Raw genomic sequence first — 144,179 nt, forward strand, 5'->3', positions numbered from 1 at the left:
AGTCCTCCACGCCGCCGACCCAACCTCTCCCATCTGAAGCCGATCTGCACAAAACCCAAATGCAAAAACCATCGAATTATCAAAATTGGACAAAGACCCATTACTCAAAATTGAAAAACAAGAAATGGGTAAGCGTGAAATGAGATAAACTCACAGAGGATGGTTGTTTTTCCGGCATTGTCAAGGCCGAGAACGAGGATCCGAGCTTCTCTGTTTCCGAAGATAGTAGAGAACATTTTCGTAAACACGATACCCATCTTGAGAGATTAACTCTCAGTGAATGAAAATTCAGAACAGATCAGAAAGGTTTTTGATTTGATTTTGGTTTGGTTCTTCTTTGAGATGACTGGTCTGGTTCAACAATGGTCTGGGTTTGATGGTGGGTTTTGTGCCTCTTGGTAGTGGTTGTTCTTTGGCAGTGGTCTAGGTGGTTGTGGGTGGTTGTTCTTTCGCAGTGGAGTGGTTGTTGATTGTACCGTTTGTGGTGTTTTTTTTTGGGTAGTAGTATGTATTATTTTATTAGAATGGATATATTATTTTATTGTAGTAAATATATTATTTTATTATGATATTTATATTATTTTATTATGTTGAAAGCTAAAATAGATGCACTGCTACAGCATGTGTGTAAGTAAAATAGATAAAGTAACTTTTGGTAGAGCTAAAAAGCTAAATTTTTAACTCCACTGCTGTGAATGCTCTAAGTCGTAAGTAGAGCTAGCTAGCTAGCTACTACACACAAAGGCAAATGATTTAAAGCTTTTTTTTTTTTTGTGGGTTTTTTTAATTCCTCTCAGGTTTTTAGTAAAAAGATCGGGGAGTTGGAATAGAGAAATTATAGAGTCTTCTGATAGACCACGTCATTTATCTACTATTCTACTAAAAAATTTCACTTGTTTAAAAATTGCCGAGTCAATAATTAATTTATGTTTAAAAAAATTTTCTAACAAACAATTTTAAATAGGTGAAAGTTTTTTTGGTGAAATAATGAATCACGTCACTTATCCATCATTCTACTAAAAAATTTGTCCATCATTCTACTAAAAAACTTCCACTTGTTTAAAATTACCAAGTTAACAATTAATTTCTATTTAAAAATATTTTCTAACTAACAATTTTATGTGAAAATTTTTTAATAAAATAGTGAACTATATTACTTATTCACAATGTAAATCTTATAATTGCTTGATGCATTGCTCTTTCAATGACCCCGTGCCGTACTTATCAATAAAAAAAATGACCCCGTACCGTACACCTGCAACACCACCGATAGAATACTTTACCAAATTAGATTCTACCGAAAGTAGACAAACTACATGGTCAGGAGAAATAAAAAAATAAAAAAATAAAAGAACCTAGATAAAGATTAATCAAAGTTTTTTTTTTTTTTTTTTTTTTTTTGAGAAGACAAATCAAGGTTTAATAAAAATGCCAAAGAAAATATCCCCATAAATTATGATATCAGATCACATATATACACTACCAAAAAAATATATATCATATATAAAATTATATTATAAGTACGAAGATCCAGAAATTTTTTTTTTTTTTTTTTAAGAGTTTACAGCCTCTGTGGTCTGTTAGCCCGTGGTGACAACTTTTTTTTTTTTTTTTAAAAGAGTATTTAAACCTTTGGCCTCTGCTATATTTATCATCGGTTCAGATTCAACCATTAATTCAAATTCAACCAACAGCAAATTTACCGGAACTAACTGAAGCAACAGATCTAAAAATTATTCAAGGGTATATAAAGTCATAAAGAAAAATTTCAAATATAACCAAAAAAAAAGATCACAAATTTATTTATACTTATATATATAAAAGCGCACGGATTTTTCAACAAAATAAAACTCACACAAAGTTTAACGATCGGAAGATCTAGGTAGCACGTCTCACACAAATGTGTGTTACATATACGTACTTCTATAAAACCTCATACTTCCGGTACATAAATAAAAGAAGTAAAAAGATTAGATCTGGATGATATAATATCATCGATGTTTCATGAGCAAAGTGATCTAATCACTGTCGCTGCTGCTGCTGTCGTGGCCATCATGTTTCTTCTCCTTCTTCTCCTTCTTCTTCTTCTTCTTCCCCTCCTCTGGCTTGCCCTGGCCCTCACCATGGATCTTGTCCTTGATTTTATCTACAACCCCTTCCTTGTGTTCAGGCTTGTGCTCACCACTGTAGTGCTGCTGATCTCCCTTGTGCTGATCACTTCCTGCTACTACATGGTGTTGTTCTCCCTTTTGCTGCTCTTCTTTCTTTTGGCCTCCTCCTCCGATGTGAAGGGTTTCTTCGATCTTGTGCATAATTCCTGCCATTCTTTGTTGTTGTTGCTATTATATCTTTCTTTTCTAGATGATCTTTTTCTGAAGAATACACAGCCTTCCTTCCTCTCTATATATAAGCATTCAAGTAGTAGTGGCTTCCATTACAACCCGTGTTTGGCTTTTTGAAATTACATTGTTACCCACCTTCCGTGTACACGTCGACTCTTATCTCTAACAGCACGCTCCCCAATATAATTTTGGATCTCCCCGTTTAATGTGAACATGAAAAGTGTCCGCTCTTATTTGAAAGCTAAATAAAAAATAAAATAAAATAAAAAACCTAAATATATATAAACTTACCGGAATTCATTTCAGCCATTTAATTTTTAAAATTATTTAATTAAGACTTCTAGTCAACTTTCATTAAGAAATTTTATAAAAAAAAAGTTCAAAAAATATTTTTCAACCATTATTTGAATTTTTTTTTTAATTTAACATTTTTGATGAAAAACAATTAGACAATTAATCATAACGTTTAACAAAAATTGAGAAAAAAGTCATAATGAAATAAATTTGAAATTTAAAGAATTGAAATGAACAAAAGTAAAGGTAGAGCTCGGGTTTTGTATTTTAGCCCAAAACTTTTCTAACTATGATTAGGCTAACTATAGGATAATGTTTGTTTGAAAAAAAAAAAAGTCAAAGTCAAACGAGGATTCAAATTTAGATGTGCTAAAATAGCATAAAACCCAAAATTTTCCCAATGAATCCCAACATTTTTATGTACCCATTAGGCAAAATAAGATTATACTATCGAGTTTAATCCAAATTTAGGAGGCATGGTAGCTTATGCATTTTTTTTCCTCATAATTTCTTCTTCTTCTTCTTCTTCTTCTCTCTCTCTCTCTCTCTCTCTCTCTCCAACAAGGTCATTGCATCTCCTTTTGTTCGATCTTCTCCTCCACAGCTGTTGAGTCATCCTCTTAATTTTAGACACCCTATCTTGCATTCATAATTTAACCTTAGAAGAGTGCATGATGGTTATTTCATATACTCAAAAACATGGTTGTATTTTAGTCACTAACTCATTCATCACATGTCATAAAATTGATTTTGAGGATTCAACGATCACAATGATATGTTCGGTTTCTCAATCTGACGGTCAATCAAAAAGATATCGGAAGATTAAGTTTTAATGGTTATCAAGCATTCGATTGGATGTAGCTCATCACACAAAATTAATTAAAATTAATTTTGAGTGATCACTAATTAAAATTACATAAATATATATTGTGGTTGGTTAGCTATACATCTGAAAATATAGCATGTTGTGGGGAATTGATTTAGATAAGCTGATAAAGATTTAATTTGGACAGATAATGTGATTTTTTAAAGTAATTATCATTAAGATAATTATTATAGAAGCATAATTATCATTTTGGAACATAATTTATCATGAAAATACATTAAAAATTCATCCAAATACAGTTTTAGGCTTAAAAATAACTTTAAAAACACGCTAATCAAGTAGAAGTTTTCAAACTCACATGATTTTGGCATAGTAAACATCCGAATTTGGACTAGGTTATTTTTGTCAAAATTGTAGGGAATTGAAATTTCCTTCGGCTATTTAAATTATCCAAATCTCATTTTTTATGACTTTCCCACTACATATTTTGCTGAATTTTTAAGCTATTATTGCTTAATTTTTAAGTCATTATATAGAGAGGAACATTCATTGTTCAGCACCTTTAATTTCCCCTTATTTTGAAGAGACCTTTGAAACTTTACTAAAAATCTGACATGAAACCCTTAAAACTTTACTAAAAATCTGACATTCCTTAGATCATATTTTTTAGTAGGCTCTATTCTTCAAAATTCTCTCCAAAATTAGGGTTCTCTCCTCTTAGAGATTGGAGACATCTTTCAAGATCTCTCACATATAGAAGAAGATCTCTATTTCTTTTTCTTTTTCATTTAACTCATGTAGGTAAAAATCTCTCTAATATTTTGTGTAGATAAAAATATATTTTCTCATACACAAATTATAGATCTATTATTTTTTATCTCATAGATCTACGTTGCTATTCAATTAATTTCACAATCTAAAATTCTCTTTCAAAAATCAATCTATGGATCTAGGTTTAGATTTAATCTTAAATCTAGGAAAACTAACAGTTAATGTTGTAATTTAATATATACACATTCATTGTTTGTGGGTATATGAATGATCATCTTTAGTCTAGAAGATCGGATTTTTCTGGACAGAGTGAATGCTTAACATCTTCCCACTTTATAACCTAGTTCTTGAACCAAGATCTCAAGTTAGTAGCTAGAATTTTATTCATTTCTTTTTACCTTCTTTATTATGTATTTAAAGAGCAAGACCTTGTATGTTCTGTAGATAGTAATTTGGACAAGAAGTGATGTAATGTAAATCCATTCAATTATTCAATAAAATTTTAGTTCTTCAATTTTGTAGTTTAGTTTTATCCTATTTTTTGTGTAATATGAAAATAAGTGCCAGACTCCACAAAAAAATTAACGACTCAAGAAAAATTTAGATAAAAGTCTTCCATGTGACACGTGTACTTTCTTTTATTTAATACAAAGCCACTTCTCTTTTCTTTTATTTATGGAAAATATGTTAGAAATGAATTTTAAATATTTTTCATATATATATATATGCATATATTACCAAAATAAGTGTGAGACATAATTTCGTTTGTATAAATGCCATAAGAGCATGCTAATATGAGACATAATTTTGGGACAAGAACATGACATCTCTAATTTGAACACACCAAATTGTCATTCTTTGATTGCGCCAATCTAAACCTCTTTACATGAGAGAATGAGAAAAAAAAATTGTTACTTTTTACTTCAATATTATTAATTTTGAAATTAGTAAATTTTTTTTTTTTTTTAAGAAACAAACAAAGAGAGGACATGACTAAGATAACACAAAAGACACACTACAAAGTAGAAATTCCATGAAAAAAAAAAAAAAAAACCAGGGTAATATTTAAAAAAACTTGGACGGGTACAATACCCAAAAAAAAAAAAAGGTAAAAATATGGAAGGATAATATTGGAATTGAAAAATAATAAAAAGAGAGAAAAAGTGTAGTTTTTGGGTAGAGATATTTCTAGATATTTTTTTGGAGAAGAAGATATGATAATGAGATGTAGATAAAACCGTGGGCCACGGCATGGATGAGGCCGGCCTAGTTGACACTAATTTTTTTATGAGAGCCACAAAGAACCATAATAAAAAAGAAAAAAGAAAATTACGCGCTTCTTTCTGACGCTTGTCATAAAATAAAGCAGTGGTAGGCCATCTGTCTACTTATTACGCATACCAATTTTCAAAAGGTCGAAAAGAAGCGTCTCTTTAAGTCTTTATCTCAAAAACTCTCGCTGCCTGACACGTACACGGTTTTTAAAAACTTGCCGACATGTTGGGATTGTTATCCTGTTTTTAGGTTTCACAATAATAAGTGGGGGTGTCCAATAATCCATAAGTCAGCACAGAATCAGATGATATCAAACCCAACTTTATTTGCTCCCACTTTTTATTTTAATCTTTTCCATGTTTTATTTTTAAGATTATTGATTTAAGAAATATTTTTAAAATTTTTTATGATAAAAGAAAAATAATTGATTTTTTTACTCTTTTTTATATTTTCATAAAAATAATATTAAAAATTTTCTAAAATAATCAATTAACAAATACTCTAAAAATACCCGTTAATCAGACCTTTTTATTATTATTATTATTATTATTATTATTATTATATAAGAAAAGTTAATGAACACCCTAAAGGTATTGATCTAAGAATTATTTTTAGAAATTTTTTATGAAAAAATGAAAAATAACTGTTTTTTTACCATTTTTATATATTTCCCGTGAAAGTGGTATAAAAACTTTTCAAAAATGATCTATTAACAAATGCCCCAAGGTCATCCTGTTAACCAGACTTTTTTTTTTTTTTTTTTAATGGGAAAATTCATTAGAGAACAAAAGAGACATGACATTTTTTATAACATTTTTCATAATATTGGGTGGTAACTGGTAAGTCATCAATGAAGTAATATCATTTTTAAAAATTAAATAGGTTCACAGCTAAAAATCTCAAGTAGAAGGCAAAACAATCTTTGTACAGAGCCAAAATATGAATACAAAAGTTTTTCAATTAAAAAGTGATAAATAAGTTAAAGGGTAAATTAATACAAAGAATATAAAAATGGTATCTATTTGTTAAAAGATACCATAATATTGTGTTTATATTATTTTATGTGTTAAAATAATATATTGTATTTATATTGGGACAAAGTTTAGCTACAAAATTGGTTATAGTCTGAGTCTACAACCTTGTTTAATATCTTTTTATTAGAGATGAATTTTGAGAATTCCACCATTGGATTACATCTTCTTCTTATATCCTCCATACTTGCAAAATTTCAAGAAAATTAAAGATCAATAGCTATATCATCAATAAATTGTTTTAATTGTTAGTTTTTGTAGTTTAAAATTGTCCATAAAATATAAGTTTATAGATCATATAGTAAATAATATTCAATTGACATAAATTTTGACATGTGTATTAAAAGTGTAAAAAAACATGCAATTTAATGGTTATATTTTCAAAATATATAATAATATTTATTTTGTAGCTAAACTCTGTCATTTATATTATTTTATGTATTGGCGCAAGAGGCTTAATTATGTAATAAGCTTAGGTACACCTAATCCTAACTCATGTATTTCTATACGTACTTTGCTATGGTTCATTGTACAATATAGTGCTAATATCAAAGAAGTAGTCATTAAGAGTTTTATCTCGATAACATAGGTCGTTAAGTGGAATCACATAACTTTGTATTTTCTCTTTTAATCTCCCGCTTGCACTTATTTTTCACCAATTCTCCACAATGTTTTCCCTTTGATTTTAAGGTGGTATCTAAACCATCTTCACGTGGCCCTCAATTACTATGTTAGTTTTGTTATTCATGGATTATACTATTCAGCTAGCTTTTAACTTCTTCTTTTTTCTATACTTTTAGTAAAAAAAAAAAAAAAAAATCAATTTTAGCTAAATAAACTGTTCCCAAATGAACCTTAAGTGAGAAAATTCAAGATCTTCAACTAGCAAGGGAAAAGGTCGCAAAAGGTGTTCCTAGCGGTTTAGGAAGGCAAAGCAAGAAAGCTTCTAAACTTGTTGAAATAGTGAGAAATATGAAATTTAAGCCCCCATAATAGCTGCCTTGTTTCTTATGTTGTAATGAAGTAAAATTTTTCGTCACATGTAGTTAGTAAGCTGTCTTACTGTTCAACTCTCTCAGACCTTAGAGTGGTGTTCCTAATACTCTTGTGATGTGAGAGTTTTTTGGAGCTTTCCAATTAGAAAAGTTAGGTTTAGGGTCCGTTTGGATATAACTTATTTTGCTGAAAACCGAAAACTAAAAACATTATAGCAAAATAATTTTTAAATGTGTAAATAATGTCGTGGGATCCATTTTTAAATTTTTTTTTTCTAAATAAAGTGGTTGTGGGTCTCATAAACAGTGTGTGAATAGTAACTTTGTCTCCCGTATAGTATAATCACATGCATGAATAGTGTCGGTTACTGTTCATAAGTGCTGAAGAAAAAAAAAATAAAAAAGAAAAAAGAAAGAGAAAATGCAAATGCGAATCCAAACCGCACCTTAGGAAGTGTTGGAGAGTAAGGTCCCCCAATGCAAGTTTTGAGCCTCATTGAATTTCTTTTTATTTATTTATTTATTTTTTATTTAGAATAATACATACTGACTTATCCACCAAAAAAAGAGTGTGAATGGTGAGAGAATGTATCTCATTTGTCTAATATTTGCATTATCTGTCTATACATATATTATGAGAAGGAAAATGCATAAATTAATTGAATAAGATAATTATTGGAAAGGTGGGTGTAGTTGGGATAGACACATGGAAATTTGGTTTTGGGATGAGTTTGGATGTGGGAGTATGTATGACACATTTCCACGGATAAGCACTTTCTTGGACTATTAGAGGAGGGTGGAAATTATCTCCTTTTGTTAGCTCCTCTATGGTGTTTGCTGTGTTACTTGAGTTGGGATTTGCGACGTTTATTGTTGTGCAACCATTTTAGAAAGTGCCGATCAAGTGCTCTCGTTAGATCTCCCTCACACACAAAAAAAGTTCTTTCATTAGACAATTTTTTTTCATGCTGTTAAGCGTAAAAGATAGTGCTCAATTAATTATTTCTGTTTTATACTCAAAAGGGTGATTATTGTGCTTTTAAATTATTTAGCTATATTTATTTGTTTATAATTTCTTATTTTCTATTTTATAAAAAGTGAAAAATCGGTTAATATATTTTTTTACCTAATTTTAGTTATTAGAAATTTATTAGAAAAAGGAAAAATAAATAATTATTAACTATAGTTTTTACGACATCATCAATTCAACACCCCAATTGAAGCGCAAATCAAAAATGATTTTGTTATAATTCTCTATTGGGTTTAATTTTATAAATATAATTTTTTTTAAAGGATAAATTACTCTAAAACTTCAATTATAGTGAAATTGAACCACCAAATAATTTGGAGAGGAAATATCAATTATTATAATGTGATCATTTGAGACATGGTGTTATTTCTAGAAAATTGAATATAATAAGTTTAATTTCATTACACCTGAAGTGTCAATGTAATTTACCTAAAAACTTGAAAAGATTGACCAAATATTAAAGGACATATTTTTAGTTGATCTCCCCGACAGAAAGGCGTTGACCTTTTGAACCACCATCTAATTTGAAGTTAAAAGCAAAAACCTATCCTACTCCCAAACTAAGCAATGACCATGCCAACAGACAGACCATTAAACTTCAGTATCCATATCCTGACATTTGAGCTGCACACAAGCCATAAACAAAACATCCATGTTTACAATCTTTGAGCTTACAAAAGAAGCCACTGAGGCATCTCGTCGAAGCCACTTGACCACCCCAGTGACACTGTTCTTCTCTGAAAATGCTTTTGTACAAGCATATTCTGTAATATAAACCAGAAGCATGTAATATATATATATATATATATATATGTATTTTGCACTGAGCTCTAATTTAAATAAATTACAATAGCAACTACCCACAATTTGCACAATATTTTCATTGAGAGAAGGTATGAAAATAAGATAGGCTGCACATATATTATAGTGACTGTAACAACCTATTCTAGGAATTTACAATTTCGCTCCAATGTCATCTGATTGCTCCATTCAAGTTGGCACCATCAAGCTTTGCGCCTTCCAAATGCTGAGGAAAAATTATCAATGCATAAAGGATAATTAATATAATGGCAAAACTACACTATTAGTCTCTGAAATTTGCCTATTGAGCACTATTGGTCCTTCAAGTTTCAAATGAACACTATTTAGTCCTTTAAGTTTAAAAAATGAGAGCAATTGATCTTTTTGTTAACAGTTGTTAGTCTCAATGCCTACGTGGCTAACAGAATAATGACATGGCAAATTTCAAATGACATGACATCAATTTTAACATTAAAAAATTAAAAACCATTGCTGACTCACTAAAAAACCCATGACCAGTTAGAAAATCACCCAACCCATTTTATGACCCGTAAGCAAATGGGTATTCCCAAATCAAAATCAAACTTGTTGGGAATTCTTTTCTCCCCTTTTTGTTTCTCAAATTTGAATTTGATTTTCTATTTTTCACTTTTTCTCAAAGCCCAAGAATGATTAAAATTCTCACTGTATCTGTTACTATGTATCTTTCTTTCAAATTGCTTTTTGGGTTGGGTTCAGTTACGAGAGTTATTTTTCAGGTACATAATTATGGAATTATTGCCAAACATGTAAAACAAACTTGTTGAGAGGAAGAGTAGGAGGAGGAGGGCATATCATCTGAGAAATTGAAGGAATTTTTTGGCAGAGAGAGACGTAGCCTCTTTAATCAAGATTGGTGACTACGTTAAAAGGTGAGAGAGAACTGATAGCCTAATTATAATTAATAGTGATATAGAAGAGTTTGATTTTGATCATTTACTATAGACCACGTCAACAACTACAATGCGGGGAAAAATTGATGAGATTTGAGTTTGATTTTGATCATTCTTTGGACGGCACTGGGATTTCATATCTCTCTTTCTCGTTTCTTCGATTGAGAATACCAGTTCACAAAATGGGTTGGGTGATTTTCTATAGGGTCAAGGTTTTTTCAATGAGTTAGTAACGTTTTTAAATTTTTTATATTAATATTGATGCCATGTCACTCAAAATTGCCATGTCATTGTTTTTTTTAGAAACATTGGCACTGAAATTGACGATTGTTAACAGAAGGACCAATTGCGCTCATTTATAAACTTGAGGGACCACAGTGCTTATTTGAAACCTAAGGGACCAGACCAATAGCACTCAAAGGTTAAACTTTAGGGACCAATAGTGTAGTTTGGCCTAATATAATTAGGAGAAACGATAAAATGTCAATCTTATTATTATTATGAATTTCCAATAACATAAGGTCAAAAGCATATACTTGGTGACAGAAAATTGGACAGATGCACAGAGTTCCAGGCATGCCAAATATTGATTAGCATTAACAATTATATTAAGAAAATACCAGAATTAACAAAGCTCAACTCATTTGCACCCCACTCTAACATGCATCACTATGCAGGCTATCCTTCTCACATGAATTTTTTTACTATTGACAATTTTAATATCATCATATTTTGAGCTTTAATTTCTGTCATTTCATTGTTAACAGTTAAAGAAAGTTTTTTGGTAAAATTAAAATATGAAACCATTATTATTATTATTTTTTAATTGGTAAGTTGAACCCATAACCTCACCCTCCACCTAACACTCATAAGGGAAGGAGGGGCTAGTTTAGGTAGAACTTATTGACCACTAAATCTAACCCTCTAAAATAACTGGAGAATATTAAATAAATTCACAACATTTAAAACCCAGTTTATGTCAACTTACTGTTTCTCGAAGATTGACCTGCCGTAAATAAGCTCGTTGTAGGTTTGCACCCTTCAAGTTGGCATTACTCAACGTTGCCCCCTGAAACATGTAGTTGATATGAACATATAAATTAGAAAGCAAAACAAACTATCAATAAATAAAAAAAGGAAAAAAAATAATTTGTTGTCAAATATAACGTAACTGCCTCTTTTCTCATGCTTACTTAAGTAATTATCATCTGTTACATGAACTGGCACACACATAAGCACGTGGCAATAATATTCAAGGCACCATGAAGGGACATTTTTATTTAAAAACTACATCAAACAGAACATACAAAGGTGTTAAATATAGGATGTTCCCCACTCAAAGGAGTTGAAAGAAGAAAGAAGAAACTCTTGTTCAGCATAAATGTGTATGAAGTGCAAATATAGGACATTCCCTACTTAAAGGAGCTGAAATGGCACCATCTAGCCAGTCACAAATTTCTTGTCTTGATCTATAAAATTTTGCAAAGTGCTCCCCCTCTCCAAATTAAAACAGAGGGAAAAATTGTTGAAAAGCAGTAGCAGAAAATTTCAAGTCCTTCCTTTTAAAAAAAATTAAAATTGGTATGTTACACCCGGTAAGGCTTGAACTCATGACCTAATCCTCCACATTATTATGGAAGGAAGTGACAGTAGAGCTATAACTCATTGCAAGTCAAGCCCTCCTTTCTTTTAACATTCCAGTCCACAAAGAGACATCAAATATACTCTCAAATTTTTTTACATAACAGTCTACTAGTCCTTCCTTACAAAATACCAATTGTGATAATGCAAAAATCAAACATTTACCTTTAAATTGGCTCCTTCCAGATTAGCATTCTCCAAATTCGCATTAGTAAGGTCAGCATTCTGAAATATTAATGGAGTAAATAATTTAATATACCATGACAACTTTGAATTAGAAAATGGAAAACCCCACAGAATCAATGTTTTGATCAGAAAATAGTAGTATTATTTCAAAACTTAGCATTGAAAAAAAAAGATAAGAAGAAAGAAGAAACTATTTTTCAACTATGAAATCATATAAAATACAAATTTCAAAACACACGCAAATACACATATAAGTGAGCATGCATGCATGTTTATACAAATAAACAGAAATTAATGGTAAAAGTGAAGCAGAGAAAAACAAAAATCATTTAATACCAGAAGAAACAGTTTGCAGAAAAAGGCCACATGTTCCTGTGAATAGTATCAAATTATGTGCTTGCGATTCAATATATACTAATAAATATCAAATAATTATTTGGGCAAGATAGTTGAATTCCTAAAAGTTATTCCGAATTTTGTAGATAAGGCTGAACCAATATATATATATATATATATTTTTTTTTTTTATGGGTGTTATATAAACACCCAATAAATCTTAAATTCACAACCTCACCTTCCATCCCATTATTATGAGAGGAAGAAATTCCTTTTTTATTTTTTTCCAAGAATAAATTCCACTTAAACCAGATCTTATTGACTTGAACTTGCCTTAACTCCATAAACTAACAAAAACATTGATGTAAAGATCTGATAAACAATAGAACATTTTCACTTTATATGTTCCCACAAGGATAATTAAAAGTGCACAACTGTGTATCCAAAAATAAAATAAAAAATAATTATCGTACAACTATTTTTTCAATGACCTAATCAAAATTATGACCCTAAGTTACTGAATATTTGGGACTTCAACATATAGTTGAAACAAAGTCATACCCCTTTTATTATTATTATTATTGGAAATGTGACACGCACCAGTGGATCTTGAACACAAGATCTCATCCTCCATCCCATTATTAGCCCATTAATTAATGTACCATAAAAGAGGACAGAAGAAACAAAGGATTTAAAGTCCAACATAGCTTAAAGATTAAAAATTTATAAACCTGAAGGTGTGCAGAACGCAGATCTGCTTCAGAGAAGCTACAATCTATCAAACAAGCATCTGTAACATGAAAAATAAATGTTAATTTCGGATCAAGGTTTTCCGTATATAACATAAATTTTAAGTGAGATAAAACAAACTGTGGCAGAGTCTCATCCACTCCTCTCCTTCAATATACTTAGAATATGGAATTCTAACTACGACATGATTAATTCATATGTTTTTCATGAAAATCCAATATGAGAAACATAAATTATAAATCATTATTAATAAACTCAAGGGTAAGCTGCATTTTCCCACTCCAAACCATGGGAAAATGCAGCAAGCACCTTCCTTTTGTCATTCCTGAACCTTCAATATGAGCAATCCACCTAAAACCTTACCCATTGTGGCAGAAAGCACCGTACTTTGGTAATTATTGTCAAAATTAACATTTTCTCGTGACATGTCAAAAACTAACAATTTGCCTCACATCATAGATATTGGCTAGGGTTTCCCATCATAGATATTACTGGAAAGATCAAGGCAAGGGTAGGTGCAAAGGCAAAGAGCTCAGTGTTTTTTGTGAGGAGGCAAAACTAGAATGGCTTTGTGCTTCGTATGGTGAGTGAAGGGCTCTGCGCTTATGACATATAGGAGCGAAGTGGCAGACTATGAGGCAGCCACAAGCATGTTGGCATGAGGAGTGTCCAAAGAAGCCTACAGCTAAATCCAATCAGATTCATAAGTCCAGCCAAGTTGATTTTCGAACCCAGCAAATAAGACCCATATTTTGAATGAAATTTCCCACCAACTCAGAAGATATTTGAAGATTAAATAAGTCATTTTCTCCAAGAAGTCAAATAGCATTAATTGGGGTTTCCTAGGAGATATTTAGCCTTCACGTTTCAGTTCTCCTAGGCAAACAAGTCTTTATTTTGTTTCTAGTTTCTATGAGTCAAATACAAGCCTTCACGTTTCAGCCTTCACGTTTCAAGCTGATATCTGTGGTGGTGGTAGTGGGGTGAAAGATAACTGTCTTTTGGAGTGTAATCCTTTGACCCGGTGGGACCCAAATACACTTGGTGAGGTGGTGATGGTTCAGGATGATGCAGAAGGGGCTCAGGTAGCAGAAACTGAACCAAATTCAAGTTGGGTGTCCCAGCTGATGAAAGATTTTTGTAATATGGTGGGTTTTCCTATTGTGAAACATGAAGCTCATTGCTTGGCTTTGTTTCGCCTTCTTGAACAGGAATGTCTCAAGGTGGTTGATGATGGGGTGCCTAAGCAACCTACTAACTCAGGGTCACGAGGTCTTAGGGAGCTTAAGGGGCTTATTTCAAATGTTAATTATGATGGTGCCTCTTCTAGGAGCAGGAGCAGAGCTCCTTCGAATGTTGTGGGGATTGTTGGTTTTAAATGAATTTACGCCTTCTTTCTTGGAATGTAAGGGGGCCTAACAATTCCCGGAAGAGAGAGGTTTGTAAGAATCTTCTTAAAGAGTGGAAATGTGATATTGTTTGTTTTCAAAAAACGAAAGTAGCTTCTATTGACACTGCTTTTGTTCGAAGTTTATGGGGAAGTCCTTTCATTGATTGGGATACTTTGGATGCTGTCCAGACTTCGGGAGGAGTCTTGCTGGTCTGGGACAAGAGGGTTTTTGAGAAGATGGATGTTATTGTTGGAAAGTTTTCTGTCAGTGTCTTATTGAGAGGGGTGATGGATGATTTTGTTTGGGCCTGTACAGGTGTATATGGTCCCAATGATGACAGACAGCGGTCTTTTTTGTGCGAGGAGTTATTACGGGTGCGCACCAGGTGGCCCATGGCATGGTGTGTAGTAGGGGATTTTAATATTATCAGGTACCCAAGTGAAAGACTTGGCTGTGAATCCTTCAGCCCTGCTATGTTTGCTTTCTCGGACTTTATAGAGAGTAATTCTTTAGTTGACTTACCGTTAGAAGGGGCTTCCTTTACATGGTTTAGAGATTTTGGTATCCCCTCTATGTCAAGAATTGACAGGGCCTTGGTTTCTCTAGACTGGGAGGAACATTTTGAGAATATTTCCCAACGGGTGCTTCCTTGTGTTATTTCAGATCATTGTCCGCTTTTGTTGGAAGCTGGTGTTGTTCGACGAGGCCGAAGTGCCTTTAAATTTGAAAACATGTGGCTGCAAGCTGAGGGTTTTGTTGATAGAGTTCAGCAATGGTGGATTGGTTACAGTTTTACGGGCTCCCCAAGTTTTATTTTGGCTCAAAAGTTGAAGGCTTTGAAAGTAGATTTAAAAAAGTGGAACAGGGAGGTGTTTGGTGATTTGGCTTTTAGAAAGAAGAATTTGCTGACTGAACTTATGGGTTTTGATGCAAGAGAGGAGTCGGTGGGTCTATCGAATGAGGATCAGATCCGTCGCATTCAGCTCAAAGGGGACATAGAACATTTGGCTTCTCTTGAGGAAATTTTCTGGAGACAAAAGTCTCGTGCTTTGTTTGTGAAGGAGGGAGATAATAATATTCGTTTCTTTCATAAATTAGCAAATTCCCATAGAAATGCTAATCTAATTAAGAGGTTAGAGGTGGATGGTATTCTTTATGAGGATGAGGCTGATGTGCGCTCTCAATTAGTTCTCTTCTACCAAGGGTTGTTTGAGGAAAATGAGGTGTGGCGTCCTACTATGGATGGGTTAGATTTTGCATGCATTGGAGAGGTAGAGAGGTTATCCTTAGAGAAGGAGTTCTCGAAGGAGGAAGTCATCCAGGTATTAAGGGAGATGGAGGGTGATAAAGCCCCTGGTCCTAATGGCTTCACCATGGCTTTTTTACAAATGTTGGAGTGTTGTGGAAAAGGATGCCATGGATTTCTTTGATTACTTTCATCGGCACTTTGTGTTTGAACGGTCTATGAATGCTTCGTTTCTCACTTTAATTCCCAAGAAGCGTAATGCTGTTAACATTAAGGACTTTCGCCCCATTAGTTTGGTGGGTAGTGTGTACAAGTTGCTATCCAAGGTGTGGGCTAATAGGTTGAGGGCGGTTTTGGATAATCTTATCTTTGAGTCTCAAAATTCATTTGTTGGCAGAAGACAGATCCTGGATTCAGTGCTTATTGCAAATGAATGCTTGGATAGCAGGTTGAAGAGCAGAATACCGGGTGTGGTTTGCAAGCTTGATATTGAAAAAGCATACGACCATGTGAACTGGGAGGCCTTGTTTTATTTGTTGGGCCAGATGGGTTTTGGGTTGAAATGGAGGGGGTGGATCAAGGCTTGTATTACTTCTGTCCGTTTTTCAGTCCTGGTAAATGGCTCCCCGGCAAGTTTCTTTGGTAGTTCTCGTGGATTGAGACAAGGGGATCCACTATCCCCGCTTTTCTTTCTTTTGATAATGGAGGTTTTGAGTAGACTTTTGAAGAAGACAGAGGAGTGTAATCTTATTCGGGGGTTTCATATGGGCTTTGTGAACTCTATTGGTGTGCGTATCTCCCATCTATTATTTGCTGATGACACTATCTTATTTTGTGATGCCTCTAGGGAACAACTACTGTCCATTAGGTTGGTGTTGTGTTGTTTTCAGGCTTTTACGGGCTTGAAGGTCAATGTTAGGAAAAGTGAGATTGTCCCTGTTAGGGAGGTGAATAACCTAGATGCACTGGCTAATATTCTTCAATGTAGAGTGGGAAGTTTGCCTATGAAATATTTGGGGATGCTGTTGGGGACTTCTTTTATGACTGCTTCGATTTGGAATCCTATTTTGGAGAAAATGGAGAAGAAGCTATCTGGGTGGAAGCATCTCTATTTATATAAGGGTGGTATACTTATGTTAATAAAGAGTACGCTCTCAAGCCTCCCAACGTACTTTTTATCTCTTTTTACTATTCCTAAATCAAAGAGTACGCTCTCAAGCCTCCCAACGTACTTTTTATCTCTTTTTACTATTCCTAAATCTGTGGCTGCTAGAATGGAATGTATTCAGAGGAATTTTCTTTGGGGATCCTCTAAAGGGAGTTTCAAATATCCTTTGGTGGCTTGGGAAAAGGTGTGTTTACCCGTCGAGATGGGTGGTTTGGGGATAAGAAGTGTGGTGTCTTTTAATCAAGCTTTATTAGGAAAATGATTGTGGAGATATGGTCATGAAATTACCCACCTTTGGCGGCGAGTCATTTCCACAAAATATGGTGAGGGTCAAGGGGGATGGTGTACTAAAGTGTGCAGGAGGACTCATGGGTGTGGCCTATGGAGAAGCATCAATGAAGGGTGGGTGAGCTTCTCTAAGCATCTGTCTTTTGTAGTAGGTGAAGGCACTCGTATCCGCTTTTGGCATGATAGGTGGATTGGTGATAATACTCTAAAAGATCTCTATCCTGAGCTTTTTGTGTGTTCAGCGGCTAAGGATGCTTGTATCTCTGAGGTTTTGTGGTTTCTAGAAGGGGGTACTATTAGAGTTTGGGATTTAAGGTTTTATAGAGCTTTTGAAGATTGGGAGTTAACTGCATCTTATTCTCTTCTCCAGCTTATCCAATCTCGTATTCCTCGGGGTGATAGGAGGGATACCTTTTGTTGGCGGCTAAAAGGTGATGGTAAGTTTGACACGCGGTCTTATTACCATGCGATTCAGGGTGCTTCGAATTCTTTGTTTCCTTGGAAGGGTGTTTGGAAACCAAAGATTCCTAGGCGAGTGGCGTTCTTTTTGTGGACTGCTGCTCATAGTCGGATCCTCACTTTGGATAATCTAATGCTTAGAGGTCGCCCTTTGGCTTCTTGGTGTTGTATGTGTTGTTGTGATGGGGAGTCGGTAGACCACCTTCTCCTTCATTGTCCTGTTACTCATTCCCTATGGACTTTTATGATTTAGGCTGTTGGTATTCATTGGATTATGCCAGGATCAGTGGTGGGTTTGTTATCTTGTTGGCATCAGTGGCTGGGGAATCTTAATTCGGATATTTGGAATTTGGTTCCAGGATGCTTAATGTGGATTATGTGATTGGAACGAAATCGTCGTTCTTTTGAGGATAATGAGAAGACGTTGGATGAGCTAAAGGTGTTATGCCAACGTAGTCTATTTGAGTGGTCTCGTTGTTGGGGTTTTATGGATTGCTCTACTCTCTCTGAGTTTATGGCTTCCCTTAGCTTAGTTTCCTGATTTCTCTTTTTGTTGTGCTGTTTGTTCTTTTTTTTTCTTGTTGTTCATCATCATGAACAACTTGTACTTTTCCTTTTTTCTCTTTTATAATAGATTTCTGTTTACCTATCAAAAAAAAAAAAAAAAGAGTCAAATATGACTGTGATTATCACACTCGATGCTTGTTGTATTGGCAAGGAACATCAGATTTCGAAGATGTATGGATTTCAAGTGGAGACCACAAGAAGTTGGATGAAACAATTTGGGATGATCTAAATTTAAACTATAGGATGAGTATGACATGGGAGCAAAGTGGCAGATTATGCGGCAGCCACAACCATGGTGGCATGAGGAGCGTCAAAGAAGCCTACAGCCCAACCCAATCAGATTCATAAGCCCAGCCAAGTTGATTTTCAAGCCTAGCAGATAAGACCCATATTTTGAACAAAATTTCTCACCAACTCAGAAGATATTTGAAGATTAAATAAGTCATTTTCTCTGAGATGTCAAATAGCATTTAATTGGAGCTTCCTAGGAAATATTCAGCCTTCATGTCTCAGTTTTCCTAGTTTCTATGAGTCAAATATGACTATGGCCTTGAAAATGTAATGTTTTAATTGTTATTTTCATTCTTTCATGATTAGAGGTTGTTCTAAGCACTACATAAGCCATTTGGTTGAAATGAATAAATCAAAGATTGTATTTCAAAAAATTAGCCTTTGAACTTTCAGAATATGGGTTTCTTCTAACTATCTCTAATCCCTTGGGTGGATTCCTTTGGGTGGCAATTCAGTTTTTGTATCTCTTTGGGTAGTGATATTTTGTATCCCATTGAGTGGTGCATCAATTCAGTTCTATATCCTTAGCTAAATTATTTTGGGTGGTGATATCTTTATCTCTTTGGATTTGCTTTGGTGGTGAGTTTATCTATCCCTTTTTAATACTTGAGTGTTTTCTTATTCCATGTAACCAAAAAATATATACATCCAGCCATCCCTCATTCATCATATTGGATGAGTTTGATTAACCTCATACTTTTCCGGTATCAACTTACCCAGGTAAGTGTGGTAGAGGGAGAAAATGTAATCCAAGTTGTGATGGGCTATTAATGCTTAAGCACATATTTAGTTTGGGTGTATTAGAGAAAGATGATCATCGATGGTGGTAACTATGTTGAAACAAACCTTTTCTTCCTTCTCTTCTTTCCACCGCATGTACTTTTTCCTTATTATATCTTTTCTTTCCACTCTCTCACTCATTTGTTTAATTTGAATCAACAGAAATAGTAGTAGCAGACCATAAAGAAGATTTACTCTGTTCTTCATCAAAATACAATTTTGGTCCCAGAACAATTTCATCCTTGAACTATTGAGTGTTTCAATTTAGTCCTTAAAGGTTCAAAATCACCTCAATGCTACCCTTACCCTATGAAACATCAGTAAGCATAAAACAATGTCAAATGTTTTTCTCACACACATAACTTTCTTAATGCTAATATGGTACGTTAAGCCATATGCTAATCTCACAAAACCAAAGCATATGGACCCGTGAAATTCATGTTAAGGACTATTATGTTTTTTAATTTTTTGATAGGTAACGTAAGAACTTTTATTAAAAAAATAGTCAACCCAAGTCAATAGAAATGTATTATAGAGGCATAAATCAAGAGCCCAAAATACAATGATCAAAAAGAACAGGAAGGGAAAAACAAGAAAATTTTGGCAACACTAGAGTCCATTCAAGGAGAGTAAGAAAGAAAAAAGACTTAATCCTGAGAATAAACCATTCACAGCTCTCAGAACTTCTAGCATTCCATTCCAGCCAATACACCACATCAAATAGTGCGGCACAAACCTCCAAATAGCTATCTATATAACTTATTTTTAAAAAGCATTAAAGTCACATCTCTACTAGGCTGCACGGGTACCAACACCTAATATGGGAACCAAAATCATATTTTAACCTTTCTTTTTTACCTTTTCTATAGATTTTATTAAATACATTAGGATCCAAGGATGTGCTAACTGCATCTACTATGCTCTAAAATGACTAGTCATAAACGGAGTAGTCAACATCAACCAAATACATACTCCCTCCATCCCATTTTGTTTAAAAGGTCATGCTTGCAGGACCAGCAAAATGAGACAAAGGGACTACCTGAATAACCCTTATTTTACCCTGTCATCCTTTGCCATGATGATCATCACAATCTACCAAATCTCCACATTCTGAACAGGGTAATCCATATCATACTACATCCCCATGCCACATGGCAATACCAAATTGATTCTGATCCAATTTGTTCGAGACATCAGACATGTAGCATATCTGCATCATATGTCAAAAAGATTAGGCAAACTAGGGATTTTTTATACCTGCTAATATAGGCCAGATCAGCTTAGCACACATATGATATGGAACTTAGCACACAACCACATTACATCCACTCCAACCTTCGCAACTTGTAAACATGCTTATATCCACAATTGAAGTTCCTTATAACCATTTGAATGGGCCAAATCACCCCTAATAAATTCTCAATGTGTGAGGCTATGTAAAAGTTTCAATTGTGATGTGAGATGTAAAGGAGCAAGTCCTCTACACCAAAAATTTTCCTATAGACAAGCTGTTACAGAGGAATCATTCTACAAAATAGATGACCTGGGAGGCAATGGAGGAAAATGAGGCAAAGACACCCATATCTCTTTTCCCAAAGTATGTGCTCAAATTTTAAGGATGAAAGAACGCGATATTCTGCACCTATGAGTCTAGTTATTTATATTATAATTCATTTAATCTATTGTCATTATTATTATTTTGGGTGATAGCATTATTGCTTTTTTTTTTTCTTTTAAAAATTTACTTAAATTTGTACTACCAGTCAGATTTATTCTATTGTTATGTCTATCAGAAATTACCCATGGAGATAATATGTGTTAATTTATGTATTTATTTAGTTATATTTTTTCTTACCATCACAAAAAACACTTCCAGCATCCTTACTGTCCAAATCTACATAATCCTTAGAATCTCTTGCCATAAATGGGTATCACAAAATAAGTCATTTTTACTTATTCCTTTGCACGTTAAATTTGTGAAGTCATGCAAATCTCACGTGCTTGAAAGGAAATTGAGTTTTGATAGTAACTAAAGACAAAGGAGGCTATATTCAACAAGTTCATCAACTTAGGGTGAAGAATACAATTATATTTTGGAGTTACAAAATATAGTTTGTTCTAGATTCTATCTTTCATAAAGTTCATCAACCCACACACCATTGTTTTTATAAAGTATTAATAAAGCTTGGTTCATTAATACTTGTTTGAATCAAGATACTGGGTCTTTTTTCTTCTTTTTTATGATAAGTACGATAATGTGTCATCTTTAAGGGTTCATTTGGGTGATGGAAAAGTGAGCCGATAGAAAATTGGGAGGGAATGGAAGAGTGGGGGAAAGGTGTAGGGACGGAAAACTTGTTTGGTTGAGAAGAAAATTGAGATGGAAAATGTAGTTTGAATAAATTTACTTTAAAGCCCCAGTTAGATTAATAAAAATAAAAAGAGTAACAAATTATATTTTTATTGAAAAATTATGTATGGATGTGAATTTCATTATATAAAAAAATAAATAAAAAAGAGTACAAAAATCCAAAACAACTGAGGAAAAAAAAAACTGATTGAGGAAAAAAAAACCAAAACAGATGAGGAAAGAAAAAACAGATGAACACCCAAAAGGAATAAAAAGTAACAGAAAAAGACAAAAGGAAAGAAGAAACGCGTGGTCAAAAAAGAAGAAGAAAATGACAAAATGAAAGTGAATGTGAATGTTGCACGTGGTAATTTGGTCTCTCTCAAGTGGAACTTTTTGTCCGTCGTTTTCTCTCGAGTTTTCTCCCAAATTGGGGAGATTGCATTCTAGTAGGACCAGCGAAAAAACACCTAGGCCCCACCAGTTTTCCTGCCAATTTTCTTCACCAACTAAACACACCAAAATACCATTTTCTCTCCACTTTTCTCATCTCCTTTTCCATCCCTCCTAAAATCACCCTAACCAAATAGAGCCTAAAGGTAATATAATAATAAATGTGGTTCTGCTCAACTAACAATTCCTAATTAAGAATATAAAGTAATACTATAGGTTCAGGCTAATACGAAATAAAATGATAAACATAGGTTGTCAGTTTTAATGCATTAACATCAATTAAAAGAGTAGCATATTTGAAACTAAAAAAAAGATTGCCTTGTAGATTAGCACTCTGAAGATTAGCTCCAGCTAATAAAGCTCCACGAAGATTTGCCCCATTAAATTCACACCTTTCCTAGGCAAGATAAAATCATTATGAAGGCCATCTGTACAGATATATAATTGAAACCATAAAGAATTGCTTTAGTGTCTTACTCACGCAAAGTTGCATTGTGAAAGTTGGAGCCCTCAGCATCAACGTCCTGTGATAATCAAATGCAAATTTTTTTCATTTGATAAGTAAATAATTTCATTTAAAAACAAAAACACGCTATCAAATGCAACTTTCAAAGTGATGAAATAAAGGAACTACCATATATGATAATTTCACACATATATGAACAAAATAAAGAATCCCTACTTCAAGTTAAACAGAAATCAAACATGCTGGGTAGTAATCTTCCAAACTAAACCAATCCCAAATATATTAAAATTTGCATATAAAAAGCACAAAAGCTGTTGAGAAAGACAAAGTTTAGCTACAAAATTGATTGTAACCTCCTTGCTCAATATCTTTTTATTGAAAATGAATTTTGACAAATCCATCATTGGATTACATCTTCTTCTTACATCCTCCATACTTGCAAAATTTCTAGAAAATTAAAAATCAATAGCTATGTCATCAATAAACTATTTTAATTGCAAGTTTTTATAGTTTAAAGTTATGCATAAAATATAAGTTTATAGATCATATAATAAATAATATCTGATTGATACAAAATTTGACATGTATATTAAAAGCGTAAAGAGCATTCAATTCAACGGTTAGATTTTCGAAATATGTAGCAATGTTTATTTTATTAAGGTTGTAGCTAAACTTTGTCTTGTTGAGAATGATAATATTTTACTTGGGGAAATTAGAAGTTATCTTTAATGACAGAGAGATTGCCCTTTACAGCACTAAATATAAACCTACCCGGAACTTAGCAGATAGAAGGTTTGCACGTGAGAAGAACACATTTTTCAGACATGCACAACTAAAATCCACAAGTGACAGATCCTGCACATTCATAAAAAAGGACTTTCAGATGGAGCAACATCTCATAAATAATATTTTTGAATCTTTCAGAATCCTATAAAAATTTGATTAAACAATGTTACAACTAGCAGTATGTCTCTAAATGATTACATAACATTAAACATTGACATGCAAGATTTAGATTTCAGACTAAGTAAAGAGGAAAACGTCTATAGACAAGGTTCAGTTAATAATTTTTCTACCCACATAAGTAAGCACTGTAGCTGTTACAGGGATAAAAAGAGGTGTATAAAGTATAAAGGCTAGGTGATGTGAACAAAAATGGGCTAATAGAGTTGTATCTTGGACTAGGGTTAAGGTTAAGGAAATTAAAATGGGGTTTTGGTGGAGGCTGAAAGTATTAGAATTTCATGTTATTATAATCAGAAAATGGAGTAGAAAGAAGGGGGATAAAAGACCTATATTCAATCCTAGGGTTTGAATGCTTCACACACTCAGACAATGGCTGTAGAAAATTTCTGGAAACATTGATTATTTAATTAGTTGGCTACAAACTGCTTTTAAAATAAAGCAGCTGTAAACCCAACATGAAAAAAATTACAAAAGTACCTGGATTTTAAATCAAATACAACACTTTAGAAAGTAAGAGAACCTGGCAGCAACTCAGATTTAATGTAAAACCCAAATACAATAAAACTTCCAGCAATCAAACTAGTTAAATAAATCCCAGGTGGATCTTGCAGCATCATCCTAGTCCAAATTAAAATTTGTACTTTAGAATTAGGATTCCCCGTCTCTTGCAAACCTTTCCAAACCATCTAGTTTTGTCCCCATCACTAGGAGCCTCTCATCTTCAACAATTTTAGATAAGAGGCAAACATAAAAAGACGGTACAATTACTACTTCTCCAACCATTATAAGTGAGCACCATGGCTGTTTCACTGATTGCAAGGTACAAAGTAGACACAAGTGTTTAATACTGATAAAATACAACTCCACATAAACCAAATTCTAGCATAGAAAATTTGTTGAATGGAAATTTCATCAGGATAAATTCAAACAAAATTATACAACATAGAAAAACGTAAGTGTTTTTAGCAATAAATTATTTCAGTACTCTGTAACAGGTACAGTTACCAGTTTTGAAAGATCAAGACCAGAAAGATTAACCCCTCGAAATCTAACTCTCTCGGACTGTATACACTTGATAATATCAGTACGCGTCAATTCAGTATTGAACTCATCATCTTCCTTCCTCTTGTTCAGAATAGCATTAATTCCGTCTATTAGTCCCTGGAAGATTTTGAAGTTTTGCAATTAGCAGAATAGATTTGGAAAAACACCAAGGACATCAACCTAAAAATTATATATATATATATATAATAAATAAAAAATGGAAATCAACCAAATAGATGAAAGGATGACTTACAAGTAACTGATAGTACTCTGCCTCCCGGAGTAGCTCCGAATATTCACCATCTTTCAGTGTGGGAATAACACCATCCCTCAACCAATTAAGAATATGCCGAAAATGCTTCCCATCCCTATCAACAAAAACATATCCCTACAAGAATCCAATATGAATAAAAAAACAAAAATTGATTTTAGAAACAACCATTATCACTAGACAATGACCAAATAAATCAATATAAAATGGTAGATGCTGGAAAAAACAGCATCCATGAAAAGATCATAAAACAAATGCATCAAAGTATATAGGATTAGTTACACCATTTCCACAGTTGGTATGAGACAAATTCAGTTTGACAAGCTGTGATTTAGCGTAAATGACATTTGAGATTGTTAAAGCAAATAATGTGCTATGGTTTACTCTTGTGCCATATGGGTGATTCTATTCTAAAAGGGTCTAGGGGGCTGTTCGGTACCAATGTTTAAACAACAGTTTTTAGTGTTTAAATAACAATAATACTTCTAACACGTATTTCTATAACACTCAAACATGTGTTTCCACAACACTGAAAACTGAACAACGATACTAGAAATCTCCAACCAAACGGGCTCTAGACTATTTAGGTGCCCCTACCAGGTTGTCACAATTAGAAAATTCCCCATCATATTGTAAATAATCCTCTCATTTATCTTTTTTCTCAGGACTTTAGATGATGAAGGTCTTCACAGTGAGCTACAGTTTCCTAAGTTGTTAGACATGCCATTTTAGGTAATTTGGGAACGCTAAGCTTTCTTGGAGTAGTGAATAGTGATTGAGTTGCGGATGAGTAAGTGAGTGAACACAGGCAATAATAATAATAATAATGTTATCAAATTTAAGAATTGGCAATAGCATCAAAGCTATCAATCAGGCCCTCTTTCTATCCAATAGTTGATGCCACTAAGACTAATTGGACATTGGATTGAAAACACAAACATGGCACTGAGATTTGATGAGCACCTCAGATGAAAAATATACATATATACATACATACCTTTTGAGGATCCTGGCACAAGGTGTGGCGGCCGCTAAACATGGCGGCGAGCATTGAATCGGGCTCGCGCTGACTCAATGTATCCACAGTTGTACAATATTTCTTCCCTCCTGCAATCCCCCAATTCTAGTGTCACTGTTTTCGTTGTTGGAATTAGTAAAACACAACTATTTCTATTTCGTAAACCGAAATTAATTAGATTCTTCTCTTCTCTTGGGTTTTCTTAGCAACCAAACAGAGAGGGAATTGAATTACGGTTCTCATTTATCATGCTAGGAAAATGATCTGAGAGAGAGAGAGAGAGAACTGACCAATATTGAGACGAACCAGAGAAGAGGAATCAGAGCCCTTCGTCATTTCTCTTCTCTCTGAAGAAAGAGAGAAATTAAAGAATACTATTGGTATTGTGCTTTGCTTTGCTTTACTGCTTCACCTTTCAATGAGTTTGGTACTTTGGTACACCACCATGTTCTAGTTCCACCTTTTTCTTTTGTCTTTTTTTATAATATATTAAATAGTTTGCTGTTCTTTTCATATTTTGATAATTTCCATAAACTATATTGTTTTCACATTATTTATTACCTCTGTTGTCTATTTTAATTACTAATTTCACCATATATAATATGCTTTGCTGTCTATATTAACAAAATTTATGAATTTCAAATATTTTAGACTAAAGTATTTTATGAATTAGTTAAATATTAAAAGCCCTATACCATCAAATTAGTTTCTAAAAAAAAAAAAAACCCTATCAAATTATTAATGAAAATAGACAATAAGGAAAACAATCTTCCCCTCTATTTATTTCATGGAAAAATCTCGTTGATAGCTTTCTGCGTCTTTCAGTATTTATTAGCATTAGAAAAAAAAGGAGTTAAAGGAAAAATATTTTTGATCAAAATAAAAAGTATAGCTTATTTTTAAGAGACTATTTTCCACTAAATTTTTGTTATTACACAAAAAATTAAATAAAGAAAGTTATGAGATTATTTTGTAACTCATTTGGGGTATGTTTATAATTCGCTTATTTTGCTGAAACTGAAAATTTTTTGTTGAAAATATTGTAGATAAATGTATAAGTTAGCTGAAATAGTATAGTAAGACTCATAAATAGTACCAAAAAGTACGGTAAGATCATAAATAGTAATAAAAATAAACTGAATAATAAAATAAGTTGGTTTTTTAATTTAAAGCCAAACGCACTCTTAAGATTACAATCAAACTTTCATCACCAAAAAAAAAAGTTGCAATCAAACATAAATGAAATAGTTTTTTTTAATATAAAAATGAAAACTTTTGTATACTTTGGGAGTATAATTCATCCCTCTCACAAATGAGTAGACCCTACTTATCATGGGTCTACCTCTCTGGGGAAAAAGTATACCCTTGTACAAAATAACAGCCCGTATAGAAAATAATAGCTTTTGGAAAAAAATGAGTTTGTAGTGTAACATATCCTTTTGATTTGGGCTGGGCTTCAGCTTAACACAATAGGCTTGGGCCGAAGTCAAATAGTGACACGTGGGGGTAGCAGGAGCTGTTGTGTTGCATGGCTATGGGCAACGTGGCAAAATATGAGAGAAGCATGTATGAGTCGTCAGTTTTTTTCTCCTACTAAAAAGGGAAAGGAAGCTACTACTTCTGCTGCTAAAAATGATTTTATTCATTCGGTTCGGTTTTTAATTTGCACAATTTAATCGCTGCGCGCAGCTTGATACTTTATGAAACCAACAGTCTTATATGGCCAATCTGAAGAAGCATCTTTCCTCCATAGCCAACGACGTTGTCCACAGATGTGCACTGTAACTCTCTCTCTCTCTCTCTCTTCTTTTTTATTATATTTATCTATATTTTTTTGAAAATGAATAAGTTTTAATTTGGTGCTCCTGCTACATCAACTTGTTGACCCGATCACTGCAGTAGTTTCATTTACTATATAATGTAAATATATATATATATATATATGTATGTATGTATATGAACGAGAAATTAACAATTCATCAAATTCAAGTCTATATAAATAACTAGAGTTCAACATTATGAAGAGTTTTCCCTGTAACCCTTGATATAATTCAAAATGCTCATTTCTGTCCACGCAACCCATCATTTTTTATTGTTGTTCTCCCAAATCACACATTAATTAAAGGGAGGGCGATCTTCTTCTTCTTCTTCTTCTTTTTAATTCATTAGTTGTTTATTTTGTGCTAAATTCATAATAATTAATTTTTATTTTTATACTATATGACTTGTTTGCGTTTGATAAAGCATATATGTTTAACGTTTCATATAGTGACATATTGTAACAACTCCACGAAAATGCTGATATACTACAAAATGACTTAATTTAGTCACAAATATCTATAAAGTCCAACCCAATCCAATGTGAGACTCACACAATACGCACACTCAATTAAGAAGGAACCTCAATTAATTGTGACTATACACACTCAATTAAGAAGGAGCCTCAATTAATTGTGACTATACTAATACTAATTCTTTCAAGTATAAGAACAAACTTGGCTAATTCTTCTCAAAAAAAAAAAAAAAGAATTGGCTAATTCAATAAACAAAACAAAACAAAAAAAAAAAAAAAAAAAAAAAAAAAAAAAAGCACAAACATGGCTAGTATTTTCCTTGATTCGTACTGTATATATTAATTAGTTGTCAGTTTTTTTTTTTTTTTTTTTTTTTTTGAGAAACTATTAGTTGTCAGTTAGTTCTAACAATATCAGCAATGATAACTAAAAGCTCCATTGGTTTTGGTATGCAATGTGTGTGCGTGACATGTTGGCCCACTTCTTTTATGGATTTAATTAATAGCTTAAGCTTTTGGGTTAGATATTTATCTACACAAATTAAGAAAAACCTAACTTTCTTTCCATTTGTTTCCAAAAGATTATTGTTATTTCTATTTTTCCTTCCATTCCCTTTAACTAAAATGATATTTATATATATGGTTTCTGCCAGGAAACTAGATACTAGCACGGATAACTTGGTGGAAGAGTTTGAAGCTGGATGGAACCCCGAAACTAATGGTTATTCAAGGAAATTTGTGGAATTTTGCAGTGCAAAGTCTCTTACATACATGTGCCAAAACATAGAAGAAAATATTAGCAATGGATCGTTTAGCCGGTTCACTTTCGACATGATGCTTGCTTGGGAGATGCCAAGCTCTACTGATGAGGAGGCTTGTATGGTGTGCTCTCTTTCTAAATTCTAATTGCTATATTAATTTATAATGTGAGGACGTACTGTTATGTACTTCTGATTTATGATTAATTAGCTACCATACGTGATGAAGCATGAAATTATCTGTTAATTATGATACTTGCTTAATGTAATATAATAATCTACATACACAAGTTATATGTAGATTGGTTTTTCGTGAAGATGACCTTTGTATTTATAGCACATCACGTTTAATGAACTAATAAAGCTATTCCTTTTAATGTAGAATCATCTGGTAGTTGCAGTAAGTGTTTGAAAGTCCTATTCAACATGCATTCCCCTCTATTAGTAAGGTGATTGATATGTGTTCATCCAAAAAAAAAAAAGTGATTGATATGTAGAAAACATTAGATTTGAGGTTCAATCCTTGTCTATACCAAAAATTGATTGGTATTTTGATTTGGTGATAAAAAAACTATCATCAGGAATCAACGTCATATGTTGAAACTCTCTAAAAAAAAATATTTATTTTTCAACCACATTAAAAAAGAATCTTAGTGATAACCTTTGCGCATTGTAGTAGATGGAATTGTAATTTCAATTTTTTTTTGTCAATAATCTCCTCTCTTATGTTTTCAATTGTTTCTTTCTATGTGGGTTTTAGTTAGCTCAACTGGTAAAGTCTCTAGTAGTTGAATGAGAGATCTGGGATTCAATTCCCGCCTACACAAAAAACCAATCGGTGTCTTAGTCCGATGATAAAGAGTTATTATCAGGAGTGGACGTCATAGGTTAAAACTATCTCAAAAAAAAAAAATTTGTTTCTCCTCCATGGCCCTATTTTCGCTCTCCTCCTTTTTTTGGGAGATCCTCTAGCTAGCACGCAAATAGGTAAATCTCAAGAAGCTATAAGTGTTGTATAAATAAACATGTGGCCTAGAATAGTTGAATAAAAAACTGAATCATGCATTCATCGCCAGAAAAGTGAGAATGTAATGTAAAGACTATATATTATTTTCATTATTTTATTTTAGGTTCAAATACCGGTCTTTAAACTTTAGTTTAAAGTTTAGTCACACAAGTGATTTTAGTCCATGAGTTTAAAAGCAACCACATTTAGTCCTATAAATGACGTTGCCCAACTACAAATGACACACCATCACTTCATTGTACACATTAGGGACAAAAAACACTAACTTTAAGTGTCCTAGGACTAAAATCGGTCACTCTATTAACTAACATTTAGAAACCAATGATATATTTTGGCCTTTAATTTATTTTCACACTTCTAAATGGTATTGAGAATGCAAGGTGGAGTTCAAAAGTATATTCAACGGAAAACTATTTAGTTATTGATATCTAGTGACAACAATATTTGGAAAAACTCCTAAACTACCAAATGCATGCTACACACTCACCCTTCCAATTGTTATTTTGTAAATTTCCCATCATATTATAGAATTATACCCTAGGGCAGGATATGTATAAGGCTGATTAAATTCATTTAAAAAGATGATATGGAAATTTCATTGTCAAAACAAAGAAGTCTCCCATCAAATTTTCAGTAATACACAGTCAAAAGATTTTTTTAAAACTAAAATAGTCATAAGAAAGTTTATTGACTATGTCACTATATTCTACCTGTTTTTTTTTTTTTTTTTTTAACTTCAAAATAAAGTGGGCTTAAAAGGTCAGTTGTACTTAATACTTCTTATATTCTAAGATAGTAGCTTGATATTGTCATATGGAAACCCCGCACCTAGATTGCCATCTGGAGTAGACTACAGAAAATAAATGTATTACCCTATACATATTGCATAACTCAACAATTTATTTTTGCTACTTTTTAACTAAATCAGTGTCAGGATCCTCTTTTTATTGCTCATTACTTAATGCTTGTTCAGCCATTTGCTTGATATGCCTTTCTCCTGCTGCTACAATAAATTTAATTTAATTTTAGTTCATGGCCTTTCTACTAGACTTATAACATTGTTGAAGGCAAACCATGCAATGGGAAATAGTATCTTAGGTCAATACGTTCTCCCATATGAAAGCCACATCATCACATAATTATTAAAGTCAAACTTCCACAAATTTGTCAGACCTTTTGGATAATGATGTGTTGCACTAGGCAAGCATCAATTTTGATTAATGAAGCTCAACTTGGGTAGGCTAAGACTAGATGTGCCACATTTGTTTAAAACGTTTTGCTTAGTTTTAAATGGTAGAAAATAGATACTAATTACACGATAAAAGTATACATATCAATCATCTTCACCATAAATCCGCTTGAGTGATCTTAACTTCTATTTTTCTAATACAAATGGACATCATTTATATTTTGTGCCTTTTTTAACTACTGGGTTTTTCTTTTCCTTTTTCCCCTCTCATATCTCCCAATTATTTATTTAGTTATGTTGTTGTTTTATGGTGTTTGTAGGAATGTGTGGCAAAGGAGAAAGAAGAGGGGAAGGTATCCGTAAAAGTGACTCAAGAACAAGATGATATTCCTCTTTTTTATTCAGACATCATGCCACTCCTTGTAAGCTACCCCTCATTAATTATTGTTACCATGGAGCAAGCATTACTTTTCTTCAGAATTAGCCTACATCATGAAATATACCTCATGAAGCTAATGGAATTTAAGTTCAAGCAAAGTTGAGACATGAAAATGGGATACTTTAATGATATAGCCACATAGGTATCAGTAAATCTCCAAATTAATTTTATTTGGACTTACTTTGTGCACTATGTTGGTAGGTTGATAACGAGCCTAATGTTGGAGAAGATGCATTTGCGTGGTTGGGATCACTAGTTCCATTAGTTGCAGATCTTGTTAATGGAAGATTTACCTTCGAAACTCTAACAGCACCCACAGGCAACCGGCTGCATTTTCCTGCATACGACAAATATCTAAAAGAAATTGACAAGTAATTTAACCTCATGTAATATTTTTTTTTTCTACACCAATTATGTTGTTGGAGAATAGGTATAACACTTTTAAGGGGTAAAATTGGTTGGTTGAAAATAGGGATTACCTAATTCTGCATTAGACAGGGGAACCACATAACAACACTGTTCATGCCTGATTTTCATCTGAATCCATTTTAGGTCAATATAATTCATTTTTCTGGTTATACCTGGCACAAAGTCTATAAAACAGGCTTAAGTTTAGATATCATGCTGTTATATGACTTCTTTTGCCCTTTTTCTTTCCCTCCAAGTCAAACAAGGTAGATTGGTAATAATTTTCTGCCCCCAAGTGGTATAGATGGTTGTGATCATAAGGGTACATTGAATAGATCATCTGAGCACGCACAATAATATACTTTTATTTCTTTAGACTCCATGAGTTTTGAACCTGAATTTAGTTGAAAGCATATTTTTCTATTAGCTATTGAGATATAACTTTTTTTTAAGCTTTAATTTAAACTACTTAGTTGAGAAATTGGCTTTTTTTTTTTAGATTAAGAAAAAAAAATTATATACATCTTTTATGAAATATACACTTTTTAGGCTGAGTAGTCTTCTTCTTTGAGGGGAATGGAAGATTACTATCTAATTTATTTTTCTTTAAAATAAAAATAAAAAGTGTTGATGATGCTATAATACACCATTTGAAATAGCACTTCTAAATCACATTACCTTGTGGAATTCTTGTTTTTTGTAGATGCATAAAACATTTGCAAAAACAAGCGCCACCAAATGGCGTTGATCTAGGGGATGATGAATTTATATTGCATGTCGAGGGAACTGCAAGCTCGCAGAGAGTGGTGCGCCACATTGGAGCAACAAGTTGGCCTGGTTTGTCTCATAATTTTGTTTTATTAGTGACCAATTAGAATGTTATTATATTTAATTATGTACATGATTATTGCTTAAAGTTATCACGAAGGTTGTTTGTCCAGGTAAGCTTACACTAACAAATTATGCTCTCTACTTTGAGGCTTCTGGAGTTGTAACATATGAAGATGCCCTTAAAATAGACCTTTCTGAGAACAAGGAACATAGTGTGAGACCAGTTTCCACAGGCCCATGGGGTGCTCCACTTTTTGACAAGGCCATACTGTATGAGTCTGAATCGTAAGGATACTTTCATATACATTAAAAAGTATTAACATTGGAATTAGGATACTTTCATATACATTAAAAAGTATTAACATTGGAATTTGGAACTCACATATGCTCTCAATAGTAGATAAGCTTGCTTATATGCTGGTGTTTTAAGGGGGCACATCTCTTCTAGTTTCCCTATTTGTTGGGAAAAATATGACAAACAATAAGTAGTAGTATCAATTTGTGTATCACAATAATTGATTCTTAGAAGGACCGCATTATTGCTAAACAACTACAACTTGTGTGGGCCATTAGAGCATCCAAATCAATAGTTTAGGAGTGGTGATAATTTTTATCTAGATTGTTAAAAACAAGGATACATCATCCTTTAAATAGTGACCTCATGCATAGACATGCCTAAATGCATCACAAATAGGCAAGTTTGTCAATTACATCTAAATTTTTGCAATCATGATTTGTAACCATTACTTACATGCCAATCTTCTAGATCTGAGGGAATTGTACTAGAGTTTCCTGAGATGACAAGCTCCACAAGGCGGGACCATTGGCTTGCACTCATTAAGGAGATTATGTTTATGCACCAGTTCTTATTAAAATATAAGGTGGAATGTCCAATACAAGCATGGGAAATGCATGCAAGGACAATATTGGGTATCATAAGGCTCCATGCTGCAAGAGAAATGCTAAGAATATCGCCCCCTACTCCAACAAAATTCTTGATTTTTGCATTGCTTGATGAGCTACCAAAGGGAGATTATATACTAGGACAACTCGTGGACAGTCTGAAGAAGATCAACAGTGGACACCCATGCAGTGCAAGTTCAACCCTCAAAAATATGAACATGTCATTGTCAATCATCTCAAGTGTAGAAGTAAAAGAAATTGGTGAGGAAAATGTGTGTGCAAGTGGCCTAGATGACAACAACTCCTCACTTGAGATTGCTATTAATCAAGCTAGAGAAGAAGAAAAGAAAATTGTCATTGCCAAAGCTACCACTAAGGAGTTGAAAGAGGAAGGAATCACTGAAAGTACCCTTGTTTTTATGGTAAGTACATAACAACAAACTATGGAAGCTGGGTAAGCAGCAAAAATGCAAAAGTCATGATATGCAGTAATTTTTATACTTATTTCCCTAAAAAAAGGGGTTTTGGGTTGGGGGAATTGGGCTACAACACCTCGAAGTTTTAGGAAAGAAATGAACATTACCTAACATTATTGGTCATGCATTGGCTAGTCTAGGCCAACCAATAATAAGTTTGGCTGGTTTAAATTTATTTTATATACTTTGGTTCAATCCTATTTTCTAGGCATAAACAAAACGTTAGTACGTTTTTCAATTGATCAAATGTATTAAATGTGCTTCTTAAAAGAAACTCATGGGTGGTCCTAATGTTGATATTTAGGAGCTACTAAAGCCACTTAAAGGTGTGTTACTTTGGTTTGAAGAAATTTTCACATGGGAAAGACCAGTAACTACCCTTGTTGTCTTTGCTGCTACTCTTCTAATCACATACAAGTAAGTTGTTTGTCATATCATTTATAGTTTGCATTTGTTTTGGAAGAAATTTTAAGGTGCTTAATATGTCCATCGATCTAGTAAGTTGTGAAGGAATATATAGTTAACAATATCTTGGCATCTTAGGGAGTGGCTTGGCAAGGCAAGTGCATTTTTCTTTTTATGGGTGGTAGCAAAGATGATCCAAGCTAGACAAAAAAAAATTAATGACAAATGCAAAGAGATTGTAGTCTCCTCAGCCTCTGACCAGACTACAATGGAGAGCATAGTCTCGGCTCAACACGGATTACAAACTATTCATCAGGTGGTGCAGATAGCAAATATAGCATTATTGAAATTATGGTCAATATTGATTTCAAAGGCTCGTAAGGTACTATGGTACAAACCTATGCATTCACTTTCATTCTACTATAGATTTTTTGGCACATAAAATTGTTCTATTGTTTGCATACTTTGTATTAGTAGAACTAATAATGTTGTTGAGTAAAAAGGAAGTTTCCCTGTCTTTGTTATGCCATCAGTAATCCAATAAAAATTATATAGGTTAGTTCTTTAATAAAAAGAAATAATTCTATTTTGCCTTCTCATCAATTAGATTGAAGGTGAAGCTAGATTGATTTTGAAGTAGCTTGCACAAAATTTTGATGAAATGGAACTTGTGTTATGGGCTTTAGATAAGCAAGGTAATGACAACTTGTTGAAAAACAAGAACAATGATTTAGCAATAAGCAGCTCTTTCAATTGTTGATATTAGATAGGAATTTAGTTCATTTGAAACTTTTTTTTAAAGGGAAAAATGAGATGTAGGAAAGCTGTAATGCTCTTTTTATTGCTGAGAAGCTGGTAGGAGGAGAATATGTTGAATGTTACAAGTGTGGAATTAAATGTCATTTGTAGCATTTAGGAACTACTCCTCCATCCTCAAAAACAAGTAAACAACAATATTGTTGAATTGTGATACATAACATTAGAATAAGGTCAAGGTAGAATATGGAAAGTAACAAATTTGTGAATTTCTTCTAGCTCTTAGATTAGCTACTCATGCCAGTAACTAGTACAACTTGAATTTTTTAAGGTTTTTATTATTTATTTAGAATTTAAAAGTCTTGAAATAAATATTTTTAGTTGCATGATTATGCTTCTTCATGTATTATTCTATCAATTTCAGTTGCATTAAACTTGTTTTTCCCTTGGTTGCAGCACGCAGATATAGTAATGATATCAATGATTGGATTAGCAATTTTACTTGCAATAGTACCAATGAAGTTCATCATTATGGCTATCACTTTGTATTGCTTCTCCATGACATCAAAACTAGGGAAGCAAGTGGGCAACAACCAAGGAAACAGACGACTGCAAGAATGGTGGGACTCAATTCCAGTTATCCCAGTTCGTGTTGTAGACAAGCCTGTGGATAGCCCTACATGCAAATCTATGTGATATCATATTCAATATCATATGTAGTTTTTCTCTTATTGCTTGTGTTGGCAGTTATGACTCCTAGAATGTGCAATCTTTCAGCGACGTATTGTCTAGACTGAAATAAATTTATGAGCATAGGTACTTATATGCATGTCTCTACAATTTTTTTGTGAAGAATGTGTCAATGTACAAGTCACATATCCTACACATGATTTTTCTCTTCTTTTTTTTTTTTTTTTTTTTTGGTTTTTGACATTTGCTTTGGAAAGAATTTATGCATTTAATCTGAATTAACAGACTTATACTCTTACTCATCTATCACCTTCTATGGACTACTATAGAAGTCCAAAATGATTAACATGAATTTTGTAATAATAAAATGTGTTGGAAAATGTGCTCTAAATCTCTTTTTTTTAAAACAGATTCAAGTTAGCCTCGTGTCTAGCAATGTGTCTAGTAAAGTCTCTCGATATTGAATAAAAAATCTAGATTCGAATTCTATCTACTCGAAAAATCAATGGTTGTTTTAGCTTGATGATAAAGAACAATCATTATGGCTGAATTTCTATCCTATCTATTCTTATCTATTTAAATTAACCTTAAGCCTTTTGATTTTGCCATTATAAAAATAAAAATAAAAACGAGTCTATAATATTATTAGCCTATTGTACTTGTTTTCTTTTTTCTTTACTTAAAAAAAAAAAAAGTAAAAGTCAACATTAAGTGTGCTTTTGAATACAGCTTATTTTGCTGAAAACTGAAAACAATAAAAAAATAATTTTTTTATTGTTTGACACTATTCATTGGCCTAAATACATAGTTCATGGCCAATGAACAGTGCATAACACGCTGGTTAAAATTTAAAAAAAAAAAAAAAAAAAAAGGGCTTGAAATGCGGACACGCAATACAAACAGACCTTAAGTGTTTGTTTGGGAACAGTTTATATAGTTAAAACTAAAAATTTTTTACTTAAAGTACTGTAGATAAAGCTAAAATAGTACAGTTAAACTCATGAATAGTACTAAAAAGTACAATAAGATCTATGAATAGTAGTAAAAATAAGCTGAATAGTAAAAAAAACTAGCTTTTTAAGCCAACGCTAAACGCACACTAAAAGGAATTTTCTCACTTTTAATTGAACTTTCCAATACCACAGAACACTCTTTACCTCTATCGCTGTAAATTTATTGTAATTCAAATTATTTTTATTTATTTTCAAAATAAAACAAACATGGCAGTTGAAAGACAAGTCATTCTCACTCCTTAGTTGGCCCTCATCCAAATGGCTCCAACAAAAGCCCTGATATGACGATATACTATCATTGTTTTTATCCTACTCAATTCTGAAAAATGGTAGTTGAAAGCAAGGTTTTCAAACCCCTACCGGACCGGGAGGTCAGACCGTGAAAACCGAGAACCATAATGAAAATCGGTTTTTTAAGCATAAAGAACCAAATTTTTTGTTAATTCCGTGAACCTCTAAAACCGGGGTTGGACCACACGAACCGGTGGCAAGAACCGTGAACCCCTTAGCATTTTTTTTTTATTTATAAAAACAACTTAACACAATTTATTCTACTTAATTAAATTATCCATCTCTTACAAGGAATAAAAAAAAAATTATAATTAAAATCCTTCAAAGATATTCAACTTTACTTCAAAAATTAATCATAAATTTTAATGTTTTTATGGTTATTATTTTATTTTATTAACTTTCTTATTTAATTATTAAATATATACTTAAAATCATTAAATTTCCCTCACATATATAGATATATTGTCAATTTTGCTAGTTTTATAAACTTAATATCTATATTTAGGCTTTAATTAATTATTAAATTAATTATAACGTCATCACGATTCGACCCCGGTTCGACCTCAAAAACCTTGAACCTCTCCCTTTTACGGTTCAATGAACAGTCTGGGTCTGAAAACCTTAATCTTTATTAGATGCAAATCTGAATATTTTAAAGTTAAAAACTGATTTGTATCTTTCTTAAATACAAATCTGATTTTTCTTTAACATATGCAGATTTTGAAATAAAGAAAAAGATTATAAACATGATTGTGTTTGTGTTTGTTTTATTTAATTCATGCTGCATAAATTTAAATTATGTGTGAAACTCTCTCTTTAAAAAATCTTTTTCATTCTTTTACAACATAAAAACAGATCTGATTTTTCTGTTATCAAAAAACCATCTTTTTTATTATCATAAAACAGATCTGATCTTTTACAAACCAAAAAAAAAATCTTTTTTTTTTTTTTAGTTCTAAAATAACAGATATGATACTTTTCAAATCAAAAGACTTTATTTTATGTAATAAACACAGATCTGAATTTTTATCTCCAAAAACCACTTTTTTCTTCATACTACAAAACAAATCTGATGTTTTGACAAATCAAAATCAATTTTTTTTTACCAACCAAAATAGATCTGATTCTTTTCAAAAGAAGAGACTTCATTCATAAATAAACTTATGTGATTTAATTTTTGATTCACATGTTCAACATATCATTCATGACATGTATAAAAAGGTACATAAGTCATAAGAGTTTAGAAGACCAGACTTTGTCTGGGTGGAATGGGTGCCTAACACTTTCCCATTCTATAACCTAGCCTCCAAATTTAGGTCTTTGGATAAGTAGATCTAGCCATGTCTTTATTTTATTTTGGGTAGAATGTAACTAGGACAAAAAGGCATGTAATTATTTGGTAGTTTGTAACTAGGACTCAAAGCTATGTAATTTTTCAATTTTTCAATTATGTAATTTTTTATTCAATCAATGAAGAGAACAATTCAGTCATGTATATATTTTTTCTTATTTTTTATAAAAATAAAAATAAAATAAGTGGTGACTCTACACCACTTACCCAAAAATAGAAGTGCCCTAAAAAGCACTCCAAAAATCTCTCTTTTTTTTTAAGGCAATTTTCCCGGTCTCTCACAGTGGCAACTCCGCTTGGGAAGTCGAGGGCTAAGCTTCGTATTAGACTTAAGTGACCAAATGTGTACCCTTGTTCTGCATGGTCTTGCATGATATTGTTGTTTGTTTGTTTGTTTATGTTTGATGGGATGTTGCATGATATTATGGTGTATGGTATTTTGTTGTTTGTATTGTTTGTTAAAATCTTTCCCTAACTGTCATAATGTATGCCATTCAAACAAATATGTATGCACCCATTTTCAACAACTTGTGGTGGTAGTAACCATGGATCACTGGTCTTCATTAGATTCAGGTACCCAGTGGCAAACTCACCAACTCATAGCCTAAAGTCACTGGATCATTTCCTGTTAACTGTAAAGGATAGACCATGTCGTTTGGACCAATGCAATGTTCATTATATTACAAGTTGGGAGGTGTAACGTCCTAGCTATGGGAAACAATGAAACAACAAACCCACCCTACAACATAATGACTTAGAACCTACCCTTAGGTCAATCCCAATTAAAATTGCATTGCATGTTATGTGTGTTTGTCTTGGTTGATTGATGGATGTGGATGGGGTCTTAACTTTGATTAACCTGACCAAGCCTGTCATTAGGGGAGAGTCTGGTCAAGATCTAAAGGAAGGCTACAAAGAGAAACTAAGCTCGACACTCAAGCTAGTAGCTCCAGTTCCAAGCCTATCACTCCCATCACAATACTGAAGCCTAAAAGCATAGAAGAAACTCCATTGTTGCAACATCACAATCCCATCTTTGACCTCCAAGACAGTTCAAGCCATAAGAAGTTTGAAGCTCCTAGTAGTATGGCGGAAGAGGGAGAACACCCAAACACAGAGGAACCCATGAACACCCAAAAGCTACTCAATACTATGTTAGCTAGTCAGATTCAGCTGAGGGAAGACATGAACCGTATGATGCAACAATTTTAGAATTCGAAGAGTAATCAAAAGGAGGACAAGACTGATCATGATCCATCAGCTGGAAAGAGTGAAAAGAAGATCAATGAGAGGATGAATAAAATGGAGGAGATGATTAGAAGAGCCCGTAAGATGGAGGAACTTATGGACTACGATACCCTTTCACTTTCCCCTAATGCGAGGCTACCACCCAAGTTCAAGATGCCAAGCTTGGACAAATTTGATGGGACCAACTACCCAAAGTCCCATCTAAAGATGTATATGAGGGCTATGCAGCCCTTAGGTGTGACCAAAGAAGTAGTTGCTCAGATGTTCCAAAACACACTGACCGGAGCTGCTCTTAGGTGGTTTCTTAATCTGGATGATGCAAGGGCAAGAAATTGGGAGAACATCTGCCAAGAGTTTCACAAGCAATACAAGTATAATATAGAAGTAGACATCTCAAGGAGAGACTTCGAGACCACTAAGCAAGAACCAAAAGAATCCTTCTCTACTTTCATTACCAAATGGAGAGGCAAGGCAGCACAGATGATAAGTAGGCCAAGTGAGGAGGAACAGTTAGCCATGGTTGTAAAGAATTTATTGCCTGCATACCACAAATGTTTTTTTGCACAATACTTTCCTAATTTTAAAGCTTTAATTGCTGCTGGAACCCAAATTGAGGATGCAATAGACAATGGAACTATAAAGACTTATGACCCACCAAGGTTTAAAAAGAACGTAGGATTTAATTTTCAGGTTGCAGAAATTTCCAACATCCATAAAAATGATCCTTATCAACTGATTGCACCCATTGCACTTGTGCAATTACCACAAGTACCTAGACCTAAGAGGGAATTTCATGAGTTGTACATGCCCATGAGCCAAGTGTATGACAAGCTCAAAGCAAAAGGGGTACTGAAACCCTTAGATCCAAGACCAATTCCAAACCCCTTGCCCTCAAGGTTTAATGTGAATTAAAGATGTGCTTACCACCAAGGCCTTGGTCATGAAACTGGCCGTTGTTTCACCCTTCATCATGCAATTCAGGACCTAATAGATAATAAGGTGATTGCATTGCCTACAAGGCCTAGCATCACTAACAATCCCTTGCCCAATCACAATTTTGGGAAAGGATCGAGAATTAATTGCTTGATGGCTGAAGAAGAAAACAAGGAATACCCATCTAACTTGATCTATGACCTACCCGAATGCTTCACGATGACATGGGATGAACTAATGGATAGGACGTCTATCACCACCACAGGATATGACATATGGAATGAAATACCAGAACCCAAGAATTACCAAACATCCACAAATGGGGGGAGACACTTCGAACCCCAATCAAACTACCCAACATCCACAAATGGGAGGAGACACTTCGTACCCTAAGAATATGGCCAAACACCTACAAATGGGGGGAAATACTTCAAACCCCAAGACATTAATCCCAATGATCCAACTAAAATTGCCCACATCACAAGGGGGGAGACACTTCAAACCCCCATATTTGGAGACTGACAACCCAGTGAAAGCTTTGAACAGATCTACCCAACAAACACTTGCCGAAGAAGATGAAGTTCTCAAGCAACTACAGAAGAAAGAAGCCAACATATCCTTATAGGGTTTACTCATGGCCTTATATAGACACTAACAAAACCTGGTAAACCTGCTCAACTAAATCCAAGTCCCTACAACTACAACCTCCCAGGATCTGAATGCTATGATTAGGTCCATAAATAGGGAACTCACTATCTCCTGTTCTGATAAGGATCTGACCAAGAAGGGGAAGCATCACAACGACCCGCTGCATATCACTGTAGATGCCATGAGGAAGAGGATACCGATGGTTTTGGTAGATGATGGAAGTGCTTTGAACGTGTGTCCTTTAAAAACTGCAAGTTGTTTGGGTCTAAGCATTGAAGATTTCGTGACTACTGATCAACATGTGAGGGCATACGACAACAGTAGAAGAGAAGTCTTGGGGACCATAACATTAGAGACTACCACAGGACTGTTGGTCAAAAAGGTGGATTTCCAAGTCCTTAATATAGCCTTATACTTCAATATGCTCCTTGGGTGACCATGGATCCATGACATAGAGGTCGTACCTTCTTCTATATATCAAAAGGTTCGGTTTCCACATGAAGGAGCTATTGTGACCATATATAGGGATACTTTAACTGTGCCTAATCCTTTTTATGGTATTGATTCTAAGAAAGAGCCATTGACCTTGGATGGCTTTGAGATTGAAAGGCCTGGCTTTGAAAAAAGAGAACAAGAAGTTGAGAAGATCTTGATGGACTTTGCTCCTTATGGTAACAACAATGTGATAGCAATGATGAGGAGAATGAACTACCTTTCGGGAATGAATTTGGGGAGAACTGTGAAGAAACCTACTGTTCAGGACTTGATGATTCTTACTACCACACCACCTTTTGGGCTAGGCTATAAGCTCACTAATGATGATTTGTTAGAGATGGAAGTGAGAAAGATGGCCTGAGCCAAAGCCAAAGCAAAAGGACTCTCTTGTCCTTCAGAACCTCTGAAGCCCTATACTTCTACATTGAATGGGAAGTTCGTAAAAGCTAGAGAGAGTCAACGTTATTGGGGATTCCCTGAACCGAGATTTGATCCTATAACAGAGACAATGGTGTCTGGGTTCGAGATACTACTTGATTGCCACAACAAGGTTCCAGAATTGAAGAAAGAAGATGCAACTTGGGTTCCTACTGATTAAGCTGACTACATGGATCCTGATGCTATGACTACACTCCTTGGTGATGCCATTTGCAACATAGAAGATGAGGAATATTGGGAGGCCTGCCAGCATACATTGAAGAGCTCATATGAACTAAGAGCTAATAATGAAGATTAGGAAAGGGGAGCAGCCCCTAGTGAGGATAAGGGTGGAAGTGATGATAAGAGTGATAGGAGTAGTGATAGCAGCAACAATGATAATGGAAGATGAGGAATATTGGGAGGCCTGCCAGCATACATTGAAGAGCTCATATGAACTAAGAGCTAATAATGAAGATTAGGAAAGGGGAGCAGCCCCTAGTGAGGATAAGGGTGGAAGTGATGATAAGAGTGATAGGAGTAGTGACAGCAGCAACAATGATAATGGACTTGATGATGATGACAGCCGCACTAATAGTAATGACAACAGCAATAGAAGTTGTGATAGCTTGTACAGTAGTGATGATTGGGGCGAACCCCCTAGTGATACAGAAGATGAAGATGCAGACCTATTCTATTAAGGAATATGACAGTGATGTGGCCTATTATGATGAAGACATAGAAGAAGATGCCGAAGCCAACAGGTGGAGCGACACTAATAGTGATCAATACAGGCTGATAAATATGTTAGAGAATGCAAGAGAGGAAAATGGAAATGCCAATCAAATGTATCATGATGAGTATCCCTATGGGCACCTTTCAGATTGGAATGATATCACTAATGTCAATTCAAGGTATGGCCCTAGGTATGACAAGCAGGGAAGAGAAGTTCCAAAATTGGGGTCATATTATGATTTGGAACCAAGTTCACCAATCCCACATACTGAAGAGGAGGATGACATAGATGTCAGGTTGGCCACTTTAGACTAAAAGTTGATGGTCCACAATCTCAGAATCATGACACTTGAGAATGTTGAACGTAATGATGAAATGATGGAAGGGGGCAAATCAGAGCATCTCCCTCAACACACCTACTTGGGCAACAGAGGCAAGCACGACCTATTTGATGAATGGATGGATAGCATAGAGCGCCTGGATGCTTTTGCGACTGACAAGCCTACAGACATAGAAATTGAAGAAGAAACTACAGATTATATGGATGTAGATCCCTTGATACTGATGCTGAGGGAAGAAGGAGCTTACTGGGAGCCACCTGCCATTGCGGAAGCCACAACCAAGTTGAAGAATTGGGCATGGGAGGGAACCGCCCACCCCATAAAGGACTTCATGAGGAAGATCAAAATTGTCAAGTTAGTCACTTTTGCCAAGAAGATCAAGACGGTTGAGCCAGTCACTCCTACCAAGAACATTGTTTCTATTCCTATTGAGTCTATTTTTGCTAGTGTTTCTATTTCTGTTAAGTCTATCTGTGATAGTTTTCCAATTGAGTTTGTTGAGTCTGTTAAAAACTCTTTCCCTTTTAATATGATTTTTGATTCTGCTTATTTGCTGGCTTTGAATGTTTTTATTTTTGAAATTGGTAAAGAAACTCTTAATAATAAAGAATTAAAACATGAATACCTAGAACCCATAAAAGAAGAAACCCAACCCATTAACCTGGAAACTGATGATGAGCCCAAAATGATCCAAGTGGGCAATACCCTAACCACTTCAAAGAAGGATGCATTAGTGGCACTGCTAACAGAGTTCAAGGAGGTCTTTGTCTGGTCATATAAAGACATGATTGATACAGATATAGTACAACACTACATTCCAACAGATCCAACCATGAAGCCAGTGAAGCAGAAGTTGAGAAGAATGAATCCAGAGTGGACTCTCAAGATCAAGGAAGAAGTAGAGAAGTAGTACAATGCGGAATTCATAAGAGTGGTCAACTATCCAGAGTGATTAGCTAATGTGGTTCCGATGCCAAAGAAGGATGGGAAGGTCAGAATGTGTGTAGATTTTTTAGATCTAAATAAGGCCAGCCTGAAAGATGACTTTCCATTGCCTCACATTGACGTCTTGGTTGACAACACAACAAGTCATGCTTTGTTATCATTTATGGATTGATTTTCAGGATATAATCAGATTAAGATGGCTCCAAAAGATATGGAGAAAACTTCCTTCATCACTCCGTGGGGGACATATTGTTACAAGGTCATGCCATTTGGCCTTAAAAATGTTGGTGCTACTTACCAAATGAGCAACCACCACTTTGTTGCATGATTTGATCCACAAAGAAATAGAGGTTTATGTTGATGATATGATAATGAACTCTAAAGACCGTGAAGGGCACATACTGGCTTTGAGGAAGTTTTTTTGAAAGAATTCGGTTCTACAAGTTTTGGTTGAATCTGAAGAAGTGTGCTTTCGGTGTCACATTCGGAAATTGCCAGGGTTTATAGTAAGCCAAAGGGAAATAGAAGTTGATCCTGAGAAAATGAAGGAAATTGAAGAGATGAAGCCTCTAAGAACTGAAAAGGAGATCCGAGGATTTCTGGGGAGGATACAATACATCACCAGGTTCATAGCCCAACTCACTATGACGTGTGAACCAATCTTTCGATTGCTCAAGAAGGAGGTCCCAACAGTGTGGAATGAACAATGCCAAGAAGCCTTTGAAAAAAATCAAGAACTATCTGATGAAGCCACCAATACTTGTCCTACCAGTTCCTGAAAGCCATTGTTGTTGTATTTTACCACTACAGATACAGCAACGGGGCCTCTACTTGCTCAATACCTAGAGGAGACTAGAAAAGAGAATGCAATATACTACATCAGCAAGAAGTTGCTGTCGTATGAATAGAAGTATTAGCCACTTGAGAAGACATGTGTAGCACTTGTATGGGCAATCTGTAAACTCAGACATTATATGCTTGCCTACAAGGTTTTGTTGATTGCAAGAATGAAGTACTTAATGGAAAAACCTGTGCAAGATGGGAAGACTGCTAAATGGGAATTGCTTCTGTCAGAATTTGATATTAAATATGTGACTCAGAAATCTGTCAAGGGGAGAGCAATTGCTAATCACCTAGCCCATTGTTCACCAGAAGAAGCTGAAGAGATCCAAGGAGACTTTCTAGATGAAGACATCATGGGGATTGAGGTAGAATCATGGAAGATGTACTTTGATGGAGCCACAAATCAAAATGGAAGTGAAATTGGAATTCTCTTAATTTCTCCAAAAGGGACACATATTCCATTTTCTAGCAAACTCAACTTTCTTGCCACTAACAATGCCACAAACAATGCCACAAAATATGAAGCTTGCATTATGGGCCTACAAGCAGCCCTAGGCCTTGAAGTAAAAGAATTGGAGGTATATGGGGACTCAGCATTAATAATCTCCAAGATTCAAAATAAATGGAAGATCAAAGAAGAAAGGTTGATGCCTTATCATGAATGCCTTCAAAAATGGGCATCAAAATTCAGCAAGATTCAATATCAATATGTGCTAAGGATGTAGAATCAAATTGCAGACACTTTAGCAACCATGGCATCCATGATGAATAGGCCAAAGGAAGATGAAGCTAGACCGATAGTTTTGGAACAAAAAGAGGAACCAGCCTACTGCATGACAATAGAAGAAGACATCTTACAATACCTCAAGGATGGGACATACCAAAAGTCTGCGGGCAAGAATGATCAATTAACCATCCAAAGGTTGTCTACTAATTATATTATTTGTGGTGAAAGACTTTACAGAAGATCATATGATGGAATTTATCTCCTTTGCGTAACCGTAAAGGAAGCACAACAAATAATTGAAGAGGTTCATGAGTCAAGCTATGGGCTAAATATGAATGCATACATGCTGTCAAGGAAGATAATGAGACAAGGCTATTACTAGACTACCATGGAAGCCAACTGTAAGGCTTATGTTCGAAAATGTCATCAATGCCAAGTCCATGGAGATCTGAAGTACATGCCACCATGCCATTACATACCATAACGTCACCTTGGCCATTCTCTACATGGGGGATAGATATTATTAGGAAGATTCACCCTACAGCATCTAATGGCCATGAATTCATACTTGTAGCCATTGATTACTTCACTAAATGGGTAGAAGTTGCCTCATACAAGATTCTAAATTCAAAGAAAGTTGTGATTACTTCACTAAATGGGTAGAAGCTACCTCATACAAGATTCTAAATTCAAAGAAAGTTGCTCAATTCATCCAGACCAATATCATCTGCAGATACAGGCTACCACATGAAATTATCTCTGATAATGGGCAGCACTTTAAAGGAGAAACAGAGAAGCTACTACGACAATTCAACATTCAACACCACAAGTCTTCACCTTATCGTCCTCAAACCAATGGAGCAATTAAGGCTATTAATAAAAATATAGGGCGAATCTTGAAGAAGAGTACAAAGAACTACAAGGATTGGCACCTACAATTGCCCTATGCACTCTGGGGGTATAGAACATCAATTCGATCTTCCACAAGAGCCACTCCTTATTCATTAGTGTACAGGATGGAAGCAGTCCTTCCCATTGAGATGGGTGTCCATTCACTAAGGACAGTACTGGAAAGTGAAATTCCTAAAGCAGATTGGTTGCAAAGTAGATATGATCAGTTATGCATGCTAGATGAGAAAAGACTCAAAGCCTTGTATCATATTCAAGGTTACCAAAGAAGGCTTAGGAAAGCTTTTGAAAAGAAAGTGAAAACCAGAGATTTGAAGTTGGGGGATTTAGTGTTGAAGGAAATCTGAGCCCCGATTCAAGATGCAAACGGGAATTTCAAGCAAAATTGGGCAAGCCCATACATTATCAAACAGATATACTCTGGGGGAGCAGTAAAGCTGATGGACTTAGATGCAAACCCTTTTATCAAGCCAACCAACATGGATCAATTAAAAAAATACCACGTCTGAAGTGGTAGTCTGAAAGCATCACATCTAAAGTGGTTGTAAACTATGTTATTTCCCTTCCTAGGTTTGACTAAAAAAAAAAAAAACTTGCTAGGTTGAAAACTCGAAAGGGCGGTCTAGGAAAAAATTAGGGCAACAAAAAAACAAAAAAAAAGGTAGGTTGAAAACCCAAAAAGGCAATCTACACAAAAGGAGAGTAAAAAAAAAAAGTGAGAGAGCCTGCTAGGTTGAAAACCTGAAAGGGCGGCCTAGGCAAACCTAGGCAAAAATTAAGGCAAATAAAAATCAATGAACTACGTGATGACCTGATCCTTCTATCAAGGGGCTACGTAGGCAACCATGCATTGGTTCAGTCACAATTTCCCAAAACCCACCATTTGTCCATTAACCAAATTTTTTTAAAAAAAAGTCAACCATTCCATTAAACCATGTCATTACACAAAACCCTAAATAAAACCCAAAACCAAACCAAACCTCAAGAACCCAAACCCTAAACCAAACCATAAAAAATTCCAAACCCCAAAAGCCTACACTTTAAACTGAATCCCTAACCTACCAATCCTAAATAATTCCTAAATATAAGAGTTTTTACATCAACTTTTAAATAAACATGTTCAAAGCCAAAAAAATAAGAAGGTCACTTTGTCTTCAATCTTTTCTCTTTTTTTTATTACTAATTTCTCCTGTGATAAGTACTTTGTCATCATTGTCCCTTCTTTTGAATTCATAGTTGTCTTCATTGGGTCTTTCCTGGTTGTCTTTGAGAAACTGTTCTCTCATAGCAATCCTCTCAGCCTCCTTATCAACAATCTTGTCCATCAACCAATTAGAGTATTCTGTAGTCATCCTGTGAAAGTGAACCTTGACAAAAGATTGGTCCACTCGGTCAACCATCTCCAATCCCAATAGCATGTTTTGTACAGAAGTAGATTTGTGTCCACAAGAGTGAAGAATCTTCTTCTTTTGCCACTAGGCATTCCTTGCTCATATTTGAATTGCCTCAAGAGACTATCTCCCTTGTAGAAAGTTGCACTCTGCAACTTAACAAGGAAGGTGTGGTCTGATCATAGAAACCTCAATAGAGGGGGTGGCCATTTCCACTAATAACAGTCCCATTGAATTGAGGTACTGGATTTCTTGTTTAAGAATTTCACCCAGTCACTCTCAGTTTGGCACTCAGTTTTAATTACAGCCCTACTAAGAAAACTACTAAGCCCATAATTACCAGTTGTAGGCTTAGCAATTAGGTCCAATCGCTCCATCAGCCATATCTGCAAAGTCAAAGGACTCCCTAAGAAGTTTTGAGTTTCTCCTCCATGAAATTCAACATCTAGTGCTAGAAGATTTTCTGCCAAGATTAAAGAAATAGGATTATCACCATCCTTAATTTGATTCACAACACTTACGACTTGAGCATCCACAAAACCGCGTCTTCCAAAGCAAAGCAAAAGTTTTCCCACCATGCATAAAGCCAAATCAAATTTTTTTTGCATATTTTCGGTCACTCCATAGGTGCGTTTGTCAATCAGTCGAGAGATAATTGCACAAAGATTCACCATATAACCTTCAATCATACTATCAATAATGGAAGTAGGAAGACCAAGAGCATTAGACAAAGATTCTTTATGCCTAGGATCACAAGAAATCACTACAGATTTTTTGCTTGGATCATAACCCAGGATAGCAGAAAATTCTTCAATTCTCAAACAGAGTTCAACGGTGTTAAACCGAAACACATGATCTTTGGATCCCAGAATTTCATAGCAGCACGAAGGAAGTCCCATTTGATTTTTGACATTCCTCAGAGCCTTGATTCCCTCTAGTTTGTAGGCTGTAAAATTGGTTTTGGAACTAAAATCAAAGCTACGAACCCATCTATTGATATCATGAATTGTTGAATGAGAAAAATTATGATTGCTAGCCATGGATGACTTTTGCTTGTGATTATTGTGTTTTGCTAACCTTCATGCAGAGATTTGTCATAGGAGAATTCATTTATATAAGCTGTATCAATTCCTAATCAGGTTTGAAATAGGTTTTAGAGAGTTTGTAGCTGACTAGGAGAGTGTTTCATGATCACAAACGAAGTAAAAAATTTTCAAAAAACACAAAAACATGAAACACACATTGGAAAATCGTACGGAGTCAGCCCACCATGGCGTGAGCGTCGTGGCATGGCCCAGTGCCATTCAGCACTCTAAAAGTGCCAATTAGCACTTTAAAAGTGCCGAACGGCACTCCAAAAGTGCGAAATGGCACTCTTCATATGCCAAGTGGCACGCAGCCCCTCCATCATACATTCGTGCAATTCCTTGCAATTTTGCGTTCTCGAACAATTTTTTTAAAGATCGATTGACACTCATAAAGATTTTTTTTTTTTGGTCAAACTGAGGCATTCTGACGTGTCTAACTCACTTGTTTTCAAAAATCATCACTTGCACCATTGTTTTCAAAAATTGATCAAATCAAGTTTTTTTTTCAAGACTTATGAATTCATGTTCCAAACTAGAGGCATTCGCCCATGGCTCATTCATTTTCAAAAAAAATCATCATAACCAAGATTTCCAAAAATCATGCATTCATTTTAAACTAGAGGCATTCGGCTCCACCTTATTCAAGTAAGTGCAAATTCCATCAGAGCCAATCAAGATAAGTTTAAATTAGTACTACATGATCTCATTAGGTGAATTCTAAACTTGTCTCATTTAAAGTTTCTACATGATCCAAGGCGATTCTAAGGACAAAGAGCTGAACATGGAAAGTAATACAAGATTGTCTAAGAAACACTTCCTTTTCTTTTGCAGGAAAAATGAAATATACAAGTCATACATCATTAGGACTCTAACTCCGCCTGTGTGAGGATCTCCTTGATCCACCTTTAGAGGAGCCACCTTCAGTATTTCCTTCTTGACTTGTGAAATAGTAAGGATCATACTGACGATTTTCAAGTTCGAGGCCCCTAATCCTTTTCTCTAAAGTTCTTTTGGTAGTGTCAGCAGTTTCCATTCGATGTGCCTGAAGAGTCAGCAAAATTAGGTGTTAATTCCACTATCAAGCACAGTTCAAGCCAAGGACACTCAGAAAGCAACATAGCATACCCAGCTCACATCATTGAGCACATATTGGCAGGACTGAGTGCGAGCCAATGATTGCAAGCCTCCAATCATCCGCATGCTTTCTTCCACAAGATCCACATCAACCTAAAGCACAACCCTACTAGGTTAAGAGCCATTCATCAAGCCAAGAAGAAATAAGGACAAAGAATTGAAAATTCAAGAACATACCAGGTCAGGCCAAGGAACATTTGGTACATGCACTGGCCTAATCAAAGGCATGGAACTATACGTTCCATTAGGATTCATCAAATCATACTGTCATGCTGGAAAATAGGGATAAGTCTCTATGAAGGAACTAGAAGAGCCACCAGCATGGTGAGGGGAGGGAATCTCTTCCTCTTCCTCTCCCCTTCCTCTCATTCAAAAGATGGAGGCTGAAAATACAACATGCAAATATTGTTACCAAGCAGAAATATGAAAAGAAATTTGCAAGATCAAAAATTTGACTTTAGAAGGGAACAAAAGTACTGTTTAGCCAACCAAGCAACCCTCCAGATGAAGTCAAATGAATTCAGAATAATTCCCTTCTACTCCTACAACAATATAGCCGTTACGAGCTCGAGCGATCTCTTCATTAGCCAAAAAGTTAGCCAACCAAACAGTGTGACAAGGAGGAATTGGAATTGTGGTAGGAGGATACTCATGTTCAACTTAGGGCAACACTTGATCACCAAGATACCAATACCTTCCATGCCCACACTCAAACAACACTTGCTTTCCATTCAGTTCTAAAGCCCGCTCACACTCTGCTTACCCTTCACATCCAGCCCAAGGGTCTAAATCTATCTTAAAAGTCACAAAAGAACTCAGAATGGGAAGAGATTGAACCATAGCTAAGCGCCAAAGATTCCAAAAGAAAAAGGAGGAAGAACTCACATCATCAGCAGTCAAATTATCAATCACCAAGCGCCAAATTTCCAAAGAATGCCTGGAAGGTGTAGACAAATGATATTTAGGCAACCACCAAAGAAATCTAGGAAAAATGCCAGCAACTTCTTCCCGGATTTCAGGACCAACTCCAAAGTATTCATACATCCAAACCTGAAAAATTCACAACACCATTACCATATAGCCAAAATAACTTTCCAAATCCCACACATAGCCCGAATAATTTTCCAAAACTTACACATAGCCAAAATAAATCCCAAACCTCACCTGCCATACAAATGGAGCCCCACCCAAGCTTGAAAGGGTCCGCCTAGAGAGTTAGGTCATGAAAAGCATTAGAATAGCATAGGCCATGCTACCCCAATCATAATTCCATATTTGTTCAATTTTTCCCAAGCTCCCCAAGTAGCGCAGATTCACAGTACTGCCTAAATCTGGACACAAAAAAGTCCCAATGAAAAGAAGCATGAACATACAAGCACCTTTTGCCGCATTCTCACAAAGGGGAATATTTTCACATAGCCAAGACAAAGGGATATTGTTAATCTTCATTCTAGAAGGAACTACACCTAGAAGTTTCTTAAGTTCAGCTGAAGTAAGGGAATCATTGACGAGAATTCTTTCACCACCCAACCTCAGATCGGTGATAACAGAGAAGTCATAAGGTGCCAACATTACCTCCCCAATGCCTGGAAAATGAAAGGTGCAGGTAGTGTCCCAAAAGCGCTTTGCCAAGGCAAGAAGTAACTGAAGATCTTTGTATTCATGTGTCTCCTGGTTTAACAGAGTTTCGAAGAAAATGCCAAAGCTTGCTTCATTAATGATATTTTTAATGCTAGGAGACAATTCTGCCCATGCATTTTTCAACATTTGGAGGCTACCTCAACTCTTGAGGCTCTATAACACAAAAGTTTAGCTCATTATTTCTCATGACCAAAACCAAATGTCCAAAAAAATTTCCCATGACAAAACTAAATGTCCAAAAAATCCCACAATCAAAACCCATATGACCAAAAAATTCTCAAAAATCAATGCCCCACCGCAACAAAAAATCAATGACCCACCAAAATTTCACCACAATCAAAATCTTCCACACATCCATACACAACTACCAAATTTTTCCAAAACCATGCACAAAAAATTCCTACATGTCTAAGATAGCCATAAAAATTTCCCACAAGTTCATGCCCGTGCATAAATGAATTGTCACATAGCCAAAATCATAACCACACAAATTTTCCATAAACTAACATCATATACCTAACAAAATTTTTCCATGGTTAAATTCATGCCCATAAATTTTTTCCCATGTCCAAAAATTTTCCATACCCACAAAATTTTGCCATGTCCATAAAACAAAGTTTACACATGCCAATAAACTTTTCCCACATGCATCATGAACATATTCATCTAAGCCTACCATAAATTTTTCATAATGCCAATACTCCCAAAATCTAAACCAAAATTCATCCAACATCACAATTTTTCCACATTATCAAAATTCCATGAGCTACCAACATTGTCCAAATTGCACCATGATCAAAAAACAACAACCCTCCAAGAATACTCCAAAACCAACTAATCACACAATGCCCCAAATTGCAACAACTAAATTGCAATATCTCACCATGAAACTTTCAATGGAACATGAAACAATATTTTTCCAAGCAAAGAAACCAAAGAAAAACTCACCATGGTGTCTACATAACAATTTGGAGCATGGGTCCTAGGGTCTTGAGGAAGCCCATCCTCATCATGCTAATCAAATGTGGGATCATATTTCTTACCATGAAAAGTAAGAAAAGAGGATCCCTTGGAGGAAGAAGCCATCTTGATGCAAAGAAAAATGGGTTTCACCAAAAATGGATATGGTGAAAATGCTCAAAAACACAAGGATCTAAAGAAATATTGATGGAAATGGAGGAGGAAAGGTTAAGAAGCTTAGAAAAGTGTTTTTTGTGAGAAAAAAATGGTGAAATGAAGAAGAAAAATCAATGGGAAGAAGAAGATGAATAGTGTTAATGGGAGAAGAAAAGTTGATGAAGATGAAGCAAAAAAGGAAAAAAGGGAGAAACAAAGAAGTGGCAGGCCAAATTGAGTTGACTCGATCAACCCAAAAAAAAAAAAATGATGATGAAATTTCTTTTGGAATGGATTAAAGATAAAAATTTAAATTCAAAGTTTTCAAGTTTCTTTCAAACCCCAAATTTTCAATTCAAAATTTTTATTCCCAAATTTTCAATTCCACTTTCTCAATGCCCAATTTTTAAATCCAAACCTTCAGTTTCCAAGATTTCAGAAAAATTCAAACCTCAGATTTCATGATCAAAATTTCAAGTTTTAATTTTCAAAATCCTAAATCTCAAAATTTCAAATTTCAAGTCCAAATTTCAAATCAAAATCTCAAAGTTTCAAAGTCCCAAAATTTTAAATGTCAATTTTGAAACAACCAAGTTTCAAAAATCAAATGTTTCTCAAAAATAGAATCTTTTGTCAATTAAACTTTTCTTGATAAAGTTCAAATCAAGAAGGAACAAATAAAAATCACCCATCCCAAAAGCAAAGGAACAACAAAACACTAATCAGTTAAAGTCTAATTCCAAATTTGACTTTTTGCAGGCAACAGTACAGATCAAAGTAGAGAAGCCTTTGATCAACATTTCAACAAATTCATATCAAAGTATAGAAGACCTTTGATCGACATTCCAACAGTCCAGATCGAAGTAGAGAAGACTTTTGATCAACATTTCAACAAGTCCAGATTAAGATTGAAGTAGAAAAGACCTTTGATCGATATGCCAACAACTTCATATCAAAGTACAGAAGACCTTTTGATCAACGTTCCAGTAATTTCATATTGAAGCAGAGAAGAACTTTGATTGATATTTCAACAAGTTCATATCAAAGTAGAGAAGACATTCGATCAACATTTCAACAAATTCAAATCAAAGTACAGAAGACCTTTGATCGACACTCCAGCAATTCCAGATCGAAGTAGAGAAGCCCTTGTTCAACATTTCAACAAATTCAAAGTACAGAAGACCTTTGATCGACACTCTAGCAATTCCAGATCGAAGTAGAGAAGCCCTTGATCAACATTTCAACGAACTCCAGATTGAAGTAGAGAAGACCTTTGACCAACATTTCAACAGTCCAGATTGAGGTAGAGAAGACCTTTGATCAACATTTCAACAACTCCAGATCGAGGTAGAGAAGCCCTCGGATTGCAGACAGCTCCAGTTTCAAGGTAGAGAAGCCCTTTGGTTGCCTTTCATCAAGATCGAGGTAGAGAAGCCTTTAGGTCGTAGACAACTCCAATTTCAAGGTAAAGAAGCCCTTTAGTTACCTTTCGTCAAGATCGAGGTTGAAAAGCCCTTAGTTCGCAGACAACTTCATATTCCAGATCAGGATTCAAAAGCCTCTTTGTTACATCGATTGTCAAGAATCATTTCCAAAGTCATCAATTACCAACTAAGTCAAGTATTTTCATTTTTTTGTCAAAAGATAAGGCACTAGTTCTATGTTCCGAAGTTTTAGGTTCGAGAGCTAGGTAATCTTTGAAAATTCAACATCAATTAAATCATGGTCGCTAAAATCAGTATCTTTGTTTTACATTGATATTCGCTTTCCAATCTTTGTCAATGAAAGGCATTCTGTAGACAAACGATTTTGCACCCATGATTTAATTAAGGAGAATGACTTGAATGATCAATCATGTACCCGAAAAATCATGATTGCATTACATGCATCAATTTGTTCTTGCATTACATACATCAATTTGTTTTGCATTACATGCATTAACTCATTCATTGCATATCATAAAAATGATCTTAAGATTCTAACGGTCTCGATGGTATGTTTGGTTTCTAAATCAGAACATCGGATTGAAAGATATCGCCTGATCAAGTCTGCACGGTCAACATGCATTGTGTCTAGGTAGGGTCCACCACACATGATTAAGTTAAATTAATTCTGATTGGTTAAACAACTAAAATTAATTAAATAATTCCGTGATTGTTTGATAATTATTGTTTAAAATAGGATTGTATGTATAGGAAAAAAAAGGGATGATTGGATAAGAATAAAATTGTGGATAATCTGAACTTTATCAAGATTTATTTTAGGGTATTTATCTACAAGATAATTATTTTTGAAAAAGCCCGAATTATCCAGAAAAGAGATAAAAATCATAGACTAAGAATGAAAACACATCTAGGTGCGAGGACCGAATCAAAAAACCCTAGAAGGAGAGTCTAAAACGCACCCGAATACGAAAGTGTGTTCGGCATCCAAGAGCACTATTTGGCACTTTTGAAGTGCCGAACAGCACTTTAAAAGGGCTAAATTTCCTCCTTTTGGGCTTTGGCCCAACAGCCTTCAGGTGACGATAAGGCACACCCTTTTCGATCTTTTCGCAGAAAGATGAGTCCTGATTCGCATTCTACACTTCAGGGCTATCTTTTAGAGTTTTCCAATCCCTATAAATAAAGGCTAGGTCTCATAATTTAGCACCTTTTTTTTACGCTTTGAGAGTCATACGTTTTGAGGCTCTCAAATTGCTGATATTTTCTGATCCTCTCTAAGATTTGCTGCAAAAATTAGGGTTTTTAGGTTTCAAAGATAACTAAATAAGTTTCTTTGAACCCTCAAACATCCTCTCAAGAACAAGGAGTGCTCATGCAAGAGGTTGTTTTCAATCACCTTTTCTTTTCTTTTTTATGCTACTTTTTATGTTGATGAATGTTTTTATCCATAACATGAATGGTTCATCATTGTTTTGTTTAAAGCATGATTGTTTTTTTATGTAATTGTTAAAATCTCTTTCTTAAATGTCAATAATCTACATGTGAACAATTCTTTTTCTTAAAAAAAAAAAAAAAAAAAAAAAAACAGATCTGCATCTTTATTAGATGTAGATTTGAATTTTTCTTAATCAAAAAATAGATCTGCATCTTTATTAGATGTAGATCTGAGTTTTTCTTCAAACAAAAATAGATATGCATCTTTATTAGATGCAGAATTGAATTTTTTTTTAAGTTAAAAACTGATTTGTATCTTTCTTAGATACAGATCTGATTTTTCTTTAATATATGCTAATTTTGAAATAAAGAAAAAGATTAAACATGATTGTGTTTGTGTTTGTTTTATCTCCAAAAACCACTTTTTTCTTCATACTACAAAACAGATCTGGTATTTTGATAAATCAAAATCATTTTTTTTTTTTACCAACCAAAATAGATCTGATTCTTTTCAAAAGAAGAGACTTCATTCATAAATAAACTTATGTGATTTAATTTTTTATTCACATGTTCAACATATCATTCATGACATGCATAAAAAGGTACATAGGTCACAAGAGTCTAGAAAACCAAACTTTGTCTGGATAGAATGGGTGTCTAACACCTTCCTATTCCGTAACCTAGCCTTTGGATTTAGGTTTTTGGATAAGTAGATCTAGCCTTGTCTTTATTTTATTTTGGGTAGAATGTAACTAGGATAAAAAGCCATGTAATTATTCGGTAGTTTGTATCTAGGACCCAAAGCTATATAATTTTTCAATTATGTAATTTTTTATTCAATCAATGAAGAGAACAATTCAGTCATGTATTTATTTTTTCTTATTTTTTATATAAAAAATAAATAAAAATAAGTGGCGACTCCACACCACTTACCCAAAAAGAGAAGTGCCCTAAAAAGCACTCCAAAAATCTCCTTTTTTTTTTAAAGGCAATTTCTGCGGTCTCTCACACATTGCTAGTGGCAAACCACTATATCAAAACAAAACCCAATAAACCCACCATCATAGCAACCACCAAACCCATAACCATCATGACTCAAACTCAAATCAAAACAAATTGCAACCACAGCAACCTAGCCACAACCATTGTTACCTAAATCGGAAAACCGCACGCCTAAACCATAACCATTGTGACCCAAACCCATCGATCTCCACCACAAACGGTGATCTCTCTTAGTTGATTTGAGAGAGAGAGAGAGAATTAGAATTAGAGATAGAGATCGAGCGAGAGAGAGAGAGAGAAACGAGAAAGTGAATGAGTTTAGAGAGAGATAGAGAGAGAAAGAAAGAGAGAGAATAGACACCAATAAATAAAGAAGTAAAACTAGCTACAATGAACTCTTACTAATTAGAGTTCTTTGTAGTAAAGTTCTAAAACCTTTTAAGAATATACTCCCAGATGTAGAGGATTTTTTTTGTGTTTGTGGGTGCTAAAATAGCATTTTAGGGGTTTTACACCTAATGCTATTGTTCTTATAGACCTATCAGTTTATGTAATATCCTCAATAAGCCCATATCAAAAACCTAACAAATTGATTGAAACTAGTAATTGTGTTATTTTTACAATAGAAGTATTTTTTTTTTTCCTCAAAAAAGGACAAAACCCGATCCAAGTTCTAGCCTATCTCCGCTGGCTTGTGTCCTTCAAGCAACTCTCTCTTCAACTTTTGGAGCAGCAGTAAAGTGGCATTTGTCCTTTGAGCAACGGTGGAGTGATAAACTCTCTCTCTCTCTCTCTCTCTCTCTCTCTCATGCGAATGAAATAAACATGTGGTCTTTGTTTTTTGAGTGAAAAAATGAGTGGTCTTTAAGAATTAATTGTACACGATGGGGTGGGTTTGTTTTTTGAGTGATTTATACACACACACATTTGGCATACAATAATTTTTAATTTTTTTAAGAAGGAGATGTGTATAATAAAAGTTTATTTTAATGATAAATCCATATAAATGAGATTTCACTAATGAAGATTACTAGATTATGATCCGAGATGTTTTCTAATAAATAATAATAATCCATTAAATTAAATTTTGATAGGTTTTTTAAATAAAAAATAGAAAGGGATAGTGATAAGTTTGAATGATAATAATAATCTAAAAATAAAAACTAGGCAAAAATTAATGAATTTTGTACGGGAAAAGCAATGAATAATTTCATTCCAAATTACATAAATTTCAAATTTCAAGTCTGACATAGATTTGATAAATTTCAAATTAAAATGTTACAAAAAATGTTACCTTGGGAAATTTAAAAAATATAGCGGTTGAGAATTTTAAAAATATATTTGTTGAGAATAATAAATGAAGAATATAGAAAGATTAAAAAATAATAAAGGATTAAAGGAACAGTAAAGAAAGAATAAATATATATTGAAAAAATCATATTTAAATAGGATTATAACAAATGATAGAGAGCCTGTTGAAAAATGTGTTTAAAAAAATAAGTAGACAAAACTTACCATTTACTTTCCAAACAATACAAAAATAGAAAGATTAAAGAGTCTGCTAAAAATGCTTAGAAGACAAATAGAGTGGCAAAAGCTTTAGCTCATTTTGCTATAAACCATGAAAGCTTGCAGACCACCGCAAACCCTTAGTGAAACCCACCCCCACCACCACCACCATGAACCTACAAATGACCCCCACAACAAAAATCAACTGCCACCACCGCAAATCCACAGTAAACCCACCCCCACCACAACCGTAACCCCCTACCACCACCACTACGAACCTATAGATAACCCACAACAAAAATCAAAGCAAAATCCACAAAATAGAAACCCACAAAATCTGAATCCAAAAGGAAAAACCCATCCCAAAATCCATCTCAAAATCAAACCCATAGCAAATTCCAACCCAAAACCCATCAGAACCCACCCAAAATCAAAACCCACCCCTAACTGCCACGACCCACCAGTCCACCACCACCTCAACAATACAAACAAATTATATTAGAACCCACTATTAAGAGTAAGAGAGGAACAAGAGACGATACTGTAAAGAAAAGGAGACAATGAGAGTTGAGAGAGTCGGAGAGAGGAGAGAGATGCAGACTTAAGAGTTGAGAGAGAGAGTGTGGAGAGAAAGAAACAGTGACATAATAGGTGAGAGTGAGAGGAGATTAATTTTAAAGAAATACAACTTTGCTACAATAAGAGCAATAGCATTGGGGTGTAAAAACCCCCTAGTTGCTATTTTACATCCTAAGAGCATCCATAGCGGCCGTGCTAAATGTGCCAAATGCCAAATATTTGGCACATTTGGCACATTAAACACAAAAAACTCCCTTTATCAGATGTTCCAAATCTTATTATTTTTGCAACATGTGAACAGTATCCTCACAAATTTGCCACTGTACGAACAGCTGTGGCATAAGTTTTTATTATTTTTTTATTCCACTTTCTCTTTCATCTCTCCATCAATCTCACTCTCACTCTCACCCTCAAACCCCAATCCTCTCCTCTCAAACCTCACTCTGTCTCTCTGTCTCCCACTCCCTGTTTCTCTCGGCGTCGTCGCCCTGCTCGACCTCGGCGCCTCCGTGCTCACCAAGACGCTGACGTTCGCCGCCACGTTCTCCGCCTTCAGAGATCCGATCCCGTGGCTCATCACGCTTGCTTTCTTCTTCGCCCGCGAGTTCATCAAGACCGGGCTCGGGAACCGAATCGCTTACCAGCTCGTTGTTGGCGCGAATTTGACTTTCAACACAATCAAGCAGACGATCGGGTGGACCGATTGGGCCAAGGCGGCAATCGTGCCTAGGTTGGTGTCGTTAATTGTTGGGGTGATTTGTAATGGGGTCCGGTGGTATGGGTGTGGGGTTTTGATTTGTGGGAGTGGGTTTTGGGTCGTGGTGGTGCAGTTGCAGTGTGGGGCCGTGGTTGTGGCTGGGTATTGATCAATCAAAGATCTCTCTCTGCCTCCAAACCAAAACAGAGCAAGAAACACATCCAAAACCTTAAAATTTTTCAACAATGGCAGAGATTAACGGTTGTGGTGGGTTTGTTTTGAATTTTGTTTTGGGTTGTGAAGGATGTGGTGCTTGTGTGGTGGTGGCTGTTGGTTGTTTGCAGCAGTGTGGTGGCTGTTGATTGTGATTGATGAGTTGTAAATATTATTTTAATGTGTAGGAAATATTATTTTAATGTATAGAATTGTATGATAAAACATCTGATAAATGGGATGTTGTAAAATGATGTGGTAAAATAATAAAGTAGGTCTTTGATGTGGCAAAATGGCATAATTTTTGCCACATCTGCTGTGGATGCTCTAATAAGCCCAAAACATGCTTCCATCCCGATTGCTATTGCTAAAAAATTTTACCAACTATGAATAGTAAGATGGCAAATATACAACCTACTATAACTTTGGTTGTAAAACTAAAAATTATTATTTTATTCACTCTCTCTCTCTCTCTCTTCTATCTTCTCTCTCCCTCTCACTTTCAGAGTCTATCAACTCAGATTTCTCTCTCTCTTTTCTTTCCCTCTCATTCTCTGATTCTATCCTCTTAGCTTGCTCTCTCACTCCTAACACTTTCTCTATCTTATGATTTGGGGTGGCAGTGGCACGACAGGTTTGTGGTGGCTCGGTGAGGCTGTGTCAGCAGGCTGTGGTGGCAGTAGATTGATGAGGTTGTGGTGGCAGAGGTTGGTTCCCAGAGGCAAAGGAGATTGTGGTGGCTCGTGAAGGAGAGATTCCTCATAGGAGATCATGGTGGCTTTGTCTCAGTCCGACAAGCAAGCAAAAGGTGAGAAAGAATGTCATGCTGACAGAGACAGAGGCGTAGATTAGCGGTGGGTCTATGGTTTTGGTGGTGGTTATTGATTGTTGTTTGTTGTTTTGGGTTTGTGGCAGATCCCGGTGGGTCTGTGGTGGTTTATTGTTTTGGGTTTGTGGCAGATTCTGATGGGTCTATGGTTTTGGTTGTGGTTTTGTCAATTTGTTTTTTTTTAGGTTTATGGCAGATCCAAAGGGTCTGTGGTGGTTTGTTGTTTTGGGTTTTTGGTGGTGATTGTAGTTGTTTTGGTTGGTGGTGTGGGTGATCGTGGTGGTTGCTTTGGTTGTTGTTGTTGTTGTTGGTTTCAGTTTTGGTTGGTGGTGGTGGTTGAGTTTCGGTTGGCTTGATCTAGATTGTTCTATTCTGGGTTTGGGTTTGAATGATGGGGCCCAGGTGGTTGAGAAAGAGAGACAGAGAGGAGAGAGGGTGTGTAGTTTTATATTTATTTTATGGATAAAATTTAGCTACAAAATTAGTTATAGTCTAAAGCTACAATCTTACTCAATAAAATAAATATTACTACATATTTTGAAAATCTAACTATTGAATTGCACGTTTTTTACACTCTTAATACACATTAAATTTTGTGTCAATCGGATATTATTTACTATATGATCTATAAGCTTATATTTTATGCATAATTTTAAATTAAAAAAAAATTGCAATTTAAAAAATTTATTGGTGACATAGCTAATGATCTTTAATTTTCTTGAAATTTTGCAAGTATAGAAGATATAAGAAAAAGATGTGATCTAATGGTAGATTCGTCAAAATTCACCTCTAATAAAATAATATTTAGTAAGATTGTAACCTCAGGGTACAACTAATTTTGTAGCTAAACTTTGTCCTTATTTTATTAGGTAGTTTGTATTATTTTATTAGGTTATATGTAAAAATAAAAATTTGGATGTTGAGTGAGTTGTGAAATAGGTTGGTAAAATAGATAAAGTGGTGTTTAAGGATGTAAAATATTTTTTTTTTTTTTTTTTTACATCTCTGGATGCTAGTACTCTATAAAGTTGTATTCTTTTACATACACAAACCCGGATAATGCTTGATTTTTGTAGTTTTGGGTTGTAAAATAGCTTTTTTGGAGTTTTAGCAACTCCAATGCTAAGAGCACTCACAACAATGAAACTAAATAGCTATATAGCTATTTTAGCTTCCCCAAAACATAAAAAATTCTCTCACAGCAGTGTATGTAAAGCTAAAAAATTTTAGCTTCAGGCTTCCGTACGTACGAAGCTACTTTTGGCTTCGTACGGAAGGTGAAGATAAAAATTGGATATATTACTTTAATTCCAACCTTTATTAAAATAATACTTTTTATTTTGTCTTAGACCAAATAAATGATACTATTGTTAACTTTTACAAGTCACTTTTCACTACGGAGGAGCCCAGCAACTTTGAGGAAGTAATTGATACAATCCCGCATGTGGTGACAAATGAAATGAATGAGAAACTTGAGGCAGATTTCACCCTTGAAGAAGTAGAGGCAGCTTTGAAACAAATGGCCCCTTTGAAAGCACCCGGCCCGAACGGGATGCCCATTGTTTTACCAAAGCTATTGGTCCTTGATTGGTCCCGATGTCTCAACTACTATCTTGCATTACCTTAATTCTGGTATTTTACCTCAGACTCTTTGTCATTCTTTTATTACATTGATTCCTAAGGTAAAAGATCCAAAATATGTAACGGAATTTAGACCTATTAGCTTGAGCAATGTTTTATATAGAATTTTTGCTAAAGTTCTAACCAACCGTTTGCAAGATATTATGCCTCAGCTCATTTCAGATCATCAAAGTGCCTTTATGTTAGATAGGTTGATTTTGGACAACATCTTGGTGGCCTTTGAAACTTTGCATTATATGCAGAATCATAATAAAGGAAAATCGGGCTTTATGGCCTTGAAACTTGACATGACCAAGGCATATGACAGGGTTGAGTGGTCGTACATGGAGAAAATATTGATAAAAATGGCTTTCAAAATAGATGGGTGCATCTCATGATAGCATGCATCACCACCGCCTCATACTCAGTTTTGATTAATGGAGAACCCCACGGCATATCACTCCTACAAGAGGTTTGAGGCAAGGGGATCCTCTCTCTCCTTACCTCTTCCTCATGTGCATCGAGGGTCTTCATGGTTTAATTAACAAGGCAGCCACCAATGGCTATTCGTGGAGTTTCCCTTTGTCGTAATGAGCCTAAACTAACACACCTCTTGTTTGCAGATGATAGCTTAATTTTCTATAGGGCTAAGGAAGAGGAATGTCAAAGTTTGCTTGATGTATTGGCAAAATATGAGTGCGCTTCAGGGCAGCAAATTAATAGAGCTAAAACCACTCTATTTTTTAGCAAATCCACTACTGAAGAGGTGTAGGGGGTGATTAAGGACATGCTTGGTGTGAATGTAGTTCGTCAATATGAGAAGTACTTAGGCCTTTCCTCTCTTGTTGGCAAAAAAAAAAAAAAAAAAAAAAAGGAGTTTTACACATATCAAACAACAGGTGTGGAAGAAGATTCAAGGTTGGGAAGCCAAATTGCTTTAGCTAAGCGGGGAGAGAAATTTTAATAAAGGTCATGGCACAAGCCTTCCCCACCTACACCATTGCATGCTTCAAACTGCCTATTTCACTTTGTAATGAGATTGAAAGCTTGATTTACAGGTTTTTTTTGGGGACAACGAGGGGAAAATCGAAAAATTCATTGGATGAAATGGCTGGATTTGTGCAAGCCAAAAACTTAAGGTGGCATAGGGTTTAAAGATCTTTCCCTTTTCAATGATGCACTTTTGGCTAAGCAAACATGGAGACTTCTTCATGATACGAGCTCCCTGTTTTACAGAGTTTTTAAAGCAAAATTATTCCCAAATACATCTATGATGGAAGCCAAAGCACCAGCTAATGCTTCATATGCTTGGAAGAGCCTTATGAAAGGGCGTGATGTTATCAAGCGAGGTGCAAGGTGGAGCATAGGCTTGGGTAGATCAATACACATCTGGGGGGATAATTGGTTGCCCCTCAACACCACACCCAAAAGTTGTCTCACCAAAGGTGGAGGGGAGTGGCTTAACCATGGTTAGTGATTTGATTGATCCGGTGTATAAAGTGTGGAAAGAGGACGCCATTGACAGAACTTTCTTTGCATTGAGGCAGCCACCATAAAGAATATGCCACTCTGTAGGTCCATTCAAGATGATGTCCTGATGTGGCCCTTCAATCTGAATGGGGTGTATACAGTCAAATCCAGATATAGATTTTTACATGAAGAACAATGCAGGAAACAACAAGGCCCGTCTGAAGTGGAAGTGTTGAAGCCACTGTGGAATAAGATTTGGGGTCTCCACGTCCCCAATAAAATCAAGCACCTCGCATGGAAGGCATGCAAAAACGCTCTACCCACTGAATTAAATTTGGTCCGCCATAAAATCATCATGGATGGCTGCTGTGACGTGTGTAAAACATTGCAGGAAGATGTAGTCCATGCCTTATTCCTATGCCCAGACCTTCGGCCCCTATGGAGTACAATGCCGAAGTGGAATCATGGCACGCTCATGGCGTGCACCTCTTTTATTGACATCTTTGATTGTATTTTTGCAGGTAATAAGGATCCGGACTTGTTTGCTGCTGTGATCTGGACACTATGGACTTGGCGAAATAACTTATGCCTGGGCAAGCCAGCACTACCTCTAAACAAGGTAATTGAGTTTGCCCAGGAACGTTTGACTGAAGCTGTCACGAGTACCCCACTACCTTCATACCCTACACAACACACAGCAGCTATGTGGATTACACCATGGACACACAGCTACAAGTTGAATTTCGATGGTGCTGGAATAGGGGTGGTGATTCGCAATGAAGCTGGACTAATCATGGCCTCACTCTCCCAACGGATTCCTATGCCCACATCAGTCATTGAAGTGGAAGCCCTCGTAGCAAGGAGAGCTATGGAGCTTGCACTAGAACTCAGTTTTGACAATGTGATACTTGAGGGAGATTTTGAAATACTTATGAAGACTCTGAAGACTGGTGAAAGCACACTAGCGCACTTAAGCAATTTGTCAGCCGATATTCTATTCCTAACTTCCCATTTCTCCAAAGTTCATTTTTCTTTTGTAAGGAGACAATGTAATAGGTTAGCACACTCTTTAGCTAGACGTGCATTCATTACTCAACAAATGTCCGTTTGGATGGAAGAATTACCACCAGACCTTATGCCTGTATTTTTTGGCTGACTTACACAACCTTCCTTAATGAAAGCTTCAGTTTTGGATTCTCAAAAAAAAATAATAATAATAATTCTGCTCGTTGCTCATCTCACTTGCTCTCATTCTCACCCTCTGTCCTCAGCTCTTATCAAAACTATCAAACTCTCTCAAAAAAAAACAAACAATAGTCCAAAACCATTTCACAAGAAGCACAGTTTTTAGCCTTTCAAAAAAAAAAAAAACCCCATTTATACAGATATTCATAAATACCAGTGTTGAAGAGTCAAGAGAGAGAGTTTGAGTGTGTACAGGACACCACACCACTGCTGCCAACTTTTCGATGATCATCGTGCAGTGACGCCTCCTTAGCATAGTCGTCCGATGTGCTTCTCGCGTATTTGATATTGCTTTCTAACTGTATTTTACTCTGTAATCTGTATTTTGTGATATTGGTAAAGTTAGTACTTCAAAGTTTAGAGGGTCTGGTAATGTGGGCGAGTGATGAGTGGATATGTGACTGTGTAGTCCGTGTGCATTGGGTCAGTGGGCTTAGCCGTTTAGGAGTAATTTTGAATTATAATTAATAGAGTAAATTCCAAATTATATCTTAACATTTGAGGTGTTTGTATTTTACATCTTGAAATTTTAAAATTTAGATTTTACTCTCTAAAGTTTGGTGGTGGCGGCGGTGGCGGTAGTGGCAGTGGTAGCGGTTGCGGTGTATGTGATTGTTGTTTGTTATAGTGGATATATTATTTTATTGTAGTAAATATATTATTTTATTGTGATGTTTATATTATTTTATTGTATTGAAAGCTAAAATAAATCAACTGTTGCTGAATGTTTTGTAAAGTGAGTGGATAAAATATATAAAGTAACTTTTTGTGGTGCTAAATAACTAAAAAAATAGCTCCACTGCTGTGAATCCTCTAATACTAGGTAAAAGAGTATGGCACAAAATTCCAGTTGAAGTTTTTTCAAGCCTTTGCTCAGATGGATCTCCATGGATGGAAATTGGCAAGTAGCAAAACTGTTTATGGCAAGACGGATCTCCATGGATGGAAATTGGCAAGTTGCAAGACCGTTTATGGCAAAACATCGCCCACTGAACATTAGCAATATTTTAACCTTTCTTTGTGGAGGATGTCCTCGTAGCTGGTTTTTTTTTTTTTTCCTTTTATTTTCTTTCATTGGCCATTTTTCTCAAGGAATAGTCAATATCTTATTATTTTTCAGAAATGATACTGCATAGATAAAAGAGATTTTCTAGAGCACAAGAAAATATTACAATTATTTTCACAAATTGAGGTGTCAAAATTAAATTAAATTAAACAATAAAAAATTAGGACCACCACAACAACAACAACCAAAAAAAAAAAAAAAAAGCAATGTTTGAATACGGCTTAATGGGCTTATAAGCTTGCTTTTTAGCTTTTATATACAGCTTTTTAAAATCTTTTTTTTTTTTTTTTTACTTTTTCAAAGTACAAATATACTTTATTACAATTTTAGCAAAAAAAAATTTAGCAAAAATTAAATAAATTATTTCCAGTCTTTTCCATCAAAAAGAGGAATATAGCTTAATGGGCTTATAAGCTTGCTTTTTAGCTTTTATATACAGCTTTTTAAAATCTCATTTTTTTTTCTTATTTTTTCAAAGTACAAATATACTTTAGTACAATTTCAGCAAAAAAAAAAAAAAAGCAAAAATTAAATAAATTATTTCCAAAAGTACAAAATCACATCGCCTTTTCATCGAAAAGAGGAATATAGCATAACTTCATATCCCTGTCAATAATTTGAAGTTTTATTATCATTTTTTTTTTATAAGTGGAAATAATTTGAAGTTTTACTTTTACAAAGCCCTACCATGATAAAACAAGGGAAAACCTCCACAATTCTGGAGCAAATTTCAAATCCATAAAACTTGAAGAGTGGCAATGACCATAAGATTGAAGTGGCAATCTAGGTCTATCTAGTATCTAGTCCCCACATTTTTTTTAAACAATTAACACTTCTTTTTAGTAAAACCGTATTTTGTAGCCAATGAAACGCTAGGATATCATGTCAAGCAATTAAGGGCTCGTTTGGTACATGTATTTAAAAACTGAAAATTATTGTTTGAAAACATTTATGATAATACATGTGGATGAAAAAAATGTGTGAAAATACGTGTAATGTTGTTTAAAAACTGAAAATTGTTGTTTGAAAACACAAACCAAACACCCCCTAAAGTTCTTCAAGTGAACAGCATTATCCTCCTGGGCAGATAAAAAGAATGTTGTGTTGCACTCCCATGATTCAAATCAATATCAAACAACACAGGAATTTATGTGATTTGACAATGTGCTTACATTTGTGCCTACATTCACAAATGCCGACAATGAAAAAGTTTGGATTACATTTTTATTGGATGTGACAATGAAAAAGACAATTTAGTTACAAACTTGACTTCACACAATATCTTTTTATTAGATGTGACTTCTGACAAAGTCACCATTGGATTACATTTTTTTTTTTTTAATATCTTCTATACTTGCAAAATTTCCAACATATCAAAGATTAATAACTTTTTATCCATCAAATGTTTAAATTTCAAGTCTTTGAAGTCTAAAATTATGCAAAAAAAAATGTTTATTAATGGAAATGTAAATAACATCCAATTGACACAAAATTTAATGTGTGTTAAGAATGTAAAAAACATACAATCCAATGGTCAAATGTTCAATATTAATTTTTTTAATGGGAGTTATAATCATTGATTACAACCAAGTTTGTAACCAAACCTTGTCTAAAATAGAAAGATTACAACAGACACTCTAGGCTCTCTCTCACTCACAAAAGGCACGAGACAAGAAAACCTCTTTTTTTTTTCTCAATATATGCAATACCTTGAAATTATCTCTATCACACAAACATACACACATTTTGCTGCTCCTATGATGCAAGGAGTAGCAAAATTATTTCAAATTTACTTTTTGAGTTTGGAATTGGTTTTCTTTTCAATTTTGAATTTTGAATTTTGTCTTTAATGTTGAAGATTTCATGGGATTTAATTGTGACTTGATTAGATATCCCATATTGATGTAATCCTAGAAACTCTATTAGACTATTGCTCTTGTAATTGTAAAAGGCATTACAATTTAATAAGAATTTTATGATTTGAAAATGTCTCTTATTTAGTAGTGATGATGCCTAGGGTTTCTAAGGCAAATTCTAGGGGGTAAAGTTTAGGATTTGTCCCATTTATCTTCTTTGATCTCTATATTCCTATCCCAACATGCATTATATATATAGAGGGGAAATTATTGTGTACTCTTGGAATACCATAAATGCATGTATATATATATATATATATATATAGAGAGAGAGAGAGAGAGAGAGAGAGAGAGAGAGAGTAGGCTGAAGTGCTTGCTGCTCACATCAATAAAAGTTCTATCATGTATGGAATTCGTTGTACTAGGGGAATTCGATCAAAGCGGTATAAGCAACTTGATCATTGTGGCAATTCAAACCACACAACAAATCTTTACCATGGCTTGAATTGAATTAAGCTACACAAACAAAACTCCTCCATTACCTCCACTAAAGCCCCTAAGGGTTATCATAGGCCATGAACACCGATTAAGTGTGGTCTGTGATAGCCCTTGTTGTGATAGGAGAGCGCTAATCACCTCTTCAAGTTCTAGAGTCTCCCCTTATATCAACTTAGTCACCAAATGACCAAAAGATGTGGGGAGCTATGCTAATTGAAGTATCGCTTTTTCTTCCTACTCAAAAGTTTTACCAGTTTGACAAATGAGTATTCAACATGTTGAACACATTAAGATGCTCCAATAGATCGAAACCATCTTTCATCTGTAAACTAAAAAATTGTTTGTCAAATTCTTTCTTATATAGAAATATTCTAATTTATTCCAAATCTATTTTGTTGCCCAAGCTTCAAGAATGTTGTGAATTGCCTCATCCATCACCTAGGTTAAGGGGAATTGCACTAGATGCCTTCTCATCCGCATCTTCCCACAAGGATTCTCTCAAGAAACCCAAAACCCAAACCCTGGATTCTATTTCTCACAAAAAGAACTAGACAAAAAACCTCTTCTCCTCTACGCACGTGGCTTGTCACACACATAAATAAGAGTTCTACCAAGTGTGGAATTCCTTGTACTAGGGGTGACCAACTTGGTCATTGTGGCAATTCAAGCCACCCAACAGAAGAAAGAACATAATTACTCAAAGAACCCTACAATTTAGCTATTGGATAAAACCAGCCAGACATCCAAGCAAACAAGACAAGAAATCAAATGTAACTCTGGAAATCAAATGTCAGACTTTCCTTAAGCATGAGTTGGATTAGGTGTATACAGTGCCAACATGGTCATAATTCTGCATCTCATGGAACTGGAGTTTAAATGGAACCACTCTACTCTTCTTAAAAATAGGTACACTAGGGAAAAGTTGAATTTATGAGATGCAGAATGCTACTTGTCACTACTGATAGTTGCTAGTTTCCTCTTGCCTTTTCCAAGTCAGGGAGATCTGCCAATGCATTACCCTTCATGTCAGATTGAAGAAGATGAAGACGATGATGTTGAAAAGAAAATACTAAATTTATTTTGTAAAAATAAAAAAGAAAAAGGGAAAACATACATGCATAAATACACAAAGCAAAACTAGTAATAGCCAATACATCTAATATGTTACTCGGTGATTCTTCAATGCACTAAGTTACCAATATCTTAAAAAGCACTAGACATGTTTCTCCCTTCAATAGAAAATGGATCAAATGAATGTCTGAGACAAGGTGTGTATGGCTTTCTGGAAAGATCCATTTCCCTCCTTATGATGTAGGAAATGACAAAAAAAAATCAATATAAAATGCGAATTTCATTGTTTGATTAATAAATTTAAGAACAAGAGAATTCTTGCTCTGCATATAACAAGAAATAGATTTCTGTCCATACATGAAATGCAACCAACACGAATTTTTTAGAACGCTACTCAATACAACATTAAGAGGGAAGAAATTTAGGTTTTGAAACTCACAGAGCATTCCTTCGTCATCACTGCTTTCATCATCTTGTCCAACATACTGCAAAAAAGAAAAAATCAAGGTAAATGATTAGGTGATTAGGGTCAAAGTTTGTTGACTTCATTACTTATTCACTGCAGTTAACAGAGGTAGTCAAATTACCGCAGCATCATCATTTTCAGAGGCCAGATCAGCTGCAAAGACCACAAAATTCAGTCAGAACAAGTGAACTATTCCCTACAAGTGCAGGCACTTGATGCGGAAGTGTTATGATTCAAGACAATTAAAAGTAACAAGAAAATTAAAGGATAAACCTAAGAATCAACACTTAGGGTCACTTGGAATCAGCACCAAGCTAAACTTAGGCACCAGCACCTATGGCGTTAGGAATCAACACCCAACTATTGGAATATATCCAATCTGAATTTCATTAATCAGATCTATATTCAAATTCAAATAAACTAGTCTCGTATATAGAGCTAGAACTGGAAAATAAAGAGATAAAGATAACAACATACCAAAACTAATCCTAACTAAACTTAAATACTAATCCCTATCTAATCTCAAATCTAATCCCTATCCAAATAAAAGTCTACAATTATCCAATTTCCTATAAGATAAATAAAAAATCTGAAAATATAAATTCTAAAATAATTTTGGTTTTGCTCCTACACCATGTTAGTTTGAAGAACACATAGTATTATAGCCTGAATGGCATAAAGTTCCAATCACAGGACATTTTCAGGTACTTCAAACTAAAGTGAAAAGTGAAGCGTCGATTTAAAGGAACCAAGAGAACAGCATGGAGATATGATTAAGCAATGAAGCTTGGAAGTTTCTTTTTAGACAAAAGAAAAATGATGTAAATGAAATATCATAAAAGAACCAGCAACAGCTGAGGTCCCACACGCCACAGATTAGAATTGGAACCAAAATTCTGTCAAAACCAGATCTCATATTACTGGATCAACCAGTCAGAATTGATTAAGATACAGCAACAACCAAGCCTTAGTGAGAATCAATTAAAAAATATATATTTAAAAAAAAAAAATGATTTTGCCAAAAATATGCACAAAGGAAGGCCAGGCAAAGCCCATGTGTACAAGAGGTATGCAACAAAAAAACTAAAATAAACTGTGAGAGAGAAAAATCAGGAAAAGTAGTAAAATAAAAGGCAAGTAGTGCCTAAAAGGTGAGTTGAGTTGTAAACTATGAAAAACTAAGGTTAAGAGAGAAGAAAGAGGAAGAGATAAATGGGGAGAGAGGCTGTAAGAAGAAAGAGAAAAAGGTTTAGGGTTTAATCAATCAATCCCTAACCTTAGCACATATTAATGTTATAGAAATATGGGAAGACACCAAGAATACCCTATACTAATATAATATAACAAGCAAATTTTTTTTATAGGTATAACATAACAAGCAAATAGAAAAATAACAACAGTAACACTAACAAGGTGAACCATAAATTGAAGGACAACATACTTTCATGACAACAAGCTCTCTGAAAATTTATTTTACTTCTTCTTGTAAATATACAAGGATTCATTCTTGTCCTAGTAGTATTAGGACTCCTAGTTTGACTAGTAGACTATAAACCTAATAAAAGACTAACTCAAATGAAATAAAACCTAAGATGGTAAGGATCTTCTAAAAAATTCTAGACTCAACTAAACTAAAAAATGCCCTTAATTAGCAGAAATTCCAGAATTTACAGAATACCCCTGAATATAAGACCATAACTAATAAAATGAAAACCCAAATAAAAACTGTTTTAACCCTAAAAGACTCATTCCTAGACCTTTGAAACCACACAACTTTTACTTCAATTGGACGTCACACATGGGCTCCATAAAATAATTCTTAAATAGGCGAATTTGCAAAGTGGTAACAAATTAACCTTTCATGACTACATCACATAGTTGTCTTTCTTGATTTATTAAGATCAACAGTATGCCTTGAAAGCATCCTATTTTACTAATTCAGACAATCAATGTATGTGATATTGGAATCATCAATTTACTTCCATGAAGAATCTCTTTGATTTGTTGTGTTCTAATTTCCTTTCTGGTCAAGAAGAGAATCAAGCATCCTAGAGACTGATTAAGAATGGAAAGTTTAAAGTTTGCTCATACCGTGACATACTCAGAATTTATAGCAGTGAAATTCCCATGGAAGTGCAAATGGAGGGCTAAGGTACCTAAAAAGGTTGCTTGCTTACTTGGACAGAAGTAATTAGTAAAATCCAAATTATGGATAACATCCATAAACAAAGTATTGTAATAATTAATTGGTATTGTGCGTGCAAGAATAATGGAGAGTTAGTTGAGCATCTCTTACTTCATTGTTCAGTGGCACAGCACATTTGATCATTGGCGTTTGCTTAATTGAAAGGTATTTTGGGCTATGGCTAAGATTATGCAAGAGATGCTAGATTGTTGGCAAGAAAGATTTCATCACCACAAGCAACCCAAGCTCTGGAAAGCAACTCCATTGTGCGTATTGTGGACAATTTGGCAAGATAGAAACAATAGAACTTTTAGTGGTGTTGAGCTCCCTGATCTATTTGGCAATATATAGGTTGGAAGAAATAGCCTTCCAACCTATTTTGTCTTTATTCCCTTTACAGCTTTACCTGTAGGTGTGGCAAAAAGGTTGGAAAAGCTTCAAAAGGATTTTCTTTGGGGAGGGATGAGTGAGGAATTCAAATTTCACCTAGTTAGTTGGAAGGTTTTTTGCACCCTGATTTGTAGTGAAGGATTGGGAATTAAGGATCTGTTGCTTTTTATTTTTTATTCAAGCTTTGTTTGGATAACGATTATGGCAATATGTGGCAGAAGAGAGAATGTGTTATACAAGAGGGTGATAGACTCAAAGTATGGCCCAAATTGGGGACGTTGATGCTAAGTTGAGACTAGAGGTCCTTATGGATGGGTTTGTGGAAGAGCATTAGATGAGGATGGGATAAATTCTCGCACTTTATCAGATGTGATGTCGGTGAACAGACTTTTGACTTGGTTTGTGGAATGGTAAATCTCCTATCCAGGAAAGATATCCTAATCTTTTGCTAATTTCTAGGGACAAAAATGCTAACGTGGCAGATTACCTAGTGTTTAAATATGGTTATTGTTCTTGGACCTTCTTTTTATTAAAGTGGTCAACGATTGGGAACTAGAGTCCATGGCTCATTTACAAGAAGATTTATACGCTACAAAGTTTCAACATTGGGAGGAATCGAGGTTTTCAAGTGAAAAGCTATTACAAGATTTTATAAGGTAGGGGAAACTATTTTCCTTGGCAGAGCATTTGGAAAGTCTGTATGCCAAGGGTGGCATTCTTCTCGTAGTGTGTGACATTGAAGAAGACTTTGACTACAGATAACCTAAGGAGAAAAAGGATGATTGGTTATTATTGACTGGTGTTATATGCATATAAGAAATGGAAAGCATGTTCCTCATCTCTTTCACCATTGTGTGGTGGCTAACAAGTTGTGGTCTATGATATTTTGTTTATTTGGTGTTACTAGGGCTATGCCTTATTCTGTGAATGAGCTATTGTCATGTTGTAAGGGACATTTTGGAATTTGTAAAGAAAGTTAATGGGAGGATTTGGAAAGTGGTTCCATCATGCTAAATGTGGTGTCTTTGGAAAGAAGCACCCATTGCTTTGAAGGGAAAGAGCATGATTTGGATAATTTGAAGTTCTTATTTTTAAAAACCCTATATAAGTGGACTTTGACCTCCAGTAATTTCTCTACAGTGGATTTTCTAGAGTTCTTGGACACAATAAGATTTCGATAGTTTACTTGTATTTTTTTCTATGTTCGTTTCATTGTTTGGGCATTTCCTTTGTATACTTCCCATGTATTAGGGTTGCACCCCTTTTTCAGCTTTTTTTTTTTTTGATGGACTTTTTTCAGCTTTTTAATTAAACTTTATTACTTATCCAAAAAAGAATGAGGAGAACTCATTGCTTGTACTATGTTTGGAAAGATCACTTCAAAATGGACATGTATTTTGGTCAACATTTCATAAAAACTGGGACAGAATTTAAGTACAAAAATATAGATGTACCCCCAAGAAAAGCACACAACTATCAACACTACACCCGAGTGAAATCCTGAAAAAAGCCAGAAAGGATCCTTCAGAGCAACATGGGAGAACAACCACAACACAAGTCATGAATTCCATATATATATATATATATATATTCACATCTCAAGCCCTGAGCATAGAAATTGTTAGGCCTCATATAATAAAACCTAACTATAAATTTCTATATGAACTTACAAGAAGACTCTTCCTCGTCCTCATCACACCATTTGTTCCAATCAACCTTAATGTACGGTGCAGGTTTTTCTTCTGACTTTAACAATCTTTTCCACCAACCCTTTTGCTCTTTCTGGATTGAACACAGAATGTTCCTCAACCCAACTTTAGTTTTACAACCCTGCACCATAAGAATACAAAACTCAATGTATGTAGAAACTTCCAAAACTTTCAGAAGGTCAAGTAAAAATGAACTTAAGAACAACAACAGTCAAATAGAGGTATTTATAATCAATGCTTGTGTTCTAAACTAAAATATGTTCAAGAATTGAAATTTTTTAACGAGTATTTCAGTTAGATATCAGGAAACTTAAAAACATATAACAGTTCCACATATTAGATAAGCATGTTACATCAGTAAAGTGCACATCTGAAATATTCGTGGCCAAATGGCAATAAACAGATTGGATTTTCATAATTTTTTTTTTTATTGGTAAGTTACACACGCACCCAATGGGTTCAAAACCCACAACCTTACCCTCCACCTAACACTTATAAGGGGAGGAGTTGTTAGTTGAGTGAGACCTTTTTGGCTTCGTGTATAATTCTGAAGCGGTTAAAATTAGTATTCAAATGTGAAAGTATACATAGCTTTCTCAAAAAATTTAAAAATACCATGCCGCACTAGACATACTAGCCCAAATATTTCTTACCAGCCAATAATCCAGTACACTTAACCACTTGAAACATACCCGTTTAAATGCCAGGTTGTTTTGGCCTATACCAAGGATTTCAGAATGTACAAAATCATACTTTACTTTTTGAAAACATTTTTAAACATGAGAGATCTACAAGACATAAAGCATCAACTTAACAATCAATAACTTTCTTTATTTTAGCCAAACCAGAAGCATTGGTTGGACACCCTTCTATTTTTGAACAAGACATAAAGCATCGTCTGGGAAGTCTCTTACTAACAATTACAAAATAATCCAAAGCTAAGCTAATGTTGATACTTGGAACATGGGAACAAGGATCCAAAAAAGGGAACATGGGGACATCTCATATACAAAATTTGCACAAGAAAGAATATTGAATACTACAAATCTATGATTCTTTTGCGAAGAATTTGGCAAGGTTATTTAGTTTGTATGTAGTATTGAGCTCAACCTCTTGGCCCAACTCTAACCTAGTTAGAAATGTCAAATATCCTTGGAATTGCGACCAAGTATCCCTGGTGCAATCATATTCGCTGCCACCACACTCAAGAGATTCAAGACCAAAAAAAAAAAACGTCAAGAGGCATGGCATAACATTGACCGACTGAGAAGGGTGACCACTTTTGTTAAGCAAGGACAAAAAAATCTGTTTTTATTTTTATTTTTCTTGGCTGGTGGGAACAAATAATAAATCTAAAGATATTTCTGAATAATGTTAAATTTGAAAATATGAGTCGAATTTTACAATTATGTAGCTGTCAACTCCAAAACAGTCATTCAAAGAGTCACCATTAAATTGGACAAGTCCTTAGTTTTCCAAAAACTCAAGTTGGGTCTTTATTATTTTTTCTTCTAGGATAAGTTTTGAATGTTCTAAGTCTCTATAAATATGTCATTGTATGCTTTTAGAGATAAGAAAGGAAATTCCAATATCTCATATTGTTTCCCTCAAAAAGAGTTGGATTCCCTTCAACTATAGGATTAGACCTTGAGACAAATTCTATCCAAAGAGGTGGTCTCCTCCCACATCAAAATCATTTTCCATTTTCTTGTCCGCATCAATAGTCTTATCACGTCAGTGTATGGAGAATTAGAGGAATCTTTTTAGCGCAGAAGGGGTGATGATAATTGCATTAAAAACAAACTTCTCTATTGACTTCCTCTTTGAATTTCCTTGTACATGCTCTCAATCTTGCCTTTTACTGCCACACTTATTACAACTTCAAGCAGCCTCTCACAATTACCCTCAATTTCCCGAAGCCACACCTTGAGCATTCGCCTTGATGCACTCAGATTTTTATATCCACCTGCATTTGAGCGAGCTCAACATTCATGGTATCAAATATGAGATTTTCTTATAATTTCTCTCCTTTTTTTACTCCTTGGTTTGGGGGATGAAACCATGCCCAAAGTTTAGGCAGCATGTCACATGCAGATTTCATATCCATACCTGCATCATTTTGTATTGACATGGTCACATGGGTGCCTTAGGGTCAATTGCCAGTTCCATGTAGCAGCAATGGTGGTTAGGGAGCCATGGTGTATTGGGCACAGCTACCATGAAGAAAGAGGTCAGAACTGCGGAGGTTAAGTGACAGTAATTTCCATGGTTGGGAGGTAGCATCTAGATGGTTTGTGTGGAAACCTTATTTGTGATGGAAACGATGACCTTGTGAATGTCTCGATATGATGAAAAATCAAAGTTTTTATTATAAAAAATAAATTTAAAATATATATATATATATCCCAATAAAGACAAATCAACACTAAAAGACCTCAGATTATCAACCAAAAAAAAAATAAAAACTACATTCTAGATATCTTCATGGACTAGGACAAAGCAAATATGATGTATAAGTACAATGTTCATTTTTCATAACTCCTACCCTATACAGTTTGAGTGACTTCCGAATCTTGATTGACATAATTAACTAGCTTAATAGTTAGTAAAAATACTTGCATGATATAAACAAAACAAAATTGCAAGTAAAGGTTAGCATTACCTCAGGTACTATTGCTCCATAAAGTTCCAAACTTAAGTCAAAGGATTCACCTTGCACCCCTCGAGCAGAGAAACTAAATTTTCCCTGGGGCTCACACTTGACAGAAATATCCTTTGCATCAGGTAGAGCTACTGTCAGATAAACCTTGTCAGAGCGCTGCGCCCAAAGAACCTCTGGATTGCGACTGATACCACACAAAAAAAAAAAATACATATGAGTCTTATACTTCAATCATAACAGGAGTTTGCTTGATTAACTTAAACCAAAAACATCTATGTGGCTGAAGAGGGTCATATTCATAAGCAAATGTATTGTAATTTTTAAAAAAAACACAGACAACACTAACCTATCAACAACCAAGGAAACAACAAACAAACAAAAAGCTGGTACAACAACATTACAGCACCACAACAGAAGTAGCCACGTCAATAACAGAGTCCTTGCAATCAAAATATTCACTATGCTTTATGCTTTTTGTTAATGCAATTTGAAAAGCAGTAGTCCACACAACACATCTCTATACACTTTTAATTTCGTCTATATATATATATATATATATATTCCAAATTTAATTTAATTCTCCGCTGATGTCAACCGAACCAAGTCCTCCATTATTCCTTCCTCACATAAACATTTACCACCAAAATTATTATAATTATGGCATTGCACCACTGAGCGTCAACTTTTTTTTTTTTTCTCTCTCTCTCAGTAAAGATTTTTTTTTTATTATTATTATTTAAAAGAAAGCACAAGCTAGCCTTCAGGCCTAGATAATCAGCGGAAAGAACACACAAATTCTACCAACGACTGATAGTCAATTTATTAATATTTTTAGATTAAGACGAATTTTCGGTTAACCAATTCAACATGGAAAAACCGAGTAATCTTGTCTATAATTATAAATAAATAAATAAGAAAACCCTAAGATTAAAACGACCAGTATACTTAAATATGTATGTGTGTGTGTTAATACTTACGGAGATGGAAAAAAAAAAAAGTAGAGGTTGAGGAGAGTTGAGAAATGATGATGATGATGATGATGAGAATGGGTGGAAGCGTACCTCATTTGGATTTTGATTTTGTGAACGTAGAATGAACGATGTTTCAGTGAAAGGTCGCGTGCGTGCGTGCGTGTGTTACAGGGAGTGAGTGTGGAACGGAACGATATATCAAAACAAAACAACCAAACACTCACTCTACTCCGTACACTCACAACCAAGGCAAGGTATCTTTTTCTCAACAACTCGCTTCTCCAACTTGTCTTTCAAGTTTCAACCTTCAACTCAAGTACGGTCAAAGCGTCAATTTCAGTCAACTCCGCTCCACTTAAACCCTTTTTTTTTTTTTTTCTTTTTTTGGTGATTTTCTTCTGAAAAAAAAAATAGTGTGCTTTATATGATATTTTTTATATATTTTAAAATGAAAATATTAACCAATGCCTTTAGAAATATTTTATTGAAAAAATGATAACTTTTTATATTTTCCATAAAATAATGTCACAACTTTTCTATTATAGTTTATTAATAATTATCCTAAGAATATTTGTTAACATGGCTGTGGGACCTGAAATTTGAAATCTCAACCCACTTTACATTAAGGGCCCAAAACCCAAGCAGAGGAGCCTACTGCCGAGGACCCTACTGCCGAGGACGTATGACGAAAGCCCCTTAACGGCCCAAGAATGTGGCTGAGGACGATCTCACGCTCAACACCTCACAAAACGTCTGTGGAAAAATGACAAACTCAGTACAAGAGCAGTACAAACGAGAAAGCTGCCAACACCATAATGTGGAGCCCAGCGCCTGACAAGCCCATACTTCATACCATGCTATCCAGCTTTTCCCAACCACTCTGACGTATGGATTGATAGGACGAGTAATTACCCCAAATAATGAGAAACTGACACGTAGATGAAGAAGGGGAAGTGAATACTAGTATAAAAGGGAAAAAATAGCTAAAAAAAAGGGAGCCCGGAGAAAGAAGGAAGAAAAAGGAGGAGGAATTGTGAGAATGTAATGCTTCTCGGAATAATTCCGAGGAGTCAAACCTTTCAAACTACATTGATGCAAGGCTCAGCTATACAGTCCAAACCCATCTTTGTATGATCGCTCATGAAACCGGGACCAGACTGAAACCCAGCGCCCAAAGGCAGGCCTTTCCAAACCCACTCTCTACAAATCATATTGTTTGGGCCCTTTACACACGAGCCCAACGTCATCCTTGGGTCGTTAAAAATCGTGTCCCTACAATTGGCGCCGTCTGTGGGGAGGCTTACGCATTGGCCCAGGTGGCGGTGGAGTCAACTCTCTAGCAAGTAGAGGTTCGCGGGGTTTCCTCCATCTCCGGCAACATGCAGTTGTTGCTCCGACATAAATTCCTGCTAGAGGCTACGCCCTGCAGTGCCAACGGCGCGGGCAGCTCTAGGGGCTTCCGGCCTCAAGCCAACTCTCCCTGCCATGGTCTAGGGGCTGACCTTCGAAAAACAAATAAATACAGAGAAAAAACTACTCAAAAGAAAACTTACAAGTTTTGGACAGAACCAAGGCCTTGCATGGTCCTCGGACTCAAGCCTATGGGAAAACCAAGTACTCAAAAGAAAAATTACAAGTTTTGGACAAAACCAAGGTTTTGCATGGTCCTCGGACTCAAGCCTATGGGGAAACCAAGTACTCAAAAGAAAAGTTACCAGTTTTGGACAGAACCAAGGCCTTGCATGGTCCTCGGACTCAAGCCTATGGAGAAACCAAGTACTCAAAAGAAAACTTACAAGTTTTGGACAGAACCAAGGCCTTGCATGGTCCTCAGACTCAAGCCTATGGGGAAACCAAGTACTCAAAAGAAAAATTACAAGTTTTGGACAGAACCAAGGCCTTGCATGGTCCTCGGACTCAAGCCTATGGGGAAACCAAATACTCAAAAGAAAAGTTACCAGTTTTAGACAGAACCAAGGCTTTGCATGGTCCTCGGACTCAAGCCTATGGGGAAACCAAGTACTCAAAAGAAAAATTACAAGTTTTGGACAGAACTCAGGCCTTGTATGGTCCTCGGACTCAAGCCTATTGGGAAACCGACTACCTAGAAGAGACAACATGGGTTTGGGCACGACCTGGACGTTACATGGACATTAGAATCTATCCGAGGAGAATCCCCCATTGATAGTTGGGCTAATCCCTAAACCACATGGATTCCCCGGTTTATCCTCGGATCCTCAATACCAAGAGGATTGATGCAATATATAAGGCAATGTGTTGCCAAAAATAGAGTCGAAGTCCCTCACTGCTCGGCTACCCTCTCAGATGAATTATTTAGAGTTTATCGTTCTCGGACGGTCGCCTTGTCTGCATTACGAAGCACTCGGCCATTATCCCGGTTAGTTTTATGAGTTTTAATTTACTGTGAATTATCATTATTATGCCTGGTAATGTCGGTAAATTAGAATTAGTCGGTTATGTTTCAAGGTTTCCTGCTCTAAGTATCATTGAAGAAAAACACGCATGGAGCACACCCATTCACAAAATAGTTGTTGCAAAAAAGAAAAATATTTAAAACAAGTAAATAAATTCCTCTTTTATTAAGACAAAGAAACAGTACATCGTACATTGAAAGAGCTTAAATAAGCTCACACTGAAGCTAACTACAAAAAGCGAAAAGAAAAGATATAAGGGAATAAAGAAAAAGTCGAAGAAGGAGTGCAGAGAAGAGACGTGCTGCCGCTTCAAAATTTCGTCTACGGAAGCCATTCCTCAATACTTTTACATGCCTATAACTCAGGCAGCCAAAGAGCCCCACTCGTGGCCTGCACCGTTGAAGAAAAGGCGTTGGGAGCCCGATTTCGGGCTAACGCAGTTGAAGAAAAGGTGCAGGGAACCCAACTTGAGGCCAGCACCGTTGAAGAAAAGGTGCAGGCAGCCGGAAGTTGATGGGCCTCCACGGAACCACGCCTGCGATATAGCAGACGGCGCTGATGATGGAAAACCTTTCTTCTGATACACCAAAAATCTGATGTGACCAGAACTTGCTTCGGATTTTGACTGAAAGAAGTGGGGGTACCGTCCCCACCTTATCCAAATGAGAGGTTACCTTAAATCTGTGCCTCCCCTGCCCAGACCAAGTCTTGGAAGGGTCCGGTGCCTCTGTGGCGGGTGAAGTTCCTCCACCTCCACCCAAGCCTCAAACATATTGCACTAAGGGAGGACGACACTGGATGTGGGAACTGGTTATGGATAAAAGGTTATGGTTTTGAAGGGAGCAGAAGGGTTTATAAGCTAGGAGAATAACCACCTATCTTGCTTATATAAAGGGTAAGGTGGTGTCATTTAATTTGAGTAAATTCCCAAGAAACGCTGCGGACAAGGCAGCTCTGGCACAATTTCCAACACCATCCGCCACCACAAGATTTAAAGGTCCTCGTGAAGGCGCGCCTCGAATACTGAAACATCAAAAGGACACTGCGCAGGTGAAGAATAAAGTAATGCCTCTTAAATTCGGCACATCTCCCATGCAAATGGAAGAACACAAACAGCAATAAGGTGCGAAACTTGAGCAAACCGCGAGACGAGCCCAACATCACCAAAACCCTCCTCCCCAACTAAAAAGTCGGGAAGCAGGATTTTGAGGGGCTATTGTGGGGCCTGAAATTTGAAATCCCAACCCACTTCACACTAAGGGCCCAAAGCCCAAGCCGAGGAGCCTACTGCCGAGGACGTATGACGAAAGCCCCTTAACGGCCCAAGAATGTGACCGAGGACGATCTTACGCTCAACACCTCACAAAACGTCTGTGGGAAAAGGACAAACTCAGTACAAGAGCAGTACAAACGAGAAAGCTGCCAACACCATAATGTGGAGCCCAGCGCCTGACAAGCCCATACTCCATACCATGCAATCCAGCTTTTCCCAACCGCTCTGACGTATGGATTGATAGGACGAGTAATTACCCCAAATAAGGAGAAACTGACACGTAGATGAAGAAGGGGAAGTGAATACTAGTATGAAAGGGAAAAGAGAGCTAAAAAAGAGGGAGCCCGGAGAAAGAAGGAAAAAAAAGGAGGAGGAATGGTGAGAATGTAATGCTCCTTGGAATTATTCCGAGGAGTCAAACCTTTCAAACTACATTGATGCAAGGCTCAGCTATACAGTCCAAACCCATCTTTGTATGATTGCTCATGAAACCGGGACCAGAACGAAACCCAGCGTCCAAAGGCAGGCATTTCCAAACCCACTCTCTACAAATCATATTGTTCGGGCTCTTTACACACGAGCCCAACGTCATCCTTGGGTCGTTAAAAATCGTGTCCCTACAATGACCATTTTTAAAAATATAAATCAAATTATGCACAATTTTTTTTAACGCAATCACATTTGTTTGTGTAACCAATTATTAATTATTAATAATGATAAGTTTATTTTTATTTTCCAAAATTGTGTATTATAATTCATATTTGAATATTTATTATTTTTAAACTTATGTTATTAAGACAAAGGACAAGATAACCTTTGTTAAGGCACTTTTTGTTTTAAGAACCGTAACATGATGTTTGTCACTGATTATACGATAAAACTTTATTGCAAAAAATTTTACACTCAATTGATGTGCTGAATCATTAGTAGGAGGTAAAAAAATAATGTTAATTGTGAGTCCAGATATGCACTAATAAAAGCTTACCAACTCAACTGTTATTAAAAATATATTGTGAAACTTTTTTTGTGTAGGGAAACTCAACTTTAGACAAAGTGGCTAGCATGGCAACTTGGATTGATGAGTTGTCAACTCAACCAAAGCACCCTAAAAGGCCACTAATTTCACCAAAGTCAACATTCTCATGATTAAGGGGATTTTCCCCATATTTGTGGGCCCCTATGCCCCATACACCTAATTAAATGGAAGTCACTACCTACTGCAGATGTGATTTCTTAGTAAATTGTGCCCGACACCAATTAACGCTCAGTGAGCGGATTCCCTTAAGGTATAATCCCTAGTTCACGGCAAACTCTTGAGGTATTTGGGAGGACGATTCGGCAGGCCCATCTAAGCTCGGCTTGTGGGTTGGGACAGGCCGACCATATCATTGAGTAGGCCTATAATTCGAGATTGGGCTGACTTATTCGGTCCGTACAATAACCCCTAGGGATGGCAACGGGTCGGGTTCGGGCCGGGTTTTTACATACCCGGACCCAACCCGCGGGTTAGGATCCGCGCCCCGAACCCGGCCCGTTTATTAAACGGATTTTTTTCTCGGGGCCCAGACCCGCCCCGTCGGGCCCCGCCCAGCCAGGGCCCTGAAAATAGTGGTCCAATCTGTGGCTCAATAAAAAAATAAAAAAAATTATTGTTTTCTGAGAAAAAAGAATCACAGCAGCACAAACAACAAATCCAAGTAAATCTCAAATCAAATCCACCAAACCCATTCAAATTTCCTATTCACAAACCAAACACATTTGAAATCAAACTTTTTTTTTTGGGTTAAAAATGACAATATCATTAAACTAAACAACTACATCCAAATCAGTACAAAGTCCGTTGAAATAAACTCCATTACAGCCATCCTCTAAGTTCTTAAGCAAGTCCACAGGCGGACTGGAAAACAAAAGGAAACCTGCCTCTTGATCAGCACCTATTCTAGCTAAAATCAAACTATTCACAGAAACCAAATACATTTAAAATCAAAATCTAAAACAGGCACATGCAAGGAACATCAAATCTTAACAACCAAATCTAAATCTACCATCCAAGAATCAAAATCAAAATTTCAAGATGATGAACGAGCATCACCACCACCGTGACGAAGCGGAAGCCGAAGCCGACAAGGCCCAAACCCTAGCCTCCTCACTGTCCAAGCTCTCCGCCTCCTCTCGCGGCGTACCCTCTGGCAAAGACTTTCACTTCTTCAACAACTTCGACGACTTCAAGAACCCCATCCATGAAATCTCCAACAAATCAACGTCGATGCCCCACACTATAAACGATAATGCTCAGGTTTGAAGACAACAAGAAGGACCGCCCAAAGCTGCTGCTGCTTTCCCTGAAGTAGACATGGCCGACGACTACGATTGGGAGAGGAGGGGAGAGGAGAGTGAGTGAGAGTGGGAGGGGCGGCTAGGGTAGTTGGCTGAGTGAAATGAGAGAATAATGTAGGGTTTATAAGTTTATATATATATACTAGGGTTTTTTTGGGTAATTTCAGTTTTAAGCGGGTCGGGTCGGGTTCGGGTTCGGGTTCGGGTCGGGTTTTTGTGAAAACCCGGACTCGACCCGGACCCGCTTCGGGTTTTTTTTTTTTTAAAACCCAAACCCGACCCTATTTTTAATCGGACCGGGTAAAATCCGGCCCATTAAGGTCGGATCGGGCCGGGTATCCGCGGGTCGGGCAAAAATTGCCATCCCTAATAACCCCCCATGATCCCATTTCTAAAATGTGGGGATGGGATCATGGTACGGTTCTCGGCACGTGGGGGATCGTGCTTGATGTAACCATTGATTCTCAGGGACATCAAACGTCAAGTAATAAATGATTCATACATTCTTATCACATTTGTATTTGTCACCATTAACCCCTTAATGGCTAAAGCGTGATCCATAAATTAAAGAGAAGAAATTTGGTGAGATTAAATGTCCATAATCATGGAGTAATTCAATCTGCATAACCAATACAAAAGGCAATGATCACTAACCCTAAGAGGTACAAAATACGTCCTAATCTTCATAGATCTTTCCTTCACTCTCTCATCATGTCACTAGTTTAACCATCTGAGAGTTCCCATATTGGCACTCTAACAAGTCTTTCATTTTTTTTACATGTATTTGTGGATCGAGTTAAAGCCCTTATCAAATTGCATCATTAGATAACAATAATGATAACAAAAATAAACCAAACAACTGTTAGAGTTTATAAACTAAGATGTAAAATAAGAAGTAAAAAATGTATGTCCTTAGTAAAGTGAAGTCGATTAAGAGTTAAAATCTAGTAGCAACTTCATTTTTAGAATATTATTTATCTCCATGGGACTCATTTTTATTTTGTGGAATCTCTAAAATAAGCCAACTTATTAAGTAACTACATAATTTCACATTTTCTTCTCTCTACAATTTGATAACACTTTCAGTTCAACTTTAGATGAGGTGGCTAACATTCGTAACTTGGACCAATGAAGTGCCAATTTGGCTAAAGCACCCAAAAGCCCAATAAGTTCACTAAAGTCAAATTTTGCATATAAGGGAAATGCTTCATATCCTCTTATCACCTTTGGATTCCTTACCACCAACTCCTTAATAGCTAAAGGGTGATTTTTAAATTAAAGGGAAGAAATTTGGTGTGATCAAATCCCCAAAATCATGGGCCACTGGGCCTTGTAGCCTGGTGACACCCAGTGCCCCTATATATCTTGAACTTGGGGGTTTGAGCCCCCGCATTTACCTAGCAAAAATTAAAATCCCCAAAATCATGGAGTAATTTAATCTCCAATAGTGGTACAAAAGGCAATGATCATCAACCAATAGAATTTTGAAACATGTCCTAATCTTTATAGATTTTTCCTTCACTCTATGATACTGTTACTCACTTAACCACCGGAGAGTTCCTTTACTGGCACTCTAGCAAGTCTTTTATTTTTCTTGCAAAGTGTTTGTAGATCGAGCCAGACCCCTGATCAAACTACATCATTAAATAATAATAATAGTTAGAGTTAAATTAAGTTGGAAAATAAGAATAAACAAATATATATCTTCAATAAAGTCATTTACGAGTTACAATGCATTGGTAATTTTTTATAGAGGAACGAGATGCTTTGATGTGTTTGGCTCCTTAATTCACAAGTCTTCCACTTGATTGTTTGAGGGAGTTGTGTGTGTTGATGTTTATAGAAGATTGTAGTGATATCGATAGATTTTGACTAGAGTTTCCGAAATTTTGTAGCTTAGAGAAAGTGATGTTGCATGAAGTAACCTAATGTCTCTCCTAAGCTTTTTATAAAAATTTCTCCAACACTTCGTTGTTCTAAAAATGGGGTGGAATTCTCTCCAAAAAACAATCCATTAATTTGGTGAAACAAGGTGGTATTTATAGAGGTGAATGAATTATGGAGGTTTTAATTTCATTTATGGAGTTTTCAACTTGTTTCTATCTCTGTGCACATTTAAATTGAGCTTTGGGCTAATAAGAGGTGCCAAAATTCAAATTTTGTCAAAAAGCTTGACACAAGTGTCAATTGGACTAGCACTTATATCAATTTTAGCTCAATTAAAATTTTGTGTGATCTTAGCTTTATTTTCCAATTTGTTTTATGAGAATAACAAATTTAAAAATATAATTTTAGCCACTTAACGATCAAAACATTATTTGAACTTTCAATTTCAAAATTTCCTTCTTTTTTATTTTTTTTATTTTTTTACTATGATGCAAAATTAAAAAAAAAATGTAGGATTTATGATTATTTTTAATTACATTATTGCCTCAAAAATTAAACAAATGAAATTTTGATGTATAGTTAATTATGATAAATCTAATTAAGGACCAACATGGAAATGAGCTATGTCCATAATAAAAATGCAAAGTTTATAAACTCCACCAACCCCCATTCTCTAAATACGGGTAACAATCTCAAGATTCTTGCATTCCAACAACGTCATTACCTTCTGATGGTGATCAACATTAAGTATTCTTCGTCCATAATGGTTGTCTAAGACCAATAACATCAAAAATGGTATTCAAGAAGGAGAAAGGAGGAATATGCACCACAAACATAATATACAGACGTCCAAGGGTATCATCAAAAGGAAATCTTGCTGTCTAAAGAATAACTAGGTCGTCCATAATCTCAAATGGATAGACCACTAACCCTTATCTCGGAACATGGGGTAAATTCTCTGAAATTCGCTTCACTCTTCCCACTAAGTCCACACATCTCCCACAATGTTAGTGACACCTAACAAGTAGACCCACTCAAAACTCTCTATAAAAGAAACCAAGCTTCATCCAATCAAGGTATGCTTTACTATTCATCCACTCACTACACTTGTGTTCTAGAGAGAAAATTGACTTAATTGTCAGAAGGTCCTTGGCTGGTTCACCCTAGTCACTTTTGATAGTCTATTTCTTCCTCTTTAGGTCATCCAACCATCATTGAAGTCCGAAGCATTCAGCTTACTGATTTTTGTGCACCATCACCTTCATTATAGCATGGTTCAAGTAATGGGAGAAAATCAAGGAAGTATTGGCCATGCGATCACTCCTATATAAGGAACACACCACTACATTTGCAAGGAATGAGAGAAAAACCCAAAACACTTTATTATTTTTGTTTAATTGGGTTTAGTGAGTTATGACTTAAGCATCGAGAAGCCTAGGCTGGCACCACACTGATGTCACTTTGATAGTGTGATTTTCGTAGGTTTTCTAAAATTCTATTTGGACTAGTGGCTCACTACGATTTGTGGTATGAACAGAAATAATAAGAATTTCTCCTCTATGAAAAGTACATAATGATGTACAAATACTATTTGAAGAAACAATTTTGGAAAATAAAATAAAATAAAATTCATAGAAATACAATATCAATGTATAAAGGACTTTTTAAGTGTTACAAAAAATTTCAAGGGTTGTATTTTATGAAGAAAACACATGGGTTTTTGTGTAGTTTTCATTAAAAAAAAAAAAGGTCAACAATTTAACATGTAAGTTTCATAAAATGATCCTCTATCTGAAATAGATTAATTATTTAGACTATCACATTATTTAAAATTTTAAATGACATGACAGTTTGTACACTGTTAGATCTAAATATATATATATATATATTTCTCCAAAAAAAAAAAAAGTCTTAACCATGAAATGAATGAAATGGAAAGATCTTGTCTAGCAATTTTGGAAAAAGGTCCCTTTCTATTGAATCCTCCAACTATTTTTAGTTGGATGTGGAACACGTGACATTTATTTAATTTAAAATGACATGTCTTTTACATCTAAATAAGAATTGGAGAAAATTAGAGGAGAGAGAGAGAGAGAGAGAGAGAGAGAGAGAGAGAGAGAGAGAGAGAGTGTGTGTGTGTGTGAAAATTAGAGGAGAGAGAGAGAGAGAGAGTGTGTGTGTGTGTGTGTGTGTGTGTGTGTGTGTGTGTGTGTGCGTGCGCGCTCATAGACATGAGTAAAGTCTATGGCTCTCTCAAAAATACCCCACTAAAGTCAGCACCAGTATCAACTTTCTTTTATTTCTCTCTTTACATTGGGAATATATATTGTGGGGCCCAATAGTTTATGAGCCAGGCCCACTTGCTCATGGGAAGCCCAAAGGCCCAAGCCGAAAAAGGTTATGGCCCAAGCTCAAAAATATAAGGCAAAAAATGGCCCCGAGATGCAGCCGAGGACAGTTTAGTCCTCGGCAGACCCAAAGCTCCCTTGAGAAGAGGGGTAAAAAAGAGGTATAGGAACAAATCTGTAAGAAAATCTAAAATATCTTGGGAAAATTACCCTTACTACCCTTCCCAGATAAGACTCTGCACCTAACAGAGCCGTATTCCTCAACTTTATCAACCATCCCCAACAATTCTGGGATTAGACTGACGGGACAAATATCAGTCTTGTAAAGGTTGACCCTACACGTGGACGAAGGACAGCGAACACAGGCTAGTATAAAATAAAAAGTAAGTAAATCTGGAGAGGGGGCCGGGAAAAAGGGGAGACTCCCATCCCACCTCCAAAAATAAGACTCCATGGGTGAAAACACCTTAACCACACATGCACATCACAAAAAAACCCACCGTTGGATAACCGGGGTAAGACCTTAATGATCCTCGGACCAAGTCCGAGGAGTCCAACCCCACAGGATACGACGCTGTAGGGCTTAAACGCTCAAACCCAACTCTTTTTTCTATATGAATTCCTCTAAAATCAAGACTGTAATATCGCCCCGTGACCAAAAGCAAGCCTTTCAAGCCCACTCTCTACAAATCATATTGTGAGAGATCTTTCATGTGCGAGCCCAACATCATTCTTGGGCCGTTAAATAATCGTGTCCCTACATATATATATATATATATATAAAGTTGAGAGAAACTCAAATTAAAACTCCAAATTAAAATTATAATTTTGCACCATATGTCCTAAATTATTTATTGTTAAAGAATTTTATTTCTTAATTTTAGAATAAAAAATGTGGGACCACATTATAAATATTCATCCAAGTGAGTTATTAAGTACAAAAATCAAAGAGTCTATAATAAATGAATTGTTAAAAAAGAAGAAGTGTTTCACAATAATGAAGAAAAAAAAAATAGACAATTTACATTTTATACCTAATAATATCCTTACAATTTTTTTTAAAGAGTTAATAAAATATAAAAATGACTATCAATAGTATTTAAATTATATATATAGGAATTATATTATGTATCTTATTGTATATTTTTAAGTGTATCCATATTATGGGGTTACAAGCTGGTGTTAACAGTAATAAAAAAGTTTAAATTCTAGACTCTTTAACCTCTATTTCATTTGATTATGAATCCCCTTTTTTTAATCGAACTAATTTTTTAGCTGAGTTTTTATCTTTATATTTTTGGTACCAAATGGTGAGTTTGATGCATTTGGGTAAAGGCATTTTGAGAATTTTATTCCCATGGTAAGCAAGGGAAAAACATTGTCATTTTTAGTTTGTAATTCATTCCTAATTTTCTATTTTTGTTTTATCTTCGATTTTGAGAGATTTTGTTTTAGTGGGCTCATGTGAAAAACACAACAGACCATCAATTTTATTGTCAATTTAACACTTCCAACCAATCAAATTCTCCCACTTTTCATATCTCAGTGATCATCTCAATCAAATATAATAATAATAATAATAATAACAATAACAAAAAAAAGAGACGTCTATAACACTTTTACAACAAATTATATGTGATAAGTTGTTATTAGTTCTAATTTGAATTCACAACATAGATTTCCATTTTTTGCATGTTCATAATAATTTGTTATAAAAGTGTCATGAGAATATTGCAAATTTCTAAAAAAGGAAAAAAAGAAAAAGAAAAAAAAAGGGCATTCAACGAAATGAAAAAAACAAATAACATAACAATTTTTGTGTTCACATCACATTTTGTACATGTAGGCATGTAGCGGTGTGCACGTGCATTCCACCGCTTGTTACATGACCACTGGCCTTTAAAAGTTAGAACCGTTTTAACACACACACTCTCTCTGCCTCTGGCACACAGTAAAAAAAAAAAAAAAAAAAAACAAAACAGAACACTTTTTTCACTTTCACTTCCCACGTTCTCTCTCCCTCTGGCTGTGTGTGTGTGAAAGAAAGAAAGAAAGAAAATGCCCCCATCCCATCCCCACTCCCACTCCCACTCCCACCCCCCGCCTTCGCCAAACTGAAAAGTGAAACGCACATTTCATTCGTATTTACTTTTGTTTTGTCTCCTAATAAAAATAATCATACTCATGATGGGAACGCTCCTAAAACCCTAAGCCCCCCTATTACTCTCAAACCCTAATAATCACCATCCAAGAATCAAAATCAAAATTTCAAGACGATGAATGAGCATCACCACCACCGTGACGAAGCCGAAGCCGAAGCCGACAAGGCCCAAACCCTAGCCTCCTCACTGTCCAAGCTCTCCGCCTCCTCTCGCGGCGTACCCTCCGGCAAAGACTTTCACTTCTTCAACAACTTCGATGACTTCAAGAACCCCATCCGCGAAATCTCCAACAAATCAACGTCGATGCTCCACGCTATAAACGATAATGCTCAGGTTTGGAGACAACAAGAAGGACCGCCCAAAGCTGCTGCCGCTGCTGCTTTCCCTGAAGCAGACATGGACGACGCCTACGATTGGCTCGTGAATGTCAACGACGAGCTTCTTGAGCGGTTTGATGTGTCGGCCGACGACTTCCGGAAGAAGGAAGAGACAGACTCCTCTGGGTTTCAGTTGGTGCATTATGGCAATAAGAAGAAGGGGGCGAGTGCTAGTGCCAGTGCTAGTGCTGTAAAGTTGGCTACGAAGACCAAACCGAAGGTGCCATTTCATATACCATCCATAAGGAAGCCACAAGAGGAGTTTACTATTTTGGTCAATAATTCCAACCAGCCCTTTCAGCACGTTTGGTTGCAGCAGCAGAGGACCGACGATGACCAAACCACCACCTTTATTCATCCCCTAGTATGTTTTCTTTTCGCTATTTTATTGTATTAACACGTTCTTTTTGATTTGGGATTGGAAAAACAAACACAAACACTAGTGTGTGGATGAAATGAAATTTTGGCCTTCTTTTCTTTTAGATTGATATATTTGAACTTCCTTCTTTTTTATTATGAGTATGATAGACTTGAACCTATGACATCTGCTCCATTATAATTGCTTGCCCGCCCAAAACACCGATTGGGAACCTTTTTTTTTGTTTTGTTTTGAGAACACTAAGTATGTTTAACACACACATGGGGAGAGGGTAGAAGTTCTTAAAGAAACTGATAGTGGTATATATCCAAATGGGCAACTCTTGGATACACAGCATAGGCTTTAAACCTCTGCCGATTGGTAACCTAGATCCCTTATTCTACATTTGAGATAACTTGAACCCACCTTTTGGCTTTCTTTCTGCTTTTCAATATCTTTTTCTCATGGATGTTGTCCATTTGAGATAATTTTAATGATGCAAAATGCATTGAATAGGTACTTTTCGGAGCTTCCAAGCTGTTAGTAACTATCATATACATGCTGACAGTAGAAATGATAAGAGACACTTAGCATCATATTTTAAGTTTGATCACTTTCTTCTCTGGGTCATACTGCATTGATTTATTTTTGTTAGCTCATGGTTTTTTTATTTATTTATTTTGATAATCTGTGATGTTTATTTAAGAGGAAACTGATGGACAATCTTCCTTACAAATAGAGATAAGCGCTCTTGGAAGATCATCCTTATTGAAACAGAAAGACTCTTTAGACCTAAGCGAGAGCTTTGCAGCAACATGAGCAGCCTTGTTGCAATCTCTCTCTTCACCCAACAGAAAGAGCAACCTACAAACTGAGATTTTAAACCTAAGATATTACTAATTACATTATGGATGGCTCATGGGTTGTTAACATGATTAGCTATATGTTTTAATTGAGACCATTTTGGGAGAGTGTGTTCGCTTTTTTGGTATTTATGCATTTTGATTGGAACATCTGTTGCTTGCCTAATTGTAGTGTGGTTTGGAATTTTTTTTTTCTCCTTTTCTCTATCTCATTTTTCTTTATATTCAATTATTGTATCCTCTCTCTTCATTTTCTTGTAGTCAATTGTATATGTTGCCAAAATTAGAGTCTGTTTTCTTGCTATTTATTGTTTTCTCATTCCTATAGGAGAAGCTTTCTTTTATGGATTTTGTTGATAAAGACATTGGGAATGTGGATCCTGTAAAACCCCCCTCTATAGAGTCTACACCTTTCAAGCTTGTGGAGGAAGTGAAAGATTTGAAAGAGATGGCTGCTAAATTGCGTGGTGTGAATGAATTTGCGGTAAAATTTGATTACTCTGATTTATTTTATTTCAACATGTTGTAGCCTGCTTGCTTAATCTTACTTTTTTGAGTATATTCTTATTGGCCAGACTGTTAATTTTTATTTTTATTTTTATTTAATTTTTGGTGTGCACAACAATCATTAACAAGTAGAACTTGAGCTACTTCTATTGGCAAGGTGTAAAGTGCAAAATGAGTCCATGTGGTGTCAAGGCTCAGGAATTTTGTGTGTATGTTGAACTGGCAATTTCAACAATCCTTATGTCCACGTATATTAGCAAATGAGTACTCATAGTTACTTGTGGGAACTTCTAACATAGCCTTTTGGACAAGTCATTCTTTAATAAAATCATGAGGGTAATAGTGAGGATTGAATGGGGCAATTTTGTTTTGTGAGGTTGACATGATGATCCAGTTAGGTCGAAGGGTTTAACAGCACTATAACCTTCTGGAGAACTAGATTTCGATATCAAGAGCTTTTTAATACCTTAAATAGTTGGTTACTGTGTGTGTGCTGAATAATTTGGCAAAGCAGTTGTTTTCTTTGTAATTTTAAAATAATTAACCCATTAAATCTTACTCTGATTACTTCTTTAGTGTGGATTGCTTGACTCAATTGCTTCTCTATATGTACCATCTTGCAACTATTGTCACTATGAAGATAACCTGGGGCTGATATTGTACATAGAATTTCCTGATGTTGACATTTTTAATGTTGATGAGAGAGATTTCTTGTTCAAAATTCTCCATCAGTTCAGATTATGGAATGTTATTTATTTATTTTTTTTTGTGAGTGTGTATCAGCTACTCATAAAATATTGAAAGTTTATTTACCTTTTCTTTCTCCTCCTTTATTTCTTCCAATTAATCTGTGGGATGGCTGGCCCTGGACTTAATCTAGGTTTTCTAAAAGATGACATATTAATACTAGGATTACTTTGTTTCTTTTGGGTTAAATTTTATTAAAATATCTGTTCCTGTACATGTATATTTTTTTTCCAATAAGTGTTCCTTTATGTTCATTTTAACCTCTGTGATTGTTTAGGTTGATTTGGAACATAATCAATATCGATCTTTTCAAGGGTTGACTTGCTTGATGCAAATATCTACCAGAACAGAAGATTTTGTTGTAGATACTCTAAAGCTTCGAATTCATATTGGCCCATATTTAAGGGAGGTTTTCAAGGACCCTACCAAGAGAAAGGTTGATCTTTTGCTCACCAACTACTGTATTTTATTTTATTTTTTTGGGGGAGGGGGGGTATTAGATTTACCAAATTATGTGATACTGGGAAATATTTATACTCAATTAGGTTATGCATGGAGCAGATCGAGATATTGTGTGGCTTCAGCGGGACTTTGGCATTTACATTTGCAATTTGTTTGACACTGGCCAGGTTTGCACATCGAAATCACTAATTGTTGGGATATATATATAAGCCTTGAATCTATTGCTTTTTGCCTCTGTAGGTAAAAATCTTATATTATGGTTGGTGTATTTCTCAGTACTGTGGTTCCACCAGAAACTAATTTTTCCAAGTAGTTGATATTGCTCTGCATGCACAATACTGGGCATAGGATTGTATTGATTTTTTTTGCAACTCACCAAATTTTTGTGCTACTAGATATCTCAGGTTATCTGTGTCTGATTATTCCCTTTGCCTTTTATTTTATTTTATTTTAAATTAAAAAAAATTCCCTTGTTTATCCCATCCAATTTTTACTTCAGGGAGAGGCTTCTTACTCTATTCACTTCAGTTCTCTTCTCTTGTTTTATTATTTGGATACCCATGGATTTATTTCTATGTTATGTTTTAAAGAGATTCATATTTTAGCATGAGTTCTAAGGCTTTACTTTGTCCTTCTAAAGAATAGGAAGTTGTTATTTTTTTTTTAGTGGTAGCAGGCTACAAAGGGGGCAGTATTCTCCCATCTTGTCCAATGGGTTGAACTCAAGACCTACTTATTAAAAGGGAAGAGTAATCACTGGTTACTAGGGCTAATGGTAGATAGGAAAGTTGGTCTTTCTATTAAGATGCTTGGCAAGATTCTCTTGGTTGCTATCCTTCCCCACCCTTCTTCACCCCAATATGCTCCTTTTTTCCCCACTTTTAACATGTAATCATAATTATTTTGTGATATTCTCGTACTTATTATGAATGTGAACTTTTCTTTTTGATCCTCAGGCCTCGAAGGTATTGAAATTGGAGAGAAATAGCTTGGAGTTTCTTTTGCATCACTTTTGTGGAGTTTCTGCTAACAAAGAGTATGCTTTTTAAATTCATTTTCAGTTTCACTAGATTCAGCTGTTACTGTTTATCCCCCCCCCCCCCCCCCCCCCCAAAAAAAAAAAAAAAAAAAAAAAGCTGCTACTTATGGGTTGACTACTTTTCCTTCTTCTGCGTTACTATAAGGTTGACTTGACAACTCCTTGCAGATACCAGAATGCAGATTGGAGATTACGCCCTCTTCCTGAGGAGATGCTAAGGTACATGGAGAGTTTCCTGCTTGAAATTCTTCTCTTGGTTGCCTCCAAAATTTTAGTTATTATTGTTATTAGTTAAAAGTAAATTTAATAAGTCATTAACCCAAGTGAATTAGTAGTTCTGAAAGAATCCACCTCCTGTCTATATGTAATTAGAGTTGTTTACTTGCTCACTTTATCATCACTTTGCATTTAAGATACATCTGTTGGTACTGTAGTTGAATTAAGTATATAAACAGGATTGTATTTTACAATGACTATCTCAATATTTGACTATTGTAGCCAAATAGTCATTGGAAGATACGAGCAAGCGAGTGTTGTAAGTCTATGGGTCTGTGAATCATCTTCTTCATTCCATTTCGTACAGCAAGTGGGTTATGCCTTGTTTGGTAACAGAGTGGCTGGCTTGTTGGAGAGGTCATTTCGGAGACATGGAAAGGCAGTGATTTGGAATGCTGTACTATTGGCAATCATGTGGTGTATATGGCGAGAACATAATACTTACTTTTGACGGACATGGAATTTCATTTCTGGATTTGAAAATTTTTTTTTCTCAAAAGAATGCTATACATTTGGATTGCAACAATGGGCTATTTTTCTTTCTCAAATGTGTGGGATTTTTTTCAAAGTTTTTAAATTTAGTCACTTTTGTATTTACCCTTGTCTACTTCTCTGTACTAGGATGGTGCACATATTTTTGTACTTTTCTAAGAAAAGATACTACTTAAAAATGTATGTAATTGTCAAAATATGAATTTCTACATTCATTATAAATGATGTTTTGTTTTCTTAGTTTGCTAATATTTTGTGAGTGGTCTAAATTCAAAGTTTAAGGTGTTGCATGCTCATGATTACTTGTTTGCTATTTTCCACTAATGAAAAAGGTTTTTTTTTTTTTTTTTTTTTTGACTTCTATCATCATCTAATTGCCTTCTTATGATCACAGATATGCCAGAGAAGATACACACTATCTATTGTATATATATGATTTAATGAGAATCAAGCTGCATGCAATGCCTAAAGAGGCCGAAAATATTGATTCTCCATTAGTAGAGGTAATTCCTCCTGCACCATTACCATCTTCTACAGATTTTATGGGATTGTGGGTTTTTTTTCCCCTTTAGTGATTTTTACACTGCGTTCATGTGATATTGTGTATTATAATTTATATATGATTCAATGAGAATCAAGTTTTTTAAATGCCTATGTATAATGGAAATTTTGATGCTACTTTAGGAGAGATAGTCTTAATGGACCATTAGCACCAACTCCGAACTCTTCTAGAAAATAAATTGGGCCCTATTTTGATAATATACTTGTTGGTTGGATTTTAGGGAAGTTCCTTGGGTTTATGTATCTCATTGAAGTTTGTGATTGGTTTCGTCCTTTTATGATATTTGCATTGTTTACGGCTGCACATTCATGTGATGTTGCATAAAGGGTATGAAAATTTTGAAGCTCCTTCAGTGGATGTATAATCTTCATGCACTGATCCAGCCATGGAAGAGTAACTTGTTACTACTTTGAAAATTATACGAAATAAAAAATTTGTTGGAATTATACAAAAATTAGATCTGCCCCTGTGCCTAAAAGTGCCTGTAATTCATAATCTAATGAAATTGAAAATTATTTTAATACTTCACATTAAAGCAATTATCTGTGGCTTCGCTGTGAGCTAATGTTTCAATGATTGTAATGTGGACATTCCATTGTTCTTTTAGTTGATTTTTTCTTTTATGAAAATTAGTTTTGGCACCAGAGGGAGTGGTGGGAGGGACATTTGCAAATTAGGAACTGTGTATTTGGATTGGTTTTGATTGTTATGTACTTGGATTGATGACATCAGTTTATTTTAACAGCTTATAGTGAGGCCAGTATGCATTATGGAGTCTCCACTAAAATAGTCTATAGGTTTTCTGCTTTTGTTGGATTATTCTATTATCATTTCATCTAGATGCTTAGAAGTAGCAGCTGTCATTTCTTGTTATGAATTAGAAAATTTTTAACCATCATTTTTAGTATGGGATATGAGTCTTTAAGGGCCCGTTTGGTTTGAGAAAAAAATGTGGTGTATTTTGTATTCATTTTCAGTTTTTTGTGGGACCCACCATTAAAAAACTTGTTTGGCTTTGTATTTGTATTCAGTTTCATTTTTAGTATAAAAAAAATGGATTTGAATACAAAAATTGAATACAGTGGTTTTTTTCTAAAAAAATCAAATCTGTGGGTCCCACTATCACTGACTTGTCATATCAAAGAACACATTCTCTCTCTATTTATTGGTGGTTGTCATAAAAAAACAGAGAAGGGGGAGACAAAGCAAAAAATGATACCAAACAAGAAAATAGATGGAAACAAAAAATAAGTACAAGATTTGAGTATAGAAAATGAGTAGAGAAAATGAAAATAGAAAATGAATACAACCTCAACACAAACCAAACAAGCCCTAAGCTACCATAGTCAGGTTGATGTAAATGGGAGTAAATGGGAGTGACTATTTGGAGAATAAAGTTGAGCCTCGGCTCCAGCCATAGGGGTAGAGTAGATATTCTCTTTTTGTATCGATCTCTCCTTTCCTCATTTATTTATATCTTTATGGTGTTTTCACTTAGTATCAGTGAAACCAGTGGTCAACCAATCTGTCCCTAAGTAGATCCCTGATGGTCTTTAAAATATTTCTGATTCGAATGTGAATCGTAAAATTCTTTACCCAAACACAGAGAAAATTGTGAATCGCAAGTGAGTTAGCTCACTAGAGTTTGATTTGGCCTATAAGATCTAATCATATTGTATGGGTCAAGATTTTTGGAAATATTTAAATTATGGATTATAGAACTTAAATATTTGCTGTGAACTCATAATTTTTTATCACTTATTTTGTTGCTCTTCTATCCGCGTGCTTTGGGGATCTTGTTTTGTTAGATTGAATATGTTTCAGTCTCACTGATTTCAAATGATAAGATCCTTTGCTTGTGGTATACAAAAGCCTGGAGTTTTAATAGGGGATAATTTGTGGATGATGATCCTTGGAGTAGGATATCCATTAAAGTTAAAAGTCAAAATTGTTTGTAAAAAACGTGTCTAACAGAAATATGAAATTTCGATTATCTAGTTTGGTTGAATTTTCAAAATGATTGGATTTAATTGATAGGAATTTCAATCCTATCAATTTGAATATCCATTATTTTGACAAACATAAAAAAATAAAGAATTTAGAGTATTATAATAATTATGACAATTTTGGGATTGATGATGACAATGACTTGGTAATGGAGGTGGTGGTGGTAATGATGGTGCCAGCATTGGCAGTGTTAGTGATATGGTGATGGTAGCGATGGTGGTGTGGTGGCGATGGCAGTGAAATTGATGTTGACAGTGGCAGTGGTATCGGCCGATGGTGGTGGTGTGAGAGTAATGAGTGGTAGTGTTACTAGATTTTGTAAATGACGCCTTTCCCCATGGAATTTTTACTTGGGATTTGGATGCTTGATTTCCAAGTTTAAAAATCCCCGAAAATTTTGAGTTAAATGCTAACAGTAGGGAGCAAAATGCTTATTTCCGTTGGTTAAGGGGAAAACATTGATCAATTTAGAAGTTTGTGGGGGGACATTGCAATTGCACCATAGTTAGAGTAGGTGTTGTGGGGGTTGGGGGGGGGGGGGTGTTGGTGTGGAGTGCTATTTGCTCCCTTTTTTTGACAAGCAAGGTATGGAAATCTGGGTGCTTGACATCCTTGGTGGGATTTTCAGGGGATATCTGGGTTTGGTTGGGAGGCATCTGGTAATTGAGTATATGTGCAAGAAACTCTCTACCTGACTGCCTTCCCTCATGTCTGGGGATTCTTAGGAACTTTCTGGTACTGGTGTGATTGGTGGTCATGGTTTGGCCTAAGGCAAGAATATAAGTTTGTAAATTCTTCAAATATTGCACAACAGAAATTGTATTGGTTGTGACCAAATTTATCTTCCTTTCCAAGTAACTATAAACATGTATAATTTGATCAATTCTAATGGTTTTTTCACTATCCTCCATATGTTATGATGTTTGTCAGTTACTATAAATTCTCATTGTTTACTGAAATATCTTTTTGCTGATAGGTCTACAAGCGCAGTTGTGATGTGTGCATGCAGCTATATGAGAAAGAGCTTTTGACAGAAAATTCATATCTCCATATATATGGGTCTATTTCTTACTCTCAGTTTCTTAAAAGTTCTTTTCAAATGGGTGTTGGTCTACTATTTTTTGGCTCTTCAACGTCTTCTTTTATTTTATTGATTTTCGAACCCTTTATTTTGAAATGTAAATCTTATTTATTTTTTATGGGGTGATCCCAGTTGTGTGCTTGCATACTTGGGTTATGCCCTCTTTTGAAAAATACATTTATGTACTTATGTATATTCATTTGCCTTTTTACCCCATTGACCCCCTGTTGAAACCTCTATTTTATTTGGCTGTGTCAAATTTTCTCTCTTAACAACTTCAGTCAATATTTATTCTCTCTCGATGCAGGTTGCATGCTGCCAGTTTCGATGCTCAGCAGCTTGCCATTGTTGCAGTACGTTGCTGGCCATTTTCCTGTACCTTCTCTTTTATTATTGAGATAAATATTTTTCAGGGCTATTTATTAAGAAGTTTTTTCTATCATTGTAGTTGATATAATTGTTTGACTTGTAGGAGCCATGGAATGTATCAATCAAAATATAAGGGATTTCACAAAATAAAAACCATCTCATCTTTCAAAATGAATGGATGATTAATAGGATAGTTTAAGTCAACTGATAATCTGCAGTTGGTTTCTCTATTTTAGTGATCTCTAGTTATGTGGGCTTCTTTTTATTTTTTATTTTTTAAATTTTAATATAAATTTTAGATTTCATACTTAGCTTGCTTCCAGGGCCTTTGTGAGTGGCGAGATGTGGTTGCTCGTGCTGAGGATGAGAGTACTGGATATATATTGCCAAACAAAACTCTTCTTGAAATTGGTAGGGAAACCTAAGAAAATTTTTATCAGCTTGATTATTTGTTTTTAAAATGGTGTCCGTACAATATGTTCTTACTATTTTTATTATTCTTTTGTATTAGCCAAGCAGAAGCCTGACACTACTAGCAAGTTACGTCGATTGGTGAAATCAAAGCACCCTTACGTTGAGCACAATCTCTCTCCTGTTCTTAGCATCATTAGGCATTCTGTACAAAATGCTGCTGCATATGAAGCTATTGCTGAACATCTGAAGGTGGGACTTATGGAAATTGTAAGGCCCAGATGTAGCTTGGTGATAGTGTGAGAAATGAAATTGCTGCATAAATTTTGAACAATTGTTCCACAAAATTAAGGAACATGGATATAATCTAGAAGTAGGAAACTCCAATTTGATAGGTTAAGCTTTCAACAATAAAAAGTGAAGACTACAAATTTTGATGTGTTAGAACCAGCTTTGCAACATTTAAAGCATGACGACAGAGATAGAGTTGATTGTGTCTTCATGTAGCCTGCTGTTATGAACCAAAATAAAGAAAGTCAAGTCAATAACGGTGAATAGAAATTTGTTGGGAGCTTGTAGAATCTGATATTTATGGGGCGTGGCAATGATTTCTACAAATGTTATAGTTAAAATAGGTAATGGAAGAAGTTAGTGGTTATTCTTATGAATGATTCTTGTTATCACTTCTATATAATTTATATAGTCACTATAATTTAATTGTTTTAAAACCTGTCTGGTTATGTAGGTTGACTAATGAAGGTGGCTTTGATGCTGCTAGCTATAGTGTACATTGTTTGAATGTCTGACCTTAGATTGAGAAAGTTTATGCAAAAAGTATTATATTGTTGTCCTGCTCAAGCACTTAATTGGCAAACTAGAGAGTTCATGAGGCTTTGCATTGAGTGGAGCAAATTGAAAGGATGTACAATTTGTATAGAGTTTCACTTGTTTAATTACTTTCCCAATATATGAATTTTTAATCTATAGTTATGTTCGAAATGGTGTTTTTGTGCTACAGATTTTTCACCTTGCACTGGAAAATGTTGATCCTTATTATTCTATTCTAAATAGCATTAAATTTTCATTGTTCAGGCATCAGAAGAAATTAAAGTTACAGATGGATCTGATGCCTTCTCACCTGATGCTCTTATAAAACGTGAAGCTGGAAATGCTAGAAGAGTAAGCATTGATGGGGGTGATACAATGAATGGTAATATGTCTGCAATTTTGCATTCTCCTCAGCTGAAAGATGAGTCTTCAGAGCTTGGATGCAGTGCCTCTGAAGTTGACAAAGAAGGAAAAGGATTCCCCTTTGAGCATTCAGATAAAAGTGGGAACATCAGTATAAATTCTGATTGTTATAGTTCACAGCTTGTCGGAGGAAGCCTCACTACTGGGCAGAGCAGAGATGCAATTGATGATACCTTGGTGTTGGGTTCAGCGAAGGTTGTAAATCATGATTATTTTTTATATTGATGATTTGGATTCTTACTGACAGTGGTTTAGTCTAAAACTATTTGCCTTATCCTTTGTAGGTTACTGGAGCAACTGTTCAGATGCTTAAGAAGCCTAGCCGTGCTTTTGGGGCACTCCTGGGGAATTCAGCCCCAAAGAGAAAGTTTGATACCAATAAAAAGGTGAATTTTATACACATTTAGATAATGAAGCACATTGCAATTCCTTGCCAACTGTTATTCTGCGATTCCAATTTCTAGTGTAGTTAATCCTTGAACCTGGCATCCTACATTTAATCTCTCTCTCTCTCTCTCTCTCTCCATTAAAAAAAAGGAAATGGATGGAGTTTGGCGTTTTATTTATTTATTTTGGTGGGGACCTATGTTTTATAACCCGTGTTTGTTGATGCTTCTTTTCTGCTTGTCATGGGAACTTTAGCCTACAGCCTACCTGCAAATGTTTTGTGAGTGCAGGATGTGGGTAATTTTATGATATTTGAACATGTTGAGGGTGTGGGTAACTATTATTAAGGCACTTTATTTTTAATTATTTGAACCTCTGTAATTTGATTTCATATGTTGTTGCAGTTGATGATCTAATTAGCTTTATATTTTTGTACTAAACTATATTAACAATCTTTTACCAGGAAGAGATCAAGTTGGAGCAAATCAGATCTTCAGTGAACTTTCCCTTCCACTCTTTTTCTGGCACAAGTGAGCAGTCAAAATTAGTTATAGAAGTGCCAGATACAGCCGTGGAAACTTGTCAACCTCAAGGGCATGCTGCTGTGCCAGCTGCCAACTCTAGATCAGATGATATTATAATGTTGGAAGATAATCTAAATGTAGAGGAACCAATACATGGAAATTTAGAAGCCGCAGATGAGCATAAGAGTGATTTTGGGGCATCTGCTTCAGAAATGGATGATGAGCCTATGTCTCTCTCTGAATTGTCATCAAGCTTCCAGCAATGCTTTGAGTCAATTAATCAAAATGGGAATGGCAGAAAAAATGAGAAATCTCAGGAAGCTGGCTGCGCCTTGCAGCTGAAGCCATTTGATTATGAAGCAGCAAGGAAACATGTCACATTTGGAGAAGATCCAGAGGATGGGTTGGGGTCAGAGGGTGACAAAGGTTTAAAGTGCCGGCGTGATTCTGGGGGTAAGAAAAAAGGCCCAATTAAAGGTCGAGTCCAAAGAGATGATGATGGAACAGGAGAATTTCCTCAAGGAAGACGACGTCAAGCTTTTCCGGCAACTGGGAACAGAAGTGCAACTTTTCGCTGAATCTCTCAACAGATTAATGTGTGAGAGAAATGAAAAGAATGTTGTGTTTCCGAAGTAAAGGTTGTCAAAAGGAATATTAAATAAATCAAATGAGAAAATTAAACTACGTGAATCTTGTTACATTGCTAGGCTTCATTATGAAGCAAGGCCAGGCATTATGACCAAGTCTTTACTCTTATCTCTTTTTGGTAGGAAAAAAAGAGCACGAGACAGGACCCTGAGGTTCTGTATTACTAGTTTGATGAGCGGTAATGAGGGTCCCACTTCAGGCTTAATGCTTGGGGTGTTGAGTTGGACTTATACTACATTTGAACAGATCAGAATCCAGCATGAACAACCCACGGCACACCCATTTCATTAATAATGTGTTTTTTTTTTAATGAAAATTTTATGTTCAAATTGAGGGTAGGAGGCAAAGCAAGATGGGTTATGTGGAAGGTAATTCTTGTAACTATTTAGGGGTTTTAGTTTAAAAACGGATTAATTTTTTAAGGCAAAATTACCTTTTGGTCCCTCATAAGTTTGTCCCAAGATAATGTTTAGCCCCTCGTGTTGTAATTTACGCATTTCTAAAACTATGATGTCTTACTAGCCTCACTGCACACTCGAATCACACTTGCATGTGATTTGCACGTGCAATGATGCTTTATTTTTTGGTTTAGTATTATAATTTTTCATTTATCTTTGAGGTTTAAATGTTTGTCTGCTAATATTACGTATTTGTGAACTATTGATAGAATTAGGACTTTTGTGAGGCTAGCTTAAAAAAAAGAGCAAATCCAGACATGATTTAAATGCTATTTTAGTGTTCATTTTTTAAGCTAGGCTCATGAATCTCCTGACTATATTAATATTAGTGGATAAACATGTAAACCTAAAACTAGAATGAATGAAAAATTACGACACAAACTAAAATAAAAAGTTTCATTGCACATGCGAAGAGCATGTGATGAGACTAATACTATTTTAAGATTTCATTTATGACACTAAGAACATTGTAGCTCAATTGGTTGACACTCTTTTGGTGTTTCTAAGCCATCTTGGGGTCAAATCCCCTTTTCCCGTTGTAACTACTGAATTATGAAAAGAAAAAAAAAGATTACATCTATAAGATTTCAAAGCAAGAAGCTAAACACTAATGCAAAGTGACAATAACTATACTTTTACACAAAATTCAACATATAAAGAGTATAACATTATTATTTAAAGTATCTCTATATCAATCATATCAAGTTGGTCAAGGAAAGCTTGCTTGGATTTAGGTGGAGTTCCATCAATGAAGAATGAAGATTGCTTGATGGAATTTGACTTGAGGTGAAGATTTTTTTGAATATTGCCTCAAATTCCTAATCAATTTTGGTTTGGGTTTCCTTGACGTAGAAGGAAAGATTTTTCCATGGTGTAGAAGACAATGAATTTACTTGGTATGAAAGACACGGATTCTCCTTTACATAGAAGGAAAAGTATTCCTTATTGCAGAAGTAATGAGTATTCTCTGTCTATTAATGAATAGAATTTGAAATCTTATAAATAGGCATTGTTACAGAGGGTTTGGTGGCTTTTACCTGAAATCTCACTTATCAGATTCCATTGTGGAAGATACTCGATTCCTAAGTTTAAGATTCCTCCCATGTGGGGAGGAGAAAGACTCCTAGAAAAACATGAGTGGGTTTCTTTGAAGTGCAGCTAGTAGATTATTTGGGATTGAAAGATTACCCATGGTTGTGTGTTGAGAGTTTGTTTGTTTTGTGGGTGTGAGGGAGTTATTGGGGTGATTGGTTTTGTGGTTTTATGTTGGTGAGGTTTGTGAGTGTTGATTAATGTTGTTGTAATCCATATCGTTGATAGTGGATATTTTGGTTAGCGTTGTTCGTGGACATAGGCATGGAGTTGACTGAACCACATTAAATATTGTTTTCTCATGTGGTTGTTTTATTTTTTTATTTATGTGAATGTACTTCTGCTAGTCCCCAAATTATAATAATTGATGTTAGACTTAGAGCTTTCGCTCTTGCCCATCAAGATATATAAGTTGTGTATCATTATTATTATTTTAATAAACGTGTATCATTATCAAAGTATAATACTGTTTGTAGCAAATTCTTATAAGAAATGCTCTTACAGTAGCATGTGATGCACGCCTTCTAAAGCTTTGTAAACTTATGATAATTGGTGACTCCTTTTTTCTATTGCAACCACCAACCCTTTCACACTTAAAAAAAAAAAAAAACAACAACAACAACAACACTTACATTTCATTATTTAAGGTTAGAAAAGTAAGCAAAAAATCATCATGCGAACACCAAAGTTGGTGGCAATTTGTTCCCCAAAGCATAGGGCAAATATCCTTATATTATTTTAGTAATAGTTTGAAAAAATTAAGTTGAGAAAATTAGGGTGTAACAAATTAAAATATTTAAGTATGGTGACAATTTATAAAATATTTGGAGTTAGTTGACTATTTATCTAAGTGTAGGAGAGTGATCAAACCATTCTGTTGTACACTCTAATGTACTTAATCACAACATATAAAGGATAACCTGCTTCGCAATGAGGTTGTACGGTTAGGTGAAGTCATTTTTGTAACAAATTTTCTTTAAGTTCAGGCCATGCGTGTTGCAAAGTGGGCTGGGGGCTGGTAGCCAAAATTTTCACCAAACAAAATATACAACTCCGGTTGTATGTGGCTGAAATTTGCTAAAACAAGCTCATTTTAGCCCCAAGAGCTTGACTGACACCCTTGATTAACCTCGGCTGCTGGATACCATTAAGAATAGCTCCCCAATGAGCTGAAATAGTTGGGGAAGAGCACCCAATGATTTATTTCCCCAATTGTGCTTTCACACAAAGGGCAATTGAGAAATTACCCTTATTCAACATCTTGGTGGTCTAAAGTCCCAATCATTTGCCAAAAACAAATCATTAAACACACCCAAGACTTTGTATAAACCCCCTTGATCAATTGAAAAACACTAGTCATATTTTGCCTCTAAAACCCTAACTTTAGAACAAAAGTTCATTTAGCCATCAAGGGGTTACAAGATTTTGAGGCCTAGGGATGAAAATAGTGGTATCAAAGAGTCTTCCCTCTCTCCCTCACCTCCTCCCAAATTCTTCATCCTGTTTTATGTGTAAAATAACTTCAAACTTATGTATCATGCATTTTCTTCATCTCTTTGTTGTCTAGCTTTAGACTTGGTATGTAAACTCATTGTCCTTACAAGTTTTTTTCAATTATTTGTGAATAAGTTTACACATGAGTCCAATAGTAATTGTAGACTCCATTATCCTCACATCAAAAGGTTTGTTCCCAAGATATCTTTCTCAAATTAATTTGTTTTAAAAAAATAAAATGATTTTCAAGTCTATGTTGTCTTCAAAAGTATCAATAAAATTTTGTTAAAAGGTTTTCAAAGAAAGGCTCCTCCAATAAATTTCCATGAGGCCAATTTTTTCCTAAAAATGTTTCCTAGAAAGATTACTATCAAAACTCATGGAAATTTTTTTCTTTAAAATCCTTTTCTTAGGAACTTTTTCTAGAAACCCGTGAGATTTTTCGCTAAAATTATTTTCCTAGAATACTTTTCTCAAAACCCATTGGACTTATTTTTAAGATCTTTTTTCCTAGAAAACAATTTTCATAAACAAATTTTTTTCTTCAAAAACTCATGAAATTTCCCAAGAAAAACTCATTTTCCGACAAATTTTGTCTCATAAAATATTTTTCTTGAAAATTTTTTCATTAAAAAATTCCATGGAATTTCCTTTATTTTAGAAAACCTTTTCCCAAAAAAATCCGTTGGTATTTTTTTCATGAGAAGCTTTACCTAAAGGCCCATTGGAATTTTCTTAAAAATACCTTTTCAACAACCCCATTTTAATAAAAATCATTTTCCAAAACATGTTTCCAAAAGACTTTAAAATTAAATAATTATTTTCCTAAACTCTTTTTTCAATATTATTTTATCAAAACTTGTTTTCTCAAAAATTTCCGAAGAAATCTTTAAAAAAAATGTCCAAAATCCCGTATATAAATAAAAATATTTTCTAAACTTGTTTTAAAAAAGAAAAAAAAAATCAAAATCCTGCAAAAAAAAAAAAAAAAAAAAAAAAATAATTCTCAAAAATGGTTTTGAAAAAAAGATGCTTGATCCATAGCTTAAATCCATTAAGTCCAAAAGCAAGCATGCGGCCATTGATGTTGAAGGGTAATTCTCATTATGGCATCTACCCAAAAAGAAGTAAAAGGGTAGCGGTGAAAGGATTTTATTTTTATTTTTATTTTTAATGTTTGTCAATTTATTTTATTAGTAATTTTCAATTTTAATAAAATAAACGAATCACGTCCTTGATTAAAAAAAATCAGATAATTTTATTTGAAGCGAGTGAAGACCGTCATTTAAAAAATAGATATAAAAAAAAATCGACACATAAGCAGTTCGGGAGGTGGCAAAATGGAGAATTGAGATGGTGTATTAGGAATATAGGAGTGACAGAGACAGAGACAGAGTCAGAACTAACTTGACCCACAAAACCAGGGTCGGTTTAACCGCCAGTTTTCCACTCAATCTTGGGGGCGCTAATCCAACTGCTACATTACATACTGCTTTTGCTTTTTTTCCCCCAAACGGTTTCCACCCAAAGCCAAAGGCACTGACTTTTAGTTTTACTATCTCTTTCAAACGGCCCCTGGTTTTGCTTTCTCTCTCTCTTTTCTCTTTTCTCTTCTGGTTATAATATATAAGTATATTAATAACACCATCTTATCGATCCCATTCTTATCTCTTTCTCAGATCTTTCTTTGCCTCTTTTGAGCTACATCTTTTCTTTCTTTTTATATATATATATATATATATATATATTTCCCCACTCTTAAATCTTGTTTTTGATCATTTTTGAAGCTGAAATATTGTTGGGTTTTTCAAGAGGTGACAGATAAAAGAGTTTGATTGTGACTTGTGAGAATTATTAATTAATGGAGGCAGGGGCAGGGGTAATGGAGGGTGGTGGTGTTGGTGGAAGAGACAGTAGTAGAGTTGGTGTTCGTGTTGGACATAAGAATAAGATTGGATATGTGAAGAAGGGAATTATTAAGAAGAGAAAATGGATGCGGAGAATTATTAAGCAGGCCGCGACGGTCCCTATTATGCCTATTCCACTACAACTACAGCAGCTGTTTGTTTCCTGCCTTGACGTTTTCAAAGGCCCCCCAGCCACCATTCCTGCTTCCAACGATGTCCACAAACTTTGCACCATTCTTGGTACCCTTTTCTTTTCTTTTCTATTTTACCTATTGGATTCTACTTTCGTTAATTTATTTATAAATGTATGACCATTCATACTGCTTTCCTTTTTTTCTTCTTCTAATAAATTGAATCGCATTGTCAATATTGAGAGATATGTGATTTTTTCCTTTACATCCTTCCTTCTTAACGTTTATATATATATATATATATATTAAGTTGAAGAAAGATTATTAGGATCCTCATCCTAAAAGCCCTCCACCATGGAGTTATCACCGCTCGCTCTTGGCGGTCACACCACAAGTACAAGGTCTTGTGGAGATGGGGGGAAGGTGGGTGTGTGGTTTCATTCCTAAAATATGATCTATCTTTTCAATTGTGTGGATATGAAAATTTAGTAACGACATCCACGTTTAAAAAATTCACTATTTTGGTATTTCATTAGATTATTGATTATTATATAATAAAATCCAATCCACTAATTTATTTGAAATTGATAAATAAAAATTTTAGCTACTCCACCGTGGAATTACATTACCTTAAGAAATTTAGAAATTCCTAGTCCTATTAAAAACCTAAAATAACTAATTCTGTTATGTAATTTTGTTTTTTAATCAACGATTCTGTTATTTGTTTCCATTTATATATAAATCCTTAGTATATACATTCTCCTTAATTCAGTTCTCTTCTCTGCTTTTGCAAATTATAATATAGTTGAAAAAATTAACCCATATTCTAGTTTTCGTGAATGAACCATGCATTGTGTACAGAACCTACTACAACGCAGTGCCTAATAAGATGTTGGGCACGTAGTTTCTAATCTGTATATAGTATAAATGTTGACAACGGGGATTGAAATCTTATTTTTAGTACTTTTCTTTCTAGAAATAGTACCTCCTAACCTAAGGAGCAATATATAATATTCATTCCTTTTAATAATATTTTGGCTAGACTTAGGCAACCATTGCTACTATATGATTGCTGTTATTTATGATTAATTTGTCCTGTCACTTTCAATTTCAGTTAAGCTTAAGGATTTGATGAATAAAATAAATTTGGAGAATCTGGGTTTTACTTTTATCAATGTAGCTGTTCCTTCTTGATTGAGAAAATTGGGACGTACAACGCTTTTGGAAGCATACCTGTGGACTGCTGTGCCTAACTTTTGTTACTCTCTATATTACCGAATTCCTTTATATTTTTTTTAATAAAGTAACCGGCATCTATATTTCATAATATGTACTACCAATCACAACTGGTTACAATTTTTTATTTATTTATAAAAATAAGGGTCTGGTTAATGTGTGGCATGAGGGCACATATTAAGCTATTTACTTTTGGAAATATTTTTTCGGTAATTGAAAAAGCTGTCAATACTTTTTCAATTCTCAAGAAATTTTTTTCCAAAAATGAAAATTATTGTGTGCACTTAAGGCACACATTAGCAAAATCCATATTGTAATTTGTAGAGCACAAAGTGGAACAATAATAGAGATAGTGTGCATGGATTATACGTTTTGTGCAAGAAACAACATATTGTGCGGTTATTTTTTTGGATATTCTATTTTAAAATACACGTTTTTGTACATGGTATTGGGATTTGAAGTTTAAACTTTGTTGCCCTAAGCAATAGATACAATAGCATGCATGTTTCTAGCATATGGGAAGTTGTTATATATTTAGGATGTACATATATATGCACTGTGTACTTATCCTACTGATTATATTAATTGCTTATTTAACACTAGTGTCCTTGTCCTAATAAGTCTTTTATAATGCCACAGACAATATGAAGCCAGAAGATGTGGGGCTAAGTAGCGAATTGCAGTTCTTTAAGCCTACAAATATGGTCAAAGGGAATCCAAGGGTCACATACACAACCATATACAAGTGTGACAATTTTTCGGTAAGACTAGTTGCTTTTTTTGTCACAAATAAAATTGGGCTAATCAATTATCAAGTTGCTTAATTTTGAGCTACAAAATTAATAAAATTGGAATTCTCTAGTAAATTCTGGTGTAATAAAAGCATTTAAAGGGAGTTCTTCAGGTCCTTTTCATTCTTCTGAATGTATAGTCAGATTTGTTGATGCGTCTCTTTGATATGTATGTTTCACTTGTGCAGTTGTGCTTATTTTTTCTGCCCGCAGCTGGAGTTATTCCCCTTCACAACCATCCAGGAATGACTGTTTTTAGTAAGCTTCTACTAGGAACAATGCACATCAAGTCGTATGATTTGGTTGATCCTACCAATTTGGATGGTTCGGTGCCATCCTCTCAACGTGAGTCTCTCTCCTTGCCTTTTGAAATGAACACTGAATTGTAGTGAGATGTCGTGGTGTTTGACTCAAGTAGCTATTGCAGTGAGATTGGCAAAGCTGAAAGCGGACAGAGTCTTCAAGGCTCCTTGTGACACTTCAGTATTATATCCAACAACAGGGGGGAATATCCATGCTTTCACTGCTATAACACCATGTGCAGTGCTTGATGTGATTGGACCTCCCTATTCCAAAGAAGATGGTCGGGATTGCTCCTACTATAAAGATCATCCCTACACTGCCTCAAGTGAGTGAAGCTCTTGCTCTCTTCTTACTTCGACTGCTTAGACTATGTTATCTTAGCTCTGTGTAAAAAGTATTTTACCATGAATATTTCCATTAATAATTGTAGTTATGTTAAAGTGGTTTACCCTTTGGAGTTGGGCACTGAGCTTTGCTTGAATTGTTGACTGTATTTCGTTTAAATACAAATTTGGTCAAAGACACTTCAATTCAGTCCCTCGAGGGACCTATTAAGAACCTTTCCCTTGGGTATGAGAGAGGTAGAAGAGTAATCCTTTTTCATACATACACCTATTTACCTAGATATCAATGTACAATTATACGTACTTCTGTACCAAAACATGGTAAAATTAACTCTATCCCAACCAACTCCTCCACTCCATGCAGCAGTGCATCTCTAACTGGTATTGCTGAATGGTGATGCCTTCTAAAAGCTTGAAACTAAAGTTTGATCCCCACATTCAAATGAAAGATGAAACTTTGATGTGAAGTTTTGTCTTTTTTTATGTTTTTTCAATAAAAATATCTTAGTCCTTCATTCTAAAGTAGATTGAAATGTAATTTAGAAGAATCCTTTTTGACTTATACATTTCAATTTTAACTGATCCAGATGGAGAGGCGGCTTTGACAACAGAGGACAGTGACAGATATGGATGGTTGGAAGAGATTGAAATGCCAGAGAACTCGCAAATGGATGGAATTGAATACTTAGGGCCGCAGGTTACTGAGCCTACGTGTTAGCTATTCCATGTATACAGCCCCCCCTCCGTGTTTTTTATTGAAAATTTTCTCTACAGGTTTTTGTTTTCATTTTCATAATCTTGTATGTTGTTGAATATAACCGGGTTAATTATAGACTTCTTTTTGGACTTTTGCTTTAAAGCGATGTATAAAATGATTCTTTTAGATATCTATCTCAAATAAGGACACTATTTTCCTTGTGTATGGTGCATGAAATTTCTGGTTTGTAGACACAAAATTCACGACTGTCAATTCATTTTTTTAAATAGATCTTTACAACTCCTTTTTTAATGGTGACTTTTAAAGGAGGATGAAACAAATTATATTACACTAAACACACTTTCTTGAAGTATGAGAAACATTTATTACTTGAGGTAGTTTGCCTACCCTTAGGCTTCGTTTGGGAAGAGGGAATGGAATGGAATGGAATAGAAATGAATGAAAAGAATTATTTTAGAATATTCTTCTCTTCCCTTATTTGGGAGTTTTAATAAAGGGAATAGAAAGCCTATTCTCTTGTTTGGGAGTTTAAGTAGGAGGGAATATTCATTCCTCTCTATTCCCTTAAAATCTCAAATTTTCATTCTCCTCGAAATTGGAAGGAATGGGAGGGAATGGAATTAGATTTAATAATTTTTTTACCAAAACTCCCAAAATACCCTTATATATTCAACTATTTATTTAAAATAGGGATCTAATAGTAATATTACCATAAAATGATTTCATTCCATTACCTCCATATTGCTCCCAAACAAGATTACTTACCTTCTATTCATTTTCATTTATTTTCATTCCTTTATTTTAAAACACTCAATCAAGGTTACTTAATTCCATTTCATTCTATTCTTTTCCACTCTTTTCTCTTACTTAAATACGTTCCATTTCATTTCATTCTTTTCCATTTCCTTATAATCATTTCATTTCATTCCATTCCCTTTCCTTATAATCATTTCATTCCATTCCCTTCCCTTATAATCATTTCATTCCATTCCATTTCATTCCCTTCCCTTATGAACTCCCAAACCCCTTATGAACTCCCAAACGGAGCCTAAAGGCCCAAATTCATTGTTTGCTCAAGTATAGCTCATTGTCATATATTATTTACCTGTTTCTTTTAAACCTAACAAATCTTAAATTCTTAAATAAATTTGAACCCTTTTCTTACTTTTGGTCAAATTGACTCCACCTTTCAAATCTGAACCTAGTCCCCTTCCACAATAATTTAGTTAACAAATTTTTAGTAGTTCTTATATGGATCTACTACCAACATCTCTTCTTTAACGTAAGAATAACAACTTTCACAGTTGTAAAGATCTTTTGAGTAGAGTTTGTGAAATGACTTAGTTAGAATCTTATTTTCTCTCCTTTGTGTGCATGTGTGTTTGTTTCTTAAAAAAATTTACTTTATACTCTTAAATTGTACTTGCATACTTGGAATTAATTTTTTCAACTCTTTGTAGTAAATTTTTTAGGTTTTTTAAAAATTTCTTTTTAGAAGGATCAGTAAATTCTTAGGTTAAACTGACTTTTTTGCTCTCTATAAAAATTAAAGGTGTTCAACTCTTTAAAATCCTTATACCTTAACTAGCATTTTTTTTTGAAGTCTTTCTATGGCTAGTACATGCGTTGTGTTTCAATAAGTTAGTGGTTGGATCTAGATTTTTTTGGGTAGTCAAGTACGGTACTTATGTCATTGGGTTGTCCATGGGCCATTACCATTACGGTTTCTCCTAGACAATATGATAATTGATGGAAACAACAAATTAATGGGAAAATGGTATTTTCATGTATAAATGATTGAAGCTATGAAGCATAAGTAAAATGGAGAAAATAAAGCATATGAAATTGAGGTAAAGAAATGTGTTTAGCAAGGCTAAACAAATTTATTTAGTGTGATAAAAAAGTACATATTCGTCAATGCCCAAGTTAATGTATTCAACATTAAACCCTAACCAATAAATGTATTAAGCAACATTATATGAAGATGTGTAGCAATATATTAAGAGAGTAAGACATATAGGAACTTATCTTAGTTGCAAACAACCCATGTTTTCTCTTGGCCGAAACAACTTAATGTTAGGAACCCACATTTGGGCATAGAATGTGATGAGTCGAAAATAACATGGGATCATCATTCCATGTCAATGATGACCTGAACGAGCGTTACACATGTATTGCGCGCATTGATGATGAAAAATAACAGACAAAGTAACGGTAAGAAGTGAGCTGTGTACTTCAGAGCTCCCATTAATGACACACTAGCCGTTGCCTATAAATGCTGAGATTTACTACCCATTAAGACAGGAAACAACTATAAAAGGAAAGGACAACATAATTCAAAGGTACACACAAATACTGACCCAAACACCACTCCAAGTCATTTTTCTCTCAAAATCATTTTCCTCATTTCTGACTTAAGCATCAGAGTGTTTTTGGCAAACACCACACTAGTGTATTACACTTCTTTCCTAAGCTTTCTTGCATGTTTGCACCAGAGACATGACCAACTACGGGATCGTCCATACAATGAGACGAGGTCCTCAACTTGGTGATTTTTCGCATCATCAGTTTGGTGCTGTTTGTGGGGAACGCTGATCATTCAAAGCCATCTTCCTTGAGTGACAAAAGAGAACCTCATAGCATGGGATGGATGCTAAACAAGCTACATAGCAAATCCAAGCCTTGACAGCCAGTTTGGAAGAAGTGACTTGCCAAAATGAAGAGCTGAGGAGAGTTGCTGAATCCCAGAATGAGGAATGACAAGGGATCATAGAAAACCAGAATGAAGAAAAGCATCGGAGGATCGAAGGAAATAAAATGAGGAAGGATCAGATAGCCAGACGAATGGGAGGATGAGAACGCCAAAAGAAAACTCATCTAGAAAGGAAAGCGAGCTTTACAACATGAGGAGGGAGATGGATGAACTCAGGAATGCGGTAAAAGACAAAGCCGTGGAAAACTTGGATGGAATGATCCAAAGGACGGATTCACCATTCATCACTGAAATGTTGAACCACTCCCACCAAAGTTTCTTCTTCCCCAATTGGAGTCCTTTGACGGCTCAAGAGATCCCTTGGATCACATTGAATCGTTCAAGACTTTGATACTTTTATAGATGACCCCAGACGAAGTAATGTGCAGGGCCTTCCCAACAACATTGAAGGGCGCATCAGAGGTGTGGTTTGGCAAACTACCTTCAGGCACCATTGCAAACTTCAATCAGCTTAGCAAAGGTTTTGTTTGTCATTTTATTGGCGGACAATGACACAAGAAGCCAACTGGGCATCTTCTCAACATATGCCAAGCAGAGGGAGAATCATTGAGACAATACATGACATGCTTCAAAAAAGAGTTGCCGCAGGTGGACAAAGCGAAAGACCAAGTGATCCTAACGACCTTCCAAGCAGGATTGTTACCAGGAGATTTCTTCTTCTTAATCACCAAGAGTTCGCCAAAAACAGTAGCAAAATTACTTCACAAGGCCCAGAAGTATATGAACGTAGAGTACGCAGTAATAGCTAAAAGAATGATAGCTAAAAGGAAAAGAGACAAAGGAACCAGTCACAACCTTGATAGGAGGAAGGAAATAGGGGGTATTGGGCATGTATTGGACAAAAAGAAGAACCTCCCAGATCAAAGATCTAAGTTTACTAGTTTCACTCCTCTAGTGATGCCTATCGAGTTAGTGTTGATGTAGATAAAGGACGAACCTTCTCTGCAATGGTCTAGACCTATTCACGCCCCAGCAGAAGTAAGAGACAAAGGCAAGTACTACAGATTCCACCAGGACCACGGGCATTGCACTGATGAATGTAGGCATCTGAAGGACCAAGTAGAAACATTAATCCGTCAGGGAAAATTGTAGAAATTTGTACAAAGAATGAAGCCATATAGAAGACAACAGAGGAATGAGAAAGAAAGGGAGTTGAAGATGGGAGGCAACAAAGCACCTATAGGAGAAATATGGATGATCTTAGGAGGATTGGTAGTGGGAAGATCCTCCAAATCACTGTAAAAGGCATATGCAAGAGAAATGAACAACGTACACACGTGTTTCCCACCTTAAAAAACGGCTAGAGGTCCGTTTGGATATAACTTATTTTGCTGAAATTGAAAATTGAAAACACTGTAACAAAATAATTTTTAAATGTGTGAATAGTACCATGGAACCTATTTTTAATGAAAAAGTTGCTGAAAAGTGAGTTTTTTGGGTCCCGTGAATAGTACACGGGTATACTGTTCACGGGAGAATAGTCAAAAGTTGCGGCTACTGTTCATGAACAGTAGCCGTAACAGAGCATGAAGCTCCTGAAACGCATGCAAAAAGAAAAAAGAAAAAAAGAGAGAGTAAAATGCAAACGTGGATGCAGAATAAGTGTATCCAAACCTACACTAGATACAGCGAATCGGGCATCGTCATTTCCAAGAAGAACGCTCGTGGTGTTAGACAGCCCCATGACGATCCGCTAATTAAAATGCTCAAGATGGAAGAATTCAACATGTACCGGGTGTTGATAGACAATGGAAGCTTAGTAGACATCATCTATCTACCAGCCTTTCAACAAATGAAGCTGAATAAAGAAAGGCTTCGGCCATTCACCTCCCCATTGGTAAGTTTTACCGGGGACAGAGTTGTTCCCAAAGGTGTCATTAAGCTAACCATAATTGCAGGCACTTATCTAGCACAAGTCTCTAAGGAGATTGATTTCCTCGTGGTAGATTTCCTATTAACGTACAATGTCATCCTTGGATGACCAACACTTAACAAGTTGAGAGCGACAACATCGACCTATTATCTAAAGGTGAAGTTCCCTACAACCCACGACATAGGAGAAATTAGTAGAGACCAAGTCCTCGCAAGAGAATGCTATTAAACTACCTTAGCATCAGGGGAGAATCACACATGGATGATAGACGAACCTGAACCAGTCCCCGAATCGTCAGAAGTGCCATAAGAGATTGAGGTCGTCCTTGGAGATCTGTCCGAAGTTTTGAAAATAGGTTCAACACTTTCAGCCTCAGAGAAGATGAAGATAACAAAATTCCTAAGAGAAAATCAAGACATTTTTGCTTGGAAGCACAAGGATATGTTAGGAATTGATAGATAAGTCATCAAACATCGTCTCAATGTTAATCCGGAGTGCAAGCCAGTGTAGTAGAGATGAAGAATATTTGCGCTTGAACGCAATAAGGCAGTAGTAGAAGAGGTGGAGAAACTCCTAGAGACAGGCTTCATAGGAAAGTATTCTACCTTGAATGGCTAGCCAACGTAATGATGGTAAAGAAGAACAACGGCAAGTGGAGGGTGTGTGTTGACTTCACAGATCTCAACAAGGCATGCTCGAAGGATAGCTTCCCCCTACCCAGGATCGACTAACTGGTGGATTCAACTGCCGGACACAAGCTCTTAAACTTCATGGACGCTTTCTCTGGCTACAATCAGATCATGATGGACAAGGAAAATTAAGAGAAGACCGCATTCATCACTAGCCATGGGTTATAATGTTATAAGGTGATGCCTTTCGGATTGAAGAATGCTGGGGCCACATACTAGAGGTTAGTGAACCGCATGTTCTCTCATCAGATAGAAAGAAATATGGAAGTGTATGTAGATGATATGTTGGTGAAGAGCAATGACAAAGCGAACCACTTGGACGACCTGAAGGAAACCTTCAACACGCTATGCAAGTATAAGATTAAACTAAACCCCACAAAATGTGTCTTTGCTGTCTTATCAGGGAAATTCTTGGGATTCATGGTATCTCAACGGGGCATAGAGGCTAAACCAGACAAGATAAGGGCAAAAATGGATTTAAAGTTCCATAAAACAGTAAAGGAAGTACAGAGCTTAATAGGAAAAGTTGTGGCGTTGAACAAATTCGTATCTCGAGCGACAGAAAAATGCCTACCCTTTTTCAAAGTCTTAAAGAAGGCCTTTCAGTGGACTGATAAATGTGAAGAAGCCTTGATGAAGCTAAAAGAATAAAAGCATTTAAAATTGGGCTAATATTAATTATCAAGTTGCTTAATTTTGAGCTACAAAATTAATAAAATTGGAATTCTCTAGTAAATTCTGGTGTAATAAAAGCATTTAAAGGGAGTTCTTCAGGTCATTTTCATTCTTCTGAATGTATAGTCAGATTTGTTGATGCGTCTCTTTGTTATGTATGTTTCACTTGTGCAGTTGTGCTTATTCTTTCTACCCGCAACTGGAGTTATTCCCCTTCACAACCATCCAGGAATGACTGTTTTTAGTAAGCTTCTTCTAGGAACAATGCACATCAAGTCATATGATTTGGTTGATCCTACCAATTTGGATGGCTCGGTGCCATCCTCTCAACGTGAGTCTTTCTCCTTGCCTTTTGAAATGAACACTGAATTGTAGTGAGGTAAAGAAATGTGTTTAGCAATGCTAAACAAATTTATTTAGTGTGATAAAAAAGTACATATTTGTCAATGCCCAAGTTAACGTATTCAACATTAAACCCTAGCCAATAAATGTATTAAGCAACATTATATGAAGATGTGTAGCAATACATTAAGAGAGTAAGACATATAGGAGCTTATCCTAGTTGCAAACAACCCATGTTTTCTCTTGGCCAAAATAACTTAATGTTAGGAACCCACATTTGGGCATAGAATGTGATGAGTCTAAAATAACATGGGATCGTCATTCCATGTCAATGATGACCTGAACGAGTGTTACACATTTATTGCGTGCATTGATGATGAAAAGTAATAGACAAAGTAATGGTAACAAGTGAGTTGTGTACTTCAGAGCTCCCATTGATGACACACTAGCCGTTGCCCATAAATGCTGAGATTCATTACCCATTAAGACAGGAAACGACTATAAAAGGAAAGGACAACATAATCCAAAGGTACACACTAATACTGACCCAAAAACCACTCCAAGTCATTTTTCTCTCGAAATCATTTTTCTCATTTCTGACTTAAGCATCAGAGTGTTTTTGGCAAATACCACACTAGTGTATTACACTTCTTTCCTAAGCTTTCTTGCATGTTTGCACCAGAGACATGACCAACTACAGGATCGTCCATACAGTGAGACGAGGTCCTCAACTTGGTGATTTTTCGCATCATCAGTTTGGCGCCGTCTGTGGGGAACATTGATCATTCAAAGCCATCTTCCCTAAGTGACAAAAGAGAACCTCGTAGCATAGGATGGATGCTGAACAAGCTGCATAGCAAATCCAAGCCTTGACAGCCAGTTTGGAAAAAGTGACTTGCCAGAATAAAGAGCTAAGAAGAGTTGTTGAATCCTAGAATGAGGAATGACAAGGGATCATGGAAAACCAGAATGAAGAAAAGCATCGGAGGATCGAAGGAAATCGTAATGAGGAAGGATTTGATAGCTAGGCGAATGGGAGGACGAGAACGCCAGAAGAAAACTCGTCTAGAATGGAAAGTGAGCTTTACAACATGAGGAGGGAGATGGATGAACTCAGGAATGCGGTAAAAGACAAAGCCATGGAAAACTTGGACGGAATGATTCGAAGGACGGATTCACCATTCACCATTGAAATGTTGAACCATCCACTCCTACCAAAGTTTCGTCTTCCCCAATTGGAGTCCTTTGACGGCTCAAGAGATCCCTTAGATCACATTGAGTCGTTCAAGACTTTGATGCTTTTACAGATGACCCTAGATGAAGTAATGTGTAGGGCCTTCCTAACAACGCTGAAGGGCGCAGTCGGGGTGTGGTTTGGCAAACTACCTTTAAGCACCATTGCAAACTTCGATTAGCTTAGCAAAGGTTTTGTTTGTCATTTCATTGGTGGACAATGACATAAGAAGCCAACTGGGCATCTTCTCAACATATGCCAAGCAGAGGGAGAATCACTGAGACAATATGTGACATGCTTCAACAAAGAGTTGTCGCAGGTGGACAAAGCGGAAGACCAAGTGATCCTAATGACCTTCCAAGCAGGATTGCTACCAGGAGATTTCTTCTTCTTAATCACTAAGAGTTCGCCAAAAACAGTAGCAAAATTACTTCACAAGGCCTATAAGTATATGAACACAGAGTACGCAGTAATAGCTAAAAAAGTGACGGCTAAAAGGAAAAGAGACAAAGGAACCAGTCACAACCCTGATAGGAGGAAGGAAATAGGGGGTATTGGGCATGTATTGGACAAAAAGAAGAACCTCCCAGATCAAAGACCTAAGTTTACTAGTTTCACTCCTCTAGTGATGCCTATTGAGCTAGTGTTGATGCAGATAAAGGACAAACCTTCTCTGTAATGGCCTAGACCTATTCACGCCCCAGTAGAAGTAAGAGACAAAGGCAAGTACTGCAGATTCCACCAGGACCACGACCATTGCACTAATGAATGTAGGCATCTGAAGGACCAAGTAGAAACATTAATCCGTCAGGGAAAATTGTAGAAATTTGTACGAAGAACGGAGCCTTATAGAAGACAATAGTGGAATGAGAAAGAAAGGGAGTCGAAGACAGGAGGCAACAAAGCACCCATAGGAGAAATATGGATGATCTCAGGAGGATTGGTAATGGGAAGATCCTCCAAATCACTGTAAAAGGAATATGCAAGAGAAATGAACAACATACACACGTGTTTCCCACCTTAAAAAACGCCTAGATACAGCGAACCGGATATCGTCTTTTTCGAGAAGAATGCTCGTGGTGTTAGACAGCCCCTTGACAATCCGCTAGTTAAAATGCTAAGGATGGAAGAATTCAACATGTACTGGGTGTTGATAGACAATGGAAGCTTAGTAGACATCATCTATCTACCAACCTTTCAACAAATGAAGCTGAATAAAGAAAGGCTTCGGCCATTCACTTCCCCATTGATAAGTTTCATCGGGGATAGAGTTGTTCCCAAAGGTGTCGTTAAGCTAACCATAATTGCAGGCACTTATCTAGCACAAGTCTCCAAGGAGATTGATTTTCTCGTGGTAGATTGCCTATTGACGTACTACGTCATCCTTGGACGACCAACACTTAACAAGTTGAGAGCGGCAACATCGGCCTATTATCTAAAGGTGAAGTTCCCTACAACCCATGGCATAGGAGAAATTAGTGGAGACCAAGTCCTTACAAGAGAATGCTATCAAACTGCCTTAGCATCAGGGGAGAATCACACATGGATGATAGATGAACCTGAACCAGTCCCTGATTCGTCAGAAGTGCCATAAGAGGTTGAGGTCATCCTTGGAGATCTGTCCAAAGTTTTGAAAATAGGTTCAACACTTTCAGCCTCAGAGAAGACGAAGGTAACAAACTTCCTAAGAGAAAATCAAGATGTTTTCGCTTGGAAGCACGAGGATATGTTAGGAATTGATAGATAAGTCATCAAACATTGTCTCAATGTTAATCCGGAGTGTAAGCCAGTGTAGTAGAGATGAAGAATATTTGCTCCTGAACGCAATAAGGCAATAGTAGAAGAGGTGGAGAAACTCCTAGAGACAGGCTTCATAAGGGAAGTATTCTACCTTGAATGGCTAGCCAACGTAGTGATGGTAAAGAAGAACAACGGCAAGGGGAGGATGTGTGTTGACTTCACAGATCTCAACAAGGCATGCCCGAAGGATAGCTTCCCCTTATCCAAGATCGACTAACTAGTGGATTCAACTGCTGGGCACAAGCTCTTAAACTTCATGGACACTTTCTCCGGCTACAATTAGATCATGATGGACGAGAAAAATTAAGAGAAGACCGCATTCATCACTAGCCAAGGGTTATATTGTTATAAAGTGATGCCTTTCGGACTAAAGAATGCTAGGGCCACATACTGGAGGTTAGTGAACTGTATGTTCTCTCATCAGATAGAAAGAAATGTGGAAGTGTATGTAGATGATATGTTGGTGAAGAGCAATGACGAAGCGGACCACTTGGACAACCTGAAGGAAACCTTCAACATGCTATGCATGTATAAGATTAAACTAAACCCCACAAAGTGTGTCTTTGCTATCTCATCAGGGAAATTCTTGGGATTCATGGTATCTCAACAGGGTATAGTGGCTAAACCAGACAAGATAAGGGCAATAATGGAGGTAAAGTCTCTAAAACAGTAAAGAAAGTACAGAGCTTAATAGGAAAAGTTGCGGTGTTGAACAAATTCATCTCTCGAGCAACAGACAAATGCCTATCCTTCTTCAAAGTCTTAAAGAAGGCCTTTTAGTGGACTGATAAATGTGAAGAAGCCTTGATGAAGCTAAAAGAATACCTAACACAGCCACCATTTTTAAGCCCATTAATAATAGGAGAGAGGCTGCAACTCTACTTGGCTGTATGAAATACAGTTGTAAGCTCGGCACTGATCAGAGAAGAGGAGGAACTGCAAAGGCTCGTGTACTACACTAGCTAAGCATTTCAAGGAGCTGAAGCTAATTACCTAAGGCTAGAGAAGATTGCCTTCGCTATGGTGGTCGCCTCTAGAAAACTACGCCACTACTTTCAAGCACATCTCATCGCCGTCATGATAGACCAACTGATAAGAAAAATGATGAACAAAATAGATGCAGCAGGGCGCCTCGTCCAATGGGCTATAGAACTTGGCCAATTCAACATAGAATATCGGCCTCGGATAGCAATCAAAGCCTAGGTCCTCGCTGATTTCATTGCAGAATTCACTTATCCTCAAGAAGAAGAAGAGCCCTAAAAGAAGACATGGACGGTCTAGACAGATAGGTCCGCCACCAAGAAAGTCGGAGGAGTAGGTGTGGTCCTCATATCACCAGAAGGAGAAATCCTGAAATACGCGGTCAGATTGCAATTCTCAGCAACCAACAATGAAGTCGAGTATGAAACACTTCTAACAGGATTAAGTCTTGCAAGAGTGCTTGAAGCCAAGACCCTCATCATCCAAGCTGATTCTCAGCTTGTAATTGGCTAGGTAAGAGGAGATTACGAAGCGAAGGAAGAAAGAACGCTGAAGTATCTAAAGATCATCAAAGAACTCCTACAGTATTTCGACAGTGTTGAGTTCTAGCAAATCCCTTGTGCAAAGAATGCTGAAGCTGATAGCACAACTAGCCTCGTTAGACGAACATGGCATATCTCTTAAGTTATGCATAGAAACAAGGGGACAACCCAGCATAGAGGGCGAATAGGTGATGAAAATACAGGAACAAGATAAATGGATGACTCCCATCATCTGTTACTTGAAAGAAGGACAACTCTTAGAAGACAGGAATGAAGCACGGAAGGTACAGATCAGAGCTACTCGCTTCATCATTATTAAAGATACCCTATATAGACTAGGACACTCCCTCCCTTATCTCCATTGTGTTAAAAAGGAAAAGGTCAACTATGTACTTTGAGAGATAAATGAAGGAATTTGCGGTTACCATATAGGAGCAAGGTCTCTTGCGAGAAAAGCACTTAGAGCAAGTTATTATTGGCCAACATTACAGAAGGATGCATATGACCTCATCAAAGCATGTGACCAGTGCCAATGCTTCGTGAACGTCCAAACACGACCAGGTGAGCCAATGACGCTGATAACCGCTCCGTGACCTTTCGCTCAATGGGGGATTAACATAATGAGACCACTCCTTATAGGAAGGAAGCAGTATAAGTTCCTCATCATCGCAATTGATTACTTCACAAATGGGTAGAAGTTGAGTCAACAGTGATGATCATGGAGGCCAAGATCACTAGATTTGTATGGAAGAACATAATATGTAGATTCGACATTCCAAACATAATCATATCAGACAATGGGAAGTAGTTTGACAACCTAAAGTTTCAAGAATTTTGCCAAGATCTAGGCATCAAAAACCACTACTCTTCTCCAAGACACCCCCAAGTTAATGGTCAAACAGAAGTGATGAACAGAAGTCTGCTCAAAATTATCAAAACTCGGCTTGAGGGGGCAAAGGGTGCATGGCCAGAAGAGCTGCCTAACGTTTTATGGGCATACAAGATGACCACAAAAGTGCCAACGGGAGAAGTTGTGGATGATCAAGTCATTTTGGAATATTTATCTATAAGAAAATTATCACTTTAAAGACTTGAATATTAAGAAAAAAAAAGGATTAATTTTTAGAATACGAATAAAAAATGCGACTAGGTGCAATTTTCGGCTCAAAAATCCTTAAAAGGGAGTCCAAATTGGGCCAAAACTCAAATGCGGGCTTGGCACCCAAGAGGGCTTGTTGGCATTCTTGGAGTGCCGATTGGCCCAAATGCTCAACCCGACCCGGGAATGTTCTGATTGAGATAAAACCTATCTTTTTCAACTTTTTAGAGATAAGGATGTGTTCCAATTCGTATCTGATCTCATTCAGCTTATTTTTTAAGCATCCCACCCTTTATAAATTAAGGGGAAAAAAAAAAAAATCAGAATTAAGGGGTTGAGGGGCTCTTCTTTTTTGACTTCTCTGCTCCCCTTACGTTAAAGACATTCTAGAGCTTTTTGCTTTAAGAACTTCTTTTTTGTAAGTAAAGTATTTTAGACCTCCAAAGAAGTGAAAACTTCTTTGATTTCTAAAATATTCTTTTATTTAAAGAGCACGTTCATGCAAGAGGTATTTAGTTATATATTTCTATATGTTTTTCCTTTCTATTAATTAGTATGTTGGGGTTGTTCGTTGCATGAATGTGGTTAAAATGTTTTATTTTTTTTATCGTGCCTTGTTCTTAATACATGATTGCCATGCTTAGATTTTGTTGAAACTTTCTTTGACACGTTCTTTAATTAATTGTTTGTTTTAATTTTTTTTCTTTGATATCAAAATCTGCTAATGATCATTAAAACCTTTGTTTTTTAAAACACAAAACTGATCTGTAATTTCCTTAGATACATATTTGAATTTTTTTTTAAACACAAAACTGATCTGCATTTTCCTTAGATACAGATCTAAATTTTTTTCAAACACAAAACTAATCTATATTTTCCTTAGATACAGGTCTGAATTTTTTAAAACACAAAACTCATCTGTATTTTCCTTAAATACAGATCTATTAAATACAGATCTAAATTTTTTTTCAAACACAAAATTGATCTATATTTTCTTTAGATATAGAGCTGATTTTTTTTTTAAACACAAAACTGATCTGTATTTTCCTTAGATATATATCAGAATTTTTTTCTGGTCATAAAACAGATTTGTATTTTCATTAAATATAGATTTGATTTTTTTTTTCCTGAAAAGGTTTTCTTTTTTTATAAAATTGGAAATTTTGAAATTTCAAAGAAGAAATTAAGAGTTAAGTTAAGGTCTTTCTTTTTAATATGTGGTGCATGCATAGTAAGTTTGTCTCATGAATGTGAATCCTCTTTCAAAAGTAGTTTTTTTTTTTTTTTTTTTTTTTTTTTTTTTTTTTTTTTTTTTACTTTAAAAAACATATCTGATTTTTACAAATCAAGTCTTTTTTTTATTTTTTAATTTTTAATTTTTACTTTCAACAACAGATCTGATTTTTACAAATCAAATCTCATTTTTTACCCTTTTCAAAAATAGATCTGATTTTTATAAATCAAGTCTCATTTTTTAATTCTACAAACAACAGATCTGATTTTTTACAAGTCAAATCTCATTTTTTACCCTTATTAAAAAAATATCTAATTTTTACAAATCAAATCTCTTTTTTTTTTTTTTTTTTTTTTTTTTTTTTTTTTTATCTTACAAAAACAGATTTGATTTTTACAAATCAAGTCTCATTTTTTTAATTTTCAAAACTGATATGATTTTTCTTTGAAAAGAGGACATATCCATAAGACAAATTTGTTTAAATTAACTTTGTCGAGTGTTTGTCATGTTTATTATAACATATCATTCAACATCATACAAAAAAGGTATATAATAGTCATTAGAGTCTAGAAGACCAGATTCTGTCTGGGCGGAATGGGTGTCTAACACCTTCCCATTCCATAACCTAGCCCCCGAACTTAGGAATTTGGTTAGTAGATTAGTGTTTTGTCTTCAATTTGCTTATTCTTCAATTTCGAAAATTCCTTCTTAGTGTCAATATTTTTCTCCAAAGTTTTCAGACGATCTTTTTCTTTCTTAGCCTCGTCAGCAAGAGCGGAAATTTTTATCATTAGTGACTCATTCTCGGCAGAAAGAGAAGCAATCCCAGATTTAGCCTCAACCAACTTCTTATCATAATTCAAGTACTTTCTGGAGATGTACAAGGACTCTCCCAGCACCTGCAACAACAAATAAGTGAAAAAGAATAATGTGTGTATAGGAGACAAGAACACATACCTGCATGAGCTTATGAATGTGTGACGACATTAGCTCAGAAGGAGGTTTTCCCATCAAAGGCTCTAAATCCTCCACGGAATTTGCGTCATGGGCCTTATACGTTGCAATCCCTGTCTCTTCCCAAAAGGAGGCAATCGAGACCTTGCTCATGGCTTTAGCCTTAGAGCCACCCTCAAGAAAGACGATTGGCTCCAAGGAAGAAGTAGGCGAAGTTGTACGGCGGTCTTGAAACTTGGCCACCGAAGAGGTCACCACAACATCATCCTTTGACGGTTCATTCTCCTTTTGATGTTTCCTAGACAGAAAGCCACTTGATAGACCATTCTTGGTTTTCTTCTCCTAGGCTTTGGTGAGTTTTGCTTGGCTAAACCAGGTCATCATTCTTTAAAAAGGGATATTACTAGTGTGCTTACTCTTTTTTACGGTCTCGATGTTTTTTCGAACTTTGTTGGAGGGTTCTAGACCAAGAAAGTGGAAAAATAAAGATTGGGGGGAGATCAGCTCGTCAAAATCCTAGATAGTCTCCAAATACTCCTTAACCTTCTCTAGACGAGTGTGATATCGCCTCTTCAGCTTAGGACGAACTTTATCTACACCAAAAAACAGCAGACAATAGATTCAGAAAGAAACAAATACACAAGCATAGAAACATGCAAACATGAGTACGAATAAAGGACGCATCAAACATAGGAGTCCCGAAACTACAAAGCAGCTTGGGAGCTTCACTCGGATCCTCACCAGGCACAATCTCCCAGCCTTCACCAGAGACGAAGAAAAATTCCGTCTTCTAGTTTTGAAGAGAAGACGGGGAATCAATAATTAGCCTTGAGCTCCTATCCTAGGGTTTGAACTCCCAATAACTAGGATCCCTAGAGCGCCTCAGGTGGTACAAGTGCAAAAATTCATCCAACCTAATGGTTTCTCCATCACACCACCAAACAGAAAATAACTATCCTCCACGAGTTGAGGACTAGTTGAGCAAGAGCAAGCGACAAACGGTTGAACAGTTCCCTAAGAAAGGGATGGATGGGAAAACGAAGACGATTGACGAAATTAGCCTCGTAGAAGCACACCTTGTCAACGTAAGAACGACAAGCCCTATCATCGTCATTAGGGATCCTAACCCTGACTGATGGAGGGAATTGAAACCTACTCCTAATCCTACCCTCATCTTTCCCTTTCAAAACACAGCAAACATCCCAAGCTTTATAGGGAGTTGAGGAAGAAGTGACCTTAAGAGCCTCACGGTCCTTGGACGAGGACAAATTTGTCTCGAGTTCACTAGACCTAACGTCACCCTCTCCAGACATTACCAAAGGTTGTGCAAACCATACAAAATGATGAACCAAAGGAAAAAGGAAATGCAAAGCAAACCTAAAAGAAAAATCTCTACCCACGAAAAGCCCAACCTTTGGGTGTTGTCTACCTACAACCTCAAGCAAACTACTCAAGCGAGCAAAGAAATAAAAGATTGAGGAACAATTTGACCTAACCACAGAATAGTCTTCCATTAAAAAACAAAAACAGAGAGAGGAACGAGAAAGACTTAATAGAAAATGAGAAGGGAACGAGGGAGGCTCAATGGAAAAGGAGGCTCTAGAGCAACTGAAACGCCACGAAGAAGGAAAGAACGAAGCAAAAAATGGAAAGAAAAGAAAAGGAGGGAAAAAGGCAAAATAAATGGAAGAACGTGCGCGGGAATGCCGAGATTTGCTGACACGAAGAAGATATCCTGATCGTACACGTGGCACGCAGCAGGCAAGACATTAATTCGCAACAAATATGCTGAATACGGGTCATGAAAAGACAGACGGTTATGTTATCAAGTCTCAAAAACGAGAATACAAACAGGGGGCAGCTAATGAGTCGAAAATAACATGGGATCGTTATTCCATGTCAATGATGACTTGAACAAGCGTTACACATTTGTTGCGTGCATTGATGATGAAAAGTAACGGAAGGAGCAACGGTAACAAATGAACTGTGTACTTCAGAGCTCTCATTTATGACACACTAGCTGTTACCCATAAATGCTGAGATTCATTACCCATTAAGACAAGAAACAACTATAAAAGGAAGGGACAACATAATCCAAAGGTACACGCAAATACTAACCCAAAAACCACTCCAAGTCATTTTTCTCTCAAAATCATTTTCCTCCTTTATGACTTAAGCATCACAGTGTTTTTGGTAAACACCACACCGGTGTATTACACTTCTTTCCCAAACTTTCTTGTAGGTTTGCATCGGAGACACGACCAACTATGTGATCCTCTATCCAGTGAGATGAGGTCCTCAACTTGGTGATTTTTCGCATCATTAGAATGGATTTAGTTAAGGTCTGTTTGGGATTCGCTTATTTTGTTGAAACTGAAAACTTTTTGCTGAAAGTACGTAAAGGTAAAAGTTGACTGAAATAGTACAGTGGAACTCATGAATAGTACTAGAAAGTGTAGTCGGGTTTGTGAATAGTAGCAAAAATAAGCTAAATAGTAAAATAAGCTGGCTTTTTAATTTGGAGCCAAATGCACACTTAGTTAGTTGGTAAGTTAGTTACAATCCATTGCATGTTAATCATATTTAATACATGTTGGAATTATTAATGCACATGAAAAATAATAAGACCATTATGATAAGGCCATGTGGGCCAATAGAATAGTTTCATGGTTCTATATACCTGCTTGTAATCATATTTCCATCATTGAAGAATAAACCAATTTCTTAGTGCATTAGTGCATCTCTCTCCCTCTCTCTCTCTTAATCTTTCTTTTTCTCTATAGAGGGTGACTACCTCGAATTAAGTCAATTTCCCTATAATTCCCATTAATCCCCCTATAATTCCTATCCAATCCCATTAGGAACCACTAGGTTCCTAACACTTGAGGCATATGCGAGGAGGTCAATCCCAAAGATTCGTATTGGCAAGTGTGAAATGCGGCAGTTATGAGTGGATTTTAGCACCCTATTACGTTAGTGATGTACAAGGGAGAAAAATAGGATGGAGATAATATATACCGAAATGCTCTTTCTAGGATATAAAGTGAAATAAGGGCAAATGTTGATGGTTTGCTCACAAAACAAAGTCAAATCATGGTGTTAGCTCTGCAATATGGATCATTGGGATTAATGAGGTGAAGGAGAAAAGAATCATTTTTGTCTAGTGCAGTCAGAAACTCATGGAAGTGCTTTGAACCATCTGTTGATGTGTTGCAAGTCTTAGGGTAAATTGATGCATTTTAAATCTTTGGGGAAATTGCGATTTACCAACCTAAACTATACTTCTGATTACACTTTACATCCTAAACTTTTCGAATGCATGTTTTGCATCTTAAACTATGACCCTTATTACACTTTACACCTTGATGTTAAGTTTGCTGTTAATTTGGATGGAAAAGTAGAGCACCACGTGAAAAGACCTAATTGCCCATCTTTTTAATTCCTTAAAAACAAAGGAGAAGTTATACTTTACCAACATAAACTATACTCCCTAATTACACTTTGCACCATAATCTTTAGATTTCCATCCAAGTTAACAGCAAATTTGACATTGGAGAGCAAAATGTAACAAGGGTCATAGTTTAAGGTGCAAAACATGCATTCGAAAAGTTTAAGATGCAAAGTGTAATATGAGGTATAGTTTAGGGTGGTAAAGTGTAATTTCCCTGAAGTCTTATGAGATTGTAAAAGGTACTTTAGTGCAAAAATGATTTTCCATGGGAAGATATCGGTTTAGACTTTGTTTTTTGTACTCAAAGAAATAAAGATTCCATCATGGTACTACTTGATCGATTTTAAAAAATGGCTCACTTTGTTTCTTATAACAAGACTTCAGATGCATCTTATATTGCTGGCTTTTACTTCAAAGAGATAGTCAAGCTTCAAGGTGTTCCAAAACTATCACTTCAGATCATGATTCAAAATTTGTAAGTCATTTTCGGCGTACTCTTTGGAGGAAGCTTGGAACTACACTAAGGTTCAACTCTTCTTACCATCCACAAATAGATGGCCAAAATGAAGTTGTGAATTGAAGTTTTAAAAATCTCTTGAGAAGCTTTGTGGAAAAAAAACATTAGGCAATGGGATCTTCTTTTGGCTCAAGCTGAATTTGCTTATAATCGATTCATTAGCTAAACTACTAGTCATGTTCCTTTTGAAGTTGTTTATAGTCTTAATCCTACTAGACCACTTGAGTTGACAATACTACTTGTTACTAAGCATTTCAATGGAGATTGTTAGGACATATGTGATTCATTGTTAGGAATATATGTCAATATTTTATGTAATTAGCTAATCCTTTGACAAAACGCACTTTACTTGTAATTGGGTAGATCTAGGATGAGTTTAATACTTCAAGGAATAAGGTTTCAAGTTTAAGTGTTAAAGTCATGCAAGTCTGTCCAAGAACCAAGTGAAGAAGTGCTGGAATTTAAAGCTCGACAGCTAGCATCTATCAAGATTTAAAAGCTGTTTCAGCTCATGGCTTGACAGCTAGCTCGATAGATGGCTATCTATCGAGGTTTATGAAGTTCAGTTTTTTAGAGTTGTTTTTCATCCAATCCGTGAGTATGTGTTTAAGTTTTCTTTTCTCACAACCCTAAACATATATAAGAATTATTTTGAGGGCCGTCAAGGGTTACACAAGTTGCACAAGTGTGAAGCAAAGTCTTGTTCATGCAAATTGTGATCGGAGACAGAATTTGCCCTATTTCATCTTTTTCTTGAAGAAGTTGCTGTGTTTGTACACTGTAGGATTTTGTGACCGAGGAGCTTCTTGATCTTCATCGTGTGTTGAATTGAAGAACTTTGCAGCCAACATCTTTCTCAACTTGGTGATTAAGTTGCGTATTGGGATCCGTGCATCTATTAGTTAGTCACGTACTGGGAGCCGTGCATTGAAAAGGAGAGATTGGCACTACAGAACAAGTCTAATTGGGTATTGGGGTAAGGGTTCAACTGTAGGTTGGTATAAGGTACTGGAATTCCTTTACTTGTAACCGCTTGTTTTGATAATAGTAGATTCTCGAGAGTGGTGACCTTAAAATCACCTGGTGGGGTTTTTGTCGTGTAGGTTTTCCCTTTTCAAAAACAAATCACTGGTGTCAATTTGATTTCTGTTGCATTTAGTTTAATTAGTAATTTGTTTGTGTTGCCACGCATATTGTATGTTAATCCGATCAATTAATCAACTTGGCTAATTAATTGGTTAATCTATCACAAGGGGTCAATACATTCTTGGCCTATCAGAGATGCTAAAGAAAGGGCTAAGGAAATCAAGAAATTGCATGAGCTAGTCCAAAATAAGATTGTGAAGAAAATTGAGAAGTATTGCAAGCAAGCTAATAAGCATCAGAAACCAACATCTTTCAAGGAAGGGGACTTGGTTTGGATTCATCTTAGGAAGGAAAGATTTCCCTCTAAAAGATCTTCTAAGTTGATGCCTCGAGCAGATGGCCCTTTTAGGGTTCTACAGCAAATTGGAAAGAATGCTTACAAGATTGAGTTGTTAGGTGATTATCGTGTTTTAGCAACCTTCAATGTTACTCATCTTTCTCCTTACTATGAAGATCAAGAAGACCAAGTGGAATTGGGGGCAAGTTTTCATCAACCAAGGGAGTATTACACCAAAGCGTCCTAAGTTCCAACCAACCCAATTTAATGCTAAAGCCCAGCCAAGATATTTTTGAAGTTTAGCAATAAAGCTCATTATTTTGAACGAATTTTCCCTCCAAATAAGATCATTAATGAGTTATTTTTCCAAAGAAGTCAAATAGCATTTGCTTAATATTTCCTAGGAAGTAACTAGCCTTTATGTTTTAGTTCTCCTAGGTACACTAATCATTTATTTTGTTTCTAGTCTCTATGAGTCTTATTTGACTATGTTCTTGAAAATGTAATTTTTTTAATTGCTATTTCATTCTTCCATGCTTAGAGGGCTGTTCTAAGCTTCTATATAAATTATTTGGCTGGAATGAATAAATCAAAGTGTTTGTTGAGATTATTAGCCTCTGTGCTTAAGAAGAAGAATTTCTTCTATTCAACTCTTATCCCTTGGGTGGATTCCTTAAGGTGGCGAGTTTCGGTTTCTATATCTCTTTCGGTGGTGATAATTTGTATCCTTTTGAGTGGTGAGCTATTTTAGCCAAGTATCCTTAGTAGAATTCCGTTGGGTGGTGATATTTGTATTCCATTGGTCTTTTGCTTTGGTGGTGAGCTATTTATTCCTTTTATTCTTGAGTGTTTGAGTTATTCCATTTATCCAAATTATATTCCGGCCATCCCTCATTCATCATATTAGCTTAGTTTGGGTTTTCCCTTACAATTCTAGTATCAACTATAATAGTGCATAATGCTATAAATAAAATTTTTTCTATAACATTTTTGACATTTGTTGAAATGGTCAGTTTTGAGTGATGGAAACAATTTTTTGTATGGATCCACCACTTTTGTTTACCACTTTAGTAATTGTAAAAAATGTTGTGTTTGTCACATTACTGCAACTAGTGTATAACCCTGTGCATATGCACGGGTACATTAAAAAACAATCACAATTATAATATAGACACCTTATTTTGTACCCCTTACAACTCGAGCCCCTGTTCCCCAATGATGATATCACTTGGAGGCCTGAGGTTGATTTAGGGCTCAATCTTGTGAAACTTTAGCTTGAAGGATGTTTTGTTGAAGAGAAAAACCTACAGAAACCCGAAATATGAGTATGCATGTTTCATGCATGCGCACGCATATTGAAAACATGCGTACACATACCCCATCTATATGCACGCATGTAGGTTCCAGATTTCTGTATGGAAATTTTTTTATTTTGGTGTAAAATTGTGTAGCGTGAATTCCATATCGGCTGGGAGCCACCTTACACCCCTCTATGATCACTATCAAAGGCCTTAAAGGCCCTTTTCCCAAAACACGCATAGTGAATCAACTCAAGTTAATTTTTTGCTTTGTTGGGACCTATTTTGGTCTTGACTTTTGAGTTTGAAGCTTACTAACCTTCTGGCTTTGTCTTGAAAAGATTAACTGAGGGGAATGGTCAAATTAAAAACTTAAAGGTGTTCTTGGTTTGAGGTAAGGATCTATCCTTGTCTCTCTCATTTTCTTGTTTGCTTGATTGTTTTATTGCTTTATTTACTGCCTTAATATCTTTGTTGTTACTTTAGGGTTTATAGTTTTCATATTTGAAGTATGATAGGTTGCTAGATTTGCTGTTTGATTACTATTTCTAGGTCTGAGTTTCTGGGTGTGTATGCATGCGTACTCATACCTCATGTATGTGCATTGCCAAGGTGTAGTAGAATAACTACAGATATTACGCCATACTATATATATGAGCAAGACTTAAGTATGGTACTTATGTGCTATTCCTTAGGTTTAGGGGTGTCAATATTCGACCCAACCCACAAACACGACACGAACCTGACACTGATTTTTTCGAGTTAGAGTTGGGCCTTAATGGGTTTGGGTCATAAATGGGTCGACCCGAAAGCGACACGATAAGAAACGTGTCATAAGTGGGTCAACTCGTGTAACCCGCAATAGACACGTTTGACACGCCAATTTATTTGTGTCAACCCGAAATGACTCACTTAACACAACCCGTTTAACTCGTATAACAAATAAATTTTTTTTTTTTTTATTTTAGATTTGTCAAATATCTTTTATATCCAACATATGTTTTAAATTTAAAAAAAAAGTGAGCAATTACAAAAATTTACAAGGGATATAATTGGAAATTGAAATTTTACAGACCCTAGAACTACTAATACTTTTTTTTTTTTTGGCATAGAACTTGCACAAATGAAATTGGATGAACTTGTGGAAGATGTTATGAATTTGGACATCAACAAAGAATCTATGGATGATAATTGTGATCATAGTCAGGATTAGTCTACTGTTTGCTCAAATTCTTTCAATATTGATACTTAGCATTTGGGGAGTTCCAAGAATATTATATTTTTGTTGAACTATGTTATTTTATTTTTGTTAAACTTTGTGATTTTGAATTTGGGTTGAAGTGTATGTACTTCTTTTGGAGTGTAAAAAACTTATTTATAAATGAATGTTATATTTTTGTTGAACTATATTATTTTGAATGTTGGTTGTAAACTTGAAGTGTTTGCACTGTTTTTTGGGATGTAAAAAAAATTATTTCTAGATGGATGTTAAATTTAATATTATGCATGTTAAAATGGGTTGTGTTACATTCGTGTCAACCCAACACGACTCGTTTATTAAGTGTGTCAAATGGGTTGGGTCAGGTCAACTCGCCTTATTAACAAGTCGGGTTAGGGTTAAAGGATCATAACACGATTATTAAATGGGTCGGGTTAGGGTTGAGTCATTTAGTCGAATACCCCTACCTTGACACGACACGAACCCGACACGCTAACCCAAATTGACACCCCTACTTAGGTTCTCCTCTTAAAATTCTGTCATATAGATTTTTTTTTTTTTTTTTAATGGGATGGAAGTGTTTTTTTTTAATTAAGTAACCACATGATAGAACCTTAAGAAAGGAAATTAGCATGCTTATTAAGAACATATGGAACATGCAATCTAACGGAGATATTTTCAAAATATAAATTTAATATATAATAAGTTATTGAGTGATGTAATATTTCTTAGAGTTACATTAATTATATATTCATCAGTGTCATTATCATATGAATATTATTGCCACCATGCAGCTACCTGTTCCCCACCAAATATACAAAGCCTATGGAACTACTACATAGTAACTATTAATCATCGCTATAATTATATTACAGCAATTGCTATTTTGGCCCCCTCTTTTCATTGTGAATGAATCTATTATCTCGCATTTTGAACACGTCAACGTCATATCTTCACTTCTTCTTTTTATTATTATTATTATTTATTTTTTTTAGTTTTTTATGATTCAATTATGTGACCTAGCTAGATAATTGAGGTAAGCAAGGAAGAACCTCAATTGCTTTAATTCACTCTCGATTGTCCTTTTCTAACTAGCTAGGCTGATGAGGTTAATTTCATGCTTTGAGTATTGCATTGGACTCTAGTCTTCTGGTATATTAATGTGTAATCTCCCAACGCTAATTAATGTAATAATAATATCTAAGGTTTGCCAGAAGAATTTGTTAGGAATAACATAGGACTCTATTCAATGCATGCTTTTTGCTTTTTGAGTCATTGTTTTGTGATTCAAGTCCATGAAATCGTTTATTAAATGCGTTAAGGAATCAAAATCTTCTGTCCCACTTTTTCTGCTCCATTCTATACTTCACAAATAAAAACTTGTCACGTGTTAATATAATTAATTAAATACTATCATTATTGACTTATTAATATTACCATTATTAATTAATGATAGTATTTAATTAATTATGTTAACACGTGACAAGTTTTTATTAGTGAAGTATAGAGTGAAGCACGAAAAATGGGACTGAAAATTTGGACTCAGTGCTAAGGGCTTTCATGATTTCATCTTTTGTTTGTATATGTAAAAATGAAGATAATTAAATGGATTATTAGGCCTTTGGAAACCGAGATCAAATGATGTAACATTAATTAAAAGTGAAGATGGAAACTTCCAATAATTTAATTAAGAGGCAACTGGGGTCTATGCTCTAAGGAAAGGACATGAGTGATGAGTTATGACACATCCCTTTTACCGGCAGCTAGGGTCTTATCTTATCTTTGAATATTTTAAAACATTTGTCTACTTGTCGGTCCTCCCTTCCTATGTCCTAACACAAATAATAGAGGAATTATAAGGCTTTTATGACTATTCAGTTGCTTTCTTTTTCTTGGCAACTGTCGGTGGTAATTAAAGGGCTCTATAAATAATTGGTTTTAGAGAAGTGGGAGCCATCTAAGGAACTAAACACCCTCCGACCCTCATTTTGAATAATTTAGTGATTTAGTTGCCTTTTGTTTTGAGTGATATTGTATAAATGTCTAAATCAGTTTAGGAGCTATATTTCTTTTGAATTGAAATTGAAATTTATTTGTAGTTTCAATTAATTTAATTGGTAATTTTTTTTTTATACACATATAAAGGATATGAGATCTAGGGACAAAACCAGGATTCAAACTTAAGGGGGCCAAAGTTCTTTGTTCAAAAATTTTAAAAAGTTGGAATATTAATACTAAAGGTTGACAACGATGCATTATTAGCATTATTTTTTTTTTGGTATTTTTTCTTTTTCTAAAAATCAATAATAGATATTTATAATCAAAAGTTTTGTAAGTCAATTGACATGTTTTGATATTTTCAAGGTTTGACTGAAGTTAGACCAATTACTTATTCTATCCACATAATTCTATACCTAATAACTTCATAATGCTATATATAAAATATTCTGAAAAAAAAAATACAAAAACTATAGTTAAAAGTTCAAATCCATGTCTAGTATTACTTTAATAAAACAACTAAAATGATGGTTAATCAACATCATGCACTAATATTTAGTGAAAAAAAGGGTGAGACAATTATTGGTGTCTTGGTTAAGGATTTTTTTTTAATAATTATTTGGTTAAGGTTGAAGTAACATAAAGATGTGAGATCTTTTCCTTAATTGCAATTTTGAAAAAGTAGTAAAAAAAGAAAAGAAAAAGAAATCTGTTAAACAATCACATGATAATAAACGGTAACTTTGAGTCTTAAACTATGTAAATAAAGTTTTCCCATCACTACATTAATTTAGTTAAGGCACAAAGTTTATTACCAATAAACTAATCACACACATGCTCTGGTAGCAGTTTAGGTAAGGTAAAAAACAGTAGATTGTTGTTGTTTCACACGTGTATTACATTTATGCATGCATACCAAGTGTGTCCCAAAGTTAATAAACATTAAAAATTAATAAAATTCTATCATTCAAAAAATAAATTTCTATGGGTTGTGTTAAAGAGCAGCAGCTCTTTAAAAGAATAAATTTTTTTTTTCATGGATTGATTTAAAGACACCAATTGATCCAAGTTGTTGGTGACAATAATTGATGTATGGATGGAGTGATTAGCAGCATAGGAGTTGTCTCTGTGACTATGGAGTGGAGTTATTTGAGAGGAACAAAGAGCTCTCAAATGAGAGGTAGAAATTGGGTAAAGATTATTGGGTTTTTGTGATTTTTTTGCTAGGATTTATAATTTTTTTTAAATTTTTTAAATTTATTTTTTTCTTAGACCATGTCCAAAGATTTTTTATTATTATCTGAATATGTGAATTGTTTTGTAGATTTTCCTTGTTGTCTGGATTTGTAAATTGTCCAAATGTTTAGCTAAATGTTTTTCTTGATATTCTTGGGACAACCAAACAAGGGATGATTTGATAATTTTTTTTTCATTTTTTGGTTTCATGGGTCAGCTTGTAAATTGTTTGGGAGAGGGGGGGACCAAGTATATTAATTTAAGAGCCAAAAGTATATTTTTTATCCTAATATATTTACTAGGGATTTTTTTTTTTTCAAAGGATTTCCGCGGGGGGGGCATCACCTCAGCCTTAGGGTAGTTCTGTCCCTGATGAGATCAAATCTCATTTAAAAAATATTTCAAAAACTTATTAATTTCTTGACCTTATGGTTATAATTTATTAAATATTTTAAGATTGTCCACAAAGTGAGATGAAAAGAAGAATTGATGCTAATATAGTAAGGTAAAAAAAAAAAACTTGATTTTTAGTAGCGGTTGTAACTACTACTAAAAATATTAAAAACTACTGCTAAAAGTCAGATAGGTCTATACCAATGGTTTTCTAAACCATTGCTACAACTTGAATAACCGTTGTTAAGTTGCTGTCACTATAGGTTATAGCAGCTTAGAGAATTAAAAACCGCTAGTACACAAGGCCCTTCCTTTTGGAATTAATTATTTATACCAATGGTTATGTATGTTGCTATAGATTATTTAATAGCAATTTATAGAACTGCTGCTAGAAAATTAAAAAACCACTAGTACATAGGCCCATTCCTTTCGGAATTAATTATTTATACTAGCGGTTATGTAACTGTTGCTATAGATTCTTTAGCAGCAATTCTATAAACCATCACTAAATAAAATTAAAAATGTTAGTATACAATTCCCTTATTTCTAGCTGAATTATTTTTAATAGTGGTTTTGTGAATTGCTACTAGATATTCTTTAACAACACTTTTATAGAACACTCCTAAAAAAAAAAAAAAATATATATATATATATATATATATATATAACCTCTAGTTCTCCCATTCGTACACTTTGTTATAAATTAGTTATTGCAACAAAAAACAACCGCTACTATAGGTTCCATATAGGAGCAGTTATAAAAACCGTTGTCGAAGGTATACAACATTATTGAATATTACAAAAAAAAAAATTTCATTATAATTTTCCCTGAAAATTAGTAATACAATATGTTTGGAATGTTATTAAGATCCACAATTTTAAAACTCAAAGTAATAAAATAATTGTAAATGGTTAATAATATTGATCTAAATGAAGAATTAAAATTTTACAATTCAAAAGTTTGAAATCACAAATAGCCAAATAAGAGTATAAAAAATATATATATATATATATATATTTTTTTTTTTTTGAGAAAAAAAAAATTGTAGATGTAAGGGTAAAATTCCCAAGTCAAACAATGGGCCTTGGGCCCCATACAGAGTCCAGCCACAATCGAGGAGAAAATGGGGCGCCAAAAAGACTTCCAACCCAACCTTGATAAGTCCAAACTTATTTAAAAAGACGTCCGAGGAGGAATGTCTCCTCGGACGTACCAAATATGGGCCCAATGTGCACTCTATCCATAATGAGGAATCACTCCAAACGAATATTGGTAGTAAGGATGAGCCTCACAGAGTCGGGAGAAGGAAGAGAGTATAGGATGTCCAGGGAGAGACCACAACTGCCGCATTAAATGCAAGGAAGCTACTTTTCTGGCCGCATTAATGTGGAGAGGACAGGCGAACAGTGTTACCTTGGTCACTGTAACTCACAGAAAGGTAGGATGGATGTCTGATGGGACAGGCACTCAAGTGAAGGTCCAGATGATTAACAAGTGTAAGACTCTTATTACTTTAAGGGGGCTATATAAGAGAAGGGCATCCCCATGAAGAGGGGATCGGAAAAAAGGAGAAGAAAGAAGGAAAGATAGAAAGAGAAAGACTATAGCCTTTAATCATGAACAAAAGTGCACCCATACGTCTTCTCGGACTAAACATCCAGTGGACATAAAGAAGATATTCTTACGTTCAACCACTGCATGGCCTAAAATTAACTGACATTCACTTCGTCAAGTCCTAGTTTTGTAACCTGCTCTCTACAAATTCATTGTCTAGGGTTCTTTGGGCCAGAATCACCTACTTGCTGGGCCTGGGCCCCAAAAACCGACCCTACAGTAGACAACCTACAATAAAAAGTAAGACTATAAATATTCCCTTTGAAGTACGCCAAAAGCCACTCCAGCAATGAAACTTGGTCTCCCTTATAGTCCAATGTATTGTCTTAGTTTCTTGGAATACAATAAACCATATATTTGCATTAGTGAAAACTATATAGACACAACTTAGAGAATATATCAAATGGCTATTGGAAAAAAAAATGATGACAAATACATAAATTCTCACGTGCATTATTTTTATTGTATTACCTCTAAACCAAGAGTCAACAAGCTCAACATAATCTTGGTGATTTACTATATTTGGAGCCTTAGCCACTATTTGTGTTGCAGTTTTTGACTTATTAAAGTGCTTTGCTTTCAAAGCATGCTTCCAATTCCTCCATTGACCACCCAATCTCTTTAAAGTATGACGCTTGATCACCCCTCCTGCAATCTCATATTGGGGGATGTCAAACTTTGACTGAAATATAAATACATATAGAAAAAACATAACCACTATGTAGAAGCATTCTTTCTTAAAAAAAAAAAAAAAAAAAAAATCTATGTAGAAGCATTGAAATTCTGGAAAGAAATATAACATATGTTAATAAAATTTTAATACCTCAATGATATTCCAACAATTTTCTTTGTAGTCATTTGGCATTGTACACCAACTAACAACATTAATAGGACATAAGTGATGCCTCCTTGCAACAATCTTTATAAATTGATTAAACCTACGGCTTTCATGTTCAGTAGGCTGGAAATAACGGTCAAAAGATAACTTTAACATTATTCTTAGGGGGCAAATTCCATATGTTAGACATACTTGTTATTCCAAGTATCGTACATATACCGGCATAATTTATTTATGCAAAAAAAAAAGTAGTCAACACCACAATCATACTTTAAATTAAGTGTTGCGTGTTACAAGGACTAAAAACATAAGTAATCATATTTATAGGTAGCTTTAATTTGAAATTTTACTTCCATATATTCTCCCTATGAATGGTCATCAACTTGAGGGTGAGTCTCTAATAGAGCCCCTGGTTGATTAGTTGATGGGTCAAGTGAATGATTAGGTCATGATACGTCATATGATTAATTAGGTGTTGATGAGTTATGTGATGGACCTCGTGGTTGAGATTTATTTTCAACCTCAACTAAATAAAAACATTCCATTGTCATATCTATGGTGTATTGGATATTTACCCATGTTCTCTATTTTTTATGCATTATTTTTGTTTTTACTAAAGGTTTTATAGGCGCCCAACAAAAGTCCCCAATTTAACTATGATAATATTCATGGAAAAAAAAACAAATTGCTCCCAACTAAATTGTTGAGAGTAAATTAGTGTGAGAGGATAATAATCATAGTCTAATAATTGTTGTTAAGTGTGCCAAATAGTTGTATTAGGCTCATAGAATTGTCAATTGTATTTTTTGGTGTCCCAAAAGGACATTTTGTTTTTTTTTAAACAAAAAATTTTAGTAATTAATCCGGCAAAAAGATTAATTTTCACTAATATTTGATTAAATTAATATATATTCGTGAAATTTAAGAATCACATGCACATTTTCAAAGTCAAAACTAAGTCTCAATTCAGTCATTACTCATTTTATTAAAAAAATGCTAAATCTCAATAGATCAAGAAATACAAAAATAAAAAATAAAAAATAAAAAACTAATTAAAATTATTTTATTTTATTTATATGCTATATAATATATTTATTTATTTAATAAAAAATGCATAACAGTTTAAAAATCTTGATGTTTACCTGGGGTTGATGGTTAAAAACCTTGATGCATAATTTAGGGTATGTTTGGTAGACTGTAATAGGTACTATAATGTAATAAATATTCTTATGGTTTAGTTATTCAATAATTTGGTTATGATATTTCCTAAAATATATCTCAGGTTTGATTTAAAAGGTTTTCATTTCATTGTCTTCAAAGTTTTATTATTGTGTTGTCACCAAACAAATGAATAGTATTAAGTATTAAATTACGCTTCTAAAAAAAAAAAAAGTATTAAATTACAACATCTTCTATTTCTTGTAATACCTATTCTTATTTCTATGTAATTACCATTACAATCTATCAAACGTGCTCTTAATTACTCTACTGTCTTCACTCTCTTAGATTTAGAAAAATAGCTAATTCTCTAAGAAAATTGTAAAAAAATATTGGAGATTAAGAAAATTGATGAAGTGGGAGAGAAATAGAGAGGTTAAAAACTCACCTGTGAGTTGTTGTTATGACTCCTTCTACAAAAGGTTTTTTTTTTTTTTTTTTTTTTTTAAAAAGACTAAAAACTCTTTTAATTTTTTCAGAGCAATTATTGGCGGCTACAGGTTTTAGTATTTAACATGGCGGGTAGCTAGAATTTTTGAGTTAAAGATAAAGAACGGCAGTATTAGAAACCAAGATAAGATAAGGACTCTTAAAAAGTTAAAAGTAATAGAAACCAAGATAAGATAAAGACTCAGTGGGGGTTAATAATAAAAAAAGGAAGTTGAAAAATACGTTTATTTGGGGAAAAAAAAGGGACCTGAATTCCACTTTCCAACACACGTTTATTTGAAAAAAAAAAAATAATAAATAAAATGAAGGAAAACTTCCAACACACGTTTGTTTGGAAGGAAAAAAGAAAAGAAAAGGAAGTTGAAAAACTTTCCAATTGGCAGGGATAGAACCCACCTTCTCAAGTGTCCAAGATGATGACCAATGGGCTAAACACGTGTTCTTTAAGTACAATTTAAAGAATTTGATAAATTAAAATAGTTCATGACACCTACTAATTAATAAAAATATAAAATACATAAGCTTATATATAAGTTTTTTTTTTATATTATAAATAATATATTTAGCATTAATCATTATGTTTTATAGTTGACAGATACTTAGCCTTTCTCATTATAACCAATATTCTTGAAGGATTAATATTATAATTTTTAATGTTTTATATATATATAAAATTAATTTTAGGCACTGAAATTGTATTGATCTCAAAACCGGATTGGGCTTAAATGTTAATGACTCAGACAATAAATTTGTAGAGCATGGATAGAAGAACTAGATTCATCCCAAAGGAAAAACGATTAAACTTAGAGATTCAAGATGATATGACACAGATTAAATTATCGAATTTTCTCCTCGGAACCAACTAGGTTATTTAGTTTTTTATGATTTTCCTCAAGAAGTCTTTTGTATAAGAGTTTTTTTTGATCCCGCTTTTAGTGTATTCTTCCAGGTTATATACTGCAATTTTCATGTCATCCTTACCACACATGTGTATGCTAGATTAGGGGGATTTCTTCCTGTCCCATCCAACACTTCCTGGAACCATCAACCAGTAGCTGTAAGGCTGCTTGATCACTGTTCAGGCATCACTTCCACATTAATACGGCCAGAGAGTTGGTTGAGAGACAATTAATACGGAGGTCGCAGCCTTTGAAGATATTTTTTTGGCTTTTTATCCTTATCCCTAATCCAATGTCCCACTCTCAGCTATGACGTAGTCTCGAAGTAAGTTCGTGATGATAAGGTACTCAGACCCATCTCGGACACATGTTGCCAAGGATACTTTTGTCCTCAGACACTTATTGGACCCATCTCACATTGCCTCTACTCCTCTCTTAGATTTATTCTACTCATAGCCTTGTTTGGGCCTCCTCGGATGGTCCAACATCTTCGGATAAGGCCATAGGCCCAGTTAATACCGCTTTTAACAATACTTCCTGAGTAACTGGCCCCCACATTAATAAAATTATATTTAAAAATTATTTATTTCTTTATATTTTTAATCAAGATTGCTCATTTGTACAACTTTGTTCCATTTTTGTATTTTTGTATTTTTTTTTTTTAATTAGTGAATACAGATTTCTTGTACTTTATCCCAAAACAGATTTCTTGTTTGCTTCGATGAATTCTAGTGTGTAGACAGAAGTTCGGGACCATAAGTTCGAAGCTTTTGAGATTCTCTTTTCAACAATTTGCAATTGATCCCGCAATCCCATAACATTTTTGTCGCAACTTGCAAGACACAATATATGTCAAAGTTTGAAGTTTTCAATTTTTGCGAAGCTAATTCCATAACATCAATGAAGTGAGTTTTGGTTGGCAAATTAAAGGAATCCAAAAAAAAAAAAAAAAAAAAAAAGCTTGAAACCAAGCAACTTGCGTAAAAGAGCATCCCTATAATGGGTGAGAGGTGGATTCGGCCTCTTCATTTCATAAAACACAAGTGTAACTAGGAGAAATATTTCTATCAAATAGTTTTGTTTAAGTAGGTAAGTTGTTAGTATAAGCTTGCCAAAAGAAATTCTTCACATTGGGAGGAAATAGATTTTTAAAGGATTCATAAAATAATTAGGAATTGCCCCCAAAGAATTGACTAACAGAGTAACAATCCTAGAAATTTCAGAATTAATGCATTTTTTTTTCTCATTTTCATTTATTTTAATTGTACTCGGTAAAACTGAATAACGCTCTCAAGTTAGTGAGTGAGTCTTCGGTTTATAAGCCTCACTAGTACTTACAAAGGTTAGGCCCTTTTATAAGTTCTAGTGTTGTAAGTCTTGTCTTCCCACTCCCTCTTTCCTCATTCCTTATGTCTTCTGTCTATATTATCTATAAAAAAAAAGATAAGTGGTCTAAAGTACCACATCGGTTAGTTAGTGAGTGAGTTTTCGGTTTATAAGCCTCACTAGTACTTACAAAGGTTAGGCCCTTTTGTAAGTGCTAGTGTTGTAAGTCTTGTCTTCCCACTCCCTCTTTCCCCATTCCCTATGTCTTCTGTGTATATTATTTCAAAAAAAAGATAAGTGGTCTAAAGTATCACATCGGTTAGTTAGTGAGTGAGTCTTCGGTTTATAAGTCTCACTAGTACTTACAAAAGTTAGACCATTTTGTAAGTATTAGTGTTGTAAGTTTTGTCTTTCCACTCCATCTTTCCCCATTCCCTATGTCTTCTGTCTATATTATCTCAAAAAAAAAAAAAAAAAAAAACTAATTTAGGCTTAAAAA

General features: G+C 35.2%; 6 protein-coding genes across 9 annotated transcripts; 3 read left to right on the plus strand and 3 right to left on the minus strand.

Moving 5' to 3' along the window:
- Positions 1 to 1,789: 1,789 nt before the first annotated feature.
- Positions 1,790 to 2,390, minus strand: LOC126693105 (protein SRC1). The gene has a single exon (XM_050388978.1). The coding sequence runs from the start codon at positions 2,322 to 2,324 to the stop codon at positions 2,019 to 2,021; it is 306 nt and encodes a 101-aa protein (XP_050244935.1). The 5' UTR covers positions 2,325 to 2,390; the 3' UTR covers positions 1,790 to 2,018.
- A 6,812-nt stretch (positions 2,391 to 9,202) lies between these two features.
- LOC126693106 (FH protein interacting protein FIP2) lies at positions 9,203 to 26,426 on the minus strand. The gene is made up of 11 exons (XM_050388979.1): positions 26,259 to 26,426; positions 25,948 to 26,057; positions 24,933 to 25,067; positions 24,641 to 24,796; positions 23,441 to 23,524; positions 22,681 to 22,727; positions 22,522 to 22,595; positions 13,192 to 13,250; positions 12,104 to 12,163; positions 11,286 to 11,366; positions 9,203 to 9,591 (listed from the first exon to the last, which is right to left on the minus strand). Exons 1-11 carry the CDS (start codon positions 26,302 to 26,304, stop codon positions 9,538 to 9,540), a joined length of 906 nt encoding a protein of 301 aa, XP_050244936.1. The 5' UTR covers positions 26,305 to 26,426; the 3' UTR covers positions 9,203 to 9,537.
- Positions 20,038 to 78,634, minus strand: LOC126693107 (co-chaperone protein p23-2). 3 transcript variants are annotated; one of them, XM_050388982.1, is made up of 6 exons: positions 78,417 to 78,628; positions 77,356 to 77,539; positions 74,655 to 74,814; positions 70,531 to 70,562; positions 70,383 to 70,428; positions 69,642 to 69,891 (listed from the first exon to the last, which is right to left on the minus strand). In XM_050388982.1, exons 1-6 carry the CDS (start codon positions 78,419 to 78,421, stop codon positions 69,887 to 69,889), a joined length of 432 nt encoding a protein of 143 aa, XP_050244939.1. In that variant the 5' UTR covers positions 78,422 to 78,628; the 3' UTR covers positions 69,642 to 69,886. The 3 variants fall into 3 exon arrangements, with proteins under 3 accessions (XP_050244938.1, XP_050244939.1, XP_050244937.1); XM_050388980.1 differs by having other exon boundaries at positions 69,642 to 69,875; positions 78,417 to 78,625; XM_050388981.1 differs by lacking the exons at positions 69,642 to 69,891; positions 70,383 to 70,428; positions 70,531 to 70,562 and adding an exon at positions 20,038 to 20,679 and having other exon boundaries at positions 78,417 to 78,634.
- LOC126690757 (uncharacterized) lies at positions 27,688 to 36,224 on the plus strand. The gene is made up of 10 exons (XM_050385888.1): positions 27,688 to 27,749; positions 28,915 to 29,143; positions 31,556 to 31,657; positions 31,876 to 32,045; positions 32,786 to 32,919; positions 33,024 to 33,198; positions 33,680 to 34,238; positions 34,597 to 34,709; positions 34,836 to 35,079; positions 35,910 to 36,224. The coding sequence occupies exons 1-10, from the start codon at positions 27,688 to 27,690 to the stop codon at positions 36,147 to 36,149; spliced, it is 2,028 nt and encodes a 675-aa protein (XP_050241845.1). The 3' UTR covers positions 36,150 to 36,224.
- An 11,967-nt stretch (positions 78,635 to 90,601) lies between the features above and the next one.
- On the plus strand, positions 90,602 to 103,237 carry LOC126693109 (protein RRP6-like 2). 2 transcript variants are annotated; one of them, XM_050388983.1, is made up of 14 exons: positions 90,602 to 91,509; positions 92,695 to 92,850; positions 93,898 to 94,056; positions 94,166 to 94,249; positions 95,039 to 95,118; positions 95,290 to 95,340; positions 96,284 to 96,392; positions 99,435 to 99,517; positions 99,847 to 99,892; positions 100,232 to 100,319; positions 100,420 to 100,589; positions 101,412 to 101,765; positions 101,855 to 101,956; positions 102,421 to 103,237. In XM_050388983.1, exons 1-14 carry the CDS (start codon positions 90,883 to 90,885, stop codon positions 103,057 to 103,059), a joined length of 2,748 nt encoding a protein of 915 aa, XP_050244940.1. In that variant the 5' UTR covers positions 90,602 to 90,882; the 3' UTR covers positions 103,060 to 103,237. The 2 variants fall into 2 exon arrangements, with proteins under 2 accessions (XP_050244940.1, XP_050244941.1); XM_050388984.1 differs by having other exon boundaries at positions 90,604 to 91,509; positions 100,420 to 100,571.
- A 4,580-nt stretch (positions 103,238 to 107,817) lies between these two features.
- On the plus strand, positions 107,818 to 111,801 carry LOC126693110 (plant cysteine oxidase 2-like). The gene is made up of 5 exons (XM_050388985.1): positions 107,818 to 108,320; positions 110,087 to 110,208; positions 110,427 to 110,583; positions 110,666 to 110,866; positions 111,473 to 111,801. Exons 1-5 carry the CDS (start codon positions 108,035 to 108,037, stop codon positions 111,601 to 111,603), a joined length of 897 nt encoding a protein of 298 aa, XP_050244942.1. The 5' UTR covers positions 107,818 to 108,034; the 3' UTR covers positions 111,604 to 111,801.
- The last annotated feature ends 32,378 nt before the right edge of the window (positions 111,802 to 144,179 follow it).

This window comes from Quercus robur, chromosome 7 (genome assembly GCF_932294415.1).
Source record: "Quercus robur chromosome 7, dhQueRobu3.1, whole genome shotgun sequence".
Classification (NCBI taxonomy): Eukaryota; Viridiplantae; Streptophyta; class Magnoliopsida; order Fagales; family Fagaceae; genus Quercus; species Quercus robur.

Coding starts and splice junctions, on each gene's coding strand:
- LOC126693105 (XM_050388978.1), bottom strand. CDS start 2,324: ATGGCAGGAATTATGCACAAGATCGAAGAAACCCTTCACATCGGAGGA.
- LOC126693106 (XM_050388979.1), bottom strand. CDS start 26,304: ATGACGAAGGGCTCTGATTCCTCTTCTCTGGTTCGTCTCAATATTG. Junction 13,251..22,521: donor TCAGAGTGCTAATCTACAAG/GCAATCTTTTTT, acceptor TTCATGTTACAG/ATGCTTGTTTGATAGATTGT. Junction 11,367..12,103: donor TGGAAGGAGCCAATTTAAAG/GTAAATGTTTGA, acceptor TACATGTTTCAG/GGGGCAACGTTGAGTAATGC.
- LOC126693109 (XM_050388983.1), top strand. CDS start 90,883: ATGAATGAGCATCACCACCACCGTGACGAAGCCGAAGCCGAAGCCGAC. Junction 92,851..93,897: donor GTGGTGTGAATGAATTTGCG/GTAAAATTTGAT, acceptor GTGATTGTTTAG/GTTGATTTGGAACATAATCA. Junction 99,893..100,231: donor AGCAGCTTGCCATTGTTGCA/GTACGTTGCTGG, acceptor GCTTGCTTCCAG/GGCCTTTGTGAGTGGCGAGA.
- LOC126690757 (XM_050385888.1), top strand. CDS start 27,688: ATGGCCAATCTGAAGAAGCATCTTTCCTCCATAGCCAACGACGTTGTC. Junction 32,046..32,785: donor TATCTAAAAGAAATTGACAA/GTAATTTAACCT, acceptor TGTTTTTTGTAG/ATGCATAAAACATTTGCAAA. Junction 34,710..34,835: donor ACTCTTCTAATCACATACAA/GTAAGTTGTTTG, acceptor TTGGCATCTTAG/GGAGTGGCTTGGCAAGGCAA.
- LOC126693110 (XM_050388985.1), top strand. CDS start 108,035: ATGGAGGCAGGGGCAGGGGTAATGGAGGGTGGTGGTGTTGGTGGAAGA. Junction 108,321..110,086: donor CAAACTTTGCACCATTCTTG/GTACCCTTTTCT, acceptor ATAATGCCACAG/ACAATATGAAGCCAGAAGAT. Junction 110,867..111,472: donor TCATCCCTACACTGCCTCAA/GTGAGTGAAGCT, acceptor TAACTGATCCAG/ATGGAGAGGCGGCTTTGACA.
- LOC126693107 (XM_050388980.1), bottom strand. Junction 70,563..74,654: donor GGACGAGGAAGAGTCTTCTT/GTAAGTTCATAT, acceptor TGGTCTTTGCAG/CTGATCTGGCCTCTGAAAAT. Junction 70,429..70,530: donor CTGAAAATGATGATGCTGCG/GTAATTTGACTA, acceptor TCTTTTTTGCAG/TATGTTGGACAAGATGATGA.